We start from the raw sequence: 111681 nt of genomic DNA, 5'->3' as shown, positions 1-111681 counted from the left end.
CAAATCATCATTTTTTTAGTTAAACATAGGATTGAAATTCAAATTAATAAGGTTAAAATGGTAAAAAAATAATAATTCCTTTATGTTCAGGTTTCATGTCAATCTGTTTGTTGAGTTATTTTGAAGGACAAAAAGAAAAAGCTTCTTCATATTCCTCTTTCCCATCCACATTTTGGCGGTAAGCCAGGATGGAACAATCACTCTCCTCCTTCCCCTTCTCTCCTCTCCTGTTTTTTTTTTACCATCAAACAATGGAAACTATCTTCACTTTCTTGACTTGGAGTCATCTGCAATACATGTTGTACTGTATTAGACGGATTCCAATACTTACGTATGTGAGCGCTCACGTGTGTAAGTATTGAGATCTGTCCAATACGAGTATTGTATCAAACAATGAAAACTATTTTCACTTTCTCGAGTTGGAATCATCTGCTGTACAACAAGCATGCTGTACTGCATCAGACGGATCCCAATACTTACATGTGTGAACGCTCACACGTGCAAGTATTGAGATATGTCTAATGTAGGTACAACGAGTGTTGTACCATAAAGAATTCTAACTCAATTAATCTTACACCATAGACTTTTAATAAACAATGGAGATATTAAATTTGGTTGTTACAGTAGGTGGTGTTGCCTATAATAGATTTAATGGTTGCATCAAGTAATTTGAGATTTGATTAAATATCTTGTTCAAATTAAGTCCCCATATCATATAAATTTAGCCAAAATTAACCTAATAACTAAGTGTCATGCTTTAAAAAGGCTGAACTCTGGTCAGCATAGATGAGCTAGCTTTAACTTAAAAATTTAGGAACAATAATGGAAACTGAGGTGTATACATATATGAGCACACACACACACCATGTGTGCGTGTGTTTTGTATTTGAGTAATTTGTAAGAAGTCCCAAGTGAAGTAGAAAATAAACAAATCATTGAATACTGCGTCAAGTGTTGGAATAATAAAATTATACTAATCCAGAAATTAATTAAGCATCATTTTTGCATTATTATCTTTAGTTGTTGCAGATACCTTTTAATTGGGGTTGGAGTATTTGCGTCTGCGTGACGCCTGCATGGCGTTATCTTTGGTTGCGGGTCGTGACAATATGCTGTCAAATTCTTACACTAAAACTAATATCTACTACTATTTTCTTCCACTTTGAAATAATTTCTTGGAAATATTGAGCTATTATTATCCACTTCAAATTTATCATGTATTATGTTGTAGTATACAGTTACTATCTAACAGACAAGATGTGTGTGGAATTGGATCGAACCATCTTTTCACATACTATCTCAATACGTGTGTGTGGTATTGCATCAAGCCGGATGCAGGCTGTACAGTAGAATAGTATTCATAGAATTTAGTTGTGTAAGTGTCAAAAAAGTCAATTTTGGTACAATAAATACTCAAATGGCGGTCTTAAATGGGCAATTAAAAGTCCACTTGCAAATTATTTTCCAAACATGAATTATTGGAAGTGAGGCCGACACTCACTCAAAGGTACTATATATATATATATTTTTATGTATATGTATATGTATATGTGTGTGTATATACATGTACCGAAGCATTAAGGAAAGCGCGCACACACACAGTCCTCTGTTGACTGCAAGATGAGAACTCTTCATTAATGGATTACAAACTTACAAGTGGGACGGACTTAGAGGCATGCGCCTAAGTCTTGGTAAAACAAAATGGCGCCAACCACGGGAGACTAAAATGAAGTAGTGATGAAGCTGCATATATATATATATATATATATGTATGTATGAAACTACTCCATATGCTATATATATTCGTTATACATTAATGGCAGTATCTCTTTAAGATTTGGCAGCTGGTGTCTCTCCCTCCCAAAATATATTTTATTTTTGTTGATTAATACACATTTTTTTCATCTTTTTTATGCGAAAATTTATTGACTCTGTCCAATATTAAATAAAAAATAAACATGAGCGCGTTGTTCCACTTTGCAGTGTCAATTATTTAAACTTGGAAACCCAATAAAGATATATATATATATATATATATATATATATATGAAGATTGATCAATTAGAGCAAAGTTATATATATGCATGTTTTGAAAAAAAAAAAAAAAAAAAAAACTCTCTGTAATATTCTATGCCTCTTACAGTAACATTTCCCCTCAATTTCACAGGCTATAAGTTATAACATCAAATAAATGGGCCACATATATATATATATATACACAGCATATACAGCATACCAATAAGTTCATAACCCAGCATACCAATAAGTTCATAACCCTTCTTACCAATGCTTTGATATATATATATATATATATATATGCTGCATTTCTTACATAAGCCTACTTATAGCCTACAAAGATTGGTAGTCTGCATTTATTAGATGATGACCAGTTCGATAGCTGTGTTGATCAAAGTCTCTTTCATAATAGGAACCAATTCCATGCATTATTTGCATGCCTTGACTTACTATAAACTAATGCATAAGATATATATATATGTGTGTGTGTGTGTGTGTGAATGTCATGTATAATTCTAAATTATGGGATTACAAAATTGTGAATAACTACTCTCCTTTGGTTTGATTTGTCAAGAAACGTTAAATAATATGAATGGTTGAGTCAACAGTCATAAAATGAAAGTGATACGAAACTCAAGCCCTGTGATTTTCAGGATATATAAAACAATTCTTTGGATACTTGTACAGTCATTTCCATTTCTTTTTTATTCTTATATATATATATATATATGCTGTTGAGATTTAAAAAAATACATCTTTTGTCATTTATGAAAATAATCATATGATGGGCTTGGTCAATAATTTGGAGCATAGCTAGTAATTTTTTTTAGGACAGTGCTTGAATTGGTCCTATTTCTTATTTTCTAGTAATACATTGTTACAAATTGAAGACTAGGAGTAAGGTTTAAAAATACAAAATTCATGTAACATATCAGGTTGAGTTGTACCACCAATAAATTACAAATAGAACTTTTTTTATCAAATTTTTTTTCTTAGTTGATACTCACACACGCATACCTCCACTGAATCTCGAACTCCTAACCTCTCAATTTTACATCCTCAATTTAATTAATGATGTTATATTAAAAGGTGTTGTGTCCTCAATTTATTTGTACAAAAAAATATATATAATACCCAAATGTTCATGGACTATGATCCTGATTTTATTTCTTAATTACTAAAATGGTTTAAAATCCATTGAATATTCTCTTCAATATATGAAACTCAATTAATTGAAAGCCAACCGTTATCTCACACACACACACACACACACACACACACACACATATATATATATATATATATATTTTCCTTTCTTTCCATTCATTTTAATTTTCAAATATTTAAAGTACAATTTTATTAAATCATAGTTTTGTATTGAGAGAAAAAAAAAAAAAAACAATTTGGATGGCCTATCCCTTATTTTTGTGAACTCTACTTGTAAATATTTTAAGCATTAGTCCATACTATAGTATTTAATATTCATCAAATATATACAAATTTGGTGAGATTTGACTTTAAATGGTCCTTGATATAAACAAAAGTTGGACATCACCTCTTGCTTTATTACCAATTTGTTTGAAAATTTGTTAGGTTCAAAATTTTGATTGGAGGATGCAATTATTTTACAAACCATGAGCATTAAGTAGGAGTGTAGGACTTTGTCACCTCACTCAACTTAGTCACATTAATTTGTGCGTATTTTTTAATTAAATTGAACAAAATTACAAGGACAAAATATCTAAAATTATTAACATGGACAAAAATTAAATAAATAAATAAGTTGATGCCTGGTGTTGATAGGTAGAGAGAAATCTATTCTTAGCTAGAAAACCATGTCCTTTTTAAACAATATCGAGGTGGTGGTATTATAACAAACGTGTTGATAATAAACTACTAAATATTTGACAAAAGTGTTAGATATAATTAAACTATTAAAAATACATGAAAGGAAGAATTTAAAAGGAGAAATTTTGTTTTAAAGTGATCTTAGGACCCGTTTGGATTGACTTTTGATAAGTCCCTTTTGGCTTTTAGAGCCAAAAAGCTAGATTTAGGAGTGCTTGGATCAATTTTGCGGAAGAGCTTTACACACCAGGAAGAGCGTTTAGACGAAGCTGGTCCGTGGGAAGAGATGCGGGAAGCAAATTGGAGATTTAATGAACTTTTCATATTACCAAGCGTCCCCCTCATGTTTCAAAGTAAAAAAATAAAATTCCCTTTTAACATTGACATACATATATATATATACACACACATATATACAATCATAAAAGAGCACTGTTTCAATAAAATTATATATACACTCTTTAGATCACTAGATTAGAAAGACGCACACAGAGTATCCTTCTCCTTCCCCCATCTCTCTCTATTTTCTCTCTTTCTAGAGTGTTAATTATTTGTAATTTTTTTGTAGTTAGCAGAAACTTATGGTTGAATCTATTGTGAACTTTATAAATCTCAATAATCAACATCTATGATGGATTTTTTTTGTTGTCAATTTAACAATAAAATTTGTTCTCTCCGAGACCATTGTTCGTTTCTCATCTGAAAAGATTTTAAAATACTTTGTACTGAGATGAACAAACCCTATTTTTGTATAATTGCCAATCAGTTGTTTTATTTTATTTGGTAAAATTAATCCTTTTGTTGTAATCATTTTGGAGAACGGCAATTGATTATTGTGATTATGTCAATTTATTCCTGAAAGAATGCACATATAAATATATATGTATTAAATCCAGATAATATATATATATATATATGTAAAAATAGTTCTTTCAGCATTTAAAGCTCTTTTATATTATTATTCTATAGATATAAAAGTTAAATGAAAGTGATAGCTTTCATTTCTCTTTTTCTTTCGTGTGAAAACAGAAGTAAAAATTATAGCAAACGAGCCCTTAAAATCACAAAAAGATGGGCAAATTGTCCATTCTAAAATTATAACTTCTTTCACACACACATATATATATATATTCCCTCACATAAAAACAATCCCTTAGCTGAAACCGGTAAAATATTATATTTGTTAAGCTAACGAATTATCGGATTCGAATCACTAAAGAGTTATCAAATTGAATGTTTCAATTCATATCAGATTTAGTTCATATTCAAATCAAATCGGATCGAATTCGAATTCAACTTTAGATTAAAATCATATTCATTAACATGTATAATTATATTGTTAGATAGAGTAGAGAATTGTTAATATATATATATAATGAATATAATAAAAAATAATTAATATAAATATATATATATATATATATATATAATTTTATTCGAATGGATAATTATCGAGAATTACCTACTCCGTATATATATATATATATATATATATATGATGAGGGTAACGAATTGTGGATCGGATCAGATGAACCTTACCTAGCCCGCCCGCCCACCCACCGATTTGATATTAGAGGGGCAAATGATAAAAGGACAAAAAAGGGAACGCCAGTGGCAGTCAAGGTAATGACCATTTCTTCGCACGTATGCAAAACGCGTGTGGTAGAGTGTCCCCAACCCCTATAAAACACGAGTGCCAAATGCTCTTCTATCACCAACCAAACAACTCTAGAACAATTTTCCAACACTCCAAACCCGTTTCTCAACTCGATTCGTCGCCGGGACTGATCCTAACCCCACAACTATTACTATACAATGGATCTCCGACGACGATCGATGAAACCCACTAACCAATTCACTTCACCCACGATTCTCAAACCCAAGTACTCAACCAAAGCCGCCGCCGTCGATCTGGTTGACGCCGTCGATTCGCAGAAATCGTCCGAGGCCCTGTCCCTCCCTCTCTACATCAGCAATGGTGCTTTCTTCACCCTCTTCTTCTCCGTCGTCTACTACCTCCTTACCCGGTGGCGCGAGAAGATCCGCAACTCCACCCCTCTCCATGTTGTGACACTCTCCGAGATGGTCGCCGTCGTGACCCTCTTCGCCTCCTTCGTCTACCTTCTCGGTTTCTTCGGTATCAGCTTCGTCCACACCTTCACAAACCGCTCTTCCCTTGACGACGACGAAGAAGAAGAAGAGGTCGACGAGGTCGTGAGTTGCTGCCCAGTTCCACCCTCGATTGCTTCCCCAAAACCGAAGAAAATCGTCGATGAAACCCCAATTTCTACACCCTCATCAGAGGAAGACGAAGAGATCATCAATTCGGTTGTCTCCGGCAAAACCCCCTCATACGCCCTCGAAACCAAGCTCGGTGATTGCCTCCGAGCGGCTGCGATTAGGCGCGAGGCATTGCAGAGAATGACTGGAAAGTCGCTTTCTGGGCTGCCATTGAATGGGTTCAATTACGATTCGATTTTGGGGCAGTGTTGCGAGATGCCAATTGGGTATGTTCAGATTCCGGTGGGTATTGCCGGTCCTCTGTTGCTCGACGGCAGAGAATTCTCTGTTCCGATGGCGACCACAGAAGGGTGTCTGGTGGCGAGCACCAACAGGGGTTGTAAGGCGATTTACGTCTCCGGTGGAGCGACGAGCGTGTTGTTGAAAGACGGAATGACCAGAGCTCCGGTTGTCAGGTTCGGTACCGCCAAGAGAGCTGCTGAACTGAAATTCTACTTGGAGGACCCACTCAATTTCGAAACTTTCGCCGTTGCTTTCAACAGGTTTGTTTGAATCAATACTTAATACTCTCTATTCTATATTGAATTTTGTCAAGTGTTTGATATATATATATATTTTTCATTCTGAGTTCTGATTTTGATCATTTTTGCAACTTTCTTCCATGGCAGATCGAGCCGATTTGGGAGACTCCAGAGCATCAAATGTGCTATCGCCGGGAAGAATCTTTATATTAGGTTTTGTTGCAGTACTGGTGATGCAATGGGCATGAACATGGTGTCCAAGGGTGTACAAAATGTTTTGGATTTCCTTCAAAGTGACTTCCCTGACATGGATGTTATGGGCATTTCAGGTAACTAACTATTCTCTATTATGAATTGCATCACAATATTTCTATATCAAACTGTGAAATTTATCAATTTGCTATGTTTCAAAATTGTCCAGGAAACTATTGTTCAGATAAAAAGCCTGCTGCAGTGAATTGGATTGAAGGACGTGGCAAGTCGGTTGTTTGTGAGGCTATTATCAAGGAGGAAGTGGTGAAGAAGGTCCTTAAGACCGAAGTTGCTGCGTTGGTGGAGCTTAACATGCTCAAGAACCTTACTGGTTCAGCTATGGCTGGAGCTCTGGGTGGGTTCAATGCCCATGCCAGCAATATTGTGTCTGCAGTCTTCTTGGCCACTGGCCAAGACCCGGCACAGAACATTGAGAGTTCCCACTGTATCACCATGATGGAAGCTGTAAATGGTGGAAAGGACCTTCACGTCTCCGTGACAATGCCTTCTATTGAGGTAATTGATCACACCTTACGTTGTCAATGTTTTCATATCATCGGTCATTGTCTGGTGCAATACTAAAGACTGGGATGTGAATCTGAACTTAGCTAGAATCATTTTATCTTAACCATTTATAGAATAAATATTAGTACTTGGTTTGCAGATTGTTAAAGGGTATTGCAGATAAATTATTAGATTCTCATATTTGGTTGTTTATATCTATGTGCAGGTAGGAACTGTTGGAGGTGGTACCCAACTTGCATCTCAGTCAGCATGTCTGAACCTTCTTGGGGTGAAGGGTGCAAGCAAAGAATTACCAGGATCGAATGCAAGGCAGTTGGCACAAATCGTAGCTGGTTCTGTTCTTGCTGGGGAGCTCTCCCTCATGTCTGCCATCTCGTCGGGACAGCTTGTCAATAGCCACATGAAGTACAATAGATCAAACAAAGATGTTACCAAAGCTTCATCATAAATGAGCAGAAGGGTTACCCACAGTCAAAGGCCCCAAAATGGTGTAAAAATCAAATGTCAACTAGTCATGGAGGGAGAAGATTGTTAAAGTGGGGGAAAATAAACAAATAATCTAACCCAAATATAGCTCAAACAGTTTCTTTATGTATTCTTTTCTTTCTTTTTTCTTTTCTGTAACCAGTGTAAGCAATAGAAATTGTGTATAATGAGGGTGCTGAAGTGCCCAGTGTTGAAGTTTATTCTTACTTTTTTTTTTTTTTTTTTCCTTCTCCTAAAGATTGCATCCACTGCAAGTGTAGTGTTTATCTTGTATCATCTACTTACAATCAATCAAGATTTCTTTCAGTTCTTAAAAAGTTGTGAGTTTTTGCTCCAAAACCCCGTTAAACATTTATGAATGATGGGAGGAAATATAAAGACTTGGTTTTATTAGTGATTTCACGATTGCTTGTAAAAAAAATTATATGACCATGGATTTTGATGGTTTGCATTTTCTGAGATCAGAATCCACGTCAGAACTAAAATGATTTTCATTTTTTTTCTTCAAAATTTGGTCTCTCAAGTCAGTTCCACAAGGTAATGGAAAACAATTTCTCTTTTATTTTCTTTCCCTTTTTCCCTTCCATTTTCCAATTTTCAGATGAAGCCTTGGGTACAAATCAGGTATGGTGCCATTTTATCATGTACCGTGTCTTGTAAGCGTCCAAGATGAAGCAAGCGAGTGAAAATTAAATCCTCACGAGATGAGATGGGATCTATGTATTAAATTTAAGTGCTTAAGCCATCTCTCTGTGTTTCTGAGCTGGTTGATGGAAGTTTCATTGTCCAACCTGTACCAAGCCAGCCTAATAATGATGGAGAGAGAGAGAGAGAGAGAGAAGTCTTGTGGTATGATATAAAATTAATATTAGAATTACGCCTATATCCCATTTAATGCTGATCTAATTTTTCATTTGAAGTATTTTGTAGTTTTAAATTGTAAATTTAATATTAAGGTCTATAGTTGCAAATTGCAAGTGTTTGTACCATTTAAAATTATGTTCAAAGGAAAAGATTTATTATGCTTTCGCTCCCACTAAAGTCGTGTCCATGGAACTCTAATGCTGTGTTTGGTAGGAAAAAAGGAGGAGGTGTGGGAAGAAAATAGGAAGGAATAAACAAATTTTTTTTATTTGGTAAAGATGATACAAGAAAAGAAGGGAGAATAGGAAGCATGACTCATCCTTCCTCCTCTACAAATTTTCATCCGTCAAAAAGTTAGCGGAAGAAAGAAAAGAAGATAAGTGGACTATTATAAAAATTTTAAATTAAATATTACCATAAAATATACAATTTTTAAATTACAATATTATCCTTTATACTCCCTCCGTCCCATAAAAAGTGTCACTTTTAGTAAACCGTGACTCTCACAAATTGAACTGACACGGTTTTCGAAACATGACACTATTTTTGGCACGAAAGTAGTAAATTACAATATTATAAATTTTATTAGATAAAATGGTAAAAACAATTTAAACTTTCTCTTTCATTATCTCTTAACGAAGATGGTAAATTATGAGTTTATTCTCTTCTCTTCTATCTAACCGAACAAAAAGAAGGATATACGCTGCGTGATAAAGGCTTCTTGCTGAGCGATGTGCTCCACTTTTGATATTTCCCCGACTAATTCGGTTCTATCTAACCGAACAAAAAGAAGGATATACTTTGCTGTCAGTGGTTTTTGGTCGGGCCCGAGGGAGGAACTAGTAATGGGCTAACCCATCCTATAACCCAGGTGCAATTGAAAAAAATATATATTAGTATTATTGTTCTTATAAGCCCATGTACTACTATTCCTCTTTTTATCAGCCCAGCCCAATCCATAGTATTTCTATAAATAAAAGGAGTTATAAAATTTACAAAGGTTGAGCCTTAAATATGAGCAAACTCACGAACCATGAACAGGCCCAATCACAAAATAAACCATAATAAGAAAACATAACAGAGCCCAGCCCAATAAATTAAACACATTGTTAGTCTAAGAAGACCTAAACTCTTCGTGTAAGGCACTAAGACATTGGTGGATGAATATCATAGATTATTATTGTTTATCCAGTGAAATATTGAATTTTATTTTTGTTTAAAAAAAAAAAAAATGGTTTTGTTGATGACTTGATGATTTCTTGTTAAATTTAATAATTTACTATATAATAGATTAAAAACTAGTCAGGGTAGAGCACATAAGTCTTACTTTCTAATGTGAATTTATTGATAAGGGATATATATATCTTGCATTCTTGTTGGCGTTTATTTTATTATTTGTATAGCAGACTTTAGTAAATTCTTGACTGTGAAAATACGTTAGAGTTTGGAAGTGTAAATGTGTTAGAAGGTTGTAAATTATTGGGTTTAATTGAATGACTGATTGCATGAGAATTCTGTATTTAGAACATGGATGACACACTAAGCAATTATTGATTTAATTATTTTTAGCTCCCTTACTTTGCAATCCTAGTTCTGCCCCTGGTTAGGCCACTTCTTCATCTTGAGTAAGGGGCATATTCATCTTTCTTAATGAACTCATTAAATGAAGAATGATGTCTCGTCCATCCCTTCTCTCCCTTTCATCCAATATTTTTCTTTTCTATCAAATAGAGCATAAGGTATCAAGAATACACTATTTATAGTCAATGAAAATACTACTTGTTATTTTCTATTATTAAAGAAAATGGGACTCTCGAAAATAGAAGACACTAAGATCTAAAATGACTTGATAATCAATAGCACGATTAGTTCCCTTAAATTTTCATCTTTTTACAAATCACCACTTAAATACTAATAATTTACTGAGAAACCTCCCTTGAACTTTTGAAAAAAATTGCAAATACCCCATACATATATTTTAAAGGCTCGCGAACATTTAACACTCTCAGTAGTATGCATGTAGCTCATCTAACTCCCTATAGGTTTTGAAAAGTCTCTAACCTTTATTGGAGGGGCAAATAAGGACCTCCCATTAACTGACCGTTAATGGGGTGATAAAAATATTAAAATGTCCTTCCTACAATTAAAAAAATAAAATAAAAATTTTGAAGAAAAACATGTTTGTTAATATTGTTTATGTTTTTTAAAATGGCCAAGAGGCCATTTCAAGGCCTCAGTTTGTCTCTTTATCTCACGGCATTCTCTCTCATTCTCTTCTCTCTTTTTCTTTTTCTTTTCAATCAAATTTCAAGCCTTAATATAGATTTGGTTGTTGTGAATTTGATAGTGTCACTTAAGGCAAAGTTAGAGAGTGCGTCGAGATCTTTGATTTGATCAGAGCCAAGTCTCGTTTGGCCAACCTTGGGATTTTCGAAATTAGGGCTTGGATTTGGAGATTTTAGGGCTTTCTTCAATTGGTTAAGGTAAGGGTCTCTAATCCACAATCTATTGGGTTTTGTGAGTCAATTCCTCTAAATTTGTGATTTTTTATACTTAATTTGTGAATATTCCATGCTTATTGTATTTAAATTGCTAGAAAGTACAATATGGTAGTATGTTGAATTGTGAATTATAAAAAGATCCTCTTTTTGACATGGCATTGGAAAGCATGAGGCATTCATGCATGTCATTGGGTATGGAATGGGAAAATTAGATTTGAAACGAAAAGTGAAAAGTTTTGATGAAAGGTTTTGAGAAAACCTGGTGCAACCTAGAGGGGATTAGGAAGACTGCTCTAGCGTGGTTGAGTTACCTAGGCCCCAAATGACGCCATGGAGTTGCCATGGATTAGGGACAGTTAGCCAATCTTTCTCTCGTGCCGCCATGGAGTTGCCATGGGACAGGTTTCAGTAACGGTTTGGAAATGATAACGGAAATGTTTTGAAAATGGGGAGCGACATTGCATCCCATTGCTTGGCATGGTTCATTACGACTTTGATCTGTGGTTGTTGATTTTGTTGCTAAGTTCTCCCCGGCATAGCATGACCTCGTTTCCCTTATTCCTATTCATTATTTGGATTCACAGGGTTACAAGAGGTGTGTCTTAGACACCACCTACTAAGCAATTTGCTCACCCCTTTATTATTAACATTTTCAGGGCTCGAGAAAGAAGTGGCGAATGACAACCCACCAAGCTTTAAAGGGGATAAAATTTCATTTTTGCTAACTTTAGTATCTTAATCCCATTTTTTTGTAAAGCCTTATCTTAAATATGTAACTGCTTTTGTAAAGCATGGCTATGTAATGTAATTGTACTCTCTTGATGTAATGTTTAGGTTTTTATTTTTATTTTTATATATATATGTGTTAGTGGAGGGACCCATAATTTTGTTTTAAAGTGGTCATTAAGACCACATTTGTGTTTTTGTTTTCTGCATCTCACTCTCTCTTTCCCAGCTGTCCGCTTCCACCTTCCTCTCTGTTTTCTTTTTTCTTTTTCCACTTCAAGGTTTCAATCCTTGATTGCTCCCTCATTTCTTTGTGTTTTTAAGTATCGTTTGAGGCAAAACAAAGCCCGCGACGAGCTCTACGCGCTCATACAAGCAATTTCAGTTTTTGGTCTTCCTAGGGGCTTCGAATTTAGAGACCCAATTTCTAGGGTTTTGCCTATTTTGAGGTAGGGGCATCTTAATCCACTCTAGTCTTGTTCTATTGTGAATTTTACCTCCATGTTGTATTAAATATGCTTAATTTAGAGTTAATTATATCTATGATGGTATTAATGATGTCTAGAGGGTTTTCACGATCTTGAATATGGTTGGTTCATGTGCAAATTATATTTAGTTGTTAATTTACTATGTTTACTATGTGATAGCATGCTGAAATTGATGTATGAGAGTATGCTTATTTAAATTGCGCCAAATTTCCCAATTCATGATGTTGAGCTCACATATATATATACATGCACATGCTTAAATGTATTTTGTTATATCTTAATGTGTTAATAATTACTTGGGAGATGTTGAACATGTTGAATGTTTAATTTTATGATGAAAAATTTTAAATACCATGACATTGAATGTATGGAACATATATACATGCACATACCATTGGGTTTGCATGAAATGGGAGAAATTGTTCTTGAAATAAATATGGGGAATTTCAGGGAAGTGTTTTTGATAAAATGGTTTTATGCAAAACCCGGTCGCTGCGGGGTTACCAACGGGCCGGAGGTTAATATAGTCTAGAGGGGACTAGGGAGTCGCCCTAGCGTGGTTGAGCTAGCTGGGCCCCATAATGACGCCGCGGGGTTACCAAAGGTCAGGGACACTAGCCAATCCTCCTTTCGTGTCGCGGCGGGATTACCAAAGGGCGGGCTGTATTAACGTTTGAAAGTGATAATTTTGAGAATGAAAATGGGGAGTGTCATTGACATGCATTGCATTTCATGTCATTGCATTGCATTGTTTATACTTGGAATTGACTTGTATGTTGTATTTGATCCCCTACGTTGTATGATCCCTATCTCCCATTGGCCTATGCTTTGCTTGAATTCACAAAGACACAAGATTTGTGTCTTAAGTGTCACCTACTGAGCATATAGCTCACCCTACTATTTATACATTTTTTTTCAGGTCTTGGAAAAGAACCGGTGAACGACAACCCACCTCAAGCCTGAGCGATACTAGAAGCTCCCTTTTGTGTCTTTTGTATATTTCTCATTATTTTTGCAAAGCACTAAAAGTATAAAGGTATATATGTATATTTTGCAAAACTTTGTCATGTAACCTTGTTGATGAATGGGAAGGATAATTTTAGTTAAAGTAATTATCGGTGTTATTTGATTATGTATGATCATATACTGTTGCCGTGAATTCGGAATTTGAGACATGATAGGTTAAAAATGAATTTAAACAGGGTATGGTAGGCCTATTTTTAGGGGAGGTTATGCCGAATTTTTTGTAAAATTTTTGGCATCAGCTAGGGTCGTTACAAAATTTGGTATCAGAGCAAAGGTTCGAAAACCTTTAAAACGACGGGTAGAGGCCTATATAGAGTCGCATGGAATGTTGTTTGTGTTGCTTACTTGACTACTTGCTACGTGGTATCTTATTTAAATGAGCATGCTTAACTGCCTATGTGCTTACTTGCTTACTTGTTTATGTTAAAATGTTTCTTGCATAGTCTTGCATGCTAAGTGTTGTACGGTATTAATTCTTGTTGAGTCGTCCACAGTGGACCTTAGTGTCACGTTTCTGAATCATTTTCTTGTTTTATAGCACGATGTCACGGCGTGAGGAACCTAGAGAAGTTGGCCCTAGACCAACAAGGGGTGATGTTGGTGAGAGCTCTAGCTCCAATCCGGCGGAGCCAGTTGATGAGAACATGCTTCTTAGGGACTTGATTCCCCCAAGAGCTGTTCCCCCAAGAAGAGAGAATGTTGAAACACCCGTACCCGTAGAAGTGGGTGAAGGTTCTGTGGCACTGGAGTTTAATCGTTTGTTGCAAAATGTCGTGAGGGCAACGATTGTTGCTCAGCCGCAGTTGGTACCACAACCTATAGTTCGAGTTGAGGAGACTCCAGCTCAGAAGCGTCTCAAGATCATTAAGGGGTTTTCTCAGTTGATGCCAGTAATGTTTGAGGGCAGTGCGGATCCAATGGTAGCCGACAACTACATGGATCAAGTCGAAACTCAGTTGACCTCAATGGATGTGACAGAGGATCATTTGAAGATCATCCTAGCAACTTACAAGTTTGCTATGGATGCCAAGGTTTGGTGGAAGTCGATCACCAACCAGTACAAGATTGAAGAGATGAGCTGGGACAGCTTCAAGGAACTGTTCTATGAAAAGTACTTTTCACTTTCCAAAAGATGGGAGTTACAAGACCAGTTTCATAATCTTATTCAAGGGAACATGTCAGTGGCGGAGTATGAGAACAAGTTCACCTCACTCTCCCGTTTTGCTCCAGAAGTGGTAAGAGATGAAACTAACAAGACTCAGAAGTTTGTCTCGGGTCTTAATGATCGAATGAGGCCGTTGATCACGGCACAGTTTATTAAGGTTTACTCTGAAACAGTGGAAAGGGCTTTGATGCTGGAGGCTGACAATAGAGAGAATGATGTAAGAAGAGAGCAATTGAAGCAAAAGAGGGGTGCAGGGCCATCCTCAGAGGGACCTTCTTGGAAAAGGAATAGGGGCAGTCCATCTCAGTTTCAGGGGCAACAGTCTACAAGATCTGCTCCTACCACTCCTATGCCAGCTGGATCTGACAGGAGTGCAGTTGTTTGTTATCAATGTTAGCAGCCCGGACATTACAAGTCCAGTTGTCCGATGAGATCGTCTTCAGTTTCGTCAGCTCCAAAGGCTTGTTATGGGTGTGGCCAGTAGGGTCACTTGATTCGTGATTGTCCGAGTCAGAGAGCAGGCACCATTAGTGGCAGAGGGTCACAGCAGAGGCCGTCACAATCGGCTACAGTTCAGTCAGGTTTCAGACCACCACCACCACAGCCTATTATGTCTTTACAGGGTTCACGATCAGTTATGAGGGATACTCCTACTATGTCAGTGCAGCAGTCAGGTGTTCAGGTTGGCAGTCCTCAGGCACAGGTACCACAGGGACGTGTTTTTGCACTGGCACATACCGATGCATCTTCTGGACCGTCAGTTCTTCGAGGTATATTTCCAGTGTTTGGTTGTTGGGTCCGTGTTTTGTTTGACTCTGGTGCATCTCATTCTTTCATTTCATCATCATTTGCACTTGCATCGGGGTTGGAGGTTAGTTTCATGGATCGGGCATTATGTGTTGATACGCCAGTTGGGGTTTCAGTGTCATTGAGCCGAGTTGTGCGGGATTGCTCCATTGTGATAGCCGGGCGAACCTTTGTGTTTGACCTTATTTTCCTGGAGATGACTAGCTTTGATGTCATTCTCGGGATGGATTGGTTGGCCTTCTTTCATGCCACGATCGATTGTTTCAAAGGGAGAATTACATTTTGCACTCCAGAAGGAGACTGTTTCTTTTTCGTGGGAGATCGGAGTGATTCCCACATTTCATCGTTTTATGGAGTTCGTGGACGAAGTCATGGTGATTATTTCTTAGCTAGTCTTCTAGCCGAAGAAGATGATGTCGTGGGAGAAGTTTATCCGGCGATTGTTTGTGACTTCTTGGATGTTTTTCCAGAAGATTTGACAGAGTTGCCTCCACACCGAAAAGTGGAGTTCACTATTGATTTAATGCATGGTACTACGCCGATTTCTATGGCACCGTATCGTATGGCACCAGTTGAATTGGAGGAATTAAAAAGACAGCTTGATGATTTGAGGATGAAAGGTTTCATCCGACCGAGTGTGTCACCATGGGGCGCACCGGTCTTGTTTGCTAAGAAGAAAGATGGTTCTTTGAGGTTGTGCATCGATTACCGGAAGTTGAATCATGCCACCATCAAGAACAAGTATCATTTGCCAAGGATAGATGATTTATTTGATCAGTTGAGGGGAGCCAGTTGTTTCTCGAAGATTGACTTGAGGTCTGGCTATTATCAGTTGCGGGTTAGGGATGAGGATATCCCGAAGACAGCATTCCGTACACGGTATGGACACTATGAGTTCCTTGTTATGCCTTTTGGCTTGACTAATGCTCCAGCGGCATTCATGGACTTGATGAACCGCGTCTTTCACGATTACTTGGACCAGTTTGTGGTAGTTTTCGTAGATGACATTCTTGTGTACTCACGGACTCGGGAAGATCACGAGCTCCATTTGAGTATTGTTTTACAGATTTTGCGGGAGCACCGATTGTATGCCAAATACGAGAAATGTGAGTTTTGGCTACAGGAGGTGAAGTTTTTGGGGCATGTTGTTTCAGAAGGTGGAGTATCAGTTGATCCATCAAAGGTTGAAGCAGTTTTGACTTGGGAGTGACCCAAGAATGTGTTTGAGATCCGCAGTTTTCTTGGTTTAGCGGGTTACTATCGGAGATTTGTGAAGGATTTCTCCCGTTTGGCAGCTCATATGACCCGTTTGACCCGGAAAGAGGTCAAGTTTGTCTGGAATGAGGCCTGTGATTCATCTTTTCAGGAGTTGAAGACGAGATTGACTACAGCTCCAGTGTTGGTGATACCTGAGCGTGGCTTGGGTTATGTGATCTATTGTGATGCTTCACGTGACGGGTTGGGATGTGTGTTGATGCAGGATGGTAGAGTAGTGGCTTATGGGTCTCGACAGTTGAAGACTCACGAGCTTAACTACCCTACTCATGATTTGGAGTTAGCGGCAGTTGTGTTTGCCTTGAAGTGTTGGAGACACTATTTGTATGGTGAGAGATTCGAGGTATTTTCAGATCACAAAAGTCTCAAGTACTTTTTCTCCAAAAAGGACTTGAACAACAGACAGAGGCGATGGGTCGAATTCTTGGAGGACTACAATTTTGACTTGCAGTATCATCCGGGCAAGGCGAATGTGGTAGCGGATGCCTTAAGCCGAAAATCTCGTGGAACTTTGGCCAGTTTAGCTATTCGGAAGTGGAAGATGCTTGAAGATCTGACAGAGATGGGATTACAGTGTTGTGATGATGATGGTTGCAGTGAGTCGGCATTCTTATTTAGTCTTGTGGCTCAGCCTACTCTTGTTGTACGAGTGATTGAGTCACAGAGACAGGACCCGGACTTAGATGCCATTCACGCTTTGATCTCCAGTGGTGAGACAATGAAAGATTGGGCCTTGCATGCAGATGGGGGTCTACGGTTCAGGGGTTTGTTAGTGGTTCCTACGGTTTGTCGTAAGGACGTCTTACGGGAGTTTCATACTTCCCGTTTTGTAGTTCATCCAGGTGGTACCAAGATGAATCACAATTTAAGACGTTAGTATTGGTGGAACGGGATGAAGAAAGATGTTACACAGTTTGTGGCTAGATGCCTTACCTGTCAGCAGGTGAAGGCCGAGCATCAGAGGCCAGCAGGTTTGTTGCAACCATTACCTGTAGCGCAACGAAAATGGGAGCATATCGCTATGGATTTTGTGACAGGTTTTCCAAGGTCACGGAGGGGCAATGAGGCCGTATGGGTCATCATTGACAGATTGACCAAGACGGCTCACTTTTTGCCTATTAAGGCAACAGACGATGCAGAGAAGCTTGGTGTATTTTATGTGAAAGAGATTGTAAGGTTACATGGAGTTCCTGTAAACATTGTGTCAGATAGGGATGCTAAGTTCACTTCAAAGTTCTGGGAAGGACTTCAAGCAGCGTTTGGTTCAGCGTTGCATCTTAGTACGGCATTCCATCCACAGACAGACGATCAGTCAGAGCGTACTATCCAGATTTTGGAGGAGATGCTTCGGGTATGTGTGCTTGACTTGGGTGGTAGTTGGGAGGATCACCTTCCACTTATTGAGTTTGCCTACAACAACAGTTATCAAGCGAGTATCCAGATGGCTCCATTTGAGGCGTTGTATGGTAGACCTTGTAGGTCTCCTGTTTGTTGGACTGAGGTAGGTGAGACAGCCGCCTTAGGACCCGACATTGTACTCGAGACTACTAAGAAGATTAAGTTAATAAGACAGAGGTTACTTACAGCTCAGAGCCAACAGAAGAGCTATGCGGGTAAGCGGAGACGACCGTTATCCTTTGAGGTAGGAGACCACGTTTTTCTACGGGTTTTTCCACGGAAGGGATTGATGAGATTCGGGAAAAATGGCAAGTTGTCGCCACGATTCATTGGACCATTTGAGATTTTGGACCGAGTAGGAGAGGTTGCCTACAGACTTGCTTTGCCACCACAGATGGACAGAGTTCACAATGTCTTTCATGTATCGATGTTACGGAAGTACGAACCGGATCCATCTCACATTTTGAGTTGGGTTGATGTGGATATTGATGAGGATGTTTCCTACGAGGAAGGACCAGTTCAGATCCTTGACACACAACAGAAGGTGTTGAGGAACAAGACGATACCAATGGTGAAAGTCCTTTGGGGACACCACGGAGTCGAAGAAGCTACTTGGGAGCTCGAACAAGAGGTTCGGTCTAAGTACCCAGCGTTGTTTTCTTCCTCAGGTATGTCTTGATTTCGGAGACGAAATCTTTTAAAGTTGGGGAGAATGTAATGTTTAAGTTTTTATTTTTATTTTTATATATATGTGTGTTAGTGGAGGGACCCACAATTTTGTTTTAAAGTGGTCATTAAGACCACATTTGTGTTTTTGTTTTCTGCATCTCACTCTCTCTTTCCCAGCTGCCCGCTTCCACCTTCCTCTCTGTTTTCTTTTTTCTTTTTCCATTTCAAGGTTTTAATCCTTGATTGCTCCCTCATTTCTTTGTGTTTTTAAGTATCGTTTGAGGCAAAACAAAGCCCGCGACGAGCTCTACGCGCTCATACAAGCAATTTCAGTTTTTTGTCTTCCTAGGGGCTTCGAATTTAGAGACCCAATTTCTAGGGTTTTGTCTATTTTGAGGTAGGGGCATCTTAATCCACTCTAGTCTTGTTCTATTGTGAATTTTACCTCCATGTTGTATTAAATATGCTTAATTTAGAGTTAATTATATCTATGATGGTATTAATGATGTCTAGAGGGTTTTCGCGATCTTGAATATGGTTGGTTCATGTGCAAATTATATTTAGTTGTTGATTTACTATGTTTACTATGTGCTAGCATGCTGAAATTGATGTATGAGAGTATGCTTATTTAAATTGCGCCAAATTTCCCAATTCATGATGTTGAGCTCACATATATATATACATGCACATGCTTAAATGTATTTTGTTGTATCTTAATGTGTTAATAATTACTTGGGAGATGTTGAACATGTTGAATGTTTAATTTTATGATGGAAAATTTTAAATACCATGACATTGAATGTATGGAACATATATACATGCACATACCATTGGGTTTGCATGAAATGGGAGAAATTGTTCTTGAAATAAATATGGGGAATTTCAGGGAAGTGTTTTTGATAAAATGGTTTTATGCAAAACCCGGTCGCTGCGGGGTTACCAACGGGCCGGAGGTTAATATAGCCTAGAGGGGACTAGGGAGTCGCCCTAGCGTGGTTGAGCTAGCTGGGCCCCATAATGACGCCGCGGGGTTACCAAGGGTCAGGGACACTAGCCAATCCTCCTTTCGTGTCGCGGTGGGGTTACCAAAGGGCGAGCTGTATTAACGTTTGAAAGTGATAATTTTGAGAATGAAAATGGGGAGTGTCATTGACATGCATTGCATTTCATGTCATTGCATTGCATTGTTTATACTTGGAATTGACTTGTATGTTGTATTTGATCCCCTACGTTGTATGATCCCTATCTCCCATTGGCCTATGCTTTGCTTGAATTCACAAAGACACAAGATTTGTGTCTTAAGTGTCACCTACTGAGCATATAGCTCACCCTACTATTTATACATTTTTTTTTCAAGTCTTGGAAAAGAACCGGTGAACGACAACCCACCTCAAGCCTGAGCGATACTAGAAGCTCCCTTTTGTGTCTTTTGTATATTTCCCATTATTTTTGCAAAGCACTAAAAGTATAAAGGTATATATGTATATTTTGCAAAACTTTGTCATGTAACCTTGTTGATGAATGGGAAGGATAATTTTAGTTAAAGTAATTATCGGTGTTATTTGATTATGTATGATCATATACTGTTGCCGTGAATTCGGAATTTGAGTCATGATAGGTTAAAAATGAATTTAAACAGGGTATGGTAGGCCTATTTTTAGGGGAGGTTATGCCGAATTTTTTGTAAAATTCTTGGCATCAGCTAGGGTCGTTACACTTGATAGTATTTTGATGTACCTTGAAACCATGTTGGCATTTTTGTAATGAATGGGAAATGATGGTAAATTTTGTGACAATTCATTTTGGCAAAGTCCCGAGAACATGTAATTTGAGCAATTGTTTCGGTCGGCTAATCATCTCCATTAGCTAACCGAACCCCACTTTTAGCCGGCCAACGAAGGGCCATCAGCCGACTGACCATGTCCCTTTGACTTGTATCTTTGACCCCTCCTTCCAGACTGTGTTTTTAATTACCTTGGACCTTAGAATGATTTTGTGTACCACCCATGAGCATAAAAAAGGACGGTATTGCCCTTAGTTGACCTCGGTTTGAGTAAAGACCCGCCTAACGGTTTAGACCTACGAGTTCAGGTCGTTACAATGATGGCCTAAGTTTTGGACCTAAATATGGTTAAATGGACAAAAATGTATTCATACTAGCAGTGTATTGGAACTTCTATACTTTCTTTTTAAGTACTTAGTGTTGGAACTTAGCATTGATTGAATATAGGTCATGAAATCCTTCATAAAGAATATGATAACGACTGAAAAAATATTCATTGTTATGTTTAGAGTTCAAAAAGTTGCATTGTTAACACAAAAATAAATAAATAAATAAATTCCACCATAAAGAGAACAATTTTCCATTTTTATTTCAAATTTCTCTAAAGTACGAGTAGTAGTTAGAACTTAGATTTTTACAAATAGTAGTAATAGTATTATATACTGGAATGGAACTTTGATGTGCAAGTTTTTTTACATAAATGTCAACATCCATTGGAATTTTGCAATAACATATTTTTTTTCTTTTCCAAATTACTACAAAAAATACTTAATCCAAATTCATATTCAATCCCTCAAACTTATTTCCTACTTAACAAGGATATTGAAACTTAACAGTATCTTCTCTACCTCTTAATAGTAACCATAAGAATTTAAATGCCCGTTAAGACAAAACAAATGGGTGCATGTGTTTTTATCTTGATCTGGGATCATAAAAAAGATGAATGTTTTATCGATTAGGAAGAAGGGTGATTGTTTATCAATGGACCTTTAGCTTGCATGATCTCTTTTTTGAAAAGAAGGTCGAGAGTTTGAGAACCCTGGTATGATCACTTCCTCGAATAGAAGGTTAAAAGTTGGAGAACACAACAGTAAGTGCTTGTTTTAACTTAGGAAAAGTAGGTTGTTTGCTGTAACTTCCCCAAAAAATTAAAGAAAGGTGATTTTATGATATATATTCATATATATATATATATATATATATAGCCATAAGATCCTTTGACTGCAGGAATGAATTTTTAACAGCCATCAGTGGAATGTCATAAACTATAGACAGATTCTTCAATCACTTGTGTCCCCGTCCATCCATTACCACACTCCTTGAAACCCGTAGACAGGTGCCAAAAATGGCAATGTATGACTTGGTCTCTCGCCATGAAATGAAAACCATCTCTCTCTCTTCTCTGTCTCTCTCTGTCTCTCTCTCTCTCCCTCCAATCAAATCCTTACGTACATTCATTTTTCCAAAGTATGCGGAGGAAGCTTGATGGCTGATCACAAGTTCTTCCTCTGCATTCCTCCAACGGTCTAATTCCAATGTACCACTCAGTTTAGACATACCTTTCCCTCTCTTCAACATACATTGACGATGATCACAAGCCCATCAACACAGGCTGAGTTGTTCTTCAAACTAACCTCTTCTATTTCTAGTCACATCTTCAATAACAACTCTTAATAATAATCACCATAATAAAACTAGCAAGTGTGTGTACTAGGTAAATTTGGTTTTTTACCTTTTGCCCATCTGTTTATGTAAGTTTTTTTAATAAGCTTACATATTTTTTGGATTCAAAAACCCAACAAAAATATATAATTGCTCCAAAGCACTACTACATTCTTGTGTTCTTGTTGCAAAATGATTGATGGGAAAGGAAAGAACCATTGATAAAGAGAGAGAGTTTCGTTTGAGAGATCAAAAGAATAACACATAAAATGGCGTCATTGTCAAGCCAACCATCCAAGAAGGCGATACGTAGCCCTGGGGGTGGCTCTAACTCTCAGAACAACCGCAACTCAAGTGGCCAAACTGTGAAATTCGCCAGGAGAACATCAAGTGGTCGATATGTTAGTCTTTCGAGGGAAGACCTAGACATGTCAGGGGAGATATCCGGAGATTATATGAACTACACGGTCCACATTCCTCCCACCCCGGACAACCAGCCAATGGACACCTCCGTGGCTACCAAGGCTGAAGAGCAATATGTGTCTAATTCCCTCTTTACCGGGGGGTTTAACAGCGTCACACGTGCTCATCTCATGGACAAGGTCATTGAGTCCGAGGTGACTCATCCTCAAATGGCCGGATCCAAGGGCTCCGCATGCTCCATGCCTGCTTGTGATGGCAAGGTCATGAAGGATGAGAGAGGAAAAGATATAACCCCTTGTGATTGCAGGTAAGTGATTTCGCAATTTTGTTGCATGTACACATGCTACATTGCTAGTATTAGATTTTCTACGATAATTGATTTGATATGCCGCTTAGATGGATTGTCTAATAATTAAGGGCTGTTTTGATAAAAGAAACTAAAATTTGAATGTGCTTGCAGGTTCAAAATTTGTAGGGATTGTTTTATGGATGCCCAGAAAGATACTGGTTTGTGTCCAGGGTGCAAAGAGTCTTACAAGGTGGGCGACTACGAGGAAGATGCAACAGATTATGGTGGAGCATTGTCATTGCCAGCCCCTGATCGTTCCAAAGGAGAACGCGGTATGATAAAGAGGAACCAAACCGGAGAATTTGATCACAACAAGTGGCTGTTTGAGACACAGGGTACTTACGGCTATGGGAATGCTTATTGGCCTCAAGACGAGTATGGAGACGATGGCGAGGATGGGGGAGGAGCTATGATGGATTTAAATGATAAACCTTGGAAGCCCCTAAGTCGAAAAACGCCAGTACCATCAGGCATCATTAGCCCTTACAGGTTCGTTTCTGACCAATAAATATGTTGTGTTTCAAGCAATCAAATACATTAAACTTACTGAGCCATCTGATCTACAGTATTACTTTACCTCAAAAAGTCCAGATTGAGATTGTACTGTATCTGCTGCACTTTTTGAGTTTAACTCAAGTTTCACCTTTAACTGATGAGGTTATAGAATGATTTTTATTTAGTGCATTTAATGATCACCCAGGTTGTTGATCGTGGTTCGGTTGGTAGTGTTGGTATTTTTCTTGCATTGGAGAATAAAACATCCGAATAATGATGCTATATGGCTGTGGTTTATGTCAGTTGTTTGTGAGCTATGGTTTGCCTTTTCCTGGATCCTAGATCAAATTCCCAAGCTCTGCCCTGTCAACCGTTCAACCGACCTTGAGGCTCTCCGAGACAAATTTGATCTTCCCTCGCCATCCAATCCCACAGGGCGCTCTGATCTCCCCGGTTGTGACATGTTTGTGTCCACTGCTGATCCTGAAAAGGAGCCACCCCTAGTCACCGCAAACACCATCCTGTCTATCCTGGCAGTCGATTACCCGGTGGAGAAGCTAGCTTGTTACATATCAGATGATGGAGGTGCTCTCCTCACCTTCGAGGCAATGGCTGAGGCTTGCAGCTTCGCTGACTTGTGGGTCCCCTTCTGTCGGAAACATGACATTGAGCCCAGGAATCCTGAAGCCTATTTCGCCCTCAAGGGCGACCCAACCAAGAATAAATTGAGGTCTGATTTTGTCAAGGATAGGAGAAGGGTGAAGAGGGAGTATGACGAGTTCAAGGTGAGGATCAATGGCCTCCCTGATTCGATAAGAAGGAGATCGGACGCCTTCAATGCTAGGGAAGAGATGAAAACCATTAAGCACATGAGAGAGAGTGGAGCTGACGCTCTGGAGCCTATCAAAGTCACAAAGGCCACTTGGATGGCTGATGGCACCCACTGGCCTGGAACTTGGGCTAGTCCTTCCGGTGAACATGCCAAAGGTGATCATGCTGGCATTCTTCAGGTACACAACATAATACCTTTAAGTATTGTTTTTCTTGCCATCTCTTGCATATAATACAGTGATCAAATAGTCTTCAAATGTGCACACAGGTGATGCTGAAGCCGCCAAGTCCTGACCCTCTAATGGGAGAAGCAGATGACAAGATCATAGACTTCTCAGACGTGGATATACGCCTCCCCGTGTTCGTGTATGTCTCGAGAGAGAAAAGGCCCGGTTATGATCATAACAAGAAAGCCGGTGCCATGAATGCCCTCGTCCGAGCATCAGCTGTATTGTCCAATGGCCCATTTATACTCAACCTGGATTGTGACCACTACATCTACAACTGCAAGGCTGTCCGTGAAGGGATGTGCTTCATGATGGACCGAGGTGGAGAAGACATCTGCTACATCCAATTCCCTCAGAGATTTGAAGGCATTGATCCCTCTGATCGATATGCCAATCACAACACCGTCTTCTTTGATGGCAATATGCGTGCACTTGATGGCGTTCAGGTAACAATACTTCATCCTTCCCTTCCCTTCCCTTCATTTTATCTCATGGGACGCAACAAAGATTGTATAACTAACTATCAAACACTCAAATTGTTCCTTCAATAGTGAAATTCAGTTCATTTCACCTGATCACAGCATGATGTGAATTGTGAATGCTCTTGCAGGGACCGGTTTATGTGGGAACAGGCTGCATGTTCAGGCGGTTTGCGCTGTATGGTTTTGATCCACCGCAGCCTGATAAGTTGTCCCAGAAGAATGCTGAGGGACAGAGCTTGTCAGCCACGGATTTCGATCCTGATCTTGACGTCAATCTCTTGCCCAAGCGGTTTGGGAATTCTACAGTGCTGTCTGCGTCCATACCAGTAGCTGAATTCCAAGGCCGCCCACTCGCTGATCATTCTGCAGTCAAGTTTGGACGACCTCCCGGCGCTCTCAGGGTCCCCCGTGATCCCCTTGATGCTGCCACCGTAGCTGAAGCCGTCTCCGTCATCTCTTGTTGGTAAATCTTCCTCTCCTAAATTCAAAATGTCCAAACAACGACAACCAAGCCTTTTTTTTTTTTTTTTTTTCCAATTACAAGTCTTCTTTCCAAGTACTTGGCTCTAATTCACAAGTCCCATGATGACCAAACAATAAGAGAATACAATACATCTATATATGATTCTTTATCAGGCAAAATGATCAAATTGGCCTTACCAACACAGGTACGAGGACAAAACTGAGTGGGGTGACCGTGTGGGTTGGATTTATGGCTCAGTGACAGAAGATGTGGTCACAGGCTACCGGATGCACAACCGAGGGTGGCGCTCAGTCTACTGCATCACCAAGCGTGACGCCTTCCACGGGTCAGCTCCAATTAATCTCACTGATCGGCTTCATCAGGTGCTCCGGTGGGCTACAGGTTCGGTCGAGATTTTCTTCTCCAGAAACAACGCTCTCCTCGCCAGCAGACGCCTCAAAATACTCCAGCGCATGGCTTATATCAATGTTGGTGTCTACCCTTTCACCTCCATGTTCCTTATAGTCTACTGCTTCCTCCCCGCGCTCTCCCTCTTCTCCGGTCAATTCATCGTGCAAAATCTAGATGTCAAGTTCCTAGCCTACCTACTCACCATCACCATTTGCCTCATCTCCCTAGCCATCTTGGAAGTGAAATGGTCTGGGGTGGCATTGGAAGACTGGTGGAGGAATGAACAGTTTTGGCTCATTTCGGGAACTAGTGCTCACTTGGCTGCAGTGGTGCAAGGTCTACTGAAGGTGATTGCAGGTATTGAGATCTCTTTCACACTCACTACCAAGTCTAGTGCAGAGGATGAGGAGGATATATACGCGGACTTGTACCTCGTGAAATGGACTTCCTTGATGATTCCACCAATTGTTATCGCCATGATCAATATAATTGCAGTTGCAGTTGCATTCTCAAGGACAGTCTACAGCACCGTGCCACAGTGGAGTAAGTTCATCGGTGGGACATTCTTCAGCTTCTGGGTGCTTGTTCATTTGTATCCTTTCGCCAAGGGTCTGATGGGGAGGAGGGGAAAGACACCCACAATCGTGTTCGTCTGGTCGGGTCTCATAGCGATCACACTTTCACTGCTCTGGGTAGCCATTAACCCACCAAGAGGAAACTCAGAAAATGTTGCAGGGGGGTCATCTTTCCAGTTCCCGTGAAGTGTAGAAAAGAAATGGTTGGTTTTCTTTCTTTCTTTCTTGTTTTTGTTTTTGTTTTTCAATCTTGTTATGAAGAGAAACTTGTTGATTCGATGGCTATATATATTGGAATGTATGGTTGATGGAAATGCAGAATATTTTGGGGGAAGAAAAGAGGGCTAGTTGAGAATCCCTGCAAATTTCTATCGAAGACTAAAAAGGAACCTGATATGGTGGCAAGTTTCTCCTACTAAAGATACAGAGAAATTGATATTATATTTTGTAAATCTAACATTATTCATTGAATATGTAAGCAACAATAGGACATTCCTTTACACAGTTTACTGCTCATTTTTGCCATACTCTTTCTCTCTTTCAATGAAAATTATTTTTGTCTAAATTTTTATTTACCTTTTTCCTGTCTACCTAGTAATTCTGTAGTATCTTGCATATTTTCCAGTAAATATATATATATATATATATAGATATATATATATATATATATATACTTGTTTCAGTTCTCCTGAGCAAAAGAAACATCTTGATTGGCGGAAAACTCCCAACACCATTTCTCTCCCTCAAGTTTTTGCTTTCAACCAAATTAAGGAATAAGAACGGAGGAGAGCCAGAGGAAGAGGGAAAGTTGAATACAGGGGATAAAAAGTAGATAAAAATAAAAATAAAAATAAAAATATTGAATTTTCCCGGAGACCCTTTTTTTCTAGGCCTAAGAAAGAAGTGTAAATGATGTCCCAAGGAAAATGAATTTTGTCCATTTTCTGGTGTTTCAAAGAGACATTAGAAACACATCAGAATCTGCAAATTACAAAAGTGAGCTGGCATATCCATGCCAATCAAATAGGTAACAATCCTTCAATGTATAAACTCAGGTCCTGTCCATTGCCCTCATCTGGAAGAAGAAAAAGAATAAAAACAATGGCTGTTTTCCAGACTGGTCCTCAACCTGGAAGAGTTTATTCCAGAATTTCAGGATCCATGACTAAACAAACGGCAAGAAACTCATATATCGGGGAAATAATAATAATAATTCCCACGTTTTCCCTTGGAAATAAGGGGATCATGGTACAGCATTTGGCGACAAACTACTTCACTAGTAACCTTATTCCATTTCAGTATAACAAAAACTGCAGTAAAATTAACAGACTAGCAGGAAAAGCTTCAAATTGATGTATGGTTTGCAATGTCTTAAAACTGCGGCAAGAATGACGAGCATAGAAGCATCAATGAACATCAAAAGCAGAGAATATCAAGGGGTAGAAGCTTAGCTAAGTACAACCTAGTTGGCATCACACAGACACGTGCAACCAAAAACTAAAATTCAAACATATTAGAAGAGCTCCTAGGTGAATCCAAGATGCAATAATATTAGGTTTATTATCCATGAAATTAAAGTGAATTAGAGAATGCCTGCCTCGACAATTCATTTACATACACAGAGGATCACCGAAACACTTAATACTACTGTTAGCCAGAAGGACAAAATAGCCTCATTATCTTGAGGATAAAAAGATATGAAAAGCCACCGTGCATTAGTAGGGGAAATTTCTGTATGTCAGAAAAACAAAATTGATCAATTTTATCTTGCATCATTGTTGGAAAAATCTTTATCACATCATTTCAAGACATAAAACCATCCTCAAGATGTCATTGCAGTATTGGAGTCCTTGATGAAAATGATTGTAGAGATGTAAAACAGTCGGACTAAGAAATTAAATGGCCTGAATGCCCTGAATACCCATATATAAAAAAAATTTCCAACCTTCTAAAAGATAAAACATAAGGTTCCAAGACAGGCTACCTTTGTGTTGGATGATCCAGCCATAATAATTTATAACAAAAGCTAGACACAGGTACAAAAACTAAAAGGCAACTAAAGACATACCCAACTGGATAAGTTAGCAACACATCGATAAGTTTCACATGTAAGCATGGACTGCGGGAGTAAAACTTGCATCAACATCTGAATTTGGCGCCTGCCTTTCTTCCAAAAAGATTCTCTAATTCTCTTGAATGAACAAAAGGGAGAAATATCTGCACATGGAGTAATATACGATCATCTACACATTCTACAGATCAGACTGCTCGAATGGTACACGAACAAACAGCTGGCCGTGCAGAGTGACAACAGCAGACGTCTGATGAGGATCAATCCTAGAAGGTAGACTGACAACCTGCAAAACAAACCAACTTCCAGTATCATAAACCGGATGAACATCCTCAAGCCTACATAATGTGTCTATTTTAGTAGGAATTCAACTACATTTTTTTTTTTTTTTTTTATTAGTAGGATTTCAACTATTAGAATAATAAAAGGTTATATTATTAAAAATATATTTTGTAATTAATTAGGATGATATTAGGACTAGATAAGTCAGTTATCAACCTTTTGTGGTGGTTATTAGCAGTTCTTTTTGTAATTACATATCCAATGGATGTCGCACAGCCTTCACAAGAGAATATATCAGTTTTTCAGATTAGCGCTTGTGTTCATAGGAGGTTCCTGGCTCCTGCCAACCGCTTCAACCTTATTCTCACTTCTCAAACTCCTTTTTCATATTTTTGGGATAAAGGTAAGTAAAAATTGCTGAAGTGGACTCTTCTCCCTTATTCTGACTCTAGTTCATTTGGCTATATTTTAGGGAAAATGTGTAATAATAATGGGTACAAGAGCAGTCGCTGCTGGCCGATGGCTTCACCACTTGACATCTTATAGTTGATGCATAAGAATTTGCAAAACATAAAGGGACTTGTTTTGAAGGCAGTGGAAACAAATCATTGGTTTAATGAAGCCATAACACAAATCAGCACAACGTGAAGGAAGCAAATTTTGATAATAAAAGAAAAATCTCACCAAAGTTGAATTTTTGCTAGAAGAAAAAAAAACAATTAAAGGTGGATGTGATTCGCTTAATCAACACGCTATTTTGGTAAAAATCCTTTCCCCGACAGCAGTAATTTGAAGCCTTGTGTTACATGGACTCTCCCGTTTGCTCCAACGTACCAAGTCGACATGACACTACACGGATATGGGTATGGGATGTCCAACACATGAATCCAAATCAGATATAACAATCCACCACATGTAATAATGGAAGAAGAAGAAAGGGCCAAATTTTGATTAAAAATAGAAAAAAGAAGGCTTTCCTACTTTTCACAAAGACAGATGAAAACCTTTTTGTGTCCTTTTAAATTAATATCATCATTGAGTATATCCATAAATAATAATGTCATAGAGCCTGTGCTAGATGGACTCTCCCATTTGCACCAAGGTACCGTGTCAACACGACACTACACGAATATGGCCATGGGATGTGTCCAACACATGAATCCAAATCAGACACGTGGATCCTCTACATGTAATGATGGAAGAAGAAAAGACCAGAAAGAAAAGGGCTTCCTACTTTTCACGTACAGAAATAAATGAAACCCTATTTTTTCATACCTCTTTTAATTTAAATAATAATCAAGTATATCCTGAAATAATAATATTATATTAACATATGATGTATTTAAATGTGCAGTACATGATTGCGTGCTCTTTTGAACACAGTTTCAAGCCCAGACTATGTTTTGTAAGAGTCGGGGGTGTTCAGGCTCGTCAGGAAGGTACCTAGACAAACATCACATCCACTACATGTACTCCAATTCATGTAAATGGGGATGGGATAATACGGAACCAATTGTAATAGGAGTCTTTAATTTACTAACATGAAGTAAGGTGTGTTATTAGATATATTTTTAGTATTTTATTAGGATAAACTTAGGATTAGATAAGTCAGTTATCGGTTATTCAGCGGCAGTTATTAGCAGATGTTTCTTGTAATTATATATCCTGTCGATGGCATATGGCCTTCACAAGGGAAGATATCATTTTTTTCAGAATAATGCTTGTGGTCTTATGGGCTCTTCTCCTAGATTCTCTCTTTTTATTTCAATTTGTCATATTTATATAACCGATGCTAAAGCTGTCAAATTGAAATAAATGGTTTTTCAAAGAACTAATCCAGTCTTCTTTAAATTTCAGGGTGATGTCACCTGGTGGGAACTCAGTAACCAAATAAAACCACCAATATTTTTGCCTTTATTTTATTTTTATTTTTTTCCTTGTAGCTATCTATGATTTCCCATGGAAACCAGAAACCAGATTTTACAAAATTCAACTTGGTGAGATCATTACACTATATAAAATGTACTAATCTCAAACAAGCACAACAAAGGGGTATAATTGTGAAAGGGCATGGAATATGTCTAAAAAGTCTTTGATGAAATCATAGTTTGCATCAACCAACCATGCATGCAGCAGTATGAGCTTTAATTATATCAGTGCTCCTTAATATAGTTTCAGGAAAGAAAAAACAAAACAAAACAAAACCTTTTTGAATGGAGTGACACCCCAAGGATTATCCAGCTGCTCTGGTTGACCAGATATTACCAAGCGCCCAGCTGGATCAGATTGTACACGCACCTGATTTCACCAAACAACAAGATCTTTATACAGTAGCAAAGAATGAAAGCTGTGTATAGTAGCCACAACAAGATAATAATCACAAAAGATTATAGTGGATCAGCTACCTGCTTCGCAACTTATGATTTTCAAAGTTTGAAATTGTAAGCAGCAGTCAGAAAGCTTTTTTATATTGACTTGTATGGTAATTCAGTCTAATGTAGAACAAAAAATCCAGCATAATTTTAGGGGTACATAATTTAAGCTCATGTAGACAACAACCAAATGTTGCAGACAGCATTTCTCACATTGAACGTTTTGAATGTAAAAGACAACCAGATTAGATGATTGCAATCATTCTCTGAATTTGGGCTATGTTTGGGTTCAAAACCCAAGTAGTTTGGTGATTATGTATATTCCTAACACCGGATATATGATTCAAGTTATCTTCTTTGTTGGTTTATTACACATTCCAGATGGCTGCCATATATGGGCTGAAAACTATCTACAGACTTAGAACAGACTTTAAAGATACACTTCACATGCAGACTTAATGTTCACCTCTCAAATCTCAATTCAGACTTTCGAAGGCTGTAAAAAGTTAATAATAGAGAAAAGAGGACTTCAGAAATTTTCTACTTACCTCCTCACGCAAAAGACCTGGAACTAAAGCATACACCTCAAAGCAGTCTTTCTGTATAGTCAATTTTGTAAAACTAGTTAAATCTTCATGGTGAATATACTATGATGTTGTATGAGTAATGCAAGAGAGACTTACAGTTTTTTGCACATTAATCTTTACCCAATCTGCAGGAGGCCCGATATCAACAACCATTGTGTCCAATCTGCCAAAAAATAAGTAAATAAATAAAAAGGAAAAAAATGTAGCAGCTTCATGGACAAGCAGTGTTATCAAAGGCCCAAAGCACACTAAAGTGCTAGAGGTCCTTTGCAGCGTAGGCGCAAGGTGAGGCGCACGCCTGAGTGAAGCGAAGAGCACAATTGAAAAATTAAATTACGATTAAAGCATATTCATACTCCATATTAAAGGCACAAATGTTGTCAAAGGTGCACCTCGGCACACAACAGGTGCAAGTGTTGCGTCTGTATGAGCCTTGAGCCTAGGCGCACCTTTAACAACACTGTGGACAAGGAAACTTAAAATTTCTTTCATCCATTGTAAGGATAACCAATTAATGAGTTGGGAATGTCTTCAATTTTACAAAGTAAAGACAGATTTTCTTTTTTCCATTTTCATTTTCCTTTTCCAATTAAGTTGTGGTTCGACTTATAATGGGAAGCGATATGAACATTTCTATCACCAAAGGGCCTTACAAGGAAATTCATCCATAAGGGGCATAAGCAATACAAACAATAATAACACACACTATTATATCAAAAGGAATTTTTCAAGTTGGTCGTATTCTGAGAAAAAAATTTCATAAAACTCGAGAGGTAGTATTCGCATTAGAAAGGATAATATATACATTATCAAACATTGTAGTTTAAAAAATAAATAAATAAATAAAATAAGGAAAAGAGTGACCAAGGAACAGCCTATCAGTTATTGGGCAAAAAAGTTATCAGAAAGTAAACCAATAAACCTTCATAACAAAATAGAGGATTATATGTAAATGTAATAAAATGAAAAACCAAGAGGAAATCTGCTACATATATAGTATTAGGTCACTGGGATCTGATTTGCCAAATCAACAGAACCAAGGAACATAGGAAACCAGGAAGTAACAAGGTATATTAACTGTGGCTTTGATGCTTTCAAGCGTGCAACTTTGACAGCACGCTCAACAGGAGATGACTTTTTGCGCTTTAGCAAACCTGGATCATCAATAAGAAAAAAGTTTCAGAAAGGAGAGCCCTTAAAGCGAGCTGAAGTTGTTGGCTCCTACAAAAAGCCATACCAATGCTTTTAAGTTGTTTTTCACGCTTTGGTGTAGATGTTGAATTCTTATCCTACAGAAACAAAAATATTATTTTATTGGATGAAAAAAGTAAACAGTACTAGCATGGGGTGGCAAAGAAAATATAGAAAAATGAAGAAACCAAAATAAATAAATAAAATCAAAACTAAGGACTTCTCAACAAACCTTGATAATTGGGTCCCCAACCTCACCATTACCAAGAAGACGCTGAGAATGCCAACCCTGCATTGCACGAGCTGCAGCATCCCTTCTTGCTCTACCTGATCCTGAAGCTTGATTGTGGCCCACCTGCATTAAATAAGTTTGTAAGGATGGTTGCATATGGATTTATCACTGTATACTTTTATTGATAAACTGGATTTATCTCTGTATATTGTACTATAATATGTTAGTCTTGATATCAGTTAAACCACAAAAAGGAAGTATAGGGAGAGTAGAGAACTTTTAGTATTTAATTACATATAGAACCACTCGGATTGTTTCCTTTACAACTCTACAATCATGACTATCACCAATATGTTGCATAGACGAAAAGGGACCCACTATGGACATATTTGGTAATTCATTCACTACCAATGCAATAAAAAAATATTAAAACCCACCCTCTTAAAAAGTTAGATTCCCAAAAAGGGATGTTTAATTTGGGACGGAGGAAGTGTATAGGAAGAGAAATGGACAACCATACAAAGGACAGTTGCCAAACTGGTAGCATCAACACAAAACACCAATCATGGACAATTTATTTTCCTACAAACAAAGTGATGCAGCGGCAACAGTAGAGACGAGATAGAGAAAAGGGGGATGAAATTGAGCAAACAGATTAGAGAGGAGCATGTGGATGAGGTTCAGCCTTTCGGTTTTGTATCATACATATACCTATTATAGGCGTATGGCAGAGGATAGATATTCTTTGTTTTTGTATTTGTAGTTGGGAATTTTTATTTTTAGACCCATTTTTGGCATGAAATAGAGCAAACAGATTGGAGAGGAGAGAAACCTGAGGGAGAGAGAAAGCACGGGAATCTCAATATCATAATATCAACCCAAAATTACTCCAATCCAATACATGGGCCCATATATATAGGCAACCCAAAGAACCCTAATGAAGCGGTAATTATAATATGCCAAAAATGGGTCTAAAAATAAAATATTCCCAACTACAAATACAAAAACAAAGAATATCTATCCTCTACCATGCACCTATAATAGGTATATGAATGATACAAAACCGAAAGGCTGAACCTCATCCACATGCATGGTAAAAAGTAAGGAAAAATTCAACAGATATATCCAACAATTTCTCCATAGCTTCGCCTCACTTACGTCAGGTTTATCACCTGTCACTACCATATTCATACTCACAATCATTCTCTACAGAATACCTTAGTCGGAGCATATTTCCACAACCAACTTCCAACTAATTTATTTATCATCACAAAATGGAACTCCCACCCCCAAAATTTCCCCAATACAAACACACGCACAAAAAAAACATAAAGCTTTCATTTAAAAAAAAAAAAATTGAAGAAGAAGAAGAAGAAGGAATTACAAAATAATTATTAAACGCTTAAATGGTAAAATTGGCAAAGTGAATTGCTTTTGTTAGAACACCCGGAAAAAGAAAAGGGAAAACAAGAAGTCCCCACATCTCCCAAGATTGTCTACCATTCACTATTGAAGTAGTGAACTACAAAGCCACAAATAATAAGCCGTAAAGCTTCACCACAAAATCAATTGACCATCATACAGAGCCACACTATTATAATCCCCAAAGTGCCACACATTTGGTATTATGTAAACTATTTTGCTTCCTGCTTTGCGTCTATTTAGATATCATAGAACAGAACAGAAGTCCAAATTGTCCAATTACTGAAAACAAAGCACAGTATCCACACTACCCAATAAAAGGAACATTTTTATTCTTGATACATCATACACCAAAGAATTTATGCAACATGATTCATTAGTACATATCTGAATTACCTGATTACCAGCACTGGTGGGCTCCGTAAAAGAAACATCATTGAAAGGGAGCTCACCACAACGCATTTTATGCTTTTCATATTCCAATAGTGCCTGCAAATGTTAAAATAAGAAAGTGAGGCACCATACACCGTATGGGCTATTACAGTGCCATAAAAGATCGTCAGCGACAACAGTTTCGGCAAGTGAGGTTTATAAACGTCATCTTTTCAAAAAGATTCCATTTTCATTTTCTAACCCATTGAAAAGCATAGTATTTCAGTGTGGTAGCCTGCCCACAAGGTCGCCACAATCAACCCCCTCCCCCCAACGTCCCCGTTGGCCACACTTCCAACTGGGTCTGATACCATTTGTAACGACCCACTCCACCACATGGTATGAGGTCTTTTGGGGTAAAACCCAAGAACAAAACCGTGCGGGCTCAGGCCCAAAGCGGACAATATCATACCATGAGGTGGAGTGGATATACTCTCCGAAATCTAAAACAAGATTAAATCTTGAATCATGAACTTGGAACATTTCATATAATCAGTATTTTTCAAATTTTCCATTCCTTTTCTCTCTTATATTTATAATATAATGTATTAAATCACACTTATCAAGGACGTCTTTTATTTTTAAAAAACTTCCTATCTTTCTTGTTAATATTGAAATCCATAAACCTTCAAAAACTGAACAAAGGTATTAAGAGACAATATGCATGCATATAATAGTGCTAGCTATAGTTTTTGGCCATAACCCCATATCCTGTGGTGCATATCTTACGTAACGGAATCTATTATCAAATAACAACAGGGCAACAATGAAGAATAAAACCAAATCCTACCAACATAGAGGTATATAAGAAGAAAATTCAATATGAGAATTTTAAACCCAAAGGAGAGCACGAAGTAATAAATTAATTTAGCAGTTTAAGCGTAACCTTTTCATAAAAACATCGGAATGTCCATGAGACAGTAGTGCAGGTCCTGCACAAGTTTAAACATTGTGAAAAATCAGTAACTTTATTTTTTTAACAAAAATAATTAAAAAAGAAATCATCACTTTGAAACAAGTGAGAAGGGTAGGCTGTTGGAAGTTGAATAATTTTTTTACTTCTTTTGAACTATCATTATTGCAGTATTTTATTTTTCCTGCTTCAAAGAGAAGGGTGTAACAAGTAACAGCCTCTTTGGTACCATAACAGGAATACACAGCACTTCACTAACTTGTAAACCACAAAATATTAAAAAAAATCCAATGTTGTCTCCTATAGATTGGCCAAGCAAGCTCTTGTTACATGTTCTCCTAGTATGTTTCAGTAACTTAGCACCAAAGGTCTAGCCCAATGGTATAACCTCCCCATCCTCAAAGCCGAGGGGAGGGGTTCGAGCCCAGGAGTGGGCAAAATGTAAGTGCGTGTTTGTTTTACCATTTAAAAAAAAAAAAAGTTTCAGTAACTTAGCAATTATAACAGTTACTGCATAGGTAACCTTATGGCATCCAGCATATGAAGTGACACAAGAATTCAGGCTCCATAATTCTTAAGTCATGCAAACTAATCATTAAACAAAAACCATAAAGCATGAAGCTACTCCTTACTTCGGGGGTTTAAATGATTCTCCAACTTGCCGCCACAACTTGCATGAAGTTACCTACAAATGAGCAAAAAAAAAGTAAGCAATCTCATAGTACTACATATATCAAAAACCTAATTCCAAAACCATAAATCATGTTCTGAATATATATATATACACACCACTTCAACTACAGGCTACAGCTAAGTGCTTGCAGGAAGTCAATCAGTACAAGGACCCAAGAACATATATCGAAGAACAAGTTTATTAAAGATTATCAAGCACTCATTTAATATCCCATAGGACAAAAATAAGGTTTCCCTAGATTTGGCGACTGGAAGAACATAGAAAAGGCTACAAACGAACTGATCAGAGGCGACCTGAGTATTGAGCCGCTCAGGCTTGACATGATTGAAATATAAGGTACTTGAGCTCAGCTAGAGATCATATCAAGTCTAGAGCTTCATGTTCAAGCTCAGGCTCAGCAGCCATTCACCTATTTGTCAAATTCCTAATGTTGGATTTCAAATTTTGAAAAATGGAATGGATGGAAATTAAGAAACAGACAATCACGTGTTCGGAAAAATAACATCAATTGTATGAATTGTGCAAGTATAATCAGTTTTTTTTTTCTCTCCTCATAATAATTTAATATTTCTTTACATGTTACAAGCAGAATAGTGACAAAATTACAAAAGAGACAAGATAAACCATTTTGCTTCAAAGTTTGGCCTTGTTCAGGCTCAAGTAGTTTAACAAACAAGCCTTAAACTAAGTGTTGAGCTTGGTTTGTTAGGTACATAAACAAGCCCATTCTCATCAAGCCCAGGCTACTATGTACAATTAATATGTGTAGTTAATATAATATCAGAAAAATGTCAGCAGAATGAATAACACATACAAGAAATCAGGATTTCATTTTTGAAGGATGGGGTAAACAGCAAATTAATAAGAAAATAACGTAACAAAAATATTAACATCAAAGGCATATTTATTAAAAACATATAAATAAAATAATAATAGCATCATAAATATTAGTACATATACAGAACATATACAAACAAACAGTCGGCCAGACAAAAATGTGTTTCCCATGAAGATATAGGATAGTTCTCTTATATACATTTTTGTAAGTATTGTTCTATATAATGCTGTAATAATGTCTAAAGTTAAGTTTGCATCCAGTCCACCCTTCATAGCACCCTCAAGGGTATAACCAATCACTGGACAATTTATTCTTCTTGTTTTTTCTTTTTTAAGTTGTCCTATATATTGCCCATCTGCAGTTCTATACACAATAGCCACTCTTATGGAATTTTCGTGATTAAGAACAACTAATAAAATTAAATTCTCTCATCATTAAAATAAATTGGTCTCAATTCAGCTCACTTTCAGTTAAATTCACATCCCACACATCCAACATTGAATAAAAAATTTACTACTCACGCTTATATTCAGACCAGTGTGTGACATCAAAACATGATGTATATATATATATACCAGCTGAAAATTAAAACAAAGAAGAAAAAAAAAAAAAAAAAAAAAAAAAATCAGAGAACTAGCAGTAATTTAGATGACCAATTTATAATGCTGAGGCCCCTCGCCCATGAGGTCAATTAATTGACTTAATGCAGCACCAACTCAAGGTTACAGCACAAAAATAACGTGACGACTACTCAAATAGAGACCTGAAAATACATTCGAGCCATAACCTCTCCTAAACAGTGGGATAGCAGGCATGGTTTGGACCATGCAAATTTTGCTTCCAGTCGATGACTGCACTAAAGCATAATTGTACAAACAAACAAGAGAAAATAAGAGAAGAACAACTATTTTTCTGCAGTGGCAATATTACGAAATACAGCATGGGGAAAGAAGGCTGCATAGAGGGAGCATTTGTTTGAATGTAGCCCATGTCATGGACTTTAGCAGCAGCGGTGCTTGCTACTTGCAGGATGATAGAGCGATTTTTTTTTCTCCTCTCTTTCTTAATTTTCTTATTTTTGTGGTTAGACTGATAGTTTTATTTTACCTAATAAAATTTATATCAAAAAAACACATGCACTTGCATGCCTCTCTTACAACATTTGAGGAAATAATTTGGATATCCCTCTACCACATTTGAGGAAATAATGTATGTGATGACATTCTAAAAATCTTCAAAATCATATTTTACATTATAAAAGATAGCAAACCTGTTCATAGCCACCAAGTCTCACGACAGCTCTCCATAACCTAATTCAAGCAAATAAGAAGGAATCTCAGTACAAAACAGGAAGTCCCTAGACAAGAATAATATACAAAGTTCAAAGTTAGAGTCATCGAAAGTACTTGAGGCAATTTAGTGGTTCTCCATAGAACCTAGGCGGTTTAAATTCCAAACACCTCTCCTTATGGAAAGTTTCTAGCTCCTTCATGAATGCTGCTTGGTCCTCCTCAGTTCCTGACTCGTCACCAACGGCATTTGGCGCCAATAAAAATGAATTGTTTGAGCTCTTCACATGAACTAAATCTTGCTTCGGTAATTCCTCCTTTATTCCATTGTATGGTGTCAACTCCATCCCAGTCACAACATTGTTCGATTCCTCCTCCATTATTTCAGTGTCCACAGGCAACTCCATCGTAGTCATCCCATTGTTCAGTCTCTCCTCCTTGTCATTGTCTGATAAGGGCCCAACTCCTGTCACCTCATTGTTCATTTCCTCCTCCTTTGTTTCATTGTCCTGAGGCGACTCCACCTCAGTCACCACATGCTTTGATTCCTCTCTCATGTCATCCTCAGCACTAAGTGCAATAGGGGGATCCACATTTGATGTGACTTTAGCATCAACAACTACAGGAGTTTCAACCACACCTTGTTCCTCAAGCAAGTGGCCTTCTTTAGTCAATTCGGGGCAGTCATTGTTTTCTGGGTTTGGGTCATCCTTAGAGTGGATGGATCTTGCTCCTGTGCCCTCAAACTGAGGTGGTTCCTCATCTTGTGCATCCACCATTGGATGAGTTGATTCCTCATTTTCTTCCTCTGTGTCCATCATCATCGTCACACTGTTGTCAACAGCATACCGGGCATCTTTGACTGTTTCTTTGCTATCCTCCATCTTAGAATCAGTCATGATTTTTCCAAACAATAACAATATTAATTTCGCCTCCAAAATAAGGGAATTATTTTTTTGGCAAAAACCCTAAGCATCTCTATAATAACATTTGCACCAGTTAAAAGCAACTAATTAAAAAAATTAATTTAAAATTAAAAAAAAAAAAAAAAAAAAGAGTCAGATTTGCATCAAAAACTTTTTCCTTCACAGACCAATCTCTCATTTAGATGGAAAATGGTAACCAAAAAGAAAGAAAAAAAATTCGCTTTTGGAAGTCGAAACTAATGCATTCCCTGTGTAAGTAAAAAAGAATGCAGGGCATATATACATACATATGGAGAGAGAGAGCGTAAATACGAAGGAGCGTACCTGAGTCGATACAGCAACGGCTGTTTAACAAAGAAGCGCTTTGGGTGAGTTTTGAAGGGCTTCTTGTGACGAAACTCTGTTAAAGAAACAACACATTCATGTTAGTCAGCGAAACAATGATGATGAGTTACAAGGAAAGACAAGAAAAGGGTGAAAGGGAACGAGACCGATCGACAAAACCTAATAATTATGGACCGACACGAAGAACGAGTAACAGAGTAAGAGAAGAAACAAACCCTACCCTACCGACTGCCTGAAAAGGGTGAGACTGGGAACAGAGCAAGAACGAGAGAGAATTTGTTTTTTGGGAGGGTTTGGGTTTGTTCAGTTGTTGAGGTGTTAGAGAGTTTTGGCGTAAACAGAAGCTTATTTATAGCTCATCCGCAACTGACACGAGCATCTCTTCCCCGATTAGAAGACCGAGGGAATGAAGTAAGTGTAGTGTTTTGATTCAAGCCTAAATTCCACTTATATCCCCGACTTTATCAAAATTAACATCATAGCTTGTTCTCCTATCAACCTATTTTGGCATTTCATTAACTTTGGTTAGACATGAACTTGTGTTTTTACTAGTAGTTTTTTTTGGTTTACTTATTTAATATTTTTACTAAAAATTAAATTAATTTTGGTATATTGGAAGGATAAAATTATAATTTTAGTATCCTTATGGTTCACCTACCCATGTATGTCCAAGATTTTTCATGTCCAAATCCAAACTGAGATCTTGTCTGTATTTTAAAAAATCCTCCTGATCCAAATTTAACATAATATATTTTCTCCTTACATTGTCTCCCATGGGCAGAAATGAAGAAAATTTGATGAAATTGAGAGAAAGAAGGAATTTATGAGACATCACTGAGAAAAGGATAATTTATTTTCCTTCTTGTATTTGGTTGAATTTAAGAAAAATGAATAAGATTACACCCTCTTTGTTTGCTAAGAGAGATATAGGCTAGCTAATATTGAATTTAGATAATAGTTATAAATGATACTATTATATTAAAAAATTTATAACAATCTTGCTTCTCTTCCATTTATAATTGGTGGCATAATTTTGAAGCAATGCTGAATGATGGCTCATCAATAAGAATGGAAACAAAGGCAGTTTAGGGTGAGGACTGTCAACCCAACCCGTCCCCGTTTAGCAAAGCTCCCCCATCCCTAGCCAAAATCGTTTTATAAATGAGTCGAGACGGGGCACTGTGTGGGGGAGGAGACGGGTTTAAGAAAGTTTTGTAATTGCATGTATTATGAATTTAAATAATGAAATAAAATTTCAGCTATAATTCCTTCTCTCTCATGCTCACAAGATCAACATTCAAATTACAACTTGAAATTTAAATTTATTGTAGAAATCTCAAAATAATACATAAAATGTTCTCAAATAAGAATAATACATAGTAATATTAAGTGAATTGAATAGGATAACTTGAGGTTTACTTAATGCATACCCATTTTTTTAATATAAAAATAAACTTAAAGAGAAAAAATTTGTAATTTATTAATTTAAATGGGCAGGACGGGGGTGACCTTTCCTTATCCTCACCCCACCACCGCGCGGGTTTTCAATCCTAACCCCCCATCTACACTCCAAAACCATTTAACTACCCCACTCTAAACGGGGTGGGCGGGGGTGTTTTGCCATCCCTACTCATCCATCCTTTTTTTCATTCCCTTCTTATATCCTCTTTAGCAAATTAATAATAGTTTTTGTCCATTGTCCTTTATCTTACCAACGAACTAGTAATGTCGAGCCACCCTGCTTATTCGTTCCGTTAACGGCAGGAGGACTCAATAACGATTCAAACCACTTCACCCATGTAGACGTTGTGATGAGCACTGAAAAGTGCGCATTTAAACCTATTAAGCTTAAGCATTCTAGTACCTTTATCTATCTTACTTTGCCGTTTTAGACTTATTACGTGTTATTTATATTTTCAGGCACTAATCCCAAAATTGAGCTAACTCAGCCAAATAAGAGCTTAATTGAAGCAATCCTGAGATAAACCAAATGAGGGAGCAAAGTGGAGAAAGAAAGGAGCAAAAAGGAATCAAGTTATGCAGCTGAAAAGTTCGATCGATCCAAGTTAAGGTTCAATCGATCGAACATCTATGATCGATCACAGTACTTCTCGATAGATCCAACCTTGGCCTTTGCTGAAATTCCAAGTTCGATCGATCGAACATCACCTTCGATCGATCGAACCCTATTTTGTCCTATTCAAATGATTGATCTTATCCACAGCTGTACGCCTACCAACCACTTTTGTCTTTTTCCCTATAAATATCTTGAAAATATCCCAGCCTTGTCATTATCCGGAGGAGTCAGACCACTTCGATTGATCCAAGATTCAGTTCGATCGATCGAACCCATTTTCGATCGATCCAAGTTAAGGTTCGATCGATCGAACTTCCTCCAGCGAGAAAAAGTTAAAGTCCAGCTCATTTATTTCGTCCTTCATCCAATCATTGGAGAATATGTCTTGCATGACCACAGCTCATCATGGGGTGTATTTGACCTACCTATATAAGGAATATGATACACTTTTTGAGGAAGTCTCTTGTCACACATTGAAAATCATCTTGGAGGCTATTCTTGGAGAGGAAAAAGGGAGGAAGCTAGAGCAACCTTTGGAGGAGACCTTCATCATCAATGAGCAGATTTTCACCATGGATTTAGCCCTTGAGGGTTGGAGCTTCATCATCATGAGTGGCTAGACATCCTTTTGGGGCTAGAGTTAGCCCCAAGCATGCTTTCTTTACCTAATCTTGTGTAGTTTTGAGGGATTTGTGTTGTAATGCATATTTTGACTCTTGAACTTATGAAGATCTTGATTATTCATTGAGTTCTATGGATTAATGCTTCTAATTGATCATTTTCTCTATCTATATGTCTATGTATGCTAGAGTAGATGCTCACCTCTAGATTTAATGTTATTGATGCATGTCTATGTGTATTAATGCCTTTAATCTTGAGATTGTCAAAATATGAAGTTCTTAATGTAATGCTCTTGTTATGTCTCTAGATGGTTCATACTTATTTCTTGATAGATTGTGCTTCTCTTTTAAGTAGTGTAGTGTTAGTTGGGGCAACAATTCATGCTTGTTCTTTGATGTTCCATGCTTTTGAATGCAAGAAGCATATACTCTAATATTGTGGTGTAATGGAATTTTGAGCTTAATGAAGGATTAATGACTAGTTATGATATGTTGTATCTTTCACATGTGTTTAGACAATTTATTCCTCTCCCAATAGATATTTTGTACCTCTCACATGATGTTTAAATAATGCATGTTTAACTAAATCATCCTTATGGATTGCTTGGACTATGAGCTTAATGAAAGGTTCAATGACTTGAATTGTTATTTTGTTATCTTCACATGATGTTTAGACAATATATTCCTCTACCAATAGATGTATTGTGGCCTCACACATGTTGATTGAGATAATTTGCACTTGTTGAGTCACCCTTACCAATGGAATGTCTTTTACACACACAACATTGTTGCAACACATTCATTTCCCTCATTAGTCACTTGATTATGGTTTGGAATAGTATTGTTTGGTGGTGATCTCTACACCCCAAGACCTTTCCTTCTTACTTACTCTTTATCTTATTGCATTGCTTTATTATAGTTTAGCTCATTTAGTATAATCAACCAACCAATCAATTGTGTGATCACTCGACCTACTAACCCTAATTACCATAGTTTCACAATTCGATACACCATTAAATCCCTTGGGACGATCCTTACTCGCCCTATCTATATTTTATATAGAGAAAGGTAGTAGTGGCTTTCTATAAATGTAAAACTTGGCCACCTCCTAAATTCTCACATAACTTTCAAGCTTTGTTGGTTGTGGCGACTCCATCAAGGAAACCAACAAGTTTTTGGCGCCGTTGCCGGGGATTTTAAATTGGCAACGTCGAATTGTGAAATTCAATTAGGATTAGTACTCTTTTGATCGTGTCTTTACTTTCTTTTTATTTCCTGTTTTTTTTTTATTACTTATTAAGTTTGTTCTTCATTAACAAGGTGCATTGAGCAAGGAGCTAGCAAAAAACTTCAAAGCTAAGGAGCAAAGCAAGCAAAAAGGAAAAAAATGCTAAAAATGAAGAGTTGCTAAAAAAAAAAAAAAAAATTTGCTAAGCTAAGCTTTTAAACTTGGAGTTAAAGTGCTAAAGGACCATTGTGAGACCTTCTTACTCAATCTCCTTAGTTAAATCGCGGGCCCACGTGGTGGCATTGCATATCATTGAAAGCATGGGAGTATGGGAATTATTGTATATGGAGGAAATTGTTGATATTTGACTTGTTGTGAAGGAGAAGTGTTTGTTTGATTGCTTTGTTGTGATTTGTAGTCTTTACTTGATCATTCACTCTAGGCATTCACATGGAAAACCTAGATGGTAATCTTGGCTACATAGACCCGCATTTCATGCAAAACCTCCCTCCCGATCAATACGGTCTCTGAGCTCAAGCTCCAATGCCTCCAATGGTACTTCGTGACTATTATGATCTCCATGCATACCATGCACCTTCTTGTATCATGTTGCCTAATTTCGAGACAAATCAATATGAAATCAAACCCGAAACTATTCAATTATGTCTACTTTTCTATGGTCTAAATGATGAGGAGCCTTATAAGCATCTAAATGAATTCTTTGAAATATGTTCCACCATTAGATATATGAATGTTCCGGAGGAAGTGATTAGACTACTCATTTTCCCTTTCACACTCAAAAGCAAGGCAAAGCATTGGTTCAATACTTTGGAAGCAAATTCTATAACTTCTTGGATGCAAATGCAAAATGAATTTTTAAAAAAGTTTTATCCCATGAGTTTGACCAATGCTATGCGTACTTCAATTAGAACTTTTTCTCAAAAAGAAGGGGAGTTATTACATGAGGCTTGGGAAAGATTGAATGACTTGCTAGGGAAATGCCCACATCATGGCATTCCAAAATGGCAAGTGGTTCAATACTTCTATGAGAGCCTATCCGACATTCATAAAGACATTGTTGATACATCATGTGGAGGATCATATTTTGGGAAACATGAGGATGACATTTGGCAACTCTTTGAGAAGATGAGCGAAAACTCTTTACAAAAATTTTATACTTCTCAAATTGACCATGAAAGAAAAGAGAAGAAGAAAAATTCTCAAGTTTGTCAAATAGAGAGTTCAATGGGAATTGTAGCCGAGATTAAAACTCTTTCTCAAAAGTTTGACCAACTCTTGTTAAATCAAAAACTGGCTAACAATTCATATCCTCATCATCATACCTCTCAAATGTATGAGTCTTGTATGACATTTTCAAGTGTTTTGCACACTACTTTTGATTGTCCCCACGGACATGCTTATAATGAACACTATGAACAAGTCAATGCTACATTTGTTCATCCCTATTCCAATGCTTATGTTCCAAGGTGGAATGAACATCCAAATTCTTTTCAAGCTCAGAATTTTCAAAACAAGTACATTCCACCTCACAAGAAAAATGAAAGTTTTCAAGGGTTCACTCCTTCATATCATCAAAGAATGAATAATTCTTCACATCCTCAAATGTATGAATTCCAAACGGAGCATCATCCTCCTCATGCACTTCATAATAATTCTACATTTGAAGATAAGGTTTTAATGGCTTTGGATAGCCTAGAGAAGAACACAACTTTGTTGCATTCACACTCTCAATCTATATCAAAGCTAGAGTCCCAAATCGGGATCATAGCTAATGCATTGAATGCAAGGGAAGTGGGTAAGTTGCCTAGTCAACCCGAGAGGAACCCAAAAGCTCAATTTTGTGTGGAGGCAAACTCTACATCGGAGAATGCCTCACAAGTTCAAACACAAGCAATCACTACTTTAAGAAGTGGTAAGCAAGTTGACAATAAGGTTGAGTTGCCAAAGGAGGATAGTGAATCGGTGCAACCAAATGTTGTCACTCATCAAAATTCCAATTCCATACCTATCTCTTTGGATGAGAATGTTCCAAATCGGAATACTCAATCTTCATCATCTTCTCAAGTGCCAAAATGTCATGAGCCAAAAGCTCATTTCCCTTATGCTTTGAGAGAAACCTCGCCTCAAGAGAGGCAAAATGGGAAAATACTTGACATGATGGATGTTTTCAAGCAAGTGAACATAAATCTTCCCCTTTTAGATGCAGTTAGGCAAATGCCGCCTTATGCCAAATTCTTGAAAGATCTTTGCACACAAAAGAGGAGGAACAAAGGACAAGGTCCTAAGAAAGTGTTCATCACGGAGCAAGTGAGCTCCATTCTTCAACAAAATACTCCACTCAAATGCAAAGACCCCAGTGCTCCAACCATTTCATGTGTAATTGGAAATCACGAGATCCATAGAGCTCTTCTTGACTTAGGTTCAAGTGTTAACTTGATTCCTTATTCTGTGTATGTCTAATTGGGGTTAAATGAGTTAAAACCAACCTCGGTGGTGCTTCAAATGGCCGATAGATCCGTCAAAACACCTAGGGGTATGGTTAAGGATATCATTGTCAAAGTAGATAAATTCTACTTTCCGGTTGATTTTGTAGTGTTAGACACCGAACCGGTTGTTAACCCCACTACCCAAATCCCAATCATCTTGGGAAGACCATTCCTTGCCACCGCCAATGCCACTATCAATTGTAGGTCCGGAATCATGGATCTTTCTTTTGGCAACATGTTGGTCAAACTCAATGTTTTCAATGCAAGTCGACATCCCATAGATGAAGATGAGTGTTATGTTATTGATGTGTTAGATGAGGTTGTTGAGGAATCAATTCCCACAATGATCATGAAACAACTGCTTGAGGATGATCTCTCATCTCTTTTATCCGATGATCCTCTTGCCTCATGTCTTCTTGAAATGTATGAGAGTTGTGGGTTTGATAATGAAAATTCAATCAATGAAGTAAGCAATATAATGGAATCCGTAGCAAGTTTGAATTGTCCACCATGGAAAACTCCAATTAAGCCCCTTCCTTCACTTTCTAGTACTCCTCCGGTTCCATCTTTGGTATCTCCACCAACTCTTGAGCTAAAAACTTTGCCTTCTAATCTTAAGTATGCATTTCTAGGTCCTCACGACACTCTTCCGGTCATCATCTCTTTAAGCCTAGATGAGGACCAAGAAAATGCTCTTCTTAATGTACTTAAAGAAAACAAAGAAGCTATAGGGTGGAGTGTGGCGGACCTTAAGGGAATTGATCTTTCCATTTGTATGCATCGTATACTCATGGAAGAGGATACAAAACCCTTTAGGGATGCCCAAAGGAGATTGAATCCTAACATGAAAGAGGTAGTTAAGAAAGAAGTAATAAAGCTTTTGGATACCGGAATCATCTACCCAATCTCCGATAGCAAATGGGTGAGTCCTATACAAGTAGTTCCCAAGAAGTCAGGAATTACCGTGGTTAAAAATGCTAAAGGTGAGGAAATCTCTAAGTGCACCGCCAACTCATGGCGTGTGTGCATTGATTACCGAAAATTGAATGCCGCCACTAGAAAGGATCATTTCCCTTTGCCCTTCATTGATCAAATCTTAAAGAGATTGGCGGAGCAACAATACTATTGCTTCCTAGATGGATATTCCGGTTACAACCAAGTGGCCCTTGACCCATTAGACCAAGAGAAAACCACTTTTACATGTCCATTTGGCACATTTGCTTATAGACAGATGCCTTTTGGTTTATGCAATGCTCCTGCTACATTCCAAAGGTGTATGATGTCTATCTTTTCGGATATGGTGGAAGAGTATCTTGAGGTCTTCATGGATGATTTTTCTGTTTTTGGGTCTTCCTTTGATGCTTGCCTCAAAAATTTGGACTTAGTGCTTAAAAGATGCCGTGAAACAAACCTTATTCTTAGTTGGGAAAAGAGCCATTTCATGGTTCAAGAGGGAATTATTTTGGGTCACGTCATATCTAGAAGAGGAATTGAGGTAGATAAGGCGAAAGTTGAACTCATCTCTGAACTACCCCCACCTTCAACGGTGAGGGAAGTTCGCTCTTTTCTAGGTCATGCCGGCTTCTATCGCCGCTTCATCAAGGACTTTAGCAAAATCGCTAGACCTTTGTGCAATCTTCTTGCCAAGGATACTCCTTTCGTCTTTGATCAAGCATGCCTAGACGCCTTTCATAAATTGCGCACTTCATTGTCATCTGCTCCTATCATGCAACCTCCTAATTGGTCTTTGCCCTTTGAAATTATGTGTGATGCTTCTGACTATGCCATGGGAGCAGTTTTGGGCCAACGAGTAGGTAAGCTCCCTTGTGCCATCTACTATGCAAGCAAAACCTTCTCAGGAGCTCAATTGAATTACTCCACTACCGAGAAGGAATTACTTGCTGTAGTATATGCTCTTAATAAGTTCCGCTCTTATTTGTTAGGATCTAAGGTTGTTGTTTACTCTGATCATGCTGCATTGAGACATCTTTTAACAAAGAGGGAAACAAAACTTAGATTGATTAGATGGATTTTACTCCTCCAGGAATTCGATTTTGAAATCAAGGACAAAAAAGGTACCGAAAATGTGGTTGCTGATCATCTTCCTAGATTACAAATAGAGCCTTTCCCTAGTCCTCCAATTCATGATTCCTTCCCGGATGAACAACTTTTTCAAGTCTTAAATGGAATAATGTCTTAGTTTGCTGATAATGTGAATTATTTGGCAATAGGCAAGCTTCCAACCTCTTGGTTAAAAAACGACAAAAATCGTTTCTTTGCCAACATCCGGAATTACTATTGGGAAGACCCTGTTTTATACTGCTATTGTCCCGATCAAATTGTGAGAAGATGCATTCCGGAGAGTGAAATCCCAAGTGTCCTAGTGTTTTGCCACACACTTGCATGTGGTGGGCATTTTAGTGCAAAGAAGACCGCTCTAAAGGTTCTTTAAAGTGGGCTCTTTTGGCCCACTATTCATAGAGATGCCTACAACTTTTGCAAGTCGTGTGAGAGGTGTCAAAAGATAGGAACAATGTCTAAAAGAGATATGATGCCATTAACCAATATATTGGTTGTTGAAATTTTTGATATTTGGGGCATTGATTTCATGGGTCCATTTCCCATGTCATATGGTTATCAATACATTCTTCTTGCGGTTGATTATGTTTCTAAGTGGGTTGAGGCTTGTGCTACCAAAACGAATGATCACTCCGTGGTCATTCAATTCATTAAATCCAATATCTTTGCTCGTTTTGGAATGCCAAGGGCTATGATAAGTGATGGAAGAAAGCATTTTTGCAATCAATTCTTGAGGCAATTATTTCTTAAGTACTCCGTCACTCACAAAGTAGCCACTCCCTACCATCCTCAAACAAGTGGACAAGTTGAAGTGTCTAACCGGGAAATTAAGCATATCCTTGAGAAAACGGTTAACACCACCCGGAAAGATTGGTCAAGAAAGCTAAATGATGCCTTGTGGGCTTACCGAACGGCATATAAGACTCTCATTGGCACGTCCCCTTATAGAATTGTTTATGGGAAGCCTTGCCATCTTCCGGTTGAGCTAGAACACAAAGTCTTTTGGGCAGTTAAAAAGCTCAATTTTGACCTAGCTAAAGCCGGAGAGAATAGGCTACTTCAATTGATTGAATTGGAAGAGCTAAGGCACAATGCTTATGATAATGCCAAGCTCTACAAAGAAAGAACCAAAGCCTTCCATGATAAGCATATTGTAAAGACGTCCTTAGAACCCGGTCAAAAAGCTTGGCTTTTCAACTCTAGGTTAAAACTTTTTCCCGGCAAATTGAGAACCAAGTGGGAAGGTCCCTATGAAATTATCTCGGTTGCACCGCATGGAGCGGTAGAGATACAAGACTTGAAGAAGGGGAACATCTTCAAGGTGAATGGGCAAAGATTGAAACCATACATAGAGGATCAAGTCTTTCAAAGACATTTAGAGGCTGCAAATCTTATTGACCCGGTGTATGAACATATTGATGAAGATTCTGATAAGAACTTAAAAACATCTTTTGAGTTAAATCCAACAAGTTCTTCCAAGAACCATTTGTTGGGTGGAACTCAAAACATTTCTCAACCCAAAAAGGAGGGGATGCATCACAAAATCTTTGATCCGGGCTGAAAGAGCCCAAGGTCTTGCTAGAGACGTTAAAGACTAGCACCGAAACTCGTAGGATGTCAAAACCCTATTCCTCTTTCATTTCTATCTTGCATTTTGATTCTTGCGAAGTCTAGATACTGTTTTTGTGGTTCATATACATTGGAAGGAACTGAGTAAGGGATTGCATGAGCATTCAAGTCATTTTGAGCATTTAGGCATAATTTCGATCGATCCAAGTTTTGGTTCGATCGATCGAACATTGGTTCGATCGATCCAACTATGGACTCGATCGATCCAGCTCTCATTTTGCACCCAACACTTAGAAAAATTTTGGACCTGCATCCAAATTCCAAAATGCATGCTCTCGGGATCTCCAAATTTTCAAAAGTTCGATCGATCATAAACCATTTCGATCGATCGAACTACCTTTCGATCGATCCAACATGTGGTTCGATCGATCATGAGTCCCAACACTTAGAAAAATTTTGGACCTGCATCCAAATTCCAAAATGTATGCTCTCGGGACTTTTCAAAATTTTTCATGTTCGATCAATCGAATTCCAAGTTCGATCGATCCAAGGTTCCAACACGTGTCAACTCTTGAGCCCTTAAACTTGTACATTCTTTATCCTCTTCGATCGATCGAAATCTTTCTTCGATCGATCGAAATTTGCATCTCATTAATTTAATTTCCTTTGATTTTTCAAAATTCAAAATTCAAAATTCTAATTAAAAAAAAAAAATTTACCTTCGATCGATCCAATCTTGTGTCGTCTTTATGCTATCTTTATATGCACAATGCCTATGATATTCCACATTGGATGCATTTCATACCTACATTGTTTAGCATGATTCACATTTCATCACTGTCATAGATTCATGTCATCCATATTTTGTCTATCTTATTTGACATGAATATTTCTATATTATGCTTCAAATTATTTATTTTGGTACTGATTTCCATTGTAAGTTTTTCTTTTTGCAGACCATGGATACAAATGCCACTTCTTCTGTTTTTGCCATTTCTGAGCCTCATGATCCGATGCCTCGCTTTGAAGAGCGATTTCAGATTCTTGAGGATATGCTAGTTGCCCTTAGAGCTAACTTTGCTACCCTTCGTCTGACTCTAGTGGCTGCCCTCAGGAATGAAATTGCTTGCCTGCGCGGAGAGATATTGACTGCTATTGAGGGCCTCACCAGCGAAATCCGCACAGTCCACCCTACGCATCCCGCTCCCTCTATCTGATATCTTTCTATGCTCTATATCTCTGATATGCCTCTGCCACATTTGTGATACTTTTATTTTTTGCAGCCAGACCTGTCGACTTTGACTCTGGATGTATTGCACTTTATTATCATTTCTTATCTATGATGGATGTTTTATGATTTTATCTTGATCTATCACTGTTTGATCCATCAGGTGCATCCCAATCGCTTCAGTGAGAGAGTAGCACCCGACTTTTCAGGACCACCTTACACCTCTCTTTATTCTCTATCTTTCATCCTATTTACACTTGCATGTCCACTGTGCACTGATTATCCTACTTTGTTATCTAATGAGTTTATCCGAGTGCAAACTTTTCAAGACCACAGTTTATCCCAAGTTTGGGGGGGCCATGCCACCCACTTTGGATACTTCTATCCCGATCATTCATGTCTACAGCACTAGTATACTTTTTCCTTTGTTCTCTTCACACATTGAGGACAATGTGCAGTTTAAGTTTGGGGGTATTGGTGTATGTTTCAGTATTGCTTTAAAATTCAAATTTTGAGCATGTCTTGTGTATTTGAGGGATATTTCTATACTTGGTCCATTTCTAGCTATGATTTTGATCTTTGGAGGACTATATTGCTTAAAATTTAAAAATTGCTTGACTTGAGAGTCCAATACTCCTTGTATACCTTGAGGATGCCATTTAGGAGTAAATTTTTCAAAAGATTGATATCTTGCTTGCACTTGTGGTCCACATCATCTTGATTCTGTGATTGTTTTGAGATTCATTCTAGGATTCTACACTAGCACCGGCGCACGCTAGCATTCAATTGTGGGGTACATGCTTTGTTGATTATTGAATTGGTTATATCCCAATTGGGCTAGTAGTGCATTGAAAGCTTTCATTCTTGATAAAGGTGGATAACAACCCCTTTTCATTGAGTAGTCGGGATTCTTGCCTCATTAAGCAGTGAACTTCTAGCGCCGAAAGGTGGAGGGCCCAAACTCTAGGTTAATAATTGAAAAAAAAAAAGAAAAGAAAGCAATAAAAGTGAGGACTTCTCCCAAAAGGCGAGAAGTGGGAAATGATTAGATGGTTGTTGTCTTGATTTGTAGCCTAGTTGATTTGAGTTTGTAAGTCCGTTGGGGTGTCTTAACACCTAATGCCCTAAAGCCATCTGGTTTGGGAGTCATTGACCTAAAGCTCGCTACATGAATCTTCTAGAAAGCTTAAGAGATCAACACATTGCACAATATTTCCATCTTTGATCCTCAATAAAAAAAAATAAAAAAAAAAAGAAGAAGAAAATGAGTGAAAAAAATAAGCGCACCTAGAACAATAAAGTTTTAATAAAAGGTCCACTCTCTTATCTTGATGATCGGTACTAGATTTGTGTGCTAGTTTGAGGGTAAGGATGTGATTACTTTTCTAGTTGGCTAAGATAGCAACACACTTGATGCCGGACCTCTCACATGGATTCTAGACTTGTTTCGATTTTCATGATCATTTTCTTGATATGTGGAGGACCATACTTGCTTGCTTGATATTGAAATTTTGGGAGATTGCTTAGAAATGGTTGAAAAATTGCATACTTGAGGTAGTTTTCTCCCAATGCTTGTTTGCAATATTGGTGCCTCTTTTGAAAGAATGAGCTTAATGTTTGTGGGTACCATTTCTGGAAACCCTCACGAGACTTTACTCGTCCACTAGGGGTAACCTAGGGGTTTAAAAGGCTTGTTGCATATGCTAAATGCAATCGTGTCCCCTATGAAAATGGTGTTATCATTTTACTTGCTTTCCAGTTTATACTTGTATAGTTGTTTATTTCATTCCTTTACTCTTAGTTCATTGCTAGGGACTAGCAATATTTAAGTTTGGGGGTGTGATGAGCACTGAAAAGTGCGCATTTAAACCCGTTAAGCTTAAGCATTCTAGTACCTTTATCTATCTTACTTTGCCGTTTTAGACTTATTACGTGTTATTTATATTTTTAGGCACTAATCCCAAAATTGAGCTAACTCAGCCAAATAAGAGCTTAATTGAAGCAATCCTGAGATAAACCAAATGAGGGAGCAAAGTGGAGAAAGAAAAGAGCAAAAATGAATCAAGTTGTGCAGCTGAAAAGTTCGATCGATCCAAGTTAAGGTTCGATCGATCGAACATCTATGATCGATCACAGTACTTCTCGATAGATCCAACCTTGGCCTTTGCTGAAATTCCAAGTTCGATCGATCGAACATCACCTTCGATCGATCGAACCCTATTTTGTCCTATTCAAATGATTGATCTTATCCACAGCTGTACGCCTACCAACCACTTTTGTCTTTTTCCCCATAAATATCTTGAAAATATCCCAGCCTTGTCATTATCCGGAGGAGTCAGACCACTTCGATCGATCCAAGATTCAGTTCGATCGATCGAACCCATTTTTGATCGATCCAAGTTAAGGTTCGATCGATCGAACTTCCTCCAGCAAGAAAAAGTTAAAGTCCAGCTCATTTATTCCGTCCTTCATCCAATCATTGGAGAATATGCCTTGCACGACCACAGCTCATCATGGGGTGTATTTGACCTACCTATATAAGGAATATGATACACTTTTTGAGGGAGTCTCTTGTCACACATTGAAAATCATCTTAGAGGCTATTCTTGGAGAGGAAGAAGTGAGAAAGCTAGAGCAACCTTTGGAGGAGACCTTCATCATCAAGGAGCAGATTTTCACCATAGATTTAGCCCTTGAGGGTTGAAGCTTCATCATCATGAGTGGCTAGACATCCTTTTGGGGCTAGAGTTAGCCCCAAACATGCTTTCTTTACCTAATCTTGTGTAGTTTTGAGGGATTTGTGTTGTAATGCATATTTTGACTCTTGAACTTATGAAGATCTTGATTATTGATTGAGTTCTATGGATTAATGCTTCTAATTGATCATTTTCTCTATCTATATGTCTATGTATGCTAGAGTAGATGCTCACCTCTAGATTTAATGTTATTGATGCATGTCTATGTGTATTAATGCCTTTAATCTTGAGATTGTCAAAATATGAAGTTCTTAATGTAATGCTCTTGTTATGTCTCTAGATGGTTCATACTTATTTCTTGATAGATTGTGCTTCTCTTTTAAGTAGTGTAGTGTTAGTTGGGGCAACAATTCATGCTTGTTCTTTGATGTTCCATGCTTTTGAATGCAAGAAGCATATACTCTAATATTGTGGTGTAATGGAATTTTGAGCTTAATGAAGGATTAATGACTAGTTATGATATGTTGTATCTTTCACATGTGTTTAGACAATTTATTCCTCTCCCAATAGATATTTTGTACCTCTCACATGATGTTTAAATAATGCATGTTTAACTAAATCATCCTTATGGATTGCTTGGACTATGAGCTTAATGAAAGGTTCAATGACTTGAATTGTTATTTTGTTATCTTCACATGATGTTTAAACAATATATTCCTCTACCAATAGATGTATTGTGGCCTCACACATGTTGATTGAGACAATTTGCACTTGTTGAGTCACCCTTACCAATTGAATGTCTTTTACACATACAACATTGTTGCAACACATTCATTTCCCTCATTAGTCACTTGATTATGGTTTGGAATAGTATTGTTTGGTGGTGATCTCTACACCCCAAGACCTTTCCTTATTACTTACTCTTTATCTTATTGCATTGCTTTATTATAGTTTAGCTCATTTAGTATAATCAACCAACCAATCAATTGTGTGATCACTCGACCTACTAACCCTAATTACCATAGTTTCACAATTCGATACACCATTAAATCCCTTGGGACGATCCTTACTCGCCCTATCTATATATTATATAGAGAAAGGTAGTAGTGGCTTTCTATAAATGTAAAACTTTGCCACCTCTTAAATTCTCACACAACTTTCAAGCTTTGTTGGTTATGGCGACTCCATCAAGGAAACCAACAACGTTTGACATAACACCCAATTAAAAATTAAGCCCACTTTGACCCCACTTATAATGGGCTAGGTATTTGTCCTTTGTTGAGGTAGTAATGCATACCTAACCCCATATGTATATATATTATATATATATATATGCATGCACGGAGACACTGTGGGCCCAAGGGGCACATGCCTCCTGACCCATGGTGGTTCCATTAGGTATTTTTTAAAATTTAAGTCTATAACTTATAAAAAATTATAAAGTGTCCCCCCTAAAATTATTATTTTCTAAAAGTACACTAATTCTTTCATTATTTTCATTCTTACCCTTCTTCTTCTTCAAATTTTTTTTTTTATTTTTTTATTTTTTTATTATTATTTTTATCATCTTCAAAATATTTACATTCATTTTATAGTTTATTCAACCAAACTTTTATTTTTTTCTCTCATATATATGTATATATATTTCTTTTATTTTTTTCTTGTTGTGTTGATGTACCATTAATGAAAAAATATTTTATCCTCTTTAATATAGTGCCCCCGAAACTAATTTTTGACTCCGTCCCGTATATATGCCCAATGTCCTCTTATCTGAATATGATATGAGACAAAATTTCCCCTTACACATTTTTTTTAATATGTTTATTATTCTTCTTACTTCAACCAATAATCCTTATTTAGAAGGAAGTTTTTGAAATATTTGGAAGAGATAACACCTCATGTGAATAGTCAATTACTCGGTTTTTATTTGAATAATAATTTCTTTCGCTTTATTTTACAACTTAAAATATGTCAATTTTACTTTAGTTGAATCTAGTCTTGACTTCAAATATATATATATATATATATATATATATATATATATATATATAAATTTTTTTTTATTTTTTTTTGTGGTTGACAAAAATTCACACACCCATTTGCTCTTATGAAAACTTAAATAATTATTATTTACTTTGAGAGTTAGATGAGATACAGACCATACTTCAATTATATTTACTTCGATCACATAAATTAATTATTTTTTTATTTTTTATATGTTGCATCACAATTTCTCTAAATTATACAGTAATTTTTAACTGTCTTTCCTTATCAATCAATCTCGTGTTGATTTTGGGTCTTCTGACATGTCTCTTCATCTCTTGCATTGTATTTCAAACAGTACTTTTATAATTTTTTTTATTCTTCTTTATTTTCATATTTTTTTTAACACGTCTATTGGCCTGCATTGTGCATGCCTTATACCTAAGTAAAAAAAAAATTCATTAATATATATATATATATGTATATATATATATGTATATATATATATATATATATTATTGTGTCATATTAATTTGTATCATTTCAATTTCAAATTAAAAGATATTATTTAATGACTTATTGGTAGAACACTCAATCCTCCGAACGAGTATGTCGTGTTCAAATCACGTGTCAATAAATTCAAATGAATTGAATAAATTGTTCATTTTATTTCCCAATGCCTAACATACTACTAATCCATCATGTAAAAACAAAAAAAAAAAAAAGTATTGTTTAGCTATTCATGATCGTTTATAACAGAAGAGTCATTAAATTATTTTCACTTTGCTTTAACGGAATATACTCATTAAATAATTTATACATCCTTATTTATTATTTTCTTGTCTATTGATATTAAATATTGAAGGTGATTAATGTGACTAATTGTTTATTTTAAATTGTAATCACTATGTTATTATATAATGTGTATTTTTATTGAATTTATGTTTCACATAATTTGTTGAAATAATTTCTTTTTGGGTCCTTTTTTATATACTAGTATATTTTAAAACACAAATTGTTCTTCAATTTTCACTTGATATTCACTTATTGTACCTGTTATTATGAATAGGATTGACACATATTACCTCCAAATTTTTTAATCTATAAACAAATATTATTATTATTGGCACGACATGCATGTGCACATGGAATACCCGTCATCGACCACTCTTCGCAGCTACAATAATAACCTCCCTCATCAAAAACAAGCTTGAACATTCGATTTTTCCCATCATAAATTATGCATCGAGTAGAACTAGCTCTTAAACAGCCAAATTCAATCCCTTTCACCATCTTCTGTTTTGTTGTACACTCTGTATTTGGACCAATCGAAACATTCCACTTCTGAATCTCCATTTTATTTCGATATAAAAATTCAGTGAGTTGTTTAATGTGCTTTTCAACAAACCTGTTAATAGACAAAGGTCTCTCATTCTTCACCCATGCATTGAATGACTTACCTTGGTTGGAATAATATTTGTCCCAACGTTTTAATTGAAATAGTGCACTCGACCAATGTTCTGGAGAATGATTTAATAACCAATTATGAAGCTCGGGTCGAAATGCATTCAATTTTCCTAACGCCTTTTTATACTCCTGTTGTGTCCTTGCATAGGCAATTTTATCTAATAGAGACTTGGTTGTATCATTCACACCACCTCTAATGTTGAGACTGCCCTTTTCATTAATGAATTTCATGTAATTATCCTGTAAATGTCACAAACACAAGCTATGACAATGCGATCCAAAAACTTCTTTAACGTCATTTATTAAACTTTGGTGTCTATCAGTCATGATTGTTACGACCCGTTCCTAAAGTGTTTCCTTCACTTTTCGAAGGAACCATGTCCAGTCTTCATCGTTCTCCCCAGACACTATTCCATAAGCAACATGATATAGTCCATCATTTGCATCATACCCACTGGCACCCAACAAGGTGCCTTTAAAATTGCCACTAAGCTGACAAACATCTATTGAAATGAATGGCCTACAATGTTGGAACCCATGTATCGAACATGCATATGCTATAAATAGTACTTTAAATTTCAGGTCTTCTATCGTGATCAACTCCACTACAAATCCCGGCATAGAATCTTTAATGTGTTGACAATAAAAAGGGATCATCTTGTAACCATCCTTAGGCCTCATATCAATTATCTATTTTGCATACTCCTTTGTCCGCCACATTTGCATATAATTCAATTTTTGTGTTGAATATGCTTTTAATATCATTCCCAATGCATCTTGGAGTATAATTCGGTGCTTTTGAAATTTTTCCCGCCATCAATTTACCCAACTGTCTTAGGCGTATGTTCGGCCTCATACTGAATATGTCTTGTGCAGTGTTTGTATGTACATTCATAAAACGTTTCACCCTTATTATATCACAATTTCTATCATACCCAGCTGTTAATTTCCAAGGACATCCTTCAATGGTACATACTATTCTATAGTAACTCTGACTACTTTGCAGATACTTTACTCTAAAGTGGTTTGTCAGAGCAAAATGAGCCACTGATAGCTTAAAATCATTTGTACTATCAAATAATTGCCCTGTAATACCCCTAATTTTAAAAAGGATATTCCTGGTATTTAATTTGTTATTTAAGTGCATTTTATTTGACTATGTGTCATTATTTTTTTTATTAGGTGCTTAATTGTTTTCTTTTGTGGTGATTTAATTTATTTAAATGATATGTATTTTTAGTTTGGAATTACTTGTTAGTGTTTTAATTATTTAATTGGCATTAATGGTTTAAGTGTAATTAGTTTAATTATTCTATGTGTATCTTATTTTATGTGTGTCTTATTTGGTTTAATTGGGTTTACTAATTGTTATTTTGTTCAATTAGATTATTTGTTAAGTATTTAATGGTGAATAGGGTAATTAGGTAAATACATCTAACTAGGGTTTTAATTACAGTATATATTAGGGTTTTATATTATAGCCGTCGTAGGTTTCTACGTTAATTGGATGGGCCGGTTAGGATTGTGAGTTGGACTTAAATGAACCTAGGGTTTAGAAAAACTCTATAAGTATAAGGTAGACGTCTGTGTAGGGTTTTTTTAAACAAAGCACACGTTTTGTGGAAGTAGAGAAGGAAAAACGCAGTTTTTCACATTTTGCCAAGGTTTGATCAAAGCTCCGATCCTGCTTCGTCCGTGGTCCGATCGAGCTGAATTTTGGAGGAGAGGTTCACGACTCAGTGATGCACAATCTGAACGGTGGAGATCAGAGTTTGACCTCGGGAACAGTGATTCGTACTCGTGAACAGTAACTGGGTCGCACAGGTTTTTTTCCATTCTGCCCAAATTTCATCAAACATCCGATCCTGCTTCGTCCGTGGTCCGATCGAGCTGAATTTTGGAGGAGAGGTTCATGACTCAGTGACACACAATCTGAACGGTAAAGGTCAGAGTTTGACCTCAGGAATAGTGATTCATACTCGTGAACAGTAACTGGGTCGCACAGGTTTTTTCCATTCTGCCCAGATTTCATCAAACATCCGATCCTGCTTCGTCCGTGGTCCGATCGAGCTGAAATTTGGAGGATAGGTTCATGACTCAGTGTCACACAATCTGAACGGTGAAGATCATATTTTGAGTTCGGGAATAGTGTTTCGTACCCGTGAACAGTAACCGGGTTTTGAAACTCGCCGGGATTTTTTAAGAAGACGACGTTGAAACTTTGAACAAGAGTTTATGAGGCAAGATTCTATCCTTACTCTTTCCCTTAGGCTTCATACTCTTTGCACTCTTAAATGATTTCAGGATTAATGAAGATTGAACCAAACTAAAATGATATCTGTTTTGCTATGAAACTGGTAGTTACAGTAGTGTTGTATGCTTGTTCAACCTAGACTAAGCATGTTTGTGGATGCATTGTGGTTCTGTGGTTCACGTTTTTCCTTACCACTGCTAGTATAAATTATTGGAAGGATGGGTCTAGATGATAGCTATCTTAACTTATGTAATAGCAACTGTTGGAACTTAAATACTAGGAGGATTTGAGTTTAACACTAGATCGGTTTTGTGGAACACTATAATTTGAGCATGTCTACATACATACTGTGAATATTATTTTGATGCTTATATTATCACAGTTAGTATCAACTGTGGAGGTTAGGATTTTGTGATACATACCCTACATATCTGTATGTCATTTGTAAGGTGTTAAATGGAAGTTTTAATTAATTCTGTCTTTATATCAGACTAAAGGGAACAACTTAAATTGGGCATGTATATGTTGTTGTTGTGACCCTGTTTATCAATGCTTATTTTATCACTGCAAACATTGAATGTTGGATGTTGGAATTTAGTTGATATATACTTGATTTATTGGTATTATTGACTACTGGAGGATTGGAAAGTAGGCACCGGTATGGGACGGTGGCATACTAAGGATGGGTTTGGTTTTTAAAACAATACCATTACCCACCTACTTGGAATAAGGATGGGATTAACTAAAAGTTAAGTCCCGTGAATTTGTATTGTCATGGCAACTACTTGTTGAGCGGCAATACCAGGGATTTTGGATGGATTTTATATATGTACTGTTATGGTGCCTCGGTATGAGCTTGAGCCTCAGGACCGATGGCTAGGGAGAGTATATGCATCGGGATGTGTAGCTGGCTACGATGGTTGGAGGTGTACCCTGTTTAGGTATAGGTACATATGCCCACTTCGTGTGCGTTTTAGTATGTTACCTCTATTCAGGTTAAGACCGCCCTGTAGTCCAGTGAGAGTCCTTTAGTGTGACTATATATATATTTACGGACTATTAGCTATTGTTGAATTCTTTAGGACGTACATGCGTATCGGGCCTATGTTTGGATTGTAGTAGTATAGAACTTGCTCGTGGGCCTGACCCACTTCTATTTTTCAGGTATACGACAGTTCCAGACTTAGACGTGTTCGTGCTGAGCAGATGTCTCTATTCACTCTTCCGACGATGTAGGGCTCTCTCTATAGTTTTATTTCTGGACGTTTATTACATTTGTTCTATCTTCCGTTTGGATGTTTAATAGGGGTCCACTAGAGATGGATTCCCCAAGTTGTAAACTGATGGAGTTTTGGAGTTTGGGTTTGATGGATTTTAATAATTATAATATTTTGCGAATTCTATTTTTAGTTCCTTCCAGATTTAATTTCATTTCTTAATTTATTTTGTATTCCGTGTTCATTATAAAATATTAATTGTTTGATATTCCCTCGGGTTTGGGCCTGGGCCTGATCAACCCGTGTCTCGGATCCGAGGGGTATCTTATGCCCCTGGCCTTGAAGTATTTCGACCAAGCCATTAAAGATAAGATTCAAGTATGATGGTGGGTCAATTGACTGTGCACTATTGTGTGACTCATTATACAAAGGTGCACCTTAATGGATAAACTCCCTATAAAGCAATTTCATAATCATGTTATAAGAAGTGTAGTACAACACAAATGTAAGATTTGTCATAACAATATAAATTATGTACAATTAATGTACCTGAAACTGAATGGATGAGATGGTAAGACTGTCTTGTTGCGAATTAATGCATTTACTACATAAAGATCGGTTGTATAGTCATTTAGACTAAACATTGCCCTTAAACCACTTCCCCCGCATAATTGCATTAGTTCAGCTTGCCTATACTTATATTATATAATTTTGTCATTCAGGTCAATTGAAAGTTCTGTAGATATATTCGGTAAGAATTCATTGTATTTAGTATTTGCATTCACTATCAAGGCCGCCGCTATCCCACCGCGATAAGAAATATTTTCATCACATACTATCAATTTGCCACCATAGTGACATATGTAAACTAATTGCTTCATCTGTTGATCCGACATTGTTTTGTTTCTAGGCTTGCGATGTGCAGATTCTGGAGAGGTGATGTTTATAAATTATGTTTGGCGTGTTTCACATTCACTACAATGTTGTCTTCAAATCTTACAATTAAATCCAATAATCAGCACGAATATAACTGTTTCATACGTAAAATAAATAAAACAACAACATTCACAAAAAATCAAACCCTCAAAAGAAAAATAAGTTGAAGAAGACAAAAAAGAAGAAGAAGAAGAAGAAGAAGAAGAAGTTTAAAATGGCACAAACTAAAACAATTGATTCATAAAGAAATCCACAACTTAACCGTCATTACCAATTTTCTGAATTGCATGAAAAGAAAAGATCATGTAAATAATCAACGAACCAGAATATGAATAAACACGATCTTGGAGGAAATCAACAAGAAATTATCTCAAAAATAAAGTTCCTTTCCATTTGAAACAAACTTACTATGCGTGTATAAATAAAATTAAAATATAAAATACTGCAATTGGAATAAATAAATTAGAAGTATAGTGACTAGGAGAGCAAACACATACTGAAATCAGTTTAAAAAAGAAGCTCAAATTCATCAATATTAGCATCCATCATAATAAATCATTTTGTAGTCATTTTCCCAAAGAAAAATTAGGATTTCGAAAATAAATCATTTCAGTTTCACAAAACTCTAAAATCGAATAATATTCAACCACAAAATCGAAACCAACAACTCAAAAAAACCACAAAGTTCAACTCGGAGAAACTGAAACCAAAGGGCTCAAACACGGCCTCTTTTTGAAGATTAAGAGAAAAATACCTTGGATTAGTCATGTATGCCCTAAAATTGCATCCAAATCGCCAAAAGAAAATTCAATAGCACAATATTTCGAGAAATCAATAGCACCTTCGATATTTGATAGGTGTTGTGTTTTACCAAAACCAACAAATCTAATACTTGAATCGATCGGTTATGGTGAAATTAACACATTGCCCTTGAATCGGCATAAAGAGTATCAAAAGAGGAGAGAAAAAATCATGCCGTAAAATAACAAAATCGGTGTGAAGGCTAGAGTGAGAAAGACAAAACTGAAGGCTATTTTGGACCATAAAAAATGTAAATGGCGTTTTAGTATAATTTTGTAATTAGTTTCAAAAAATTAGTAGTCAAACATATTAGTTTGAAAAAATTAGCATTTTTTAAAATGTACAAAATTAAGTAGTGAAGTTTTAAAATTTTTCTAAATAATTCAGCTTTAAAAAAAAAAAATAAAAAAATAGTACGGAGTAGATCATTATTTTTAAAGGTTATGTTCCCTTCTCCGTTTTTGTTTTTAATGGTCCACTTACCTTTTCAATTATCAAATTTGGAAAAAAAAAAAAATCAATAATCAGGGAAAAAAAAAAAAAAATGCAAAGGAAGAGAGTTTTTTTTTTTTTTTTTTTGTAAATATGAAATCTTTTATTTTCTTTCACCTTATTTTCACTCTAATTCCTTCGGTCCAAACGCAATGAAAAATTATAGGGCCCATTTGGTTCGAGACAAAGAACTAGTAACTACTACTATTTTTTTTCGACGTCCACGGAGAGATTCTCCAGAGACAAAAGAGAAGCTCGAACCGGGCAAGTGAAAAACTAGGGTTTCTGAACTTCCTCCCTCCATATTCATACGGAAAGCGGGCAAGGTCTCAAAACCTATATCCTTATTCGCTGAAATACTATTGTATGATTTGTTGTGTGATTATTGCAAACAGTTTTAGTTATTCATCGTTTCAAATTTTTTTTTTTCTTTTCATCTTCTATGTTTTACTATTAAATTTTAATCAGATCTATCTTAGATTTCGCACCTGAAATTGCACCGTATTTGGCCTTCTGAAACTTTAGGGCCATTGAAGGGATTCAGATTTTGATTTCTTTGGATGTTTTGCGGTTGGGGATTACGAAGGTTGCAGAGAACTAGGGTTTCCAAAATACTTAATTTTCTGATATATTTATATTACCACAGAAGTTAGAACATTGCTCTCATATGTTATACTTATTTATTTGCTTAAATAATAACATTAATCCTCTGTGTGTTACTGTTTGGTATTTCAAAAGCGTAAATAACAATTGATCAATAGTGATTAATGCAATATTGCGCAGGTTGTGGAAATCTGGAATAGCTGCTGCACACTTGCTGTTGCAAGAGGTGCTTCAGTTTTGGCTTTGGACCAGGGTGGAAATTTGGGTCTGTTACAGGTATATTACTTTTAAAATTTTAATTATGTTCCACTTTCTTTTTATTTTTCATTTCAAGTAGACATCTCCTCTTGTCACTGTGATCTTGATGTCATAATTGCTTTGTGGTTGCAGCAAATTCGTATGTTCGTTAGCATAATAGTTTGAAAACAAATTTTGGCATTTATACACACACTGGTGGTGGTTGTTTGGTTAGTTCGTAGCAGCAATGGAAGAGTCCAAACACAAATCTAAGAGGGAAGATTCAGAAAGGGAGGAAGAACCGAAGAGGAGTCATCGGGTTAAGGAGGATGAGGAAGAGCCGAAGAGGAGTCATCGAGACCGGGACAGGGAACGGAATGGAGAGAGACACAGGGAGAAGGAAAAGGAGAGGGATAGGGACCACCACCGTGCTTCTTCTGACAAGAAAGACAAGGAGAGTCGGCGATCCGAGAGAGAGAAAAGCACCGATGACAAGCACAGGGAGAAGGAGAAACACAAGGATAGACACAGGGAAAGAGACAAGGACAGGCACCGGGTAAGGACTCGGGATGATGAAAGAGCGAGAAGTAGGACGAGAGACAAGGACAGGGATGATAGAGATGGGGACGGGGATAGAGAAGATAGAGAGAAGGAGATCAAAGAGAGGGCGAGGGAGAGGGAGAGGGAGAGGGAACGGGAGGAGAGAGACAGAGAAAGGGAGAAAGAGAAGGAGAGAGAAAGAGAGAGGGCAAGGGAGAGGGAGAGGGAGAAAGAGAAAGAGAAAGAGAGGGAGAGGGAGAGGGAGAAGGAGAGGGAGAGAGAAAGGGAGAAGAGGGAGCGTGAGCGAGAAGACAGGGAGAGGGAAAGAGAAAGGGAGAGGAAACGGGAAAAGGAGAAGCGTCGTCGAGATGATACTAGTGATGATGATGATGCCAGAGGACGTGATAGAAAGGCCAGGAGGAGAGAGGATGATTATAGGGAGAGAGAGCGTGAACGAAGCAGCAGGTCGAACAGGCACAGGGATGGCAGTGAAGATAGTGGCTCCCGAAAAAGGAGCGAGGAAGAATTATTGGATAAGAAAGAGACAAGGACCCGAGAAGAGGATTTAGAAGAAGAACAACGGAAATTGGATGAGGAGATGGAAAAGCGAAGGAGGAGAGTTCAAGAATGGCAAGAGTTGAGAAGAAAGAAAGAGGAATCTGAGAGAGAAAAGCTTGGAGTAGCGAATGCTGATGAACCCAAATCAGGCAAGACCTGGACCTTAGAAGGAGAATCGGATGATGAAGAAGCGCCCCCTGAGGGCAAATCTGAGATGGATATGAACTTGGATGAGGATGCTAAACCTTCCGACGAGGCTGGTGATCGCATGGCAGTTGACTCAGAGAATGGAGATGCTGCACCTGCTTTGCGCAATGTGGGTGATGATACTGCTGTAGAGGACGATGAAATTGATCCACTAGATGCTTTCATGAACTCTATGGTATTGCCCGAAGTTGAGAAGCTAAACAATGCTGTGCTTCCTTCTACCTCAGACGAAAAGAATTCTGACTTGAAGAATGGCAGTCGAAGTAATGGAGATCAACCTAAAAAAGGTTTAAATAAATCTATAGGCAGAATCATTCCTGGTGAAGATTCAGATTCAGACTATGGCGATATTGAGAATGATGAAGATCCTCTTGAAGACGAAGATGATGATGAATTCATGAAAAGGGTGAAGAAGACCAAAGCTGAAAAACTATCACTAGTTGACCATTCGAAGATTGATTATGCCCCTTTCCGAAAAGATTTCTATACTGAAGTGAAGGAAATCTCAAGGATGACTTCTGAAGAGGTTGCTGCTTACAGAAAACAATTGGAATTGAAGATACATGGAAAGGATGTGCCAAAGCCAGTTAGGACTTGGTACCAGACAGGATTGACAAATAAAATTTTGGACACGATAAAGAAGCTTAACTATGAAAAGCCCATGCCAATTCAAGCTCAAGCATTGCCAATAATTATGAGCGGTCGTGACTGCATAGGTATTGGAAAGACTGGGTCCGGAAAAACACTAGCCTTTGTGCTACCAATGTTGAGGCATATCAACGACCAGCAACCTTTGATGTCTGGAGATGGGCCTATTGGGCTGATAATGGCACCTACAAGGGAGCTTGTTCAACAGATCCACAGTGATATCAAGAAGTTCACAAAGGTAATGGGTCTCAGCTGTGTGCCTGTATATGGAGGCTCTGGAGTTGCTCAACAAATTAGTGAATTAAAGCGTGGGGCTGAAATTGTTGTCTGCACTCCAGGTAGGATGATTGACATACTTTGTACGAGTGGTGGGAAAATAACAAATCTTCGAAGAGTCACTTATTTGGTCATGGATGAAGCTGATCGAATGTTTGATATGGGTTTTGAACCCCAGATCACTAGAATTGTTCAGAATACTCGACCAGACCGTCAAACCGTGCTCTTCTCTGCTACTTTCCCTCGCCAGGTTGAAATTTTGGCACGGAAAGTGTTGAACAAACCTGTGGAAATACAGGTTGGTGGGAGGAGTGTTGTGAACAGTGACATAGCACAGTTAGTTGAGGTGAGACTCGAAAATGAAAGGTTCTTAAGACTGTTAGAACTACTTGGAGAATGGTATGAAAAGGGAAAGATTTTGATATTTGTCCACTCACAGGAGAAATGTGATGCATTGTTCAGGGATTTGCTCAAGCATGGTTATCCTTGCCTCTCACTTCATGGTGCTAAGGATCAGACAGATCGTGAATCCACCATTTCTGATTTCAAGAGTAATGTTTGTAATTTATTGATTGCTACAAGTATTGCTGCCAGGGGTTTAGATGTGAAGGAGCTTGAACTGGTGATCAATTTTGATGTCCCAAACCACTATGAAGACTATGTCCATCGTGTTGGTCGAACAGGCCGAGCTGGTCGGAAAGGCTGTGCTATCACATTTATTTCGGAGGAAGATGAGAGATATGCACCTGACCTTGTAAAAGCATTGGAACTATCAGAGCAAGTAGTTCCAGATGACTTGAAAGCTCTCGCTGATGGTTTCATGGCGAAGGTGAATCAGGGACTTGAGCAAGCCCATGGAACTGGTTATGGTGGAAGTGGTTTTAAATTTAATGAAGAGGAGGATGAAGTGAGAAGAGCGGCAAAGAAAGCACAGGCAAAAGAGTACGGTTTTGAGGAGGACAAGTCAGATTCAGAAGATGAAGATGAAGGGGTTCGAAAGGCAGGTGGCGACATTTCTCAGCAAGCTGTCCTTGCTCAGGCAGCTGCACTTGCTGCTGCTTCCAAAGTGAGTATGGCTTCGATGTCAACGCCTGTCTCAGCTGCTCAACTGCTTCCGAATGGCGGATTATCAGTTTCTCTGCCAGGTGTCCTTGGTCTAACAATACCAGGAGCAGCATCTGTTGTGCCTGGGACAACACTGCCCCTTGCTCCCAATGATGGGGCAGCTAGGGCAGCGGCAATTGCAGCTGCAATGAACTTGCAGCATAACTTGGCAAAGATTCAGGCTGATGCTATGCCTGAGCATTATGAAGCAGAGTTAGAGATTAATGATTTTCCTCAAAATGCTCGTTGGAAGGTGACACACAAGGAAACCCTGGGTCCTATTTCTGAATGGACTGGTGCTGCCATTACAACTAGGGGACAGTATTTTCCACCCGGTAAGATCGCAGGACCAGGGGAACGCAAGCTCTACTTGTTCATTGAGGGGCCTACTGAGCAATCTGTGAAGAGAGCCAAAGCAGAATTGAAGCGTGTGTTGGAGGATATTACAACCCAAGCCTCATCACTTCCAGGTTCAGCCCAACCAGGCAGGTACTCGGTTGTGTAAGAACCAGGCTCGAGACACTGGATGCCGATGTTTCTTGCTCGGTTATACTTAAGGTTGTTCATTTTTTTCTCTATTATGGTTGATCATTGCTTTGGAGATGCTTTATCCTTTCTGGTGGAATTTAATTTGGAAGTTGTAACAGTATCTAGTTTTTCTTTTTAAAATGGGAAGCTCATGGACATGAGTTTTATATTGGAAAATGAATTATGCCAGATGTAGAAATAGGAAGATGATTTCAAAGTCACTGTTTTGAAATACTGATATGTTTTTTTTATAGATTATATGTAATAAAATGAACCTGTCGTCTCATGAGCTTACCTTCTGCTCCTTTTCAGCATGTGTTAGAACCAGTGTGATTGTGGTCCAACTACTTGATTCTTTGATTATTTCTGTTTTATGTTTTCTAATAATTTTCACAAGTCGGAGCCCCATTTGATTTTTTTGTTTTGTTTTCTTTTTCGCCATTAAATCCTTGTCCCATGGCTCGAGCGAGGATCCAAGTCTACACTTGCCTGTGCATGTCGTCTATATGCTCCCAGAGGCTATCTAAGAGATGGCAATCACGGTGGGCACTTTTCCTTTATGGTCCTCTTTTAAAGTGTCATTTCAAGCTCCTGGTTCAAGTGGCTTCTCCTTTCCCTGTGACTTTAGCTGTTCGATCTGATATGGACATTTTTTTTTTCTCTGTTTGTAGGTTTGATTGGGAAATCATAAAGCCCTTTGTTGCTATTGACGGTGTTCTCAAGCTGTTCTTGGAGACTTCCCTATAATTTCCCCCCACACTTGCCATGCATATTCTTATTTTCTCTGTTGATCTGCCAAATAAAAATGTAGATATAGTAGTCAAAATAATATTAGAAATAGTTGCAAGTTTTGTTACTACTGTTATATTTGGTTTGCGAATTTGAGTTAGATATTTGACCTGACTGTTCTGATCCTGGATGATCACTGTACATTTGCTGAACTAGGTGGTGCCTACTAATTGTTGTCCTTTTTGATAGTGCAGACTGGATATATTGATAGGTCTTCTTCAAGTTAATAAACTGTTTGTAGAAGCATATCATATATATTAATTTGCAGCTCCCCCAATTTTAGTCCACCTCCAATAAGTAGTATTTCCTATTCTTGTGTTCCCTCTCTCTTTTTCCACCTTTATTTAACTATATTTCTCTCTATTTAGAATGCATCTATAGATATTTTACATGTATCATTATATCGTGTTTAGTATCTTATCTTTACACAGCTAGTCCCATGCTCGAAAAATGAGGAGGATTGTGCTAGGTAGCTAGTATGTGGTTTTATTGAGGTGATGACCTTAGATGAGCAGAATGGCGAAACATTATTTGTGTAGTGAACCCCAAGTATTTGGGAAAAGCTTGTTGAGGAAAAAAAAAAAAAAAAACTACATCCAATAGTGCCTAGGACAAGTGTATAGAACACTCCTGCACTCACACTACGAGCTTTTGATGTTTTAATTGGCGTAGAAAGATAGAGACGGGTGTTTACAGTGTATGTGCACACACCCACACCCACACCCACACCCACACACATATGCTATTGTTGTTATAAGCTTAGGTGTGAAGTTTAGGGTTCCCAAAGGAGTAGTAAGAAGGGGGTAGGGTCTGTGGGGTTATAGTTAAGGAAAGGTAAAGTTCAGAGGATCCTGCCTCGAAGTCTAATTGATTTCGAAATTTTCTTCTTTCTGTTCGTTTTGTTCAATTCCTTATGCGCTGCATTAGTCTTGATGTTTTGCTTCTGCATTAAGGCTTTCCTCTTTTTCTTGATACATTGCAGCAGTACCTCTTTTCTCCCTACGTCAGTATCAAAATTTCCGACAACCCGACCTGATGGCTTCCAAAACACTTATCCAATCATGAGTACTACAACTACTACCTTGACCACCATGCAGTTCAGCATTCTCTCTCTTGTGAGTGGATTTCTTCAGTTAGGTTTTTGGAAGGAATATGAATTTTAATGTTTATGGGGTACTGGTCTTTACATCTACACCCCACTGGTAAGAGGATATTGAGGTTATTCCCGCATTCTGTGTGTTCCTTCTTTCTCTCTCTCATTTTTGTGATTGAAGTGGTTGTGTGAAGTGTGATAGCAATTTGGCTGGAAACAAGTTTGCAAGCTTTCAAAGACCATATTGTCTGCCTGGAAGTTCTGTATACTGAGGTGGTTATTCTTCTGTCATTTGCTTTATGGTGTTTTGGAAAAGATTTCCTTCCTTCCCCGCCTTTTTTTTTTTCCCTTCTTCTTTAAGAAATGTTCTTACTTTTTTGTTGATGCAGGTATTTATTGATTTATTTTTTTTTAGTTTTTAATTTTAAATTTGAAAATGTGTTAGGCCTGTAGTTTATTGTTTGAATCTTCTAATTTTTCTCCATTTTGTACTCTACTTGGGAACAGAGATGGGGAATATAAGTTGAGTGAAATTTTAGTGTCTAATAATAACTAGACTTGTTCAATTCAACGTCTTCTATGGTTTAGATGAAGCTTTAGTTTAAAATATACTCCAGAGTGCAATTTTAGTGTCTAAAAATGGTTAATTAAGCAATATTATGCTACAAATATGTTTCATTAAAGTGGACATTGAGGATGAATTAAGTTCTGATGGTGGCTTCCTTTGACCAATGGCGGCTGAAAGTCATTAATGGGTATACATTTAATGGTGGGATGAAAGCAAGTTGCGACCGGGATTTATTGCCTACGCATGAATTTTTGTGTTTTGTCGGTGGAGTCTCATGAAGAACCTAGGAGTTTAAACAATCCAGAATTTATGGTCCAAGGATGGAGCCAGCAGTGGCAAGAGGGGGCTGGTATGCACAATATGGTTCGTTTTGGCCGACGGTGAGATGGGTCATGAACACCCTGTTAATGGACTTCCTTGCGCATCATTTTCGAGTCTAAAGCTGAAAATGAATCGGCTTTGTCTTCTTCGACTGGTGTTGTGCTCAAAACTGGGTTCACTTTAGGCTCAAAATAGGGGATTGGTCCCTTGTTTTTTCTCTGCGTTAAGCTAACCAGGCTGCCTATTTGTTAGGTTTTTCTCACTCTTATTGACGAAGACATTGCAAATCTCTCCTTGGTTTTCAGGTTTCTTAATGAATAAATTCTGTCTTTGACCCAAGAAAAAAAAAAAAAAAAATGTGGACAAGGAGGATTAAGATTAGACACAACAAACACACATCTCAAACACGCTCAAAATATTGATCATGATTTAAAAAAAAAAAAAATAATAATAAATAGGTAAAACATTAGGTTGAATTTGAGCTTGATTTGTCCACATCTCAACCTAGAGTCTAATTAAATTAAATTTGAGTGATGATTTATCAATCTTAGTAAATATGGTTGTCAAAATTTCAAGAGGAGGGCTATAAGCTCGGACATCATTGCACGAGGGTGCACCGCGATGATTAGAAGGGTTTGTTTCAAACAATAAAAAAATAAAGGAAAATGATATTATTGATGACTTTAATATTCCGATTTAAAATTGACAGAGATAAAAATCTTATGTAATATTTTACAAATTTTCAATGCTTTGCAATTTTTCTTTAAATTCCTTTCTTTGTTTTTGTTCTTGGGTGTCCCATAGATCATTAGTTTTGATCATTATAGCGATGAACAAAGCCTATCAAAGTAATTAGATTGATATTAATGATCAAAGACACAATCTTTTATATATAATGAGGGATACACAATCTAATTATATATAGAAGATGCAATCTTAAGTATGTCAACAGTTCTTAGAGAGATGCATTGTGATATACAATTTGATATACATGGTGATTAAAATTTTAATTCCCAATGACGATAATGAAATCTAGACAGGGATTATAACTTTTCAGATAGTTAATTATCTTATATTTTAAAATGGTCCCATTATATTTGACACATAGTTAACCACATTTTATTTATTTATTACAAGGAAAGAAGTGTTAGAAGTTAGAGTCAAAACTTGACACTTCAAAGTCTACCGAGACACTAGCCCACTGGGCTATCGAGGCACCGGCCATAAGTAATAGAAAGGTGAAATGGTAGGTTTTTATTTATCAGGTTAAATAGCAAGACTCAAAAATAAAATAAAATAAAAATCTCAAAATAAATGGATCGGATCCAAGTTTGGTTCGGGTTAACCTACCCATATTGCAGCCCTACTACCCCACCCCACCCAGGGCTTGGTCAAGCCGTCAACTTATTGGATGAAGGCCACGGAGGTGGGCTAGAAAACAAAACAGCAGATCACCACCCATCATTCCTCTCACTCACTGTCTCTCTCTCTCTCTCTCTCTCTCTCTCTCTCTTCTTCTTCGTCGTCGTCGTCGTCTATCTCCTCCCTCCCCAATTCTTCCCCCATCTGCAGTCGCTTGACTCAAGACGAAAACCCCAATAACCCATTAACGTCAGATTTAGTTATTGGGCTCTCTGTTCTTCTCATCTGAATCAATATCATTCTTTAGAAACCCTAAGAATTCAGAATTCCCAATCCCGATCAGGCATGTCTCTCGTATATTCGTCGAAAAAACACTACAATACTCTTACTTTCTTCACTGTTCTTCATGTTCATCTACATGAGTTGTGACTGTTTCGAGTTTGAACATTGAACGGAGCTCACCCACAAGAGGAGACTTCACTCGGCCATATTTACACACAAATACACGCGTATATGACGGTCAGTTCTTCTCTTTATACAAAATTATTGTTTTGTAGAATCGTATGTGGTTTGATTATAATTAGACTGTAATAGAGTTGCGAAATTTAAATTTTTTATATACACAGTGGCGAACCCTTTTGAAATGAACATGGAAAACGAGATAATCGAATTCGATATAGGGTTAGGAGGTGGAGACGATGGCATGGACATTGAGCACCACGTTGATGAGGATGAGATGGTTGATAGTTCGCCCACCGGAGGTGGGAGTGGTGGTGGGGAAATTTACATTCCTGAGGGGGACCCGGACCTTGAGCCTTATGAGGGCATGGAATTTGAATCCGAAGAGGCTGCCAAGGCGTTCTATAACTCGTATGCCAGACGTGTTGGTTTCAGCACGCGTGTTAGCTCCTCCCGTAGGTCCAGGAAGGATGGAGCGATCATACAGAGGTCTTTTGTTTGTGCTAAAGAAGGGTTTCGGAACTTGAATGAGAAGCGCACCAAGGATAGAGAGATCAAACGTCCCCGGATCATCACCCGGGTGGGATGTAAAGCAGCGTTGTCTGTGAAGATAAAAGATTCTGGTAAATGGGTTGTGTCTGGCTTTGTCAAGGGACATAATCACGAGTTGGTTCCCCCGGATCAGGTGCATTGCCTTCGCTCCCACCGTCAAATCTCTGGTCCTGCTAAGACCTTGATTGATACCTTGCAGGCAGCTGGAATGGGCCCCCGTAGGATTATGTCGGCCCTGATCAAAGAGTATGGTGGTATTAGCAAAGTCGGGTTTACGGAGGTAGACTGTAGGAATTACATGAGAAATAATCGCCAAAGGAGCTTAGAAGGAGATATTCAACTCCTTATAGATTACCTGAGACAAATGCAGGCTGAGAACCCTGCATTCTTCTATGCCGTGCAGGGCGATGAGGAACAGTGTACAGGTAATGTTTTCTGGGCTGATCCAAAGGCAAGGGCGAGCTACACCCATTTTGGTGATACGGTCACATTTGACACAACATACAGGTCAAATAGGTACCGTTTGCCTTTTGCTCCATTCACTGGAGTGAACCATCATGGACAAGCTGTCTTGTTTGGCTGTGCATTCCTATTGAATGAATCAGAAGCATCATTTGTCTGGCTATTTAAGACGTGGCTTACAGCAATGTCTGGTCGTCCTCCAGTATCAATCACCACAGATCACGATGCGGTGATAGGGTCGGCCATTATGCAGGTTTTCCCAGAGACCCGCCACCGTTTCTGTAAATGGCACATTTTTAAGAAATGCCAGGAGAAGTTGTCTAATGTGTTCCTTCAACATCCAAATTTTGAATCAGACTTCCACAAATGTGTGAACTCGACTGACACAGTTGATGAGTTTGAGTCATGCTGGTTGTCACTTGTTGATAAGTATGATCTTAGGGATCATGTATGGCTTCAAGCAATATACTCTGCTCGCAGGCAATGGGTACCAGTATATTTACGTGACACATTTTTTGCAGAAATGTCCATAACTCAGCGCAGTGATAGTATGAACTCATATTTTGATGGATATGTGAATGCGTCCACCAATCTTAATCAGTTCTTCAAGCTGTATGAGAAAGCATTAGAAAGTCGCAACGAGAAAGAAGTGAAAGCAGATTATGATACGATGAACATTTCCCCTGCTCTAAGGACCCCTTCTCCCATGGAGAAACAAGCATCTGAACTGTACACGAGAAAGTTATTTATGAGATTTCAAGAGGAGTTAGTTGGGACACTTACTTTCATGGCATCCAAAGTGGAGGATGATGGGGAAAGCACTACTTATCAAGTAGCAAAGTTTGGAGAGGATAACAAAGCTAACTATGTTAAATTTAATGTACTAGAGATGAGAGCAACTTGTAGCTGTCAGATGTTTGAGTTCTCAGGTCTTCTTTGTAGACATGTTTTGGCCGTTTTTCGAGTGACAAATGTTCTTACTCTTCCATCTCATTACATTTTGAAACGGTGGACAAGAAATGCAAAGAGCAGCATTATATTGGAAGAACGGTCTGGTAATGCATTTAGTAGTTATCTCGAGTCTCACACTGTTCGGTTTAATACTTTACGTCACGAGGCCCTTAAATTTGTAAGTGAAGGGGCAGAATCTGTTGACACTTACAATGCGGCCAAGGATGCTCTGCAAGTGGCTGCCAAAAGAGTTGCTTCTGCAACCAAGAGTGACGGGAGAATACCAATGATCAATGGGCGTACCAGGGAGGAATCGACAAGTGATGGAAGTAGGGCAAAATTTTGTTCTGGGGATCACCAAGGGAGCATGGGTCAGCAACTATCTGAGGTTAGTAAATTTCCTCCTATTGCTTTTCTAATTGACATCTTTTCTGTTCGTCACTTCATCTTTCAGAAAAATGCAACCTTAACTTTATTTGTCCTTTTCCACTTCCATCTACTTGGCTTTCATTTACTACCCCTCCTGTGTGTACTTTTTAAAGTAGATTGTGTCCTGCATGTTTTTCCTTTATATCATCTTCTCAACTACTGGGCATTGTTCTGACTATGGCTCTTGATTATAAGCTCTGCAATACTTTACATGTCCTACAAATTTAGTTATATGCATTTTGTCCTACAAATTAAGTTATATGCATTTGAATCTTTCAATGTTCGTAGTTTTAAAATTAAGATAAATCTGAGGACTGCTCTGATGTATGTATCAAGGGTATGATATCCCAACTTTTTGGAGTTGTTTACAAGAATCTTGTCTTGTTATTCTACTCTATCTAATGCTCTAATTTTAGTTAAATAACACATTATCATATTGTCCCTTATTATCTTAGCTCATGTCAATTTGGTCTTCGCATCCCCTGTCATTACCTTCAATGTGAATCAGACCACTTTTTGTCACTCTGCATTTATCAGTTCTCACTTCATATGATCAAATCATCTTAATCTATTTGCTTATTTTTTATCTCCAGTGTATTTTACTCAACTGTGTAAAAAATGTACTCGTTGATAATTTTTTCATTTCTTAAAGTGCTGGTTTGTGCTTGAAATGTACTTCCCACTATTGTCTGACATTGGTTTTATTCGATCTTGAGGTTGTATTTTAGCCCTAATCCAATTTATTTGTGATTTATAGAAGTGAGATTTATCAATCTCAAGAAAATAAAAGAATTAAAATACTTCTTCTTTTGCTTATCAAAAAAAAAAAAAAAAACTTCTTCTTTTAGAATATAGAAGTCACCATATCCGAAGTGATTCTTTCACATTTTGAAGTATCTTCGGTAAACTGGTTGTTCATGAAAGAGAATTTTTAATGACGTTGACTTGTGGAGCATGGTATGTTTTGGTGTAGTTCAAGCTTAATATACAAAGCACGTATCTACTGTGTACATCAGTGAAATACGAGCTCCAAAAGCAGGTGGCCTTTTTAATAAGAGCTTGAGTAGTCACTCGAAATGCCTGTTCTGTGGAGATGCTCATGAAAACATGCAATACTCATAACTTGGATGCAGCTACATGAAATGCATATTGAAGTCAGTTTCTCATATGTCGAGGTAAACACCCCTATCTATGTGTGTAAAACTGGCAAAGAAATACTGTTGGCTTGTTCAAAGTTTTAAATAATCAGATGGCATTAGTTCCAGTTGAGGATACTTCTTTGAAGCTATAAGTATTTCTTGGTTGAGAGAAACAACAAACTCTGGATCACTATCTCCTCATCTCTTGGTGATTCAATCTACAGTAGAAGTTACAGATTGAAAATTCAGGGGATTCTAGTTGAGACCATTAGGATATTCTTTCTTATAGTTCTCTGCTGCTGTAAATTCTGTTTTCATTGCAATCTTCTCTGTAATTTTTGTATCAAATTTTTATATTTTGTAACTTTACCCTTTCCCCTACCCTATAATCCTTTTGCATAATAAAACAGTTTATGTCCTGATTTTCTAGTAACATATATTTTGAAGTTCCAGCATTCTATAGAATTAATTTCAAGCCTTGGCTAGCCCTTGCTCCTCTTATTTAGCCAATAATCTTTTGTTTACCTTTTCTAAATTCTGAACCATTAAGTTTTTCTACAACATAAGTTGCCATAAGTAACAATATGTAGCATGGTATGATTTCTTTAGTGACACTCAGGCTGATCATAGTGACAGGTACTATGTGCCCATGCCTTAGCTAATGTTTATGCTGCAGTACATAAAATGAAAGTCATGGAGAGAGCCCTGGAGTTAGATTGTTCCACTGAATTGATTGGATTTCACCTTTACAATTGATTCATATGATTCATATGATGCTACAATTGTTTGAGATTCCCTGTAGTTGCATACCAGTTGGTTGGAGTGGATAGAAAACTTACTTGAGCTAATTTGTCAGGTCCTTTCCTTATTATTTTTATTACTTAACTTCTGGAGTGGAAGCGCTTTATGTTATTACACCCTAACAATGAGCTGTTCTTTGCCTTGACTGTTGAAACTTTTCAAAAGAAAAGGTCCAATCCCATCAGTGCAGGAAATGTTTATCTATATCATCATCGTTGGTCTTTGTAACCGAGGAATTTTTGTGCACTATTTGTAGGATGACATGGACAAGAAGATCCGGGAACTTACCAATGAGCTGGACTGCGCAAATCGGAAGTGTGAAGTTTATCGGGCCAATCTACTTTCTGTGTTACGGGATATTGAGGATCATAAACAACAGCTATCCATCAAAGTTCAAAATGTAAAGCTTAGTCTGAAGGATGGCAACTAAAGGTATAACATAGTTATAACCTGTTTTCTCTTTTTAATTTGTGCACATATTTCTGTACTTCTACAAGGCTCTACAGGCAGTTAGAAACCATGGACACTCCTCTAGGGGGTGTGTCTGACACGGACACATGTGGGACATGGCGGGCCACTTGTTTGACACGGTTACGGAATGTCCTGGAGTTTGAATCTATTTTCTTTTGGTTGAACACAGCGGAGAACACAGTTGGAACAATTAGGGACACGTTTGGGACACTTTCTAAAAATGGCGTGGTAGTTTGCAATTATTTTAGAAAACAGGGTTCCAATGCAAATTTGAAAACATATTATTGGTTAATAGGAAAATAATATTAAAATTTTAAAAGCAAAAACAAATATTTGTTTTTTGTTTTTTCTTTTTTGATCAGGTATGTAACTCACACACTTTGCTCACGCCGAGGCTCGAACCCTTCCCCTCCTGTTTGAGGATGGGGAATTTATACCATTGGGCTAGAGGCCCTTTGGTAAAAACAAGAATAACAATTATCCTGCTGTCCCAAATTAGTGATTGAATCAAGAATTTGTATCTATAATAATATATTTTGTTGTCATATCCCTGCTGTGTCAATATTTTATTTTAATTTTTTAAGATTTCTTGTATTACTGTGTCTATATAGTGTCGTCCACGTGTCCCGTATCCGCATTATTGGTTCATTAGTTAAGTTTTGTTTTAAACTTTTCAACAGTGTAGTATGTCAAAATAAGTTATGTTGCCATTGTCACTTATCAAAAAAAAAAAATTATGTTGCCATTGTTGGAGCATAGTTCTTATGCTAGCTTTCGCAATATGTAGGTGTAGCTAATATGAAGTTATAGTTCCTACTTCGTCTTTTCTAATATGTTTGAAATGGATCCTTATCTGTCCATAATTTATTGAAAGGAATTATCTTTGCTTACCATAATAGACCATGAAGAAGGTATGCATGTAGAACATGTGAAAACATAAAGTACCCCCTTTACAAATACTCTTGGCTGGAGTATGTAGCATGGATACGGACACGGGACACGGACACGATACGACACGGATACGTCGACATATCAAATTTTAAAAAAGTAGGACACGGGTACTGCATGGACACGGCTACATAATAATATAATATTTTTATTATTATACATCTATTCAGTAATAGTATTATAAAACTTTAATTCATTTATAATTTCTATACTAAGAGTTGCTCTGAAATGAATTAGAAAATAAAATTATTTCATTATTGTAATAATTTTTATATCATATATACTATTATTTCACTACTTTGTCATGATAGTATTCATATTATTTTCAAGATTATTGGGGAAATTTGTGTTAGAAATGTCCGAGAAGTGTCGGCGAAGTGTCCGGAAAGTGTCGGTGAAGAGTTTAGGAAGTGTCCGAAATAATAAATTTAATTTTTATTTATGGACACGTATATGAAGTATCGGACACGTGTCCGAGGAGAGTCTGAGGAGTGTCGGTGTACGACACTGGTACGACATGGGTACGGCTCCTTTGTAGAAGTGTCTGTGCTTCCTAGCCTGTAGTTTATCGGATTAGAACCGTATAATCATTTTTAGTTTGGTGGTGAATTTATTGATTTATTTATTTTGCATCTCTTTATTGATCCACCTTATTTCCACTGCTCTATTTGATTGTGGCCTTCAAGTTCTTAATCTCTAGTCCTTGACCTTGTAGGGCAAAGCTTTTCTGTATGATATATGCTTAAAGCTGCAGATGAGGATAGGAGATGTAACACTCATGACTGAACCTGCATGTCCACGGGATCCATAAGATTGCTGGCACTTGGATTCTTATTTAGTGCCAATCTTATCTGATCAAGGCTAAATTGTTCAAAAATCCACCTTCTCAGATCAAGGGTTAAGGAACAGGTAATCACCAAACAGCAAATGGTGGTCAAACAACTAGTTAGTGTATATGAAGTTGGTTCTACCAATACTTATTACCTTCTAATCGGCTAACAAGATAATCTATATGTAATTGCTTCTTTCTATCACGAGGTTGAATATTGGCGTGCATAAAGAAATATATCTTAATTTGTTTAGAATTCTGGAGTGTTAGGTGGTACTTGTTCATCTCTCTCTCTCTCTCTCCAAAAATTTATAACTTAGAAATGAAATCGAGGAAACTTGGAAGCTTCCCTTGTTCTCTGTTTGATTTTCCACAAGACGTACAGGAATAATGATACTGGAACTTCCATATGCATTAGGATTAGAGTGACTGGTAGGATTTTGGTTCCGTTTTCACCCCCAACATCTGGCCAACCAAACAGAGCATTGGGAACTTCAATAAAACCACACGCTAAATCTGTCTAGGGGGTGGCATTGGATGAAGAAAATAAATAGAGACTGTTGAAGCAAGAGTCTGAAGGTAAAACAGAATAGTGCATTTATACATGTAATGTAACTGGGCCATCACTCATCAGAACATCATTGTTGAGGACCATGTCGTAGCTTTGTCGGTGATTCAAATCGTGCAAGAAAAATTTAAGCATCTCTGCAGGATTTAACATGAAACAATTTCAAAGCCATGGCACTGATTTTACTTGGCTCGGGACTACTAATGCAGATGCCAAACCCGGGTTTGGCCTTGGAGAAACATGAGTCATGTAGTCGATCCCAAATGGTTGGGACAAAGCTGCTGAAGCACAACATCTCTTTGGAATTATGAATATGGGAGACAAGATATCACATTTGTTAGTCTTTTATGTTCATAGTTTTTTTTTTTTTTTTTTTTTGGTGGCCGTTGCTAATGCCTTCGTATAGAATTGTCTGTTCTTTCTCTCTCCCCTGCCCCTCTTCCTCTAACCAGGTTCAAGCAGGGATGGAAGGAGACCTAGGATCTGAAAGAGACCTGCATCCCACACCTCTAAAGATTTAAATGATTCCGGGGGTAATGGTACTCTTATATCCCTGTTCTTGCTTAAAACTTGGCAGATGTCTTCCCTATTTTAGTGTTTTTTTTTTTTTTTTGGATTAGGGCTGCATGACAGTGAAAAGTGGACCAGTTCAGGGAAATATGTATTTTCATAGTCAGTCCCAAGGAAAAGGTTTGGTCTATATTATGCGCCATGTCTCTCTCTCTCTCTTTTAGGTGGAAACTTGTGCTTTGGGATCATGGAATCTCTTCAAAAGAACCAAAACAGCTTTCACAAGTTGCAGTGTCTTAACCCTTGTGCTGTTTGATAACCAATTTTATACGTAATTCTGATCGGATTAAGTGCATTTAAATATCATTTAATAAGTGTCACTTGACAATATCTCAAGTGATAACGACCTAAGAACATTTAAAATTAAAAAAGAATATTATAAAATTTTCAATTTACAATGACCATGAGCAGCATATATACTCTATGTAATCTGTGTTTAGGTTTGTTAAGACAAGAAAACAATCTAGAAAAGCTTCCATCTTGCTTGCTTTATAACTAACTAACAAAAAGGAAACCCTCACACGGAATCAGATGCTTTATTCATTTGTAGCACACGCTTTAATCACCTGCAAGATCTTCACCATCACTACAATATACAACTTGGTCAATATTCGGGATGAAGATATGTTTTTTGTGTGTGTGTGTGTGTGTGGTCTATTTTTGTGTGTGTGTGTTTTTGAACATAGCTTCCAAGAAAAGAAAAAGTTTCTCCTCAAGTCTTACAAGGATATCAAGGTTAAGCAAAGATAAATAAAAGTTGGAGGCAAATCCTCCCCTCCTCTTTTTAGCAAATGAATTATTATATTCCTTACCTAAAATATATTTTTAATTTGTTAAAGTAATGATGAAAGTGTTTTTGAAATTTTATTTTATTTTTTATTGTTTTTAATTATTATTATTATTTTTTTATGGTAAAACGAACACACACACTTTTTTACCCACGCCAGGGCTCGAACCCCTCCCCTCTTCTTTGAAGATGGGGGAGGTTATACCACTGTGCCAAAGGCCTTTTGGTAGTGTTTTTGAACTTGTTAATGCTCGATTTTCTTATTTTAACATTAAGGACAATAGTCAAATTCGTTTACGTACTTATCTACTAATACATTCAATCGTCTCAAAATCACATGTATAAATAAAAATAAAAATTACATGTTAAAAATAAAAAAAGAGTTGAACTCAAGATCTCTTAATTATCATTAAGAGAATTTAACGAACCCCACAAACTCACTGGATTATTGAACTAGTTCTCGTTGCATCAATTTTGTAGATAGATGAAATTTTTTTCGTTATATCAATTTAGTGAATTAGGAAACATGATGAATTCATTTTTTTTTTCGAACAAAAATTTTAAGAGTTAGTGATTAGTTTTCAGAGAGAGGAAGAGTGTAAGGCCGAACACAAACTCTAAAATAAAAGTACTATTCGAACAACACAACAATTTGCGATTCATTGATGCACCAACCAGCCAGCCAGCCTTTATTTAGAATATTATTGCCACACGCCCAACTATAGAATAAAGTCTACATATGATCCGTTTTGCTACTTTTTCATGGGTCATTTTCTCATTCTCCATGTGTTTATTTTCTGTTTTTCTATATCACTATTTTCATTGTTATTGTGTTATCTATATATATATATATATATCAAAGTAAAAAGAGATGAGAATAAAACCTGGACATGTTGCGTAACTATGAGAACATTGCCTCCTTGTACACATTTTCCAAACAAGGAGGAAGCCAATTTCACTGATTGTAATGGTTGTCCAACTTGTGCTAGGAACAATAAAAAAAGTTAGGCCCATTATTGAATGTCATTTATTCCTTGAATCTGTGATTTGTCCCAAACATCTTACAATTTTTATTCCTAATACTTTGGACTTAATTTAACCGAATATGTACTCACTTATTTTCCTCAACATATTCATATCGAACACGAACTCAAATCAGACCATCAATCCTCAACATGAAAAGGAATTCTTAAATTTAAGATAGATAACCTTTTTTTCATCACATCCAATTTAAATTCTGATTGACATTCTTAAAGAACAAACAAATACTTGACATTGATGGACTAATATCCATTGTCTCTATGTATTTGTGAACAACTTTTACACAAATTTTATCCTAAAATTTCGATTTAGATAGATGCAACACTTACACGCTAAACCCATCCATGCACAAGGTCACTTTAGAATCTTAGATTAAACAAGAAGTACGAATGAAATTAAGGCTCTGTGTTTCAACGTAAAATATTTTTCTTTTTCAGGTAAAATATATTTTTTTATTTTTATTTTTCAATTCTTGACAAAAGTTTAGGTCGAGTTCATTGAGTGGGCATGTAAAATAACTTACCGAAAATTAATGGGTAAGTTATTTTTGTTAGATTTTAATATTTTTTTTCCTTTGTAAATATTTTACAACCATCAAACACAAGAAATAAAAAAAAATATACATTTAAAAAAATATTATACATCCAAACAAACGGAGCCTATTGTCCTATAAGCAACAAGATTGATACTTTGAGTAAGTGATTTAGCATTAGGAGATATAGGAATGTTAATCTCAGCAGCAAAGAAGTAATAACTAGTCCAATATTCATTGATGGCATTAGATTCCAAGCTATGCTTATGTGATCCTTTGTCTTCTTCCTTAAATTATTGCATCCAAGTGTCCAAGTTATTCTCTACTTGTGAAACTTAAGCAAAGTATCAACCAAACAGAATGTTGGAAAATCACTTTTTTTAACTATTCAAAGACAAATCAAAACCAGACTTCTAAATCTCCATACACTTCCTTATAAGCAACCCCCTACATACCCTATTTATCAACACAGCAGGTGAAAGAAGCTACTAAGGAAAGAGAACCCTCCATGAAGATTGACAAAGAGTTTTGTCACCCAATTCACCCACAACACAAGCTAAGGCTTGAATACACAGAGATTCCATTCAACTGCGATGGGTGTAAGGAAGCCGGCATTGGCCTCAAATATAAGTGCCAGCAGTGTGAGTTCGACTTGCACAAGGGATGTGCCGTGGCATCACCCAGCATCACTCATCCCTTCTACAACAAATGCGAGTTTCAGTTCTACCATCAGCCCCCTGGCTCAGTTATGAGGATATGTGATGCATGTAGAAAGGATGTCCTAGGTTTTGTGTACCATTGCAAGAGATGCGGCTTTGATCTGCATCCTTGTTGCGCGAATCTCCCCCAGGTGCTAAATGATGGGGAACGTAATCTTTATCTGTGTCTCAAGCTCTCAAGCTCATGTCATCGGTGTGGGGGCAAAGGACCTGGTTGGTCTTACAGGTCCCAGTGCAAGAACTATAATCTTCATGTGTCGTGTGTTAAGGAGATGCTTGTGGAGAGCTGGCAAGCCATGTCTCTCAATGTGGACAATAACAAGGTTACGGAGCTGCAGACCAGAATCCCAAGCCTTAAGGGGACACAGAGAAACCCTTACATGGAGAGGGGAGGAAAGGTGAGGAAAAGCTATCAGATGGCTGGCAATGCTGTTCGTGTTATTGCCTCTGCCATCCTTGGAGATCCTACCGCTATAATAGCTGCAGTTGTTGGGGGTCTCATCTCCAAATAAAAACCGTTCATCAAATAAAGCCTGCAACTACGCTTACTACTGGGTGTCACTGACTCACTGGTTATTGTTTTTTTTTTTCCTTCATAATTTACTCATTGGTTATTGTTGCCGTTCCTGGATTTCCTTTTTATTGTTTATTATATCAATATCTTATATGTAAAATAAAATTATGATTGCTTCTGGGACAGGGTCCTCAAACTGTAACCTGTATGAATGTATATGATAATAAAGTCACTTTGTTAAACTTTGTCTATGAGATTTCCTTTCCACCTGAAATTTTGGGAATATTCAAGATCACACTACAGAGTGCAAAATGTCGAGTAATTAACTAAAAAAACATTTCTAATTTTCTACAAGTTTGTTTAGCATCACTGAAATGCAATCATCAAATGATCTCGACAAACACACATGCCAGACTTGGAAAGACTTGAACAATACATATAAAGCTAATACTGAAAACGGCTCAACTGCAATGTAACATTCCGATTAATGATGATGTGGCATATTGTTGGAATTTCATGTTCTATCATCATAGCATTTTAAGCATGTATCTATTAATATCGTTAAATTCAAGGTAACATGTTTTTTTTTCAAAAAGAAGCTTCCTGTATGAAATATAATTAATTTGAGTTGCAGGAATGCTAGGTCTTTACAAAATTTCAATTTTCCAGTCTACTAAAACCAGTTTACAATTAACCTTTCGAAAAAAGAAAAACAGTTTACAAGTAATAGTAATTACAATTTCATCTAGTTGATAAAATTGTTTCATTGTTCTGCAAAATAAAACTAATATATTCTAAGATGGCACCATTATAGATCTATTCCCTCTCCTCTCCTTTTTATCCACTATTTTTTAGAAAGGCACTTCACATCATTCATATAGTTGGTTTGGTATTGTTTTAAGACAATCGTCTGCATATGAGTTTTCCATCCTGGTTATGCTTAAATGATTTTTACTGATTTTATTAGGCCAATCTAACATGAAATGGATAAAAATGTACTCTATTAGATATTAGGTGGGTATTATTATCTAAAGTGCCACTCTTTAGAGCTACAAATATTTCACTAGTCACTAACCTAGTTTTAAAATTACTATTATTTTGGCTTAGTTTACGCTATTTTGAAACAGGTCCAAGTTCTTTGTCTGAAGCTGCCCTTTCATGTACCTGAGCCTCCAGTAGAACTTATCAACAGCAATTAACCTTCGGTCCTCCGGGGCACAGATCTATGGACCTATAAACTATCAGAATTGCATGAATATGCAACTGCTTTATCCTAGAGCAAAAAAAAATTGCAGAACCTAGTTGCTTGTCTAACTACATGTTTTGCTACCTGTTAGGGTATTAGATAATGGTTCGCAGAAATAAAACTTCAACATAACCGATATAAGGACTTTACGAGGGCATAAATAATGGGTTCATATTGCAGTAGTAAGTAGTTGCATGTCTATTTCACTACATGTTCAAACTGCTGCTAAGACACATGGCTTAATCCTCATCAGTCTGCTCAGAATTGAATACTACAAGTTAAAGACGAAGGAAATATACTTAAACCATGAAAAACTCAGCTACAGAACAAAATAATGAACACATGAAAAATGGAAGGATATTCCACTAGTACCTTAGGCAGGTTGTCCAGATACACCAAACTTCGTTAGGAACTTCTTTTGATTACAGTCCAACATTTCACTCAAGCTACAATATATATTCCTCTGTTTCAGAAATTTTTGTCTCATCTCCAATCTCTTCTTCAAACCATGCCGAAAGAAGTCAGGATAATCAACAACTTCATCAATTTGTCTTCCCATTACCTCTACCAAAAACCTGATCCTTGGTTCTAAAGAGTTGCTGATGCTTTTGAACAGAATAGGGGGATAACCAGTCACTAAAGCTGCTATTTGTCTATCTTTAAATCCACATCCCCTTAGGTAAGTCAGATTAGGTCTGAGAATCTTGTCCACATCTCTACATAAAACTTCAGAGAAACCAATTGCCACTCTTTGAAGATCCAGTTCCATCAGACCTACAGATTTTAGAAACTCCAAAGTAGGACGTAGCCTTTTATCAACACTATAACCCATAATGAATGGGTTTTTAACCAAAACTTTACCAATCATCCCTTCTTTGGTCAGGCCGAGACTAGCAAGAAAATCCACAATTTGTGAAAGCTTTGACTCAATGCTGTAGCTGATGATTCTAGGATTAACCAATAGCATCTTCCCAAGTTGCTTTTCAGGAACCCCAAGAGCTTCAAAGAAAGCAAGGAGCGGACAAAGCTTCTCTTCCACACTGTGGGACAATATGTGAGGAAATTTGGTTATGGCAGAAGCAACATAGCTGGATTTTGTTCCGAGTGTTGCAAGGCACTGAACCATGGGTACAAGCTTCTCACTCAAACCAATAGTAAGGATTTTAGGGCACTTCAAAACAATGGAAGGAAGCTTTCTCTCTTGGATGCCAATGCTTCTCAAGTAAGTCCAATTTTCAGAGGCTCTCTCCCTTTCTGCGCCCTCAAGGCGCTTGCACTTTTTGAACATTTCATGAATACTTTTATCATCAAAACCTCTATCCTTGAAGAACCACATAATGCTCCCATTGTGGCTGTTGCTGATTTCCATACTTCCTAAGAAGATTTGGACTGGATTTAATCAAATATCAAACATAACATTATAGTTTTCAAAAATGTTAAAAAGGGCACATATAATCAAGATACATAAATGTAAATCACCTAAAAAAGGATAGAATGCTAGGTAAAATTATAGCCTCAATTTGATAGTCAAGGAAAACTTTTTCAATCCAATGCATACCCGAGTCATATGCAATGTTGAATGATCTCCTTGAGTTTAATAGAAAGCCAGTTAAATGCTTCCAGAAGACAAGAATAAGGAATTGACAAAGGCTCCTGATAACACTCAAATTTTTTTTTGTATAATCCCCATACTCACCCCAACTCACCTCCACCTCCACCTCCCTAAAAAATGAGAAAGTAAAAGTGCATTGCTCTAAAAACATGACTCGCTTCAATTTATCATACATGTGAGACAAACTCAATTATCCAACCAAACTAACAGGTAATGGAGGGTAAGAGGAAATTACCCACCTCAATTACTCTATGGTGCAATATATGAGACAATGAGTGAACAATGGCCACTAATTACATTCTCTAAGAACCCTTGCTAATGCCTGCCTAAAGCAGGCCTAAATACCCAAACCCCAATATATTTAAACATGTTCTATGTTGTGGTGGTGTCAATGGTTGCTCTGAAACCAAACCATCATACAATCTATTGTAGTTAAGCCAGCAATGCATGGTTGGGTAACAATTCTTAGAGTTAGCAAGAGTTGTTGAGGTTTTTCAAACTGAAGTAGAGAGACCAACAAACCATGTACTATAATATCATAATAGCATTAACCTCCATAAAAGGGGATTGACTAAAACTCAAGTGTGTGAAAAACACACTTTGATTACGGAGGTTCTGCAGGTTCAAGGTGCTGGTTTGGCTGACATTTTGGCTTGATTTTGGGCTGCTGTTGCTGCCTTATTGTTTTTCTAGGGATTGTTTTTGTTGGTTTTATTTTCTAATTTTGCCTTCAACTTCAATCTTCTAGTTCTTTGTATTTTCTGAGGGTATGCCTTCTGTCCATCTGTAAATATTTCTTTTTATTTATACAACACCAATTATGAAAAAAAAAAAAAACTCAAGTGTGTGTCTATATATACACACACAAACACACAAAAACACACACATATACATACATAAGCACACATTATCATTGAGGAGATAGAGAGCTCACAATTGATGACGATTCTTATTTTCAGAGATGAAATAAGACGAAAGAGTAAAGTAAAAGCAGAGATAAGTTCTATTTCCACATACCCAAAACTGAGATTCCAATCATCAAACAAAAATTTGGCGGCGCATAGTGACGATGAAGCTGCCCACCCAAAAACCGAACCCGAAAACAACAGCAAGAATTTGCAGTGCCTTTGCCTTATCTTTATGTTCTTCTTCAATCCAATAGATATATTGCAATTTTCTTTCCCATCGTTATCCTCATCTTTTTATTCAATTACTCATATAACCCCACTAGGCACTTCTTCTATTTCCAGCTTTGTGTTTGTATCTCTCTATTATTTACAAACATATCCCTCCATCATTTACAGTGCACAGTGCACACACTCCTCGTTCCCCCTAAAGCCTATGTTAACCCCTCCTCAGTATCATATAACATACATATTCATAAATAAATAAATATATATATATATATGACAGCTTTTGCAGTTTTAGTTGATGGGTTTTGTAGGGAAAGGGGTTTGGATTAAGCCAGAACAAAAATTGGATATTTGATGCAGATTATTTTATTTTATTTATTTAAATACCGTACTTATTTATTTTGGGGAAGCTATTAGAGTCTTTGGACATTAAAGAGCCGTTCTTGATTTTGGCAATCTTTGGTAACGAAAGGTCGTAGAGATCTTTCTAAGTTTTAAGTTGAGTGGTACATTATGTAAACGCTTCCTGCAATTTTATACCCATGAGACTAGAAAGAAAGAACATCCAAATTCATATATTTTTTCTGTTGCAACTACCTCATGTTTCTTTGCTAGCATCCAATTTGATTGATCTGCATGATGCAGCATGTTCTTTGACTTCTTTCATCTTGTATTGGGGAACTTCTCTTGATATATAAAATTGTGACTGTGTCAATGTTTGTTGATTTCATTACTGTAAAATTTCCTATTTGAATATATATATATTTTTGGCTGAATAAATTGGAATTTTTCATAAAAAAGCTTTACGTAAATGCGATTTTACAATGGTTTCAATCCAAAATGAAAACTAGAGTTATTCAATTCTGGTGTATTCTGCTCTAATAGAAAAACCTTTACACCTAGATCAACTGGTCATTGTCAGTTGTCATTTTTTCTCCTATTTGGAGAAGATTGTTTATTTATTTCTTGGGTCCAAGGATTGTGCCACACAATGGGTTAGCCCTCCTGCTCATAAACTTCCCAACCTAGGGTAAAGGCAGGATTTGATCCCAAGTTTTCGGTACGACTACTTAGAGATTTTACCAATTAAGTTAGCTGGTAGAGTGTATGATTCTCTATTTCTCTGTGGTGGAGATACTGAATTCTAAGGCTAGTGTTGGTGCTTTTACCTGAGCAGTGTACTTGGGATTGGCTTGTGATACATTTACTCCATTTTGTTAAGGACACAGGTCATCTTTCTCTCTTAATCATTCTTATATTAATAATTCATAGAGACACTTCTGAGTTGAACTTTGTAGTTTTGTATGATTGCCTAGTTGATATTTTCTGAAAATTTGACCAAGAAAAGACTTTTTTTTGACAAGCTTGGTGTTCTATTGTTTAACTGTTGCTTTCTGAGCCTCAGCTAATTTAACGTGAAATTATGCATAGAGTGAAGAAATATCCATTGTTGGATACAAGTTATTACTTCCATTCCCAGTTGTTACTTGATCAATTTTGCAACAAATTCACATGTCTTGTAGATGAACACGGTTATATGTGGAGCATTTTATCTTCTCATCAACGCAACTGCAGATAAGCTATTAAGCTCAAGACAGTCTCAATACTGTCAAGGTCGGTATGCACGCGGCTGCACACTGCTCATGGAGGTAGTATTTTTGTCAGTTTAATTGACCCTAGTTATTTTCTAGCTGCTCTTGTTCTCCTGCATCTTGTGTCTGGATATTTTTATTGGCATGACTATAAGCAAAGCTTCAGCAGTTAAAATTTTGTTCCTAATTGCTCAGCATAGCATATTTAGATTTGATATAAATTTGCAAAAGTTGGACCAAACAAAATGAACCAAATTTATTTTAGCTCTCAATATGGGATCTGAACTTCATCTCTGCTTCATTGTTCATGACCTACAACTAGAGGAACTCAAACTTATTAGAATCTGGTCATCTGATTGCTCTTAAACATCAATTTTGAATTATGCAGCTTGTTAGGGTATATTTACACAATCACTCTAATTATTAAAATCTCCGGTTTCCTATGGCCTCAATCATTTCTAAAAATTTGAAAATGCACTAGACTCCCTTGAAATTAGGTCTGGCTTCAAATTTCTACAGGCAGAGAGTGAAGGTATTGGGGAATATGAAATATCTTACTGTCATTTTGGTTTGGCATAAATCCTTCCAACGGCCATAAGTATCTGATAGAACCTATTATGAGGACCATCTCATCTCACTATGAGCTGGAGGACGCGTTTTTGTTGAGACTGTCCCAATGATGGCCTTTTCCTAATAATCATGCACCCTCTGGCCTCACCTGCAGCTGCATGCAGAGGTGACTTGTATTACAAAACCAAGCCTTTCGGACATATGTATGACAGCTCTGAAAACATCTTACCGTGTTCCCTAAGACCCGGGGTCGGCTTACTCCCCATTTCTATGCAGAGCTGCACCACGTGGTCGGTAGTAGTTTAATGGGGAAGAGAGAGTGAAGATGAAGGAGGTACTTCTCCCCTGCTTGAAGAGATGTAGGGAATTGTTAAATAGTTTTATTATTCAATTAAAATGCCCAGCACAGCCTATAAATTTAAATTCTCATAGAACAAGATCATCTTTGTGATTTGGTCGGCCTATTCCTTAGTTAAAACACTCAAAACCCAACATTTTTATAGGAATTTTTTTTCAAGGTGGACTGTCATTGAATTTCTAACAGTGCCTCTACTTGTTAGTTGTTACCAAGATGGCATTGGTAATTTAGTTTCATTCATCACCATGAAGGTAAAAATCGATTTTTCCAATTATTAGTAGACAAGTAAAGAGATGGAATTAAGTAATGCTACGAATGTTTTGTCACAATGATTAAAAGAGAGAAGATTGTGTGGGTTTCACCACCTCACACCCCTATTTCTTACTCAGTGCAATATCGTTGATTATAGACTTTTTCAATGAAATTAATGTGACAGTCAAGGGTGGAGGGAGGGGTAGGCCAGCAGGGGCAGGCCCCCCCCCCCTATAAAAAAAAAAAAAATAAATTAGTACACTTGGCCCCCGCAACATATGGAAGGAAAAGAAAAGGTAGGGCACCCGCCGCACATAGACTCTCTCAGTCCCTCTCCTTCCCCTTGTACCTGTTCCAGCAGCATGGCCACACCAATTCCACTCCCTCGTAATCCTCTTGTACCTATTGTTGTTGGGGTTGTCATTGCAAGTGGGGTATGTTTATTTTTTATTTATTTTTTTTCCCTTTGGATCATGAAATTTTTAGATTTTTTTTGTTTGACTAATTTTTTAATTTAATTTTGCTGGTGTGGTAATTGAATCTGATCGGTTCTATGTATTAAAGAATAATAATTTGTTTGTGGTTAATTCTGTATGAGTTGGTTTTAATGTTGATCCATGTTATTTTAGGAGTGGTCATTTGAAAAACAACAATCATGTTTGTTATATGTGTTAATTCCATATAACTTATGTATGAATATATGATTATTTATGCATTGTTTTATAGGCTGTAATTTTATTTTTTAGTGTGTGTGGGGTTTATATTGTTTAATTTAATTGATTCAAAGTAAATGTGAGGTCCATAAGGACTCTTTAATTACTTACCAAAAAGGAGAAAAGACCTCTTCAATTATGAAGCTCTATTCTTCTATTTTCAAAGAAACTTATGTCTAGAAATCCGTTATATGTTGCTCAATAAAATAAGTGATTTTGGATTGGAAATATGATTTTGACCTGGATACATATCCAGACTACCCATCAGATATTCAGATATGGCAACATCAAAACAAAGCATACTGATGCATATATTGCAGTGCTTTATTGTTCTATGATGTACGTACATTGTTGTGATGACCATGTGGGCGAGTGTGTCGTGGGCGGGTGCAAGACACTGACAGGCTACCACACTGGCGAGTTACGGGTACACAATCCCACATCGCCTGGGAAAGGGACAGGTGAAGTGCTTATATGTAGGTGTGTCACTCCAATTGGTATGAGGCCTTTTGGGTAAAACTCAAGAGCAAAAACTGTACTGGCTTAGGCCCAAAGCAAACAATATCATACATGGCAAATCTTGTGATTTGGCTTTAGGAAGAATATCTGCAAATGGGAGTCTAATATCAGGTTAGTGTTCTTAAGCAAAATCGTTTTTTTTTTTTTTTTTTTTTTTTCAATATTTTTCAAAAATAGATTTCCTCTTTTGCTAGTTGCAAGTGATTTTAGGATTTTTTACTTTAACAGTCATGACCGCAACCTGATTTTTTTCTTCTCTCTGCAATTCAGGTGATCATCTTGAAGATGTAAAAGCAATACTCAAATACTTAAATTAAAGAAGTGTTGTCGATGTCGAAACTTGGAAAACAAATTCTAAGCTCACAAGCTTGACTGTCACGGTACACTAGCTAATTCCATCTAATTACGTTGTCGTTGTCTTATGCATACTGTACATGCACACATTTTCAAGTTATAAAGTGTTTAGACAATGCACAAGCGCACAATTTATTATTTATCTCTGTCATATTTAACTAGATATAAGCCAATTATTGTTTTGTAAACAAATTGGTCAAATTTTGGCTAGATATATTTTTGTATGCTTCTAATTGATCATGAAATACTTTTAACTTAAAATATTATTATATTGATAAAACTGTTAATACTACGACCCCTACATTAAATCCTAGCTCCGCCCCCGGTGACAGTGATCACAACTATATATGTCATTCTTTTTGTATTAGTGCTATAAATACGGTTTGTTTATGTGAATAGATTTTAGGCTATATTTGGTAGGGTGGGTTTGAAGGGGAAGGATACGATTAGTTATGAGGGAAAGGGAAGGAAAGGATAATTTTAATTTGGTATTGTGTTTGGTTGATTAATAAAGGAAGAGAAAGAGAAGGACAATAATCATGTTTGGTAAAAGAAAGAAAAGAAAGAGAATTATTTTAATAAATTGACCATTATACCCTTCTATATTTTTATATATATATATATACTGTCTCTAGGCCCACAGGAAAAGAAAAAAAAAAATTTAGGGCAAATCATTTCAGCCTCCATATTCTCGTTCTCAACTCTGATATATATATTTATATGTGTGTGTGTGTATTTATATTGTCTCCTCAGACCCATAAGAAAAGAAAAGAAAAAATTTAGGGCAACTCATTTCAGCCTCCCCAATCTCGCTTCAATATATATATATATATATATATGTATATATATATGTATATTTATATTGTCTTCTCGGGCCCACAAGAAAAGAAAAAAAAATTTTTTTAGGGCAACTCATTTCAGCCTCCCCAATCTAGCCTCTATCTCCATTCTCGTTCTCCAGTCTGAACTTGCCCTCTCTCTCTCTCTCTCTCTCTGTGTGCACTACAAGAATCAGAAGTTCAAATCCCATATATTTCAGTTTACCTATCTGTCTGCAAGAATCAAAAGTTCAAAACCCCTATCGGTATATTATTTCTGATTGTTCAGAAAATCAAAACTCATATCTTTCAATTTCCATCGCCGCTGTTCCAGTTCGGGTTCACCGTTCGCAAGCTTCAGCCGCTGGCCCGTCGTCTCTCACTCTCTCTGCAGCTGCTAACTTGTATATATATATAACCTTGAGGGTAAAATTAGTATCATAAATATTGCTTCAGCCATTGACTTTCTTTTCCTTCCATTTTTTGAAGAATAAGCAAATTATTGTGCGAAGCTATACTTAACCCTCCAAAGCCTTCCCTCTCATTTCATTTCCTTCCACCCATTTTATTCAAACATAATTTTTTAATCACCCTCCATCACCTTCCCTTCCTTTTCATCCCAATGTCACTCTACCAAGCTGAGCCTTAGTGAATTAGGTAGGTGGTCTGTGTCTCGATTGTTGTTTTTTTATTACAAAGAAAATTGAAGACTGGTGGGCTGTGGGGTCGGCGCCGGCCTTGCACACTGCTAATTTCAAAACTCAAATTACATAAAAAAGGATACTAACCCCACATGAAGCACAAAACTTGGTCTTTTCTTAATACTATAATGTTTCCTCTTTCTTAATTAATGTACATATAATATATATATATCTGAAATTCCTCAACCCAAAAAAGTCAAAGGTTAGCTCGTACTAGAAAAACTAATCACAAAACCAAGAAGCAACAGTTGACTCCACAAGCTAACTGCCATATAAAGGGAGGTCTGTTTCCATTTTCCCTCACTTCATATTTCACCTCTGCACTCACCTTCATAACAAGCTCAAAAGAAATCAGAAACACTCTTCTTCTCTGTTAAGACAGACAAATATGATTTGTTTGGCGTACTCTGGGGGAAGTATGAGCAATGTAGCCCTCATCTTCTACACTTGTTTATGGATCCCATTTCTTCAAATTAAGTTGGCTGTCCTAGGTATTGTTGGCTTCGTGCTCTACCCATTTTCAGAGAGGTCACGAATTGTGCAACAGAACGGATGCTGCTGTGTTCCGGTGGCGAGGTTTGAGGATGTGAAGAAGTGCATGAGTGGCGGGAAAGGTGGTAAGGAGGAGGAAGACGTGGTGTGCTCCATCTGCTTGGTGGAGTATGAGAAGGAAGATGTGGTGAGCCAGCTGCCAAAGTGCGGGCACTTGTTCCACATGGCGTGCATCGAGAGGTGGCTGGACCGGAACCACTTCACCTGTCCACTCTGCAGGTCTCTGTTCTTTGCATGCTGATGCTGGTGCCTTCCCATGCAAAATGTATTGTTAACAGATTTACTATTTCTTTGATTCAGAGTTAGTTATTTATAAGCCGAATCTTCAATTGAGTAGAAGACCATTTTCTCATACTTTTTTATTTAAAGTAGTGAGATATTCTCTCGGACTCGAAGTAGACAAAAAGGGGTGTCCAGCCCACAATCATGTGAGTCAAACCTTCCTTTTGTCTTTGTTCAATCTATTATTACAATTGGATAACCAATAATTTTCTTTTAAGATTGATTAGTAAAGGCTGAGAAGATTTTTTTTTTATTTTTTTATTTTAATAAATATTGATTAGATGTAATCTACTTCTTATACTATAGATTTAGGGTATCAATTTGCACTAAATCAATCAGTTATTGGCAGTTAGGGGTTGAACATTGATGGACTAATTTGAAATCTTTGAATCAAATATGATTTTTCACATGTTTGAATGTTTTTTTTTATTAGTTAATAATAAACTTGAATTTAGTTCCATTTAAGTTTGGATTGATATGTTAGATATATAACCAACTCGATTCAAATTGGAGATCTAGTCGAACTTAAATGGCGGTTAGATTATATATATGTGTGTGTGTGTGTGTGTGTGTATATATATATATAGTATTATACACAGTCACACACACTAAACTATAACACATTACACTTTGCAATTTTATTAAGGAGGAGACTTTTAATTATTATTGTTTTTGTGGAAGATGGGCAAGTACTTTGAACCCATCTCAAGCTTCTTCTTCTTCTTCTTTTTTATTTATATTTATATTTATTTATTTATTTATTTTTATTTATTTATTTTTATTAGATTAATTTAAATTACAACCTAATCTTTTCAGATTTGAGTAAACTAAACTCCTATAAAGGATGTTGGGTTGAACTCATATTAATGAGAATTTCTGGAGTGAATATATATATATATATATATATCATATTGATGAGCTGACCTTTTTTTTTCGGAGAATATATTAATGAGATGACCTCTCAATAAAAAATATGTATATGTATACTTGCATGAAGCATAAGCATTTTAAGTGGGCTGTGGACAGTTGATATCTATAAGATGTTGAGGACTTTTCCATCCCTATATTATTAATTTGATTATATTGGCTGTTGACATTAATGCCTACATGCATATATGCCTTTGTTGATACGAGGACTGTTAGGTCAACCGTTGCACTCCCAGCCTTCACAATTTCTTATTCCATTTCAATTTAAAGTTTACGATTTTTTTTTTTTTTCTTTCGGTTGTTAGGAATGCATCAGAAAACACCCAAAGAAAATAATAACTAAATAAATAAAATTTTCATCCAAAAACAAAATAGAAAATGGTGGTAAGCTGAACTCGCTTAGAGCCAACAAGGTGGATTTTGTTCAACTTGACCAGGTAAAAATATATATGAAGGAAAAAATAATAATAATAATAATAATAATAAAGTGAACCAACATTAAGGGAACGTTTAAATTATTAAAAATGCTGTTGATTTTAAAGAGATTCAAATATTCTGGGTTATTTTGGAATTGGCAAGATGAGGTTTTTTTTTTTTTTTTTTTTTTTAATTGCTTGTACAATTTTTTTTATTCTGGGGAAGACATTGCCTGCTCTCGTTGAAATAAAAGATCCAAAGATGTTTAGTGGATTCATTAAAAATTAGATGTGGATTTATGAGGGAATGATATTTAAGTTATAGTTATTTGCATCTTCGATTTGATTAGCAGCTTCAAGTCAATGAATGGTTTGATGAATGCGATGCTCCATTTGTTTAATAGTACTCTTCCTGCGGCTTGCATATCTCAACCATCGCTTCTGTATTCTTCCGGAATCCTCATCCTCCTCTTTGCAGTTGTTTGCTTCGACCCACATCTTTTCAATTTCTTCACTGCACAATCTGTTGAAATCAACACAACCTCTCTCCTCTCTCCTCTCTCCAGAACATTCTCTTTAAATCTCTCTATAAAGTTCCAATAATTTCTCCTCCTCCTCCCCATAAATATCTCTCTCCTCTAGAGATATCTGTCAAATTTTCAACACCAATCCAACTGACTTTGTAAGTTGGTGAATGCAGTATAAATAGGAGATTTAGTCTCCCGTTTATGTGGTGGTTGGTGGGAGTGAGTTGTAAACTTCCAAGTATTTGAGTCTCAGAGCTTTGGTGGTAAGGTATCTAGAAGTGACAGCATTTAAAACTCCTTTAAAATTTATTTCAATGCCCACTTTTATTTGGATCTATTTGATTCATTCCTGCTCTTACAAATATATTGAGAATAATGAAATTCATAACACGCAGTTTCAATCCCAAACAAGATCGGTATGTCAAGTAATACTGTTGGTGCTACATAGACAATTGTTACACTCATCAGATTAGGCAGGTCCGTTACAAATAACAAGTACTATGTGATTCATTCTTTACCGGCATCTTAATACCAGAAATAATACATAGACATTTGTTTTTGTAGTTTTCAATTTTTTTTCTGCTAATTTCATGTGCTGGAATTGGCAAAATGAGTTTTGACAATGAAACCATTCTTGATTAACTATATTCTTGCAATATTTGCATTCCGGGTAAGCCATGGCCTCTTGAAACATATGAGAAAAAGAGGACTTGTTGAAATAAAAGATCCAAACATACTTAACATTGAGCAAGCAATAAACTGAGTTCTTTAGAAATTAGGTGTGCATATATGAAGGAATGCATTAGGAATAATTTTCCGTTTCTGAAGTCGCATTGGCACAATACAAGTGAGTACTTTAGAGGTAAGGAGTAAGGACTTAGGAGACGTTAGGAATAGTTCCTAAGCCAAAAACATGGAGTTTTGAGTTCAATAAACCACAAATATGGACATTTCAGGCAGCTTGGTTTAATTTTCCCACCATCCTTCGCCGCTCAAAGTATCGGGTCCAACCGAAAATTTTGGACCTATCACTCAGACCCTTAACTACTACACACATGAAAAGGCTGAAATTGATTACTATGTGTTATGCAGAAATCTAGACTTTAAGAGCAGAAAAAGATGGACTAACCACCGAGCACTTTCTTAAGATTGAAAGGCATGTACAAAGAGATACCATATATTACAACCATCAACTATTAATAAATGATATAAAATGTCAAAACATAATAATAAATTTGAAATAAATACGATTTGTTTAGGACTGAAATTTTTTTGTGACAGATGTGTACAAAATGGTAGACCATCGTATGTTCTGCTGCAATTAACTGCTTAAGGAATGTTAACCTATCCTTTAGATTCGGCAAGTTCAACATCTTTCACCACGGTTTCCTCCAATCCCTCTTTTAACAATTTAACATCCTCGTCTGACAGAATGTCTTTCATGTTGGGGATGATCTTGGTGACATCACCTTGCTTCTCAACCTCCATTGCCCAACTGTATATTACCATACCAAGAACTGCAATAGCCATTCCAAGGATGTTCTTCACTGTCAGCTCTGAATCAAATAGCAGCCAACCTAACGGCAGGATGCAAACTGTTTTCATGTGGCCTAACACCTGGAAGGAGACTGCAGAAAAGCGTCCAATACACAGGTACATGCTCACATTGCAGAATACCACTAGAGAGCATGAAAGCAGAATGAAGAACTGCAAATTTGAGATTAAACCATTCAACAACATACACAAAATCTCTTTTATCTAAATTGGACACGACAGTCTTAAAAAATGAAGAGTACTTACAAATGCACCATAAGACAAGTTATAGTTCGATACAAATTGGCCACTAAGAGAGTAATCAATGAAAGGACCAAACACAAGTAGACAAATTGCTTGTATGGGGGCTGTCTTGCTCGATCAGCAATTCAAAAGAGCCTATTGGGTATTATTGACTGTTCCAAGAAAAAAAAAAAAAAAGAAGTAATTTCTAAATTGTTGCTGTAAAAAAAGTAATAATAAATAGTCCTTAACTAAAACCAAAACTCAAGCATGAGAACATCACTGAAAGCAGCCACTCTGTGCAAATAATGCCAAAATGGTAATGACAATTATAATTTGTGCAGAGAGATAAAATTGGTTAAGATAGTATGGATGTCCCTTGGAAGTACTTTGCTGCCTATACTGATTACAGATTTACAGCACAATTACAGCAATTTGTACCTGCCAAGTTCTAGAACAAATCTGATAAAAGTAAACGCAATATTTCGCATGGTCTCGTAGTCCTTATCGTTTAGTGCCACACCCACCTACAACAACCACCGCCACTGCCACCTTGACTTCCCTCGTATAGTTTTTGCCGTGAAGAATCCATTCCATCACACAAACCACTGGAATCATGCTTAACTTCGAAATCTGCACAAGCAAAAACACAAATTTTCTCCTCCCTTTTTGATGGGAATTGGAAATACTAAACAAAAGGAAAAGGAGTACCAGATAAACAGTGAAAGATCGAATTGAAGAAATAAGAATAACTCTAAATAATATGTAGCTGATAAAATCCTACAAATCCTACAGAGTTTAGCATGAGGATGAAGTTCATCCCTGGTAACATGCTTTGACGCATATAAAATGCTAACAACACTACATTGATAACATGCACCACATAAATATAATTTGCATACATAATTGCAATCAAGATCGACCCTATTTATTTCTATGTACATTATTCGACTAGCAACTAGAATGCTCACTCAGGTCACAACAAATTTAAAGGGAAAATGGATTTTCAAATTGAAGGTGGGTGACTAGACCCTAGTGCCAAAGCATGAAGCACACGACAGCAAACACTGCAACATTGTATAACATGAATTAATGGTATTTAAGCATTAACCGAAAAAAAAAAAAAAAATTACAGTTTAGATAAAAAAGATCGCCATGGTAGATGGAGTTGAGGCTGCTCTCCAGGACATCCATCTCGTCCTTTCAATTATCTGCATCTTCGATTTTGTTATGAAATATGGATCCAGTAGGAGTTTAATTATGAGAACAAAAGAAATAATAAATGACAAGGAAAAAAAAAAAAATAGCGCACACACAACTAGATAAGGATTTATGTGGTTCGGCTGTGCCTACATCTACGGGGAGAAGACAGAACAATATTTCACTATGGAAATAAAGAGATACAATGCTTAAGTGGCTCACACCCAAAACCCAATTACACCTTGAACTCTCTCACCCTTTCACTTCCATATTGAATAAACAATCTCAATTCTTGGATGATCCTTGGATGCCATGGGCAAGGCTATTTATAGCCAACATGATAGCACTGTGCGTGGACTTGGGGGCCAAGAAAAAATCTTGTTGAGCACTCAAACTTGGAGGCCACGTACATGATAAGCTTGTTAATCACACTTCTTGGAGACCAAAACTCATGATGTCATAGGTGATGCAAAAGGTGATGAAGATGCTGACATCATATTTGAGCCACAAAATAACAAATCTCTACCTTGGCGAAAAATTCAAATAAGCCACTATATCTCTGCAAAACAAACTGTCTTTTCCACTAAGCCCCTGAGGGCAATTTCAACATTTGAGAATACCAACCAAGTCCAAGCAACGCTTGAACTTGAGAGCCGGAATGGACTTTGTCATCAAATCCGTCGGATTTTCAGCTGTGCCAATTTTCTTCAAAGCAGTAATTCCTTCTGATATGACATCCCGAATAAAATGATATCTGACATCAATGTATTTGGTTCTCTCGTGATACATTTGATTTTTGGTCAAATATATCGCCCTCTGATTGTCACAATAAATAACAGTTGAGCTCTGCTGCAAACCCAAAACACTAACCAAACCTCTCAACCAAATGGCTTCATTCACTGCTTCAGTGGCCGCCATATATTCTGCTTCTGTAGTAGAGAGAGCAACTGTAGATTGCAAAGTTGCTTTCCAACTAACTGCACAACCTGAGAGAGTAAAGACATATCCTGTCAGAGATCTCCTTCTGTCTAAATCAGCAGCGTAGTCGGAGTCCACAAAACCAACAACACTGCCAAAATCATCACTGCTTTTCTGATAAACTAAGCCAATATCTGTAGTACCTTTCAGATACCGAAGAATCCACTTCACGGCTAGCTAATGCTCTTTTCCTGGATTATCCATATATCTGCTAACTACACTGACTACATGTGAAATATCAGGGCGAGTGCAAACCATTGCATACATCAAGCTACTAACTGCACTAGCATAAGGAACACGTGATATGTGCTCCTTCTCCTCTTTGGACTGCGGTGATAAAGCTGCAGAAAGACGAAAATGAGCAGCAAGTGGTGTACTCACAGGCTTGGAATTCTGCATGTTGAACCGCTCAAGCACTTTCTCAATATAACTCTTCAGTGACAAACTCAATCTGCCAGCTTGACGATCCCTCTGAATTTCCATGCCCAAAATCTTCTTCGCTGCACCGAGATCTTTTATCTCAAATTCAGTATTCAACTGAGATTTTAACTTGTTGATTTCTGACATGTCTTTTGCAGCAATAAGCATATCATCAACATATAGCAACAAGTATACAAAAGAACCATCTGAGAGCTTCCGATAGTAGACACAACTGTTATAGCTACTTCTCAAATAGCCATGTCCAACCATAAAAGTGTCGAACCTCTTGTACCATTGCCTTGGAGATTGCTTCAACCCATACAAAGATTTCTTTAACAAACAAACATGATCTTCCTTTCCCTGAACAATGAACCCCTTAGGCTGATGCATATAAATTTCTTCTTCAAGCTCACCATGTGTGATACCCCTCGGATCCGAGACGCGGGTTGATCAGGTCCAGCCCAAACCCGAGGGATATCAAACAATTAAAGTATTTTAAATCGAATACGGAATACAAAGTGAAATAAGAAATAAAATTAAATAGCTGGAAGGAACTAAATTAATAAACCTTGAAATAAAATTATTCAAATCTGATAATCCAAAACTCCATAAGTTTACAACTCGAGAATCCATCCAGTGGACCCCTTATTAATATTCTCAATTCAAAACTGAAATGACTGAAATAAAGTCTAAAGCTAATAAAGAGAAGATTCCTATATAGTCGGAGGAATGAGTATCTGTATCTACTCTGCACGTCCAAGCTCTAACCCTGGAACTGACGAACACCTGAAAAATAAAGGAGTGGGTCAGGCCCACATGCAAGTCCTGATCTACTACAATCCAAACAGTAATCCGATACGCAGATACATCCTAGGAAGACTCAACAATATCTAGAGTAGTCCATATATGTACATAGTACACACTATAGGATGCTCGTTAGTCCAGTAGGTCTGTCTCAGCCTGAATAGAAGGCAACATGCAAATACGCACCCTAAGGTGGGCATGAGTACTTAGACCTACCAGGGAACAACACCTATGTCCAGTTATCCATCCTAGGCGATATACGCACCCTAACCATAGTCCTGAGACTCAGACTCATACCATGGCACATAAAATAAATATATAAAGTCCGTACTCCCTATACAAAATATCAGTCATCTATGTAGTAGTCTGATATATGTAAACACTCCATCCTGAAACCGTAATAAGTCTTTCAATTCACAATTGATATGACATATGTAGGTGATGGACTTAACCTTTATGGTTAATCCATGCCTTAATCCAATTTGGGTAGGACTTAGTATTTTGAACTAATCCATTCCCAGTATAGGTAGGTCTTAGTATTTTGAACTAAGCCATCCCTAATATGACACCGTCCCATACCGGTTCATATATATATATCCATATAAGTAGGACTTAACTTTTTTTATGGTTAATCCAACTCATTCCAAATTAGGTATGATTAATATTTTAACTAATCCATACCTAGTATGTCACCGTCCCATACCGGTACATACAATCCTCCAGTTAACACAGTTGACCATACCATTATTAAATAGTCATCAACCACATTCCACAATATGCACAAGATAAATTTAATGCATAGACATAAATAATAGGCATTCAGTAAGGCCTAAAGTCCAATTCCAATTATGTAAAGTGCTACAATAAATTTAAGTATTCACATTCTCTATCATAGTCCAAGAATTGATACAGTTAATAGAAATTTAAGTATCCACTACACCCAAGGTAAGCATAGGAAAATTTAGTTAATTCCCTATACTTCAAATACTATAGAATTATGATTTATATATATATTTAAACCATACACAACAACCTTGCCAAGTTCAGGTATATAAACCTAGCAAATCTTCCAATAGAAATTTGAGTATCAATTAAACCTAAGGTAAGCATAGGGAATTTTTAGTTAATTCACTATACTTATAAACCTATGGAAATATTATATATTTTTATAATTAAATCATATACATAACCCTTGTTAAGTTTTAGTGCCAATAAAACTTGTCCAACCGTGTGAAACCCCTAAGTCTTATTTACTTATATAGTCCATCCTTTAATCCATTTTTGAGTTATTATTTTCCCATGTTATTATAGGTTTATAACAGCCCATACAACACTTAAAATAAGTTAGACGAAGTCCTAACGCACTGTACAGTCCAATTAACGCATAAAAATCAAACTGTTTGAGATTTCTGGGCAAGAGCAGGCTCTAGAAAAATTGAGCCTGCTCTTTTATGGATTGAGCTGGCTCTAAGGATCTAAGAGCCTGCTCTAAACAGCCAAGAGCCTGCTCTAAGAATATTAGAGCTGGCTCTTTCCATTTTTGGAGCCTGCTCTTGCTCCCTTGCATGCCGTTGTCCGTTCCGGCTTCATCTTCTTCAACTCCGGTGTTTTCCTACACCCTCTGTGATGTTTTTAATCCTTATTCTATGTTCAATCTTAATCCTAGATACATCATAAACCTCTAACATCCATCCATAACATGTATTGAACACAATATTTGAAACCAATGACAATGGAAAATCAGTTTGCAATCTACCGCTTTCCTTAGATTTATTTTGCTCCATTCTTATGCTTAATCATGGATTAATGTTTCCCATAATATATTAAGCCTATTATATTCCTAAGACATCAATTAAACAATTTATACGAAGTGGCAATCATCTGAACAGTCCATACAGTGCCCAAAGTCCAATTTGTGTGCATTTGGGTGAGAGCAGGCTCCATAAAATTTGAGCCTGCTCTTTTAAATGTTGGAGCCGGCTCCCTAACTTAGGGAGCCTGCTCTTTTTAGCATGGAGCCAACTTCATGCTCCTTGGAGCCGGCTCTTTGTGTGAGGGAGCTGGCTCTCTCATTTTGAGAGCCTGCTCTCTCTTTTTCCGGCGCGTTCTGCGTTTTTCCACTTCATCTTCCTCGCATCCGGTGATACCCAAGCCTCTGTAAATAATTTAATACATGTTCTAGGGTTCCATTAAATGTTCTAGATTAACCCTAAATCCATGGTATACAACCACGACATGAATTGAACACACCGTTTGAAAACAACAACAACAGAATTTTCAGTTAGAAAATTTAACCAATTTCAAAACAAATTAATTCTATAAACTCCAACCCTGTTTTAATACTGGTTCTAGGATTAAATCTTAGACCCAGACAAAATCCTAAACCATGGTTATACATCCACAACATGGATTTAACAAAATCTTTTAAACATAACGGCAACAGAAATTCGACTAGTAACTTTAAGCAAACTCAAACCCAATTATTACAATGAAATTAAATACTGTATGCTCATGCATAAAAGACGTGTTACAACATCTATTTGATCCATTTTAAACCTTATTAAATCCCTGGAGACTACTTAGGTGTAATACCCCTAGTTTTCAAAAGGATGAAATGGGAATAGAAATTAAATTTTGGGTTTTTATTGCATTGTTTTTTTTATATGACGTATGTGTTTTGTTTTCTTAATTGATAAATGGTGATTTTCTTTTATTATTTGCTTAATTAATTACGGGTGTATTTATTTTAGTTTAATTGTTTAAATTGAGTTCGTTATAAGTTAATTGTTAATTGATTATTGATGTTTTGTTTGACGTGTATTTGGTAGCTTATATTTGGTAGTTTTTAATTGGTAGCTATAAAATTTGTTTATTTATTTTCTTTGTTTTATTTACCTCTTTGAATTAGGGTTTTATGTTTTATGTATTCACGTTGGGTTAAGAAGTTAGGTTTAGCAGACTTTTAAGTCATATTGGAATTAGACGTAGGTTTAAATAAAAGTCTATATATAGAACAATATATGTGTCTGCAAGGGTTTGAGAAAACCCTATTCACGTAGTGTCTGGAGAGAGGAAAAAGAAAGAGGTTGAGGGGAAAACATGAAGGGAACTGGGAAAGGGCTTTGGATTGAAGCTCATGTCAAGGAGGAAGGTATGGTTACTGTGAGATAAAACTGAGCAGTAGGAGTTCGTCGGAAACTCCATAAACGGCATTGTAAGGTTTCAAACCGAAACCTAAAGGCAAGTTTTATTCTATCTCCTTCTTGTAAACTTGTGTTCTGTGCATTCTCTATAGTCTCTAGGAATCTAATTTAATTATTAAAACGGATGTTTATGCGTGATAGAGTCTCTGTACAATTTTAAACCCCTGTTCGCTTTTGAAACTATGAACTGTTGTGTTTTTGTTTTAAATTTTTGTCATTAATTTCACAAGAGAATTTGAGGAGTTTCTAGGATTTAATGAACTTGAATTGAACCCTAGGAATGTAAGAAAAATTCTAGAACGGAGGGTTGAACTTCGCCGGACGCGAAGAAGATAAACGGATAAAACATAAACTGTTGCGTTCATGGTTTAAGCTTTTGCTAGGTAATTCATGCTGGAATTTAAGAAGTTTCTAGGCTTGTTAGGACTTAATTTGAACCTTAGAAATCTTTAACAAAAGGTGGGACAGAGGGCGGAGGCTTTGCCGGACACGAAGAAGGCAAAACAGAGGAAGCAGAGAAGGAAAAACGGAGGCTGGGGAAGTGGAGGCGGCTCCACACTTCAATGGAAACGGCTCCATTAAAGCGGAGCCGGCTCCACAAAGAGTTGAGGCGGCTCAACTTAAAATTGGAGCCGGCTCAACTTAAAATTGGAGGCGGTTCCAATTTTCTAAATGGCCAGTACGTGGGTTTTTGATGGTTTTTGGATTTCAGGGGCTTGGAAGTGAATTCTGGGAAGTTGTGGGAGGTTTTATAAGTTTAAAATTACTCTATTTAATCATGGAAATAGTTATTACAAGATAGTGTGCTAATCTTAAAAGGTTGAGCATGAAAAAAATAAACATATGACTAGGCATGCTGTCGAGGAAGGAGGAAGATGGTTGATGCCAGTGGTTTTAGCAAAGTAACTGGACTGGAACGGAAGTTGTTCTCTGGGGTGTTATATCAATGTTATATTTTATATAAGGGCCAGAAAGTTGGTTTACACCGAATTAAAAGACTTCATGAAATTTTAAGTAATAATTTGCATGTCGTCTCGGAATATGGAAGGTTTAGTGCTTTTGATTGTTTTAACAAAGTAAACGGAGTAATAGGAGTGTGGTTATGGAATCTGAGTGTAGGTGCTCAGTTTTTATGTCTGTATGTCATTTATACCACACTCTGGATTATAATTGGGGATTAAATAGATGATGTGGGATTTAAATATTAATTTGCATGCCGACAAGGATTGAGAAGGATTTAAATGCTAGTCTTCGTTTTAATAATGTAAGTGAACTAGTATGGATGTATTGGTTGGAAATTCTAATATAATGTGCAGTTTATAATTCTGATATTCATTATATTATGTTATGGATGATAATTGCTGAACTATCATAATTTATGTTCTGTCAATTATATGGAAATGGATGGCTTAAATTGCTTATCAATACTTTAACAATTTAAAAGGGGGATCTATGATTATAATCATATACTGGATGCATGATAGGATCTTATCAATATCTGATTTCTATTATGTTGGTTTCTAGATTTACTTGATGTTCATTTGGAGTGTGCATCATTCTTGGATCATATGCATTATATGTACCGGTATGGGACGGTGACATATCAGGGATGGATTAGATCAAAAAGCTAAGTCCTACCCCTTCATACATACGGAATGGATTAACTAAAACAGTTAACTCCTACATGGATGCATGTCCTGTTAACTAAAACAGTTGAACGACATAACGGATGGTTGTTTTATCTTTCTGCATTAGGAAGGAATTTATATATATACTTATGGTATCGTGATACGAGCTTGAATCTCCTGATCATGGTTAGGGTGCATATATCGCCTAGGATTGATAACCAGACCTGATGACGTTTCCCTGGTTGTTATACTCAGGTTGAGACGGATTATGTGGGCTGGTGAACGTCCTATAGTGTGTACTTATATCTATATGGACTACTTTAGCAATTGTTGAGCTATCTAGGATGTATCTGCGTATCGGGTTTATGTATGGATTGTAGTAGTATGGAACTTGCATGTGGGCCTGACCCACCCTTATTTTTCAGGTCTTTGACAGTACTAGGTTTAGAGTTTATTCATGGGGATGCAGATACAGTCACTCACTCTTCCGACTAAATAGGATTTTCTTTCTGATTTTAGTTTTGGATTTTAATTCTGTAAAGTTTTATCATTTGGGATTATTAGGGGTCCACTAGTTGGATTCCCGAGTTGTACGGAATTAAAGGTTTAAATTTTATTAAACTTTTATTTGGAGGTTTTTGTATTTAGATTTCTACTCAACTTATTATTTATTTTCTTTATTTCGTTTTGTATTCCTGCTTGTTTACATATTGATTGTCTGATATCCCTCGGTTCTGTGCTCGGACTTGATCACTCGTGGCTCTAGAATCGAGGGGTATCACACTAGGCATGTATAGAACACAAATTACAGAGGAAAGAGAAGAACAGAACTTGCCTGCAGTTTCAGATTTTGAAACTGTAAACCAACGTCTCTGGATTTCCAGTCAACGTCCTAGGCTGCCGTTCACCACCTCCGGTGCTCTTGGTTCAACCCAAAAGCACTCAACTCCTTCCTCCTTGAGCATCTCTGTATATTAGTCAGACTCACTCTCTGTTTCTTTGTCTCTCACAACTCTTTTTTTTACGTGAATAGGGTTAACAAAACCCTTGGCAATCCGTACTTATATATTTATAGGTTTTAATAGAAACCCTAATTTAAATCCTAAACCAAACCCTACAGTAAAGCCTAAACCAATTATATGTCGGCTCCAATCCTAGACACGATGTAAAACATGAAACCCTAATTACCAAAACAATGAATTCACATAAGCACGTAATTAATTAAACTTGAGAAATACATTTAAATTAATGAAACAAACCAAAATACAATTTAAGCAATTAATTAAAGAAAACACAATTTAGAACGATTAATGAAAGAAAAACACAATTAATTGAATTAAAAATAAAATAAATCAAATAAGTAAATAATTAATTAATCAAAACAAACAAATAATCAATTAATTTAATAAAAATACAATAAATAATTAAATTAAATTCTAGGACTGTCCTTTTAAAATTAGGGGTATTACACCATGCATAAAAGCTGTTTTGACATCAAGTTGCTCAAGCTCTAAGTCAAATTGAGCAACCATGGCAAGCAACACGCGGATAGAGGTGTGTTTCACAACTGGTGAGAAAACTTCATTGAAATCCACACATTCTCTCTGACTATAACCTTTTGCCACCAAACGTGCTTTGTACCTTGCATCTTCAGTACCTAGAGTTCCTTCCTTTTTCTTGAAGACCCATTTGCAACCAACAATCTTCTGGCCTTTAGGAGGTTTCACCAACTCCCATGTCTGATTCTTGTGAAGAGATTCAATCTCCTCAGTCATAGCAACAGTCCACTTGGCAGATTCATTTCCTGTAACAGCTTATTGGTAGGTGGAAGGCTCTTTATCTTCAATATTTTCTACCACAGATAAAGCACAAGCAACTAAATCTGCATAAGCATACCTCTCAGGAGGTTTAATCTGCTTTTTCTGTCTCCCTGTAGCAATATTGTACTGTTGTTCATCTGGTACTTGATCAACCTGTACCACTTCAACATCGGGCTGAACTGGAGTGTTGACTTGTGTAATACCCCGATAATTTTAAAAGATTTATTAATTAGGATTAATTATTTTATTTTATTTTTCAATGATTTATTTTATTTTATTGAGTGCTAGATTAATTATCTTATTTTAATTAAGTTATATTTCGTGATTATGTATGATGATTGATTGTTTGTGTGGTTGATGATTGATTGAATTATTGGTGTGTTGATTTTATTGGTATTATATGACTTAGTTGTAAATTCTTGTTTGTTTATGTGCTTCATGTAATTAGTTATTTTAATTTCTGTATTTAATTAATTATCTTATTTATTTAAATTAATTGGATTGGGCTTAAGGAAAGTTGGACCAAAAGATGTGGTCTTGGGCTTGTATGAAACCTTATTGGGTTAATTAATGAAGGTCCGTGGTTATTTAATTATTTAAATGATCACTTTTGTATCAATTATATTTATATATATATATATATAATTATATATAAATATAATTAATTAATAATTGTTATGGAAAGATATATATATAGATATATATTTATTGATATTTATAAGTATATATGATTTAATTAACTAATGAGTTAATTATGGAAGGAATATATATTTATATATATATATATATGTTTATAGATATAAATTATTTAAAGATTATTATTTTAATTCATAATACTAGTTGGAATAGGATTTGGAATTTAAGGTGTATAAAAATACACATAAGGCTTTAGGGTTAAAGGTTTTACACGTTAGAAAAATAAAACAGACAGAGAGAGAGGAAGAAGAAGGGCTGACAAGGAGGAGGTCGGATCTGAAAAGGAGGACGTCGGAATTGGAAGAGATAATTAAAGCTTAAAGCGTCGGTTTCGTTTCGAAACCTTCAGGCGAGTTTTCTCTAACTTTCCTCTTAGAACTCATAAGGATTTCACCTTGAGTATCAAGGCTTTAATTAAATTTATTTGTTTAGAAATTATGGTTAGATCGAAATAATTAAAAAGTATAAACTATTATATTTGATTTTTAGATTATTGGATTTTAATTGATATATATAGGTGTTATGTATATTTTAAAATCAATCTATAGGTGGATTTGTGACCCAAGAGAGTTAATTATGGTTTCTTTATTTTCTAGAATTGTTCTGTAATTTTCTGGAATTTTTCTGATATTTTTAGGAATTTATTAGGATTTATTTTCCTATTATTTGTTAGGAAAATAATTATATATATATATATATATATATATATATATATATATATATATACTAGGTAACTGGCGCATGTGGAGCGGCGGCACAATAAAGAATTGATCCAGTGCGGCGCGGTGTAGGATAATAGGGTGTATACGCCAATTAGGGCCATTTGATTAATTAAACTTATGTGAATTGATATGGTGCATCGCGGCGCATAAAACTTTGGTGCGCATGTGTATCTGGACCATAGAAGTGGTCTGGTCAACTATGGGATTATTTGGTGTATTGCAGACCATGAGAAGATGGTGCACTCGCTGATCTGGACCTTAGATCTATTATAGTTAATAGAAAATAATCTAGTGTGAGCGTGTTCATTTGCGCACTCATTTATGACCATTGGATGCGGCATAAAGGAAGTGATGGATTCAGTGTGGTGAGCTCACGGTAGCTGAAAGAGCTTAGCCAATACCAGCACACAAGGAGGCTTGAATCCAGCGCGTGCAAGTGCATAGTAAGCACGTGGGCGCGCATGGGAAACTATGTTGGCCTAATTCGACACTAGAAATTAAAACGGTCATAACTTAGTCATTTTAAATCGAAATTGGGTCATTCTTGAGCTCAAATTCAAGGATTTTTCGTCTTCTTTCCAATGGTACCAATTTCATTATCAGATTCCCATCCTACTAGGAGATATTTATGTTTTAGTGAGAAAGTGTCGGAAAACTATTTAAACCAATATGGAGTATTTAAAGGAAACTATTTCTGACATATTTAGTTGCACTAATTTGTGTAAATATAATAAATTAATAATTTGTTATGGAAGGAAGTGTATATATATATATATATATATATATAATTATTTATATATGGGTATATATAGTTTAATTTGTCTATGAGTTGTATGGAAGGATGAATATATATATATATATATATATATATATATGTATGTATGTATGTATATTGATTTTAAATAATCAAGGATTATTAAAGGTGTTAAACACATATATACATTAAATAACATATGTGTAGGTATATATATATATAAATCATTTAAGATGATTAATATTATCATTCTTATTTGGCATATCTTAATAGGCTGGTTGTTAAATTAATGATATGCGTATAATATGCATGTGATGGCTATGTATGATTTAGCGTATTGTTAATTTTAAAGTTAATTCATGGTTAAAGTGTGGGCATGGATGAATTGTCAAATGATTAAATATATTACCTAAATATTTGTATGAATAGAATACATATATGGAAAGCATGGATGAATTGCTAATTAAATGTATGAATAAATATACCTGTGGAGGCATGGTTGAATTGCCAATGTATAAATATACATACACGGAGGCATGGTTGAATTGCCAATGTATAAATAAATATACTTATGAAGGCATGGTTGAATTGCCAATATATAAATAAAAATATTTACAATGGCATGGTTGATTTGCCAAAGCATAATTACGTTGTTATGTGTTAGATGATTAAAATATCATCTATGGTTGTTGTATGTATGGATTGGATTAGGGTTAGACATTCTTAAATGAGAATAGTTTAGTACTTATTGGTTAGTGTATTATTTTACATTAATAAAATAATATTGGGGAAGACGTGGATGATTTGTCAAAACTTGGATTTTGGATATGTGATTTAAACAATTAAAATCATTATCGGGTTGGGATTAAATAGAGTATTTCTTTTGTTATAATTTGTTGTTTAAATGATTAAACAACTGACTAGGATGGGATTAAGGTCAAAGGAGTTTTTATAAAATGAAATGGTAGATTGGTCTAGGTATGAATATTATTTTAATAATTATTTAATAGGTATGGAAATTTAATAAACCTATTAATGGATGTGATTAGTATAGTATATAAAATTATATATAGACATGTATATCGTGCTTTATTAAAGTTAAAACTTTATTAGGTTTGGTTTTGATCAGAGATGATCTGCTTATTAGTTTTCAGAGGCCTGGTAGAGTGAACTTGCTCGTAGGGTTTAACCCACGATTTATTTTTCAGGTTATTAGAGGTTCCAGTCTCGAGGTTGAGGATCCGC

At 36.7% G+C, this 111681-nt stretch overlaps 8 protein-coding genes across 13 annotated transcripts; 6 read left to right on the top strand and 2 right to left on the bottom strand.

Annotated features, from left to right (window-relative positions):
- The first annotated feature begins 5567 nt into the window (after positions 1–5567).
- On the top strand, positions 5568–8206 carry LOC132293755 (3-hydroxy-3-methylglutaryl-coenzyme A reductase-like). Its single transcript, XM_059791365.1, has 4 exons — positions 5568–6647; positions 6774–6955; positions 7048–7394; positions 7609–8206. Exons 1-4 carry the CDS (start codon positions 5680–5682, stop codon positions 7849–7851), a joined length of 1740 nt encoding a protein of 579 aa, XP_059647348.1. The 5' UTR covers positions 5568–5679; the 3' UTR covers positions 7852–8206.
- A 14316-nt stretch (positions 8207–22522) lies between these two features.
- Positions 22523–27041, top strand: LOC132293753 (cellulose synthase-like protein D4). The gene is made up of 6 exons (XM_059791364.1): positions 22523–22983; positions 23137–23514; positions 23726–24530; positions 24620–25024; positions 25189–25523; positions 25729–27041. Exons 1-6 carry the CDS (start codon positions 22523–22525, stop codon positions 26693–26695), a joined length of 3351 nt encoding a protein of 1116 aa, XP_059647347.1. The 3' UTR covers positions 26696–27041.
- A 1356-nt stretch (positions 27042–28397) lies between these two features.
- On the bottom strand, positions 28398–40506 carry LOC132293752 (AT-rich interactive domain-containing protein 5-like). 3 transcript variants are annotated; one of them, XM_059791362.1, is made up of 14 exons: positions 40319–40506; positions 40083–40158; positions 38950–39716; positions 38814–38853; positions 36644–36696; positions 35985–36030; positions 35063–35155; positions 33245–33367; positions 33059–33110; positions 32900–32975; positions 31918–31984; positions 31783–31833; positions 31068–31160; positions 28398–28866 (listed from the first exon to the last, which is right to left on the bottom strand). In XM_059791362.1, the coding sequence occupies exons 3-14, from the start codon at positions 39714–39716 to the stop codon at positions 28762–28764; spliced, it is 1566 nt and encodes a 521-aa protein (XP_059647345.1). In that variant the 5' UTR covers positions 40083–40158; positions 40319–40506; the 3' UTR covers positions 28398–28761. The 3 variants fall into 3 exon arrangements, with proteins under 3 accessions (XP_059647345.1, XP_059647344.1, XP_059647346.1); XM_059791361.1 differs by having other exon boundaries at positions 40324–40506; XM_059791363.1 differs by having other exon boundaries at positions 40329–40506.
- A 22919-nt stretch (positions 40507–63425) lies between these two features.
- LOC132293750 (DEAD-box ATP-dependent RNA helicase 42) lies at positions 63426–68252 on the top strand. The gene is made up of 3 exons (XM_059791359.1): positions 63426–63583; positions 64041–64136; positions 64251–68252. Exon 3 carries the CDS (start codon positions 64345–64347, stop codon positions 67933–67935), a length of 3591 nt encoding a protein of 1196 aa, XP_059647342.1. The 5' UTR covers positions 63426–63583; positions 64041–64136; positions 64251–64344; the 3' UTR covers positions 67936–68252.
- A 3931-nt stretch (positions 68253–72183) lies between these two features.
- Positions 72184–79388, top strand: LOC132293751 (protein FAR1-RELATED SEQUENCE 5). Of its 2 annotated transcripts, none has more exons than XR_009477909.1 (4): positions 72184–72610; positions 72718–74903; positions 75918–76119; positions 77141–77270. XR_009477909.1 is itself a non-coding variant. In XM_059791360.1 (4 exons), the coding sequence occupies exons 2-3, from the start codon at positions 72735–72737 to the stop codon at positions 77312–77314; spliced, it is 2343 nt and encodes a 780-aa protein (XP_059647343.1). In that variant the 5' UTR covers positions 72190–72610; positions 72718–72734; the 3' UTR covers positions 77315–77316; positions 79019–79388. The 2 variants fall into 2 exon arrangements, 1 of the variants encoding a protein (XP_059647343.1); XM_059791360.1 differs by lacking the exon at positions 75918–76119 and adding an exon at positions 79019–79388 and having other exon boundaries at positions 72190–72610; positions 77141–77316.
- A 3628-nt stretch (positions 79389–83016) lies between these two features.
- LOC132293749 (protein VACUOLELESS GAMETOPHYTES-like) lies at positions 83017–84114 on the top strand. Its single transcript, XM_059791358.1, has one exon. It carries the CDS (start codon positions 83139–83141, stop codon positions 83859–83861), a length of 723 nt encoding a protein of 240 aa, XP_059647341.1. The 5' UTR covers positions 83017–83138; the 3' UTR covers positions 83862–84114.
- A 1146-nt stretch (positions 84115–85260) lies between these two features.
- On the bottom strand, positions 85261–87892 carry LOC132293748 (transcription termination factor MTERF6, chloroplastic/mitochondrial). Of its 3 annotated transcripts, none has more exons than XM_059791355.1 (2): positions 87739–87892; positions 85261–86483 (listed from the first exon to the last, which is right to left on the bottom strand). In XM_059791355.1, exons 1-2 carry the CDS (start codon positions 87758–87760, stop codon positions 85483–85485), a joined length of 1023 nt encoding a protein of 340 aa, XP_059647338.1. In that variant the 5' UTR covers positions 87761–87892; the 3' UTR covers positions 85261–85482. The 3 variants fall into 3 exon arrangements, with proteins under 3 accessions (XP_059647338.1, XP_059647337.1, XP_059647339.1); XM_059791354.1 differs by having other exon boundaries at positions 85261–86498; positions 87739–87876; XM_059791356.1 differs by having other exon boundaries at positions 85261–86479; positions 87739–87860.
- A 6227-nt stretch (positions 87893–94119) lies between these two features.
- LOC132295670 (RING-H2 finger protein ATL18-like) lies at positions 94120–94524 on the top strand. The gene has a single exon (XM_059793971.1). It carries the CDS (start codon positions 94120–94122, stop codon positions 94522–94524), a length of 405 nt encoding a protein of 134 aa, XP_059649954.1.
- The last annotated feature ends 17157 nt before the right edge of the window (positions 94525–111681 follow it).

This window comes from Cornus florida, unplaced genomic scaffold, assembly GCF_030987335.1.
Source record: "Cornus florida cultivar Cherokee Brave unplaced genomic scaffold, ASM3098733v1 CherokeeBrave_3.0.0_Hap2_Chr02, whole genome shotgun sequence".
NCBI classification, from domain to species: Eukaryota; Viridiplantae; Streptophyta; class Magnoliopsida; order Cornales; family Cornaceae; genus Cornus; species Cornus florida.
Note: the sequence above shows the minus strand (reverse complement) of the source record. Positions and strands in the feature narration are given on the sequence as shown.

What these genes read in the sequence shown, in the direction of transcription:
- LOC132293755 (XM_059791365.1), top strand. Translation starts at nt 5,680, where the DNA reads ATGGATCTCCGACGACGATCGATGAAACCCACTAACCAATTCACTTCA. An exon ending in GGATGTTATGGGCATTTCAG is followed by an intron (nt 6,956 to 7,047) that starts GTAACTAACTAT and finishes AAAATTGTCCAG; the next exon opens with GAAACTATTGTTCAGATAAA. An exon ending in TGACAATGCCTTCTATTGAG is followed by an intron (nt 7,395 to 7,608) that starts GTAATTGATCAC and finishes ATCTATGTGCAG; the next exon opens with GTAGGAACTGTTGGAGGTGG.
- LOC132293753 (XM_059791364.1), top strand. Translation starts at nt 22,523, where the DNA reads ATGGCGTCATTGTCAAGCCAACCATCCAAGAAGGCGATACGTAGCCCT. An exon ending in ATAACCCCTTGTGATTGCAG is followed by an intron (nt 22,984 to 23,136) that starts GTAAGTGATTTC and finishes ATGTGCTTGCAG; the next exon opens with GTTCAAAATTTGTAGGGATT. An exon ending in ATCATGCTGGCATTCTTCAG is followed by an intron (nt 24,531 to 24,619) that starts GTACACAACATA and finishes ATGTGCACACAG; the next exon opens with GTGATGCTGAAGCCGCCAAG.
- LOC132293752 (XM_059791362.1), bottom strand. Translation starts at nt 39,716, where the DNA reads ATGGAGGATAGCAAAGAAACAGTCAAAGATGCCCGGTATGCTGTTGAC. An exon ending in CCACCAGTGCTGGTAATCAG is followed by an intron (nt 33,368 to 35,062) that starts GTAATTCAGATA and finishes TATTTAATGCAG; the next exon opens with GTGGGCCACAATCAAGCTTC. An exon ending in CAGGTCTTTTGCGTGAGGAG is followed by an intron (nt 31,161 to 31,782) that starts GTAAGTAGAAAA and finishes TGGTGAAATCAG; the next exon opens with GTGCGTGTACAATCTGATCC.
- LOC132293750 (XM_059791359.1), top strand. Translation starts at nt 64,345, where the DNA reads ATGGAAGAGTCCAAACACAAATCTAAGAGGGAAGATTCAGAAAGGGAG.
- LOC132293751 (XM_059791360.1), top strand. Translation starts at nt 72,735, where the DNA reads ATGAACATGGAAAACGAGATAATCGAATTCGATATAGGGTTAGGAGGT. An exon ending in TGGGTCAGCAACTATCTGAG is followed by an intron (nt 74,904 to 77,140) that starts GTTAGTAAATTT and finishes CACTATTTGTAG; the next exon opens with GATGACATGGACAAGAAGAT.
- LOC132293749 (XM_059791358.1), top strand. Translation starts at nt 83,139, where the DNA reads ATGAAGATTGACAAAGAGTTTTGTCACCCAATTCACCCACAACACAAG.
- LOC132293748 (XM_059791354.1), bottom strand. Translation starts at nt 87,760, where the DNA reads ATGATTGGAATCTCAGTTTTGG. An exon ending in GATTGGAATCTCAGTTTTGG is followed by an intron (nt 86,499 to 87,738) that starts GTATGTGGAAAT and finishes GATTAAATCCAG; the next exon opens with TCCAAATCTTCTTAGGAAGT.
- LOC132295670 (XM_059793971.1), top strand. Translation starts at nt 94,120, where the DNA reads ATGATTTGTTTGGCGTACTCTGGGGGAAGTATGAGCAATGTAGCCCTC.